Source organism: Patagioenas fasciata, chromosome 16, assembly GCF_037038585.1.
Source record: "Patagioenas fasciata isolate bPatFas1 chromosome 16, bPatFas1.hap1, whole genome shotgun sequence".
NCBI lineage: Eukaryota > Metazoa > Chordata > Aves > Columbiformes > Columbidae > Patagioenas > Patagioenas fasciata.
The window spans coordinates 6,219,912-6,352,143 of record NC_092535.1 but is presented as its reverse complement, the minus strand read 5'-3'; the positions used below and the strand labels follow the sequence as shown (position 1 = coordinate 6,352,143).

At 59.8% G+C, this 132,232-nt stretch overlaps 13 protein-coding genes across 24 annotated transcripts; 11 read left to right on the top strand and 2 right to left on the bottom strand.

The window, feature by feature from the left end:
- The first annotated feature begins 7,273 nt into the window (after positions 1-7,273).
- On the top strand, positions 7,274-15,811 carry RSPO4 (R-spondin 4). Its single transcript, XM_065849953.2, has 5 exons — positions 7,274-7,796; positions 10,585-10,773; positions 11,059-11,202; positions 11,297-11,482; positions 14,270-15,811. The coding sequence occupies exons 1-5, from the start codon at positions 7,718-7,720 to the stop codon at positions 14,341-14,343; spliced, it is 672 nt and encodes a 223-aa protein (XP_065706025.1). The 5' UTR covers positions 7,274-7,717; the 3' UTR covers positions 14,344-15,811.
- A 577-nt stretch (positions 15,812-16,388) lies between these two features.
- ANGPT4 (angiopoietin 4) lies at positions 16,389-24,800 on the top strand. 3 transcript variants are annotated; one of them, XM_065850025.2, is made up of 9 exons: positions 16,391-17,152; positions 20,662-20,817; positions 21,060-21,181; positions 21,500-21,732; positions 22,147-22,256; positions 22,721-22,822; positions 22,902-23,068; positions 23,628-23,758; positions 23,842-24,800. In XM_065850025.2, exons 1-9 carry the CDS (start codon positions 16,841-16,843, stop codon positions 24,000-24,002), a joined length of 1,494 nt encoding a protein of 497 aa, XP_065706097.1. In that variant the 5' UTR covers positions 16,391-16,840; the 3' UTR covers positions 24,003-24,800. The 3 variants fall into 3 exon arrangements, with proteins under 3 accessions (XP_065706099.1, XP_065706097.1, XP_065706098.1); XM_065850026.2 differs by having other exon boundaries at positions 16,392-17,152; positions 22,150-22,256; XM_065850027.2 differs by lacking the exon at positions 23,842-24,800 and having other exon boundaries at positions 16,389-17,152; positions 23,599-23,710.
- Positions 24,801-28,164: 3,364 nt separating this feature from the next.
- FAM110A (family with sequence similarity 110 member A) lies at positions 28,165-31,033 on the bottom strand. Its single transcript, XM_065849931.2, has 2 exons — positions 30,953-31,033; positions 28,165-29,995 (listed from the first exon to the last, which is right to left on the bottom strand). The coding sequence occupies exon 2, from the start codon at positions 29,924-29,926 to the stop codon at positions 28,910-28,912; it is 1,017 nt and encodes a 338-aa protein (XP_065706003.1). The 5' UTR covers positions 29,927-29,995; positions 30,953-31,033; the 3' UTR covers positions 28,165-28,909.
- Positions 31,034-36,291: 5,258 nt separating this feature from the next.
- On the top strand, positions 36,292-39,551 carry SLC52A3 (solute carrier family 52 member 3). 5 transcript variants are annotated; one of them, XM_071815637.1, is made up of 4 exons: positions 36,292-36,705; positions 37,545-38,609; positions 38,859-38,982; positions 39,123-39,551. In XM_071815637.1, the coding sequence occupies exons 2-4, from the start codon at positions 37,582-37,584 to the stop codon at positions 39,333-39,335; spliced, it is 1,365 nt and encodes a 454-aa protein (XP_071671738.1). In that variant the 5' UTR covers positions 36,292-36,705; positions 37,545-37,581; the 3' UTR covers positions 39,336-39,551. The 5 variants fall into 5 exon arrangements, with proteins under 5 accessions (XP_071671738.1, XP_065705896.1, XP_071671739.1 ...); XM_065849824.2 differs by having other exon boundaries at positions 36,295-36,705; positions 37,540-38,609; XM_071815638.1 differs by lacking the exon at positions 36,292-36,705 and adding an exon at positions 36,740-37,013 and having other exon boundaries at positions 37,540-38,609.
- A 3,435-nt stretch (positions 39,552-42,986) lies between these two features.
- SCRT2 (scratch family transcriptional repressor 2) lies at positions 42,987-48,222 on the top strand. The gene is made up of 2 exons (XM_065850148.2): positions 42,987-43,224; positions 45,475-48,222. Exons 1-2 carry the CDS (start codon positions 43,101-43,103, stop codon positions 46,179-46,181), a joined length of 831 nt encoding a protein of 276 aa, XP_065706220.1. The 5' UTR covers positions 42,987-43,100; the 3' UTR covers positions 46,182-48,222.
- Positions 48,223-49,315: 1,093 nt separating this feature from the next.
- On the top strand, positions 49,316-51,085 carry SRXN1 (sulfiredoxin 1). Its single transcript, XM_065850149.2, has 2 exons — positions 49,316-50,033; positions 50,156-51,085. Exons 1-2 carry the CDS (start codon positions 49,767-49,769, stop codon positions 50,357-50,359), a joined length of 471 nt encoding a protein of 156 aa, XP_065706221.1. The 5' UTR covers positions 49,316-49,766; the 3' UTR covers positions 50,360-51,085.
- A 5,466-nt stretch (positions 51,086-56,551) lies between these two features.
- TCF15 (transcription factor 15) lies at positions 56,552-59,489 on the top strand. Its single transcript, XM_065849908.2, has 2 exons — positions 56,552-57,168; positions 59,046-59,489. Exons 1-2 carry the CDS (start codon positions 56,692-56,694, stop codon positions 59,118-59,120), a joined length of 552 nt encoding a protein of 183 aa, XP_065705980.1. The 5' UTR covers positions 56,552-56,691; the 3' UTR covers positions 59,121-59,489.
- A 5,691-nt stretch (positions 59,490-65,180) lies between these two features.
- Positions 65,181-84,797, top strand: CSNK2A1 (casein kinase 2 alpha 1). The gene is made up of 13 exons (XM_065849639.2): positions 65,181-65,314; positions 75,030-75,229; positions 76,237-76,348; positions 76,789-76,890; positions 77,303-77,353; positions 77,936-77,995; positions 78,651-78,734; positions 78,939-79,049; positions 79,866-79,967; positions 80,818-80,918; positions 81,550-81,698; positions 82,926-83,012; positions 83,471-84,797. The coding sequence occupies exons 2-13, from the start codon at positions 75,129-75,131 to the stop codon at positions 83,584-83,586; spliced, it is 1,176 nt and encodes a 391-aa protein (XP_065705711.1). The 5' UTR covers positions 65,181-65,314; positions 75,030-75,128; the 3' UTR covers positions 83,587-84,797.
- A 1,236-nt stretch (positions 84,798-86,033) lies between these two features.
- On the top strand, positions 86,034-95,903 carry TBC1D20 (TBC1 domain family member 20). 2 transcript variants are annotated; one of them, XM_065850135.2, is made up of 8 exons: positions 86,034-86,254; positions 88,487-88,672; positions 89,626-89,706; positions 91,127-91,313; positions 92,010-92,111; positions 92,848-92,989; positions 93,495-93,679; positions 93,797-95,903. In XM_065850135.2, exons 1-8 carry the CDS (start codon positions 86,059-86,061, stop codon positions 94,050-94,052), a joined length of 1,335 nt encoding a protein of 444 aa, XP_065706207.1. In that variant the 5' UTR covers positions 86,034-86,058; the 3' UTR covers positions 94,053-95,903. The 2 variants fall into 2 exon arrangements, with proteins under 2 accessions (XP_065706207.1, XP_065706208.1); XM_065850136.2 differs by lacking the exon at positions 86,034-86,254 and adding an exon at positions 87,269-87,785.
- A 2,586-nt stretch (positions 95,904-98,489) lies between these two features.
- Positions 98,490-102,592, bottom strand: SOX12 (SRY-box transcription factor 12). The gene has a single exon (XM_065849608.2). The coding sequence runs from the start codon at positions 102,590-102,592 to the stop codon at positions 101,693-101,695; it is 900 nt and encodes a 299-aa protein (XP_065705680.1). The 3' UTR covers positions 98,490-101,692.
- Positions 102,593-104,175: 1,583 nt separating this feature from the next.
- Positions 104,176-112,308, top strand: C16H20orf96 (chromosome 16 C20orf96 homolog). Of its 4 annotated transcripts, XM_065849606.2 has the most exons (10): positions 104,972-105,234; positions 105,482-105,599; positions 105,945-106,087; positions 106,684-106,842; positions 107,319-107,418; positions 107,844-108,001; positions 108,128-108,229; positions 109,117-109,200; positions 109,504-109,622; positions 112,149-112,308. In XM_065849606.2, the coding sequence occupies exons 1-10, from the start codon at positions 105,160-105,162 to the stop codon at positions 112,252-112,254; spliced, it is 1,164 nt and encodes a 387-aa protein (XP_065705678.1). In that variant the 5' UTR covers positions 104,972-105,159; the 3' UTR covers positions 112,255-112,308. The 4 variants fall into 4 exon arrangements, with proteins under 4 accessions (XP_065705677.2, XP_071671523.1, XP_065705678.1 ...); XM_065849605.2 differs by lacking the exons at positions 109,504-109,622; positions 112,149-112,308 and adding an exon at positions 104,176-104,721 and having other exon boundaries at positions 105,177-105,234; positions 109,117-109,497; XM_071815422.1 differs by lacking the exons at positions 109,504-109,622; positions 112,149-112,308 and adding an exon at positions 104,870-104,902 and having other exon boundaries at positions 105,107-105,234; positions 109,117-109,497.
- Positions 112,309-113,228: 920 nt separating this feature from the next.
- Positions 113,229-118,022, top strand: REM1 (RRAD and GEM like GTPase 1). Its single transcript, XM_065849609.2, has 4 exons — positions 113,229-113,703; positions 113,923-114,005; positions 115,080-115,281; positions 115,469-118,022. Exons 1-4 carry the CDS (start codon positions 113,388-113,390, stop codon positions 115,744-115,746), a joined length of 879 nt encoding a protein of 292 aa, XP_065705681.1. The 5' UTR covers positions 113,229-113,387; the 3' UTR covers positions 115,747-118,022.
- Positions 118,023-118,973: 951 nt separating this feature from the next.
- On the top strand, positions 118,974-130,336 carry HM13 (histocompatibility minor 13). 2 transcript variants are annotated; one of them, XM_065849972.2, is made up of 13 exons: positions 118,974-119,178; positions 120,607-120,705; positions 121,226-121,308; positions 122,144-122,232; positions 123,018-123,103; positions 123,243-123,368; positions 124,539-124,596; positions 125,054-125,137; positions 125,426-125,462; positions 126,434-126,536; positions 127,092-127,177; positions 129,189-129,378; positions 129,980-130,336. In XM_065849972.2, the coding sequence occupies exons 1-12, from the start codon at positions 119,011-119,013 to the stop codon at positions 129,337-129,339; spliced, it is 1,170 nt and encodes a 389-aa protein (XP_065706044.1). In that variant the 5' UTR covers positions 118,974-119,010; the 3' UTR covers positions 129,340-129,378; positions 129,980-130,336. The 2 variants fall into 2 exon arrangements, with proteins under 2 accessions (XP_065706044.1, XP_065706045.1); XM_065849973.2 differs by lacking the exon at positions 129,189-129,378 and having other exon boundaries at positions 118,977-119,178.
- Positions 130,337-132,232: the final 1,896 nt, after the last annotated feature.

Here is a 132,232-nt window from a genome sequence, read left to right as displayed (position 1 = left end):
ATGATGGTATTTTCCTCCAAAATGATTTGAACCAGCTGAGCTCCCAATGGCAAGTGCCACCATGTCAGGACCCCAGACATCCCCGCCCCTGGGTGTCACCTCCACTGCGCTCATGGGACCTCTGTTCTTGGGGACGTCTGAGAAAGCCGAACCAAAACCCAACACAGAGTCATCCCTCCTTCTGCAAAGAGGTGACACAAGTTTTGTCCCTGTCCCCAAGGGGCTGTGCTTGCTCTGAGCATCACCGGGTCCCTTGGGAGTGGGTTCACCCTCTGCACCCTGGAGCACTCCTGGGTTGGTGGGGGGGGACATGGCAGGAGGGTCCCTCTGCCTGCGGGAAGGTGCTGGAGCTTCACCCCCATGATGGGTGACAGCTCTGTGCTGCCGGACAAGCAGCCAGGGGACAGCCAGGATGGACAGAGCGACTGGGACAAGGATGCTGAGTCATAGTGTCCCCTCTGAGCTGGGACAGAGCTGTCCCCCTGGGTGACAAGCCGTAAATCCCTGAGCCATGGGGAGGAGAGACGGCACGCTGTGCGTGCGGGCCTGGGAAGAGGTGGGGGGTATTTGGAAATGTACTTTTTCTGCTTATATTTTTCCTTCATTTAATCATTTTTTTGCTCAAATTCTCAAGTGAAGAATTCTTTCCATGTGCTGTAGCTCTGTGCCCAGCCATGGGCACTGGGGACCAGCCAGGATCCATGTCCCCACATCCAAATGCTCGGGGACCAACGCGAGGGTCGGGGCAGCATCAGCCCCTCTTGAACCCCCCAGGCTGGGCTTTGGCTCCCCTTGCCCACCCTGACCCCTTTTTCCTCTCACTCTGAATGCTTTTTGGGATGATGTTGAAGCTTCGAGATCAGAGCTGCCCGCAACCCAACAGTGTTTGAAACTGCTCAGGCTTTGTCTTTATTCCAGCTCCTGAAAATTTAATTTGTTAGTGGCATAAACAGGATATAAAAGGCTGAGAAAAAAAAAAAAAAAAAAAAGAAGGGGGAGAGGGGAACATTTTTCTCCATGGCTTTGCTGGTGATGGAGGAAGCGACCTGTGGGACCACATCCCTGCACTTGGGTTCATTAGTGAAACTCCTCCCTAATGGCAAACAGACCCTGGGGAGCACCTGCATCCAGCATCCAGCTCCTGACCCTTGGGGGTTGGTGGACACACAGGTTGGCCCTTTGCAACTTCTGCTCTTTCCTTGTTTTTTCTTTTTTCATGGTGTTCTCCAAAATCCGTGGTGGTTTATGGTGCTCTTTGACGTCACTCGCCCGCCAGGTGGTAATAATTTTCCTGAATGTTGGCTAAATAGAATTATCACTCTATTTTCACTTCAGAATATTAAAGATTTTTGTCCCTCCTGTTATTAATTCTGGGAAAAGCCTTTGTGAGTTACTGTGACACACGGCCGCTGGTCCCTCGGTGGTGACGGGCTCCCATCCGTGTGTCCTTGGGGCACTGGGAGCCTCTGCGGGGCCAGAGACCACGGTCTGTGCCACCTCCCTGGGCTGTGCTGGAGGGACAGGAGGCTCTGCCCAGGGGTCACAGGGACCAGGAGCTGGGATGTCACCGGGGTGAGGATGGAGCCTGGGGCTGGGGTGGCAAGGAGGGACCTGTGTCCCCATGGGACACCGAAACCCCTGTTCCTGTGGATGGTGCAGGATGCGCTGGGGACAGGGGATGTGCCAGGTGGCTCTGCAGATGATGATGAGGGACACTGGCAGATGTCCCTCATAATTTACAGCGATGGTGGAGCAGGTGCTCTTCTTCACTCAGCTTCATGAAATCCAGTCTTCCATCCGTGTGCCGATGCAGCACAGACCATCAAAGGATGGACTTGTCAACAGCCCTCAGGACACACCATTTCCCTCTGGCTCGCTGCCCAAAGCCGGAGCACACCTGAGCAGTTTTGGTCAGGACAGGTGGGAGCAGAGGAGCTGTCGGCTTCGGTCACGGCACAAGTCGGATCCAGTAGGTCTGCGAGGGTTTGCTGAACAGGGTCCGAGTTCATCCACTGCCAGCAGGACCCACGGCGGTGACCAGAGCTGACACAGGGAGGCTGGATTTCAAGCAAACTGGTTTGAAACAAAGCTCTGGCACAGAGACACGCCAGCACAGACATGCCAGCACAGCCTGCAGCAGCTGAGTGGCATCCAGGCGATGCCAACACCAATGCTCTCAGCCCTGGCTTCTGCTGGGATGCAGGTACAGCCACACACCCAGAGTTTGTCACCAGATGGGCACCCACTTGCCTCCTCAAGGCACCGTCAGCTCCTGCACCACGTCCCATCACCAGTGGCACGTGCACCAGGAGCCGCAGCTGCCAGGGGAATGAATTTCCCCATCCAGGAGCCGACCCAAAGCCTTTGTCTTCTGCTGAATTCCAGCGAGTAAGAGTCATCCCAAGGAGTCAGAGGATTTACCCTCCTGGGGAATGATGTGCAAGAGGGAACCATGTAGTCACAGTAGAATTATTTGGAAAAGGACGGGAGTTCTGAGTACTGTCTCACGTGGAGCCAGGAACATCCATCTGACTGATGCTTCCATCTGTCTTTCTCAATAGTTTCCTGAAATAGTGCAAATATTAAAAGAAATTCAACTGGAATTTGGCATGAATGATTCTTAGGAGAGCAGAACAGGGACAGCTATTAAAATACCACTGACTTGTGCCCATGCAGTAACAAATACATGATTTGCACTGCTAGGAAAGCAGGAGCCAGCTGATAGCTGTGAGGAGGATGCTCCGCGGTCACCAATGCTCTGGCTTTGCTGCGGGACTGGTGCCAGCTGAGGGACACGGTGACAGCACCCGCCTCCCCTGGGAATCCTGGCTCCCAAAATAATCTGCAGAAATGCTGCAATTTCAGGTATCCAGGCTGTCCGAAGCCTGGTCCTGCTGTGGCAGTCAGTGGGCTGGGGAGGAGGGAATGGCTGCAATGGCAGGAAGAGATTTCTGAGCCATTTTTTCACCATGTCTCAGTTCCCCGAAGAGCTCTCCTGTTTTTGCTTTTAGTTTCAGCTACTGTCAGCTCCCCCAGGGAACCCACTGGTGCTGCGGAGTGGGAGGCTGGTTTATGGCCTGGTTCAGCACCAGGGATTTCTCACAATCGTCTTTGCTTTTGTTTTGTCCAGCCAGCTCTGCTGATCCTCAGGGGACAAGCAGAGGTGGCAGTTTCCATGACACATGCGGGATGGAGATTGATGCTGGCTGCAAGGACAGAGGTTGGTGTGAGCATAAAATTCGACAACCCCAAACCCCACATCTATCTCCTTTCACCCTCTCTGGTGAATACGAATATCTCAGCACATTGGTTCACAAGCACATCCTCTTTCCTCCCAGAGCCCATCCTGTTCCACCATCCTCATCCCCTGGCTCCCTGCGATCGATGCCCAAACCCCACATCTCCCTGAGAAATCCCGACTCAGCCAGAACCACCAGCCCTGGTAGAGCGGACGAGCCCCGGCGCTGGCGATGCCGCTCCCGCAGCCCAGCAGTGAGCCCAGCAGTGCCGGCCGGCGCTGAGCCCATCCCGCGCGAGCTGCCGTGCTGGTTCTCCCGCTCTGACATCTGTACGGAAATTGGAAGGCGGCGCTGACATGTGTCACTAATAATCAGGGAACAAGTGCCGACGGCGGCGGCTGTCCCCACCACCTAGAGCAGGCTGGCCAGTCTTGGCTGAAATCACGGCAAATCGCGGCTGGGAAGCAGGAGTATTGTTTCAATTATTGCCATTATATAAAGTCAAGCCATTCAATATATTCTGCCTCAAAGAGGCTCGACTAAAGAGATAAAGTAAACATGGGAAATCTGCTCCGCTGGCACGGAGCAGGAATCTGCTTTTGACACCAAATCTTCCCCCCCACCTTGCCTCTCGCCTTCCCTTTCCTCCCACTGCCCCTTGGCCCTCGGCACCGCTCGACACCGGTTCCGTCTTTGGGTTTTGCTTCTGTTTTGGCAGTCGGAGCACTCGGAGGCTGCGCAGCCACTGCGGGGGCCGGAGCAGAGCTGGAGGAGCCGCACCGGTGGGAAGGAGCCAGAGCCCCAGTGCTCTCCCCAAGAGAAAGTATGCGATTTAAGGCAAATCTCCGCTCCATTCCTGGGGGTGCCACGTCCCTCCAAGAGCAGCAGGACCGGCAGGTGGCACAGACCCAGGACGAGCAAAGGCATGGCGGGAGGACGAGGAAGAGGAGGAGGAGAGCAAGAGTGCCAGCATGCAGGGAGCAGCACCCAGCTGCACCGGGCTACTGCACCAACACCAAATCTGCAGTTTGACCTTTCCCAGCAGGTTTCCCACTGAGCTCCAAGCTGTGTCCCCTCTGGAGTGGGAGTCATGGGCAGTGTCACCGCTGGGGACGTGGGTGACAGAGGTGGCCGTGCCGCGAGTGCCCAGTGATGGCCATGGTGCAGTGTTAGGTGGAGCCGGCATTTTGTAAGTGTGGGGGAAAGGGCCTCTACCGAGCTGGCCTGGGGAGCGGCTGTGACTTTCCATGCCTGTGGGAAGCGGACTGCCACCGTCCAAGCATCTGGGCTTGTTATGATGGGAGAGGAATGCCAAATATTTTTCTTCCTTATCCACTACCATCCGCTTAAACCCGCCCCTGATCAAACCCACATTCACCGCCTGGGATGCACGAGGGCGCCTGCTCCGGAGCAGATTTCCCTCCCGGTAGCTGCGGGAAGCTCCTTGTACCTGGGTGGAAAACCTTGGGCCAGGGGCTCCCTCCGTCCCACTGCCCCTTGCTGTCCCCTTTCCCTTCTGCCGGTCAGTGCCAGCCATTTCATTTTCACTTTGCCATCTTGTCCAGGAGCAACTCTGTACCAGCATCACTGTGCCAGCATCTCTGGTGCCAGCATCCCTGTGCCAGCATCCCTGGCTGACCTGCAGCTCTGTCTGGGTCACACTGTCCCCTCCAAAGCCCCAGACACCCCAAAAGCAGCCCCTCATGCCACGGGTGCATAGCCGGGATGCCGGCCATGCTGGGAAGCGGGCGGTGCTGCCTTGGAGGGTCACCAAGATTTTTTTTTTCAAAGATGAAAGCGTGCTCAAGTGTCAAACAAACTTTCCATATTATCTTCCTGGACACTCTCTCCCGGATTCTTTTGGAAGACAGAAGAGGAACATTGCATTCCCTCCACGCTGGTGTGGGGTGCTTCTCCCCGGCATTACCCATGAGTCACCATGGTTGCCGCCCCGGCACAGCCAGCAGAACTTCCCGCCCCCCCAGTGCCCCAAAACACCTCCCGGCACAACAGAGAGGTCACAGGCGTCTGATTAATCAACAGACAACACATCATACCTTCCCATCGCAGTTTTCAGAGGTATAGTCATAAATAGCCAAATTAAGGCAAATGAGAGAATTTCTCTGCTCCCTCGGGGCCACCCAGCACCCACTGGCGAGGAGCCGGGACCAGCAGCTCCACGGCCTTGGCAAAGGCTCCACTATTGCACAGCCCAGCGATGAGATGAGCAAATTGCCACGTGCCGTCCCTAAGGACTCGGCACTAATGAGAGCCGACTAATTAGCGCGCTCCTCCTGCGAGGGGCTCGCCCTGGCAGTGCTCGCGCCAACATCCGCTGGCTCGTGCCAGCAGCCGGAGGCAGGGCCAGGGACGAGGCGCTTCCCTGGCCCTCGCACAGCGTTTTCCTTCCAGGCCTGGACAATGACAGTTCCCAATCAGCTCTGGGGAGCTGGGCTGGCCCTGCTGCGGCGCCAGGAGCTGCCACCAGCTCTGCCAGGCTGCCTCCCAGCCGGGCACCTGCGGCCACAGGCACCTGTCACCAGCAGCGCTGGCACAGCCGCCTGCAACCATGATTTCTAGATACTCCAAGATCTCCACTGCCATTCTCATACCCGTATTTTTCTCAGCTCTTGTGCCGGATGGTGCCACCCTGCCCATGCCCACGCAGCCCCCCCCAGCCCATGCAGATCTGCACTAGGGATGCCGTGTTGTGGCCTCGGCTGTTTATGGAGAGTAAGACTGAGCCAGATGCTGAAAAGCTGCGTTTTATGGGTAATTTTTCAATTTCTTTCACATTGGCCTTAAAAAAAATCCTAAAGTGAACCCAACCATCATTACTCCTGGTTTCCTACAGTGGGGCCAAAGGGGTCTGAAACAGCTCCTTTGTTGTCTGAATCATTAACTCTTTGGGAATGAACTCAGTGGGGCTGGATGGGAGTGGCAAGGAGAGGGAGAGCAGGAGGTAGGAATTCCTGGGGGAGCAGGGGATGGTTACCCCAATGTTTTCCCTAAGCATGGCCAGATGCCCCAGGACACTGAGGGGCACATCTACCGCAGCCCTGAAGGCGGCCTGCCCCAGTGCAATGAGTTTGCTGGTGCTCAGCAATCCCCCAATGCGTTCGTCCTTCCCAAGTACAGCAGACTCAGAGCATTCCAGGTGGGAATGTGCCCTCCCTGCTGTCCTCAGCCTTGTCTGCAGGAGCAAATCCCATAGAATTGGTGCAGCCTGCAAGAGTGGAGCAGACAGAAACACTCCCTTGGTCAAGTGGAAGCCACCAGGACCAAGGTCCAAACCCAAATCTCTCCCTGGAGATACAGCGGGGATACAGCAGCTGGCAGAGCCACTGAGCACAGCTCAAGAAATGCTGGGTTTGCCCACAAAAGATGGGAACCAGTTCTTGGCCTTTTTATTTCCCTGTGCCTGCAGCCAGCTGGGATGGCAAAGGGGTCAGCACCTGTCTCAGGGGTGCTCAGGGAGCAGGAGGGTCCTGACCCCCTGGGGGTACTTTGGGGAGCCCTCCATGGGGCAAGAGGGTGGGTGCCTGTGTGGGAGCTGGGAAGGGCTCAGTGCAGCTCAGCTCAGTTTAGCTGAGCCTGGCTCAGGGCAGCTCACTTTAGCACAGCTCAGCTCGGCTCGGCAGTGCTCGGGTTGGCTCAGTGCAGCTGGGCACAGCTCCGCTCAGCTCGGCTCAGCTCGGCTGGGCTCGGCTCACTTCGGCTCGGCTGGGCTCAGCGCAGCTCCTGCAGCTCGGAGGGAGGTGACTTACGAAGCGCTCGGAAAATCAGAGTCAGATGCGATCCCGGGGACAGCGAGGGCAGATCCGCAGCCGCCGCCGGAGCTGCCGGGGACCCTCCGCTGCTCCCGGCCCGGGGGGCTCAGCCTGGCCCGGGGGTCTGAGCCCGGCCCGGGGTTGCCGGGGCCGGAGCGGGGATGAGCCGGGGGGGGTGAGCTCGGGGTGGGGGCGGCGCAGGCAGCGTCACCCACCTGGCTCCACCCCCCCCAAAAGTGGCAGGGGCTTCGCCGTGACCCCGGCGCTGGGATGGCAGCGGGACAGTCGCACCGCGGCGGGACAGCGGGACGGTCCCCAGCCGAGGTGGCGGCTGGAGCGCTCCGGCGGGGGGAAACTCCAGCCAGTTTGTTTGCGAGTCGCTTTGTTGCTGCTGGGGGATATTTTATTATTATTACTATTTTGAAGTGCTTGGGGGGGCGAGGGGGGGCTGGCACCGGCTATAAAGGCAGAGCTCCCCAGAGCAGCCAACGCTTCCCCGGCACCATGAGCGCTGCCCTGGCCTGACACCCCCACGTCCCCGGGGGTCCCGACTGATGGCACCGTGGAGCGCGGCTGCATCCTGGGGTGGGATGGTGTGAGCCCGGAGCCTCTCTCCTCCCCACCACCCACCGTCCCTCGGCTGGAGCTGGACTCGTCAGCCACTTGGATGATTTGATTTCTACCCTGCCTGAAATCACTCCTGCCCAGATGCAGTGGATAATATTCATGTTGCTGTTATTCATCAGCTCCATGGAAATGCTCATGCAGAACCGATGGAAGAAGCAAGGTATGGTGCGTGTGGCCGGCTTGTCCTGCTCAGGTGCTGTGAGGCAGCTCGGGGACATGGGGCTGCTGGCCCCTGCCTGCCCTGCCAGTTCTGGGGCTGCTGGTGCTGCCTGCACGGAGCGGGCAGGAGGTGTAAATCGGGGCTGATCGACACCTGGGGCTGGAAGGAGCCGGGAACCAGCATCCCCAGCCTGGCTGCATTCCCCTCTGGGTGCGCGGCCTGGGCTGGATCAGCAGGATGTGGAGGAGGCCATGCCCAGCCCCATGGCATTGCTTGCCCCATGGCAGTGCTGCCCTCAGGGCTGGCAGGGAACAGGGGGACAGTGGCTGGCACTGGGATGAGCTGTACAAACCCCAGGAGCAGTGTGCGCGGTGGGGATAGTACAGAATGAGCTGATTTTCCAATATTTTTCTCCTCTGCTTCACACATTAAGTGCATGGGGAATAAAACCTCCTGGAAGGATGCTCAGAGCCACCGCAGGCATTGCCTTTCCCCTTCCCCATCCTCCCCTGAGCAGAGGCACCAGCCAAGCCACCGCTCAGTGCCAGGGCAGGGTGTGCGCTGGGGCTGTGCCGAGGTACCCACACCCTCTGCTGGGCACCGGCTCGTGTCCCCCCACTGAGCAGAGCCAGCCGGCTGTGGGAGTGGGGCCAGGGCTGCTGCTTGGCTCTACACTGGGACCAGGTTATTTTTGGAACCGGTGTGTGTCAGGGTAGAGACAGGACCTGTCAGGACCAAGGATCTTGGAGGCTGGAGCCCGGACAGTTTCCCTGTGGCTGATGCATGTTAAAGATGTGTGGAGCCAGTGAGCACACGTGGTTATGTCGTGGCCAGGCTGGCTGTTGAAACCCCCTGATCAGAAACAGCCAGGCACCCAGAGGGGCTGTGGGTGCTGTGGCGCCAGGGCTCTGGCTGCTGCCGTTCCACGCGGAGGGGCCCGATGCTGTGGGATGCACAGGGGCAACAGGTCCTGGCAGCACCCATGAGACTGGCCACAACTCCTCGCCTGAAATGTGTGTTGTATCTCCTGTATAACCAGTGCAGAAGGGCCAGAATCACCTCTGGTGCCTGGGAGCTGAGAGAAGATGCTGCAGCACCCTACAGCCAGCCCAGGAGGTGCCTCCAGCCGTGTTCTGCTGCCATAGAGGGACTGTCCAGGGGGCTCCCGATGCCTGCAGGGCCTGCAGTGGCAGAGCTGGGCTGGAAACGGGCAGCGATGGGTGATGCTGCGCTGGCATCCAGCACCCCCATACCCTCTGTGCCCCCTGCCCAGTGCCCATCCCAGCTCAGCCCTGCACCCCAGGTCTGAAATCAGCACTCATCAGGGGGAGGCAAACCTATCAGGTGTCCCTAATTTTGCCAGAACCAACGTGTCGGTGTGAGCCGGGTCCCGTTGCGTGGCACAGTCAGCTCTGCATCAGCTCCCCAGTGCTGCTCCCCGCGGCAGAGCTGGTGATGGGAATGCCCCTGCATCGGCTGGTGGCAGCGCGGGGTCCCGCAGCCTGCACAGGGCTGCTCACCTTCCCTGCCCCAGCTGGGGCTTGGAGAGAGCGTGGAAAAAAAAAAAAAGAAAAAAACAAAAACATCAAAAAGAATGAGGGAAGGGAAAGAGGCTCGTAAATCCCTGGGTCTCCAGGGAAGCGGCTCCAGCTGCAGCCAGGAACACAAATGTTGTCAGCATTTGGTAAATATGTAACGGAGACCATAACAACTTAATGGATCCAAGGTGCTTTGTTAGCACGCTCCCAGCAGTCGCAGCCCTAATGAAGCCTCCTGGCCGCACCGCACGGTGCAGCTGCCTCCTTAGACCTTGGCTTTGTGCAAAAAATCACCTTCGTGCTGTAAGGTCTGCTGGCAGATGGAGCCTGGGCCCCAAATAGGCAGTGCTGGCACTGCGGGCACTGTCACCACTGCGCAGAGCTGGTACCTGCAACCCAGCAAACGCTTCCCGATGTGGCCGGGCACAGCAGAGGCATCGGTCACCTGCACGTAGGAGCTTGGTGGCCACTTACAGAGATGCCCAGCCAGGCTGGGGGTGCAGAAGGACACAGGGCGCAGGTAACCCCCAGTGCTGGGGACTCAGCTGCTGTGGTCCCAAAGTGTCTCTGTGTCAGGAGCATCTCTCTGGGCTGCATCTTCCTGGGCTCAGGGAGGTGGCTCAGGGAGGAGGAGCGAGTGGCAGGGGCTGGGGAGTGGCGCCCTGTCCTTGTCCCTGGGAGCAGAGCCCACCTTGGGATGGGCATTGTCACGCAGGTCGTGAGCACAGCAAAGGCAGCCAGGGAGGTGGCGGAGGGTCTTGAGCAACCAGACAGATCCTTGTCTTGGCTCCTCTTGAGCTTTCCCAAAAGTCTCCTTGTCCCCTGACACTTAACAGGCATCAACTAATTAATCCAGGTCAGAGCAGATTGCTGCCCACTGATGAGTGGCTGCCCAGCTCCTGTTCAGATGCTTCCCACGGGATGGGCACGGTTGGCGTACAGACAGGGACAGGCTGGCACGCCTGGACACAGGGTGAACCCCTGGACCTGGTGCCCAGGGTGACAGAGGTGACAGTGCCTAAGGTGAGTGCAGTGGGGAGCAATGGCTCTGTGCACCCCCTTGCTGCCAGCCCACGGAGAAGTGGGGATTTAGGGAGCGGAGGAAGGTAGGAGGTAACTGCAGGGAGATGGGACGCTGCTGTCACCTCCCTGGGTGGCAGAGGGGCTGCCGTGGAGCTGAGACTGCCCCCAAAGCCTCAACCGTGCCAGGTAGGTGTGACACAGCTGCTCTCCATCGTTTGTCCCCACAGCGAGCACCGGGCTGCTGGAGAACTGCACGGGCTGTGTCCTGTGCTCAGAGGACAATGGCTGCATCACCTGCCACCACCGGCTGTTCCTGCTCATCTGGAGGGACGGCATCCGCCAGTACGGGATGTGCGTCCACACCTGCCCCCCTGGCTACTTCGGCGTGCGGGGACTGGAGGTCAACAGATGCACAAGTACGTCCTACACCAGCTGGGGCCCCCCGGTTTGTCCCCCGTGTCACTGTGTCCCCTCACCACCCCACGGGTCCCAGCACTGTGGGAAGGGCCATGGCTGCATTTCCTGCAGCATCCCTGGTGAGGGCAACTGGGCCAAGGGGCTGCTTCCCTTTTTACCCAGAGCTGCAGCCTGGACCCCGCACATTTCCCAAGGGCTTTGGGTGCCCGGCGGGTACCGGGGCTGCCGGCTCTCTCCATGCCGGCTCTCGGTTGGTGCAGCTGACCAGCCCTCCTTCCCGGCAGAGTGCAGGTCTCCCAGCTGCGAGAGCTGCTTCAGCAGAGACTTCTGCATGAAGTGCAAAGACAAGTTTTACTTGCACAAGGGCCAGTGCTTTCGGCAGTGCCCCCCCAGCACTGCGGCACAGCCCGGCACTCGTGAGTGCCAAGGTAAGCAGCACCCGCACCCCACACCCTTGGTCCCTGGGGACGTGTCGGGTACTACTCGGCCACCATCTCCCCCTTGCACCCCTGTTCCCCACAGAGACGTGCATGCCGGGGCCCTGGAGCCAGTGGAGCGCCTGCAGCCACGAGGGCCGGACCTGCGGCTGCAAGTGGGGTGTGGAGACGCGGGTGCGGGAAGTGCTGGGGGCTGCCCAGGAAGAGGGGGCTGCCTGCCCCGCGCTGCTGGAGACCAGGAGGTGCCGCATGAGGAAACACTGCCCAGGAGGTGAGCATCACCTGCCCACCAACCCAGGGGTGGCTTTGTGCCCCTCTGAAGCGCACCCCATGGTGTGCCACGGGAGGGGGTGGTGGCGGCAGTCTGGCGGTGGCTGGCGAGCCTGGTGTCATGTCCCAGGCATGTTGAGGCCAGTGGCTGCAACCGTGCAGTTCTGGAGAAAGCCGCCATCCCAGGCACATGTGCTGAGCAGCCCCTGGGACTGCCTGGAATGGGCCAGTGTCCCCTTCTGCCACCCGGCTGGGACAGGCGCTGGCGTCAGCCACCGCAGGGGGACAGGACTGCCGGGCTCCGACAAAGGGAAAGGCACAGCTGGGGCTTTGTGACTCCCAGTTGTGAATAACCAGGGTTGAAACCCACCTGCAAAAACCCCTGAGCCCCCAAAATGCCATCAGTGCTTGCAGAGCTGGAGGGCATCAGCCGGGGGATTTCTGGTGGCCAAAGCTTTGGGGAATACCCCCAGGGCAGGGTCTCTCTCCATGGCTTGGGCACGAGTGCGCGGCTGGCAATGGGAACCAGGAGGCGGCTGATGTCATTTTTGGATACAGGCGGCTGGACCGAAGCTGTTCTAATAAATCTCCACTCCAGAACTGGCAGAAGGGGGGAATCGCATGAGATACGGAGCTGTAGGGCCTGGAAGGAGATCTGAGCCGCCAGCCCCGGCCAAGCAGGGCTTTGCCGTGCGGAGCTGCGGGCTCGCCGTGTGCCGAGGGACGCCATGTGCCGAGGGACGCCGTGTGCCGAGGGACGTGCCGGCCGGCACCGCCAGCGTGGCGGTGGCCAAGGGCGGCAGAGGAAAGGACTGGGAGGGATAGAAAAGGGATGGAGAAAGGGGGGCAGTAACAGGAGGCGTGTACGCTGGGCAGAGGCCACAGAGCCAGGAGAGCGGCTCCATCTCAGCACCATCACTCATAAATCATATTTTCCCGCTGACAGCAGAGAGGAGCTGATTTCCATCCCCGCCTTGGCCCCAATTCACAGCTTCAGGGCGCCAGGTGGCATCGATTTTGGGGATGTTCCCCTCCCTGCTGGGCTGTGCCGGCTCCGGACCCGGAGAGCTGGTGACAGTTTGATGTGGCAAGTTTGGCATGGGATGAGGACAGGCGTCTCCGGAGCGCGGTGTCCTGCAGCGCGGTGCCGGGTGGATGCCTGCGGCGCCGGGTCTGGCACACGGCAGGTTCTGCCGGCACCGCAGCACTGGCGCTTTGCCGTGTCCCATCTCATGGGGTGTCTGGGAAGGCAATACCACCCTGGCAAAGCGCTCAGCCTCCCGCTCTGCCCGCAGCCCCAAGGCCATGGTGATGGGCTCAGGGAATGGCGAGGCTCCTCGCTCGAGCTGCTGCCTGGGACAAGCTCTGGAGCTGGGTCTGGCCCTGAGATGGCAGAGGGAAATCCGTTCATCCCCCACGAGCAGTCCCCATTGTCCCATTGGCCTGGGCAGCCCCTCCATGTCTGGCAGCTCCGGGTGTCCCCGCCGCGGCACAGCCTGCGTCTGCCCTCGCTCCCGGCTCCTGCCTGCCTGACCAAGCGCTGCCTTATGGGATCCAGATGCTGGAGGAGGACGGCGAGTTCACTTGATGCAGCCGAGACAAGGCAGGGAAGGACCCGAGCGTGTGATGAGAGATTTGTGCTACCACGTCTCAGCTGTCCTCGGGCAGCTGGAAGGGAGAAGCACCCGCGCTTGGCCAGGGCACAAACCCCCTTGCACTGCTGTAAATCTGCCTTGTGTGTCTGCTGCGCTCTCCAGACACTCGGCATTCGTGCTGTGCCCTCTCCGTGGTGGGTGGCAACTGTCTGGAGATCAGAGCCGAAAAACAGAGCTGGGCAGGAAAAGAGCTGGAGCCCTCAGAAAGGATTGGTGGCACCAGCCCTGGCACACACCACACCGGCCGGTTGCTGTCCCTATACCCCTCATGCGGGGACAGGAGCACTGGGCACCCCTGTGTCACCCAACTAGGGGTGAGCAGAGCACGTAGTGGGCACAGGAGTAGAAGTGGAGGCAAAATTGCAGGTTTTTGTGCAGCTGTCCCACTCCCTAGCACGGGCTCCTCTCCCCATCAGAGCTCGTGGCACAGCAGAGCTCATCCTGGGTCCCTGTTCAGTGACAACACCAGCCAGCAGAGCTGGGAGCTGGAGGGTGCTCGGGGCAGCCCATTGGGGTGTGAAGAGATTTGGGTCCCAAGGCCTTATTGGGGTTGTGCTGGCTGGACCAGGAACATTCCTAGGGAAAGCATCCCCACCTACGCATGGCCACCCCACCTCCCACTCTACCCAAACCCTCCTGGGGAACCTGCTGTGTACTGCAGGAGCCCACAGTGGTGGGCAGCACCGGCTGGTCCAGAGGGAGGCATGGCCCTGCACCACAGCAGAGCCCAACATCACCACAGCATCACTTTGGGGTGTTGGTGCAGCCGCCGTCCGGATCCAGCACTCCCAGTCCTCGCTCAGAGAGAAGCTGGGGGATCTCCTGGCAGCCCCCCTAGTTTGGTTGAGGTGGCCCCAGTCCGTTCCTGTATATTTGGGAGGTATCAGGATTTAAAGTCCGGCCATGGGAGCCAGGGGGACAATGCATCAATGTTCCTGGCCTCCCCGCAGACCCATGCTGCTGTTTGGTGACCTGGAAGGGGGCTCTGGGGCCCCCCAAATCAAGAAGCGGGTCCTGTGCTAACACCCGGGGGAGAATGCGGGATCTGCATCCCATGGATAGGGCTTGGGATGGATGCTGCTGCCCAGCCGATGAGCGAGCCCTACTTTTCTCCTCCTTTTCTTCTCTTCCAGAGAAAACTGAACCAAAAAATAAAGGCAAAAAGCGGCAGAAGAAGCCGAAGACAGAACCGCACGTGGGTACCTAGCGAAACCAGCACGAGAGCCGGGGAATAGCGGTGGGAGCCGGTTGGGAGCTCTCTGTGCCACGGAGAGGTCCCAACCAGCTCCCACCATGCTACCCTGGCCACATCGCCTTTGTTTTTCCATCCACAAAAAAAAAATTGCACAATTTTCTTCCCCCCTCCCATTTCTTTTGAGACAATTTATGGCCTGTAAAACATTTCCTTTTCAGAAAATCTAATTTGCAGTGTCCAAAGCGATGCCTCGGGGCTCGGGGAGGGGGTGGCTTCTTGTATTTGTTTTTTCCCTCTCCCCCAGCCTTCTTGGTCCCTTCCCTTGCTCTGGATGGGTGGGATGGGGGTTGATCCCCAGGATTGGACCCCATCTCTGCTAGGTTACCGTCCTCCAGGGCTGAGAGATGCTCTGTCCCCATGGGGCCCTGTTTGCACAGGGGTGCTGTGGTGCACAGGGTGCCACCGAGCTGCTCTGGGTGCTGGATAAGGTCCCCTATCCTCAGCCACTGTCACAGAGAGCGGTGGGACCCCCAGAGTTGAGACTCCATTGGGGATGATGACATCGGTCATGGTAGCACAGCCTGGTGCTCAATGGCACAACCGTGCACCAAATCCTGCTGTCCTCAGGTTCACAGAAGGGCTGGAGGAACTTCTCTCCCCACGTGGATGTGGGCGCAGAGATTTGGGGTGGCTCTGGCCAGGTTTGGTCCAGGACAGGGGGTGCACACGCTGCAGCTGCTGGAGCCCAGGCAGGGGATGACGCTGCCTCCTGCATCCTCCAGCCAGGACCCACCGCAGGCCCTCCTAAATGTCACCGGGGGCAAACTGCTGCCCCAGCCACAGGCATCTCTGTATTTGGGGGTGTTCTGGATCAGATACCCCATCCCTGCACCAGGCAGGGTGAGGCCAGGTCGGGAGGTTGTCAGGGCTGCACAGATCCTGTAGGGCGAGAGCGCTGGGGCTGACACCAAGCTGCCACAGCAGCTCCTCCATTCGCTTCATACCAAATAAATGTATTAAAACTCCAGCATCCCTCTCGCCTCCCTGTTTTCCTCATGTCCATGAGGCACTGCCGGAAGGGGACAGGGACACTGGCTGTGGCCATGGCATCACCCCTGCATCCCCCTGTGTGGCACTGGGCATGGCAGCCTGGCTCTGCGCCAGCTCGTGGCACTGCCAGGAGTGCAGGAGCAGGTGAGTTCCCCCAATATCCCCCACACGCAGCTGTCCCCAGCCCCTGCAGAGGACGGGAACAGCGGCCATCAGCATCGGTCCCCTCCATCCCACAGCCTACAGCCTGTGCCCGGTGTGTGGCTCCCAGTGTGGGGGATCACCCTGCCTGGCCCCCTGGCACCAGAGGAGTCTGGGGAAAGATTTTAGTGTTTTTATTTAAAGCATCACCAGCATTTCTTGGTGGCTGAGCCAACAGCTGGAGTGAGCAGCAAGTGTGTCACCAGGGCTGTGGGTACCCCAGGCTGGGCTCTACCACCAGGAAGCATCAAGAGGCTTGTTTGGCCAGTTGCTGATTGAGTGGGAACACTGGGCATCACTGGGCCATGATGGCAGCAGCAGCTGGACCCAGCCATGTAATTGAAAGCACACCCACACGGGGACACGTGCCGCCCACCCTCTCCTGACACACACCTCAAGCCCAGGGAACCCTGCTCTGCCACACCAGCTTGTCTCCCCCAACATGGTTGTCCCCTCCTGGGGACCCAACCTGGATCTACCCCAGCACGCTGGCAGCCGCCATGACCCTTGACTGGTGACACACAGCTGTCCCAACCCCCGGCAGCCCCCCAGCCCAGGAACAGGGCACCCCGAGCCCTGCACAGGGTCTGGCTGGGACGCAGCCCCCGTCCCGGTCCTCATGGGCTCATCCCGTGGACAGAGAAGTCAAACCCAGGCCTGGCTCCCGCCAGTGTTATAAATAGCCAGGACGTGGGGCGGGAGCTCTGCTGCCTGGGGGGGTGGCCCGGGGGCGGCGTGTCCCAGTGGGTGCCGGTTGGGGGATGCTGGGGCTGGGGGACGGGAGGGCTCGGTACTGGTGTGGGCAGCTCGTCCCCGCTGCCCCGGGAGGTGCAATGAGCTGTGCAGAGAACGGTCGGGGGGGTCAGCCAGGGGGGCTCGAGGGCTGCGTGTGTGTGTGTGTGCGAGAATTTATAGATCACGTGTGAAACTTGATCTCCCCGCAGTGGACCCGGAGGAGAGAAAAAAGATAGAAGTATTGTTTTTAAAGATTTTTTTCCTTTGTTTTTCTTTTTCTTTTTTTTTTTGTTTCCCCTCTCCCCCTGCGAGGGCTGCGGCCGCCTGGCGATAAAAGGCCGGGGCGGCCAGAGCCGGCTCAGAGGGAGGAAATGCCGAAATCGCAGCATTTCGACTTGGCGGCGAGAACCCACTGACCCATCCCGGCACAGAGCAGCATTGCGGCCACCCAGGAGGTGCCAGCGCATCCCCAGCCACAGCACCCGGCTGTCACCACCCCCGACACTGTGGGGACCCCTGTGCCATGTGGGTGCTCAGCATCAGCCTTGTGGCCTTGACCTTGGCCACGATGGTTCCATGCACAGCCGGAGCCCAGCGCCGGGTGCTGGAGGGGAGCGGCCGCCGGCGGTACCACCGTGTGCAGCATGGGCACTGCAGCTACACCTTTGTGCTGCCCGAGGCCGACCCCCCACCCTGCCCGGGCTCCCCCGGCCCCGCCAACGTGCTGCTGCAGCGGGACTCACCAGCCAGCACCACAGTCACCAGCCATGGGGCCACCCAGCGCCTGCAGCACCTGGAGAGGATCCTGGAGAACAGCACCCAGTGGCTGTTGAAGGTAGGGTGTGGGGTCGGGGGGGCCAGGGGGCTGTCTCCAGCACCCAAGTGTGCAGCATCCCTGTACCAGGTTCCCGCTTCAGCTCTGCCTGCTCTGGGCTGCTGGCGGCAGAGCCGAGTGCTGGGGTGTTTGTGCCCGCCCAAGCAGCAGCACTGTGGCCAGACTGTATCTCCTCTGCAGGTTTGCACCCCAGGCCTGATCATGCCCTGTTTGCACCAGGCACTGTATCAGCAGAGGGGACGGGTGCTGTGGGTGCTGCGGGTGCTGCAGGTGCTGCAGCTCACTGGTGCTTGCAGCTGCAGCTGTGTCCTCTGCCATCCCCACTGTGACTGTCCTCTGCCATCCCTGCTGTGACTGTCCCACTGCGGCTCCTCCCAGTCCCAGCGGGGCTGTGCCAGGCAGACTTTGGGGTTCAGAGTCCCCTGTTCTGGGTCAGGATGCGGTTTTGCTGGAAAGCTCCTGGGAAGGGTTTTGGCAAGTGGCGGAGTGAGGGATCTAAGGGCAGGGGCCACCGAAACCTCTCCAGATTCATTGTTTTCCATTTCTGGGCTTTGCAAAAGCTCCAGGCACTTTGAGCAGGACCCGCAGCTCCTGAGCAGCCCCACAGCACATGGGTGAGTGATAGGGTGCGGGGTGGGGACAGTGGGTGCCGCAGCAGAAGGGCTGTGTGCCCAGGGGGGTGTCCCTTACCCCAGCTCTCCCCATCCCCGCCGCCCACGGCAGGAAGCACCATTTCCTTCCCGAGGGCTCGCACTGCAGCCCCCATATGCTGAGTGCGGCCGCCTGCGTCAGACCCAGGAATAGCTCCCGGACGCCTCATCCCAGGGGACACCTCCCCAGGGGGCTGTAAACCCCACAGCCCAGCGAGGCAGCAGCACCAAGCCCTGGTGTTGATAAGAGGGTGAGTGGCTTGTCCCCGGCTGTCACTGAGCCTCCAGCTGAGCAGCATCTCCAGCACAGCCGCAGGCGCGTCCAGGACCCGCGTGTCTCTGCACCCCAATTTCCTGGGTGATGTCCCCAGCTGAGCACGGCCAGCAGCACTGTGACATGGTGTGTGCCAAGTCCCCACAGTGCCAAACACACCCACCTCATCCCATCCCACCTCATCCCATCCCATCCCATCCCATCCCTCCCAACCCATCCTATCCCACCCGATCCCCATCCCATCCTATCTCCCTCTCCATTTAGAGGCAGTTTGCAGCTATTTTTTTTCACTGTTCTTTGGCTTTCCTAATTTAACCGGAGCTGCCCAGGGAGGCTTGTTTTGGTCGGACTCCAGGCCTGAACAAACAAACTTGGGCTCAAAGGAGGCATCGGATTCGGGGACAGATTGTAAACAAAGTCGTATCCCTGTCTGTGCTGTTCTGGCCCGGGGAGCCCTGCCAGCTGCTGGGGTGCAGGTCCATACCTCCTATGTGCACCCCCATGGCCAGGAGGGACAGGGACATGGTGAGAAACCAGTGCATGAGGACACGTGGCTTCTGCTTACCGTCCCATCAGCAGTTCCCACCTCAGGAAGAATTAATTTTAGTTCAAACACAAACATTTGATGGTGCTGCTGGGTCTTTGGGTGAGCTTGGAGCAGTAGCAGAGTGGCAGCTCTGGGGTGCCCGTGGCACAGGGGCTGGTGTTACTCACCCTGGCATGTGTGCAGGGGTGCAGGCAGCAGGTAGGGGGAGCTTTCCCCACCTTTGGCCCTGGCCCCCGCCCCGGTCGGTGCTTTCAGGTTGCTTAGAAATGCCAGGGTACGATGGAGATAGGGACAGGTGAGGGATGTGACTGCAAGAAGGCGGCACAGGACCATCCAGATGTGGCAGTGGGTCCCTGGCACTGGGACAGTGGGGTGGCCAAGGTCCTTCCTGCTCCCAGGAAGTGTTTTGGGGTGACCCACATCACCGTGGTTGTCCCCCCACAAGTCACCATGCCATTTGTCACCCACGGGGCAAAGGGAGGGTGATCCCAGTTTCCCAGTCCTCTGCACAGAGCCTGTCCCACTTGGGTCCCCTGTGCCACCCATGGCTGGGGACACTGTGTCCCCCTCCAGCTGCAGGGGCTCACAGGAGCTGAGGCTCCATCGCTGGCTGCACTCAGCACTCCCCGTGCCAGCCTGACCTTTTCCACGGGTATGTGCTGCCCTCGGGCTCCAAGATATGTTTATTTAAAAAAAAAAAAAAAAAAAAGGCAAGATTGAGGGGGAGAAAAGGCCTCCCCAAGCCCTGTGAAGCAACAAGATTAACGACGTGGTTAAAGGGAAACTCTCCAGCAATCACTCAGCTCGGGGAAATATTTTCCAGACGTGGCTCTCCGACCTTTCCCTGCTTCCTCCCTGCTAGCACGTTCCGCAAGGGAAAATCCCTGGTGAATTGGGGTGCAGCCGTGCTGGCCAGGGACCCTCTGGTCTCCCATGGGTGCTTGTGGTGGGGTGATGGTTTCACTGCTGTCCGGGTTTGGGGAGGGGGGAACAGGGCCCCGCTGCAGGCAGTGAGATTTCGTTATGTGCAAACAAGTGCAGAGCAGAGCCCTGTGCCCTGGCCCTCTGCCAGCCCCGCTCCCGTGCCGAGCATCCTGCACCGCTCTGTGCCGAGCATCCCCCACCAATCCTGTGCTGAGCATCTCAGCACCTTGGCTGCTGGATGCGCCATCCAGAAGAGCATCATCCCACCGTGACTGGTCCCACCTGGGCCATGACCCCAAGAGATGCGCAGGGACATGGGGCTCTGTGGGCACTGGCTGAGGGTCAGGCCAGAAGCAAAATCAGAGCGGTTTGGGGACAGTGGGATCTGTGGGGTGCCCCGTGCTGCTTTCCCAGCGTGGGTGGCTGTGGGGCCCCTCCTGCTCCCCACAGGCCCCACTGAGAGACTGTGCCCCTGCCGAGGCCATCGCCCCGGGGAGGGGCCGAATGGGAACCTCATGGTATGGCTGCCAGAAATAGAAAAGCCTTTGGGAAAGGCAGCTCCCCACGGGCTGGGAAAGCGGAAGCAACATCTCTGCAGCGTCTGCAGCCCTGAGCACTTCTTCCCAGCTCCAAGTGCTTCCCCGGCAGCACCAGGGGCCAGACGCCCACTCACCTTCCCCAGCTGATGGTGGCCCCGCACCCTCCATGTCCCCCAGTCCTGAGAAACCACTGCTGGGGCTGGCAGCGGAGCCAATGCCGATGCAGGTGGCGATGCCAATACTGACGCTGGCCACCCCCTGCCCAGCTGCTCGGCACAAGGCCACCCTGGCTGGGCACATACAAACCCATGCCACGTCCTGGAAGCAGGCAACCGGCTGGCACCGCAGAGCAGGAATCTTGGCAGCTGGTGCTGAGGGGCTCCCCTGCAGCAGCGCAGCCCATGGACAACTCTCTGTGTCCTCCCAACGATCCTCATATGGCCCCGAGATGGGTTGTGCCATGCTGAACCCCCCAGGGGTGTGCCTGGGGGCTGTGCTGAGCTCAGTTCGGGTACCAAAGGGAAGACTCAGTGAGGTCCCCAAATGACCCGCCATGCCCCTGCTCCCCTCCGCAGCTGGAGAGCTACATCCAGAGGAGCGTGCGGCCAGAGCTGGCACAGCTGCGGCAGACGGCAGTGCAGAACCAGACAGCAGCCATGCTGGAGATGGGCAGCACCCTCCTCAACCAGAGCGCCCAGCAGAGCCGCAAGCTCACCGACATGGAGGCGCAGGTAGGGGGTGGCCAGGGCATGTGGCACGTATGTCCCCACATCCTTACCACCCCTAGGACCATGGCGAGTGGCATGGTTTCTCTGCTGCTAAAAGTGGGTGATTCCCCAGAGTGATGCAGTTTAATGCACCGGTGTGCAGAGGTATCAGGATTGTGTGCCGGGGAGATGCAAGCCCAGTGAAACGGGGGACATGGTGTGGCCCCGGCTGGTCACACCAACGCTCCCCTCCAATCCCGGGGCAGGTGCTGAACCAGACATCGCGCATCGAGCTGCAGCTGCAGGAGAACTCCCTGTCCACCACCCAGCTGGAGAAGCAGCTGCTGCTGCAGACCAACGAGATCCACAAGCTGCAGAACAGGAACAAGTAGGGCCTGGGGCAGCTCGGGGACCCACGCAGCCCCCACACCCCAGTGGGGAGGCTGGTATCTCCCACCCCAGGAACACAACTGCATTTGGCGGGGCTTGAACCAGTCCCAGGGCTGGCTGGGGTCCTGGGGGGTTGTGCAGCCCCAGCACAGCCCTGTGGACTTTGTTTTCCCCTGGTTAAGCACATTGGGTGGGATGCAATTCAGTGGGTGTGGCAGAGGACAGGGACAGCTTCGGGTCCCCACAGATCTGCTGGGTCCTCTCTGCCACCCTGCTCCCTGCACAGCACCCCCATCACCACTGCCCCCCCTTCCAGCATCCTGGAGGTTCGGGTGCTGGCGATGGAGACGCAGCAGCAGGCGGAGCTGGCGGGGGCTCGCTCGGAGAAGGAGCAGCTGCAGCGGGTGCTGAGCCGGCAGAACGGGGCCATCGCCGAGCTGGAGAAGTCACTGGCGGCCACCAGCACCAACGCCAGCCTGCTCCAGCGCCAGCAGCTCCAGCTGCTCGAGGCAGTGCAGAGCCTGGTGCGCCTCGTCACCCAGGGCAGAGGTGAGCCGGGGCGTGCAGGCAGGGTGCCGGCAGGGTGTAGGCAGCGATATTGCTCCTCACCCTCCCGAGAGGGTGCTGGGGCGCTGTGCCAGCCCCTATGCTCGGCTCAGGCATAGGTGAATTCACCCCAAAAATGAACCCTGTGTTGCATCCATGAAGCAGCTCCAAGCCTGCAGGGGAGAGTCCCTGGCCCAACACCATCCCCAGCCTGGTAAATCCCCCAGTTCAGGCTGGTGCAGCCCTGGTGCAGCCTGGCTGCCTCCCCCAGCCCTGGAGATGGTGCAGAAGGAAGAAAAAGAATCAAAATAATCCCTGGGCTCTAAAGCATCCAAAGGGAGAGGGGAAGAACAGCAAAGCCATGCAGGGCTGGGGGTCTGGGGGATTTCTGCCATCTCACCGTCCCATCCGTCGCAGCAGCAGGGCAGGAGCAGCTGTTCCAGGACTGTGCTGAGCTGCGCCGGGCAGGCACCCACGCCAGCGGCGTCTACACCCTGCACATCGCCAACCTCAGCGAGCCCAAAAAGGTGAGCACAGACCGGAAAGGGCTCCCAGTGCAGCACCCCAGGCTGCTGCTGACCCCAGTGCCACCCAGTGCCACCCAGTGACCCAGATCAGCGCGGGTATCCCTATCTCATGGCACATCCCAGCCCCTCTGGCCTGGGACAGTGCTCCCCACCCATCTGACCATGGGGCTGGGGTGTCCCTGGAGTGCAGAGGGGTGAGGGCAGCAGCTGCTGGGTGAGAGCAGGGCTTGCACAGGCTTTCAGACAGGGGGGATAAAACCAATTTTAAACACACCCCCAGCCGTGTGCACCAGCCCCTGCCCTCAGCCACAGGGGGAGGAGAGACCCCCGCCAGCCAGGCGCTGGGCTCGGCACATGATCAGTAAGCTCTAACACCCATGCAGCGCCCATGCAGCTGAGCTGCCCAGCTCGGTGGGGATGCCCCCAGCTGCTCCCCCAGCCTGAACCGTCTCTCCCTGCTGCAGGTGTACTGCGACATGGAGACAGACCGAGGGGGATGGACGGTCATCCAGCTTCGTGCCAACGGCAGCCTCAGCTTCCAGAGGGGCTGGAGGGAGTACAAGCAGGTCTGCACCCACCCGAGGAGGGAGGAGCCCTGGGGGCACCCCTGGCTACCCACACTCACCCACCCTGCTGCTCCCCCAGGGCTTTGGGGATGCAGCTGGCGAGTACTGGCTGGGGAACGAGGCCGTGCACCTCCTGACAAGCCAAGCGCCCTATACCCTACGCATTGAGCTGCGGGACTGGGAGGGCGGCCAGGTCTATGCGCACTATGGGAAATTCCAGCTGGGGAGTGAGCGGCAGCGTTACAGGTAGGAGAGAGTCACCGTGGCAGCATGAAATCACATCAACTCAAGCGGGATTTCCCATCCAGTCAGCCTGGCACAGTGCAGCTCACTGCTGGGGCAGGTGGGGGTGAAACAGCTGTAGCCACTGGGCACTCCTGGGGGTGCCGGGCATCCCCAGGATACTGCACTCATGTCCGGGGAGGGACATTGAGCCCCTGCCACTGGGCTGGCGAGGACAGCATGTCCAGGAGGGGTGGGAGGCAGCCGGGTGGTTTGGTGCTGGGCTGGAGATGGGAGATCCCGAGATCCCCTGCACTGTGTGTGCACTGAGCCCCAGCAAAGAGCACCAGAGGAGCCTCAGGCGGTCCCCTCTGCCCCAGCACAGCATGACCCCCCACCCTGGGAACCCCTAGGACAGGCAGCACCCAGCCATGCTGGAGCTGCAGGGTCTCTGCATCCCTGCATCCCTCTCTGCTGGCCCTCGCTCAGCTCGTGGCATCCCATGGCCTCCATCACCCCTCAAGCAGGGCTGGGGGGGCTGTGTGACCCCCCAGGCACTGACAGTGGCCACGCCGGGTGGCAGGCTGTCACTGCAGGACTACAGTGGGACAGCCGGGCAGCAGAGCGGGATGGCGCCACAGGGCACCCGCTTCAGCACCCGTGACGCTGACAACGACAACTGCCTCTGCAAGTGTGCCCAGATGCTGTCGGGAGGTGAGCAGAGGGTGGGACACCCACATAGCACCCATGGGTGCCCACCTGGGATGCCACCCTGCCCCTCTGCTCCCTCCTGGCAGGCTGGTGGTTTGACGCCTGTGGTCTCTCCAACCTGAACGGCATCTACTACCCAGCACAGCACAACATCCGCAAGCTCAACGGCATCCGCTGGCACCACTTCCAGGGACCCAGCTACTCCCTGAAGGGCACCCGCATGATGATACGACCTGCCAGCTTCTAGCGTGCCAGCGCTCAGGGCGGCACCACCACCCGTGCCAGCCTGGCACAAAGGGAGGGCTCCGGGAGAGGGGACAGTTGGGGGACACTGAGCCCTCCTGGCCACTGCAGGGAAGCTTTTACCCCAGTTATATTTTTCACTCCTGTTATCCCGCATTCCGGGAACTTGTGCACCACAGAGAGGGACTGTGGCACCACAGCCGTGCTGGAGGGACCCACAGGTGGTGACAAGGGGCTCTGTAGGAGCTGGCGGGAGGGCTCTGCCTTGAACCCGAGCCAGCCCCACCACAACAGGCTTCGGCACATGGAAAGCACCCAATCTCCCCCCAGCTTCTCTCCCCGTCCTTCTGCAGGGGCTGCTGGGTTTTGTCCCAGGGATGGGGGTCCAAGTCTCCCTGGAACCCACTGCGCACCCAGCTGGGCTCCAAGACACAGTGGGGGCTTGGCCTTTTCCATATGTTTTTTGATTTGCAAAGCTCCCACAGTCTCGCTTTCCCTGCAGGACTGCGGGGCTGGGGAAAGAATGGGGATCCCCAGGAGTGCGAGGAGGACACAGGCTGTCCCATCCCACGTGCATGGCCCAAGCCACTGTCCCCATGCACAGACACTGCTCCTCGCAGGATGGCGCCAGGTGTCTCCAGCCCCCGAGGTGGAACGGGAAGAGCAGGGGGTGTCTTTGGGTACCCTGGGGGAACCAGTTCCAGACTGGGATGGCTGGTGGCCCCATGCTGGAAGGCGTTTGCTGGGGCGGCTGGGCTGGCAGAGCCCAGGGATGGGCAGGATGGGGCTGGGGGTCACAGCTGGGGAGGGGGCTGTCGTTTGAGATGGGGCTGAGGGGGGGAGATGGTGGGAAAGGTTCAGGGGGCTGGGGAGGCAGGGATCTGATCTGAGCTGCGCTGGGGGAGGGAGGAGACAGCGGTGCAGGAGGGGGAAGTGGGGTTCGGGATCAAGACTCCACCGTCCAGGGTTGCATTGACATGTCAAACCCCTCTGGTGGAACTTTTGGGAGCCGCCTGGGCAGAGCGTGGCACAGAGCAGCTGGACCCCATCGCTTCCCCACCAGGCTGCTGCAGCTTGGGCTGGAGGCACTTTTATTTTTGTACTAAGAGATATTTATTTTCCAAGCATCAGCGAGGCAGGAGCAGGCAGAGGGATCCCTGCACCCCACTGCCCCCGAGCCAGGACCTGTCCCCCGGCCTCAGCAACACAGACAAAAGCAGGAGCTTGTGTTTGGCAGGCAGAGGGACTGCAGGACAGGGCACAACAAACAGACCTCGGGCATCCCTGGGGGACCCCTGAGCTCTGTGCAGCTCAGTGCATGGGTGAGCCCACAGGAGGGCAGGGCTTGGTGACACCCAGTCACAGCCTGTCCTGTCACCCTTCTGTGCATCTGCAGTACCTGTCCCCCCTCCCACTGGGGCCCCTTGTTATTAGAGGTCACCTGCAGCCAGGTGAGAGCTCCCCACAGCACCTTCACCCCTGAGGGACAAGGGTACCCCACTGGGTCCCCAGGTCACCTATCCCACTGAGTGCCAGGAAGCCCTGGGAACTGGTGACAGTGGTGGCAGCCTCTGGGACACCCAGGTACCCCAACGTCCCCCTCCCAAAAACGGGTCCCTCTCACCCCAAGCAGGCATTTGCTGGGTGGGTGATGGCAGAGACCCTGCAGAGCTAAGGAGCAGAGGGGTTGGGGGACCCTCCGCTGCCACCCAACCCTGTTCGCCCCGCAGCTCCCGGGGACAGGGCCAGTGCCCCGGGGTGGGGCAAGGGACACGGGAACGGGCTGTCCCCACATCGGGACAGCAGGTGGTGGCACCAGCTGTGCCCACAGCAACGACAAGACTCCCAACACCCCCTCCCCACCTCGGTCCCGAGGCGTTCGCTAATTAACAGTGATTAAAGCAAGTGATGCTGCTGGCACCTCCGGAAGCTGCTCATCAACGGGGCTGTGCGGAATAATTAAAAAATGGAAAATAGATGGGGAGGCTGCCCAGGAACCTCGTCCCGCCCCCAGTGAGCAGCACTGCAGGCGGCAACAGCCCCGGCCCCCCGGCGGCTGCACCTGGGCCGGGGGCTCCGTGCCAGGGCGGGGCGGCCCCACCCGGGGCTGGGCCGGGTTCCCCTGGGCGCTGCCGGTTCCTCTGTCCGCTACCTGCAGCTCCTGCGTGCACACGGGGGACCCCGGCACGGAGGGGTGAGAGCGAGGGACACCCCCAGCTGTCCCTCCCCTCTGGAAATAACAGACGGGCTCAGCTGCGGCTCTCACCGAAACCGGAGCCGCCGAGAGGCAGCTGCTAGGGACAGCGACAGGAACACGCAGAGCGGGGACACTCCCGGGGGACAGTGTCACGTCCCTGCGGTTGTGCCGGGGGTACATGCAGGCGCGGTCGGGGTGCAGGGTCAGCTGAAGGCTCCTGCTTCTGGAACACAGCTCCTCTTGTCCCTGCAGCTCCGTGCGCGCACACACGCACATGGACACACGTGCATACAAACGTGTGTATATTAACACATGGACACACAAGCATGCACACACATGAACACGCATGCACATACAGACATGCATGCACACATAAACACGCATGCACATGGACATGCACACACATGAACATATATGCACACAAACATGCATGTATGTTTGTACATGGATGCACACAAATACATGTGCGCACTAGGACACACATGCACATGATCACGCACACCCACATGAGCACACAGGGTTTTGGGCACCCATGCAGTTCGAGGGATGCCAGGATCAAGTGCATGCTGGCTGCCCAGCCCTGTGCTCGACAGGGGGCTGGGGGGGCCCTCCCTTGGCAATAGCAGCAAACTGAGGCCAAGCCCTGGCCACACCGGGCTGAGGAATCCAGCAGCGCAGTCAGTTGCAGCACCAGTGGGGATCTGGTTCCTGCAGAGCTTCCCCCAGGGCAAAGCCTATCCCTGAGTGTCCCTGTCCCTCGTTTCCAGCTCCCTGGGGAGGCACCCGGTGCCTCATGTGCTGTCATTAAGGGTTCCGTGGGTATGTGCCTCCTCCCCAGCCCGCTCTGTCAGCCTGACTTGTGGGCTAGATGATGTCCCCATGTCCTGCCCACCCTGTCCTGCCTGCTGCATCCTGCGCAGCCGGACCTGCCTGTACCCCAGTGGGAGTCGCACAGATCCTGCACCCTGGGCAGTGGATGTGGACGCTGCAGGAGCCAGGCTGGGGTGGGAAATCCTTCATCCCTATGAAGGCTTTTTTGGGGAGCCCAAGTGCTGGATGGAAGCCCCAGTCAGGGGAGCCCCAGTGCTGCCCTCACCAGCAGCCTGTGAGCCGGGAGGAAGCTCTGGCTGGAGCAGGATGGGCAGTAGCAGCTCTGGCCCCTTCAGAAATGGAACCCGCAGCCTTGGGGCAGCTGGCTGGACCTTGTCACCCACCTGTCACTGCCATGGTGCATGTGGCATTTGCTGGACATTGCCCATGCCAGGCAGGCTGAGTCCCTGCACACGTAGAACCATTTGCAGCCATGGCCCCACCAACGCGACTGGAGACAGGGTGGGGGGGCAGCAGCAGGCCCGGTGTTCTGGTGGGGTCCCCTGGCTGCAGGCACTGGTGGCTTTGGTGCCACCTTCCCCAGCAGCCACCTGCCCCCATGAGATGCAGCAGCACAGTGAGGAGCAGGAAGACCTCACCGGCACAGGCACGGGCTGTGCTGCCGTGCGAGGCTGCCTGGGGATTCCACATGGGTATTTTTCATCTTCAAAGCACACCCTGCACCCACTTTCATCCTCACGCCTCCCCAGCCTGCTGGGAGGTCTTGATATCGCTGCCCCATCTCACAGCCCCGCAGGAGCCGGGACTTGGCCAAGCTCCGTGCTGGAGAGGGGCAAGGAGGGAGGGGGGCTGCGCGATCGACTCGGCGCTGGCTGTGGCGCAGAGGGGAATCCCGCCAGCCAGGGCTCTGCCGGGACCTGCCGGACCCAACCGCCACCCCTACCGTGCCTGCCAGGCCCCGCGCTGGCACGCCACAGCACAGCACCCATCGCTCCCACCAGCACCCATTGTTTCCACCAGCACCCGCCTCTTGGCACCGCCAGCCCCTGACGAGCCCCAGAAGGTGCCAGCACCCTGGGGTCCCTGCCCCATCCCAATCCACACCACCTTGAGAGATGGCAGCCCACATAGCTTCCAAAGCACAGAGATTTACTACAACCAGTTGCATTATTATTTTTTACAGATAAAACATCAGGAAAAAACATAGAAATTAGGAAGAGACCAACAACCATCATCTTCATAAATAGCAGGGACCGGTGTGGCAGGGCTGTGTGCCCGCTGGCACCGGGAAGGGACACAAGCGTTCACAGACACTCTCATACACATGCAGCCTGGGGCTGCCGAAGGAGCAGTTGGGTTTGCCCCCCACAAAGCACCCCGCTGCTCCCAGAGCACCGGCATTAAGATGGGGGCTGCCAGGAAACGGCCCCACCCCAGGCAGCGTAGCTCTGTCCCTGCTCTTTGTAGGGGGGGAGTCCCAGGAAGTGCTGGTAGGGACAGGGCAGGCAGGAGCCTCTGGCAGCACAGGCAGGACAACCACACACGGGGTCCTGCAGGAGCAGGCGACGGGACAGTGTTGGGGACCAGCCATGTGCATGGGGACACACATGTCCTCTGCCCTGCTCACAAGGACCTGGCTCGCAGTGCTGGTGCGGGGGTCTGATGGAGCCAGAACCAGCAGGAAAGATGCTCAGCCACCACACCGGGGCTCTGCCGGTGCCATTGTGGCCCAGGGGACAGGGAAGCAAGTGGGGAGATGAGTTCAAGGGTCCTGTCACTGCCGAGAGGTCCCTGTTCCTCCTGGGGCACAGCCAGCACTCCATGTCCAGTATCTCCTGCTCGTGAGAAACTCGTCCCCAGCACTGGCCACCACTATGGCACTGCTACACATTGGAGACCTGCTGGGGGTCCCTGGCCTGGCGCAGCCCATACAACCACTTGATGACACGGGCGTTGCGCTCGATGACGGAGATGCCATAAGGGACGCGCTCAGCCGGCCGCCCCTCTGGCGTGGCGACGCTGGGCGGCGAGTGGTCACCCTCCGAGCTGGCCGTGCTCACGCTGTGAAACTTGAGGGACACGATGTCGGAGCTGGCGCGGGCAAAGCGCTCGGCGCCCATGTCCTGCACCTCCTCAGGGTCAAGGCCACAGTAGTTGAAGAAGCGTTCCAGGTCGGCGGTGGCTCGCGAGAGCCTGTCGCTCAGGTCCGACTTGGAGCGGTGCAGCAGCGGCTGACGGCGGGCGCTCTCAGGGCGGGCGGGCGAGTTCTGTGCAGGGGTTACAGGCCGCCCCCCCAGGATAGGGGACATGGGCACCGGTGTCACCTGACCCTGCGGAGCCCCGCAGGGACGGACGTCCACTCTCCGCACGGCTACGCTGCCGGGAGGCTTGGTGGTGGCGGGGCTCTCTGGTGGTTTGTTGGCACCCTGTGCCCTGCCACCCAGTGCTGCCGGTGCCTCCACCCTCCACTTGTGCTCCCGGCCCAGCGAGCTCTCTGCTTTGGGGAAAGGGCTGTCGCAGAGGTTGATGAGGTTGTTGAGGATCTCCAGGTCAAGTGAGGTCTTCGTGCTGCCGGCCTCAGCACAGCGCGGCCCCGGGGGTGCCCTGCGGCTGGGGGTGAGCACGGCCCGGCGCACCCCCGGGGTGAAGAGGGGCTGCTTGAGTAGCGGTGGCTTCACCGGCTCCTGCTTGGTGCTGGCTACTTGCTGGCTCTTCACATACTTGGCCTTGTCAGCCTCCAGCCTTTCCACAGCGCTGGGCTTCCCGGCACCTGGTTCAGCTCGCCGGCGGAAATACGCAGGGCCCTTGCTAAGGATGCGGATGGGCATGGCCGAGGTGAAGGGTGCCGTCACCGTCACCCCCTTCATGGCGTCACTGGCTTGCAGAGCCTCAATGGGCATCCTCCGCAGTGGCACCGGGGTGCGGGATGGGTGGCCACCACGGGCAGCGAGGGGCTCACACGCTGTCACCTGCAAAGAGGGGCTGGGGTGAGGGCTGGCAGGCGCTGCCTTCTCCCTGCCTGCTCCCTGCCTGCACCCTGGCCTCTCGGGCAGACAAAGGCTGTGTGGGGCTGTGCGGTGCTGCACTGTCTGCACTGGCCGCGCCAGGATTCCTATTTGAAGGCAGGGACCACGCCTCCGCCTCCGCCATGGCCTCCCCGAAACGTCACCCAGCCAATCCGCGCAGCAAGCCTGCTTCAAACTGCACCCGGGCCAATGGCGCCGGCGGGGAGGGCACCCCGGCGAGGGGCACCCCGGACAGCCAGGCTGGGATGGAGAGGGGTGGCGGTGCCCTGGTGCCCCTTGCCAATGCTCTGCCCACATCACCAGTGCCGAAGGGAGCGTCGCCCATATCCAGGGGTGCAACACCTGCACCCGGAGGAGCATTGCCAACAGCGAGGGGTGCATTGTCTGCACCCAGGGCTGCATCACCTGCCCCAATCACCCAGCACCCCACCCAGCTGGGGGATCCGAGGCTCTGCTCCCTGCTCCCCCCTTGGCTCTCCATCCCCTCGCAGGCTCTGAGACTGCTTCCGGGCTCCCCATTCCCACCCCTGAGCTCCTTGGAAAGCACCAGTGGGGTGCTGCGCTGCGGGCACCCCATGTCCTTGGGCCCCCGCCAACCCCAACTAGCAGAGCTCCCGCCCCTATGGTCACACAGAGGCACTGGCCCACCCAAAACGCAGGGGGAGACCAAACCAGCCCTGCACCCCTCTGCAGCCCCCGCCCAGGGTGGGCACAGCCAGAGGGGCCCCAGTGCAGAGAGGGACTCAGTGTGCATAGGGGGGATATGTGGGATCTGACCTGCCCCCACATCCCCCTCCTTCTCCATCCGCTTCCCCGAGCTGCTCTGACAACCCTCCTGGGGGTCCCCATCTCGGGGCACAGATGAGCCCCGGGGGGGTGACAGCAAGCCCTGGCACTCACCGGGTGCAGCAGTGGGGGCCAGGGTGCCGCAGCCCTGCTCCCTCCCGTGGTGGCCCCGAGCAGGCTGCCGTCAGTCACCGTCAGCCGCCCGCCTGCGCGCACAACTTCCTGGGTGCAACCCAGGGCCCGTCTCAGCGTCAGGAACCAGCCCCAGCACCCACAGCACTGTGCAACGGCCGTGCCGTGCCATGGCAGCGCTGTCTGCCAGCCCACGTGTGCCGGTGTGTCGGCCCCAGCCCCCCAAATCCGCACCCCAGTGGGGTCCCTGCACCCCAACAGGGTCCCTGCACAGTACACGGTGCATTGACCTGATGCACTGTGACGGGCATGCAGCTTGGGGGAGGCTGGCTGTCCCTGTCCTTGTCCCCTGCCTGGGGGGACATGCTGTCTTCTGACCAGGAAAGTGTCCTTGGGGGGCCAGCCAGGCACAGGGACAGCTGGGGACAGTCCCAGTGCCAGCACAGACACTCCTGCCAGAGACTGGGGGCAGCTGGTCAAGAGCCTCGCTGACTCAGCAGCAGGGACATGTGCCCACATTCAGTGCTGGAGCTCAGCTCAGTGCCAGAGGCTCAGCCCCGTGGCCAAGCCATGGAGGGGATGGCTCTGGGGGCACAGGGACAAGGATCCAGGCACCTCCAGCACAGCCAGCCATGGCCAGTGTGGGCTCTCCCCCGCCTGATTGGGCACAACCTGCTGCTCCACATTCCTGTGGTGCTGAGCCTGCCCTGGCATGGCCGTGCTGAGCTGAGCCAAGCTGAGCTGAGCTGAGCTGGGCTGAGCTGCCCCCCAAACAGCCCCAAGAACACAGCGGTGTTGTCCCATGCCCCTGGCTGGAGCGCCGATATGCGAGTGCCAGGGCTGACAGCCCTGCTCATGCCCAGCAATGCCTGGCTGCAGCTCTGGCTCTGCTCCCTTCTGGCACAGGCAGCCCAGCCAGGCTTGCTCCGGCACGCCGGGTCACCTCCTGCTGGGTGGCAGCCGTCCCGGACACCAGGTGACCCAGCCCCACGCTGCCGCACAGGATGGGCACAGAACCGGCACCACCTCCACCACCCACCTGGATCAGCCTTGCGATGTGAGAGCCTCCCTGGCACAGTCCAGCCACCACGCTGCTTCTCCCAACACTTGTCCTGGGGGTGTCCCAATATCCCTGTGCCTCCTCCTCCCCAGCCACGTCCTCCCGTTCTCCCGGTGGGACAGCGGCTGGCGGTGCTGGAGCGGCTCCGTGCCACGGCTGCTCCCACTGAGTCAGCACCGGGTGAGGACACGCTGAGAGACAGCTCAGCGCTCACATGGGATGAAAAGCATGGGGCATTCCCCCATGCCAGGCTGCGTCACACAGCGTGAAGGTGGCCGGTGACGTCCCGGCACAGGTGCCGGTTCAGCCTGTGGTGCCGGCTGGGCAGCGCGGATGTGTATCCTGGGGTGCACACGCTGCCAAAGCCAAAACACCCCTGGATGTCCCCTGCCCGCTGTGGGCAGAGGGTTCTGGTGCCTCTCTGGGCTCAGAGAGAGGGGAACATTCCCAGCCCTCCCGCGGGCACGGAGCTGCCACCCAGCTCCCCATGTGCCACCGGCACAGCCAGCAGGGCCTGCTCTGGTTTGCAAAAATCACCTTGATTCCCCACACACCTGGCAGCAACCCTCTGCAATAAACCAAACACGCAACAAAATAAAATAACCCTGTTGACACAAAGGGCGGGGACAGACTGGAGGAAGACCACCGACCCTGCAGCCGCATGGAACGGGCAGCTCCTGCCTGTCGTGTGGGCAGATCCCGCAGCGACGTCCAGCTTGGTGTGCAGGGGTTGAGTGTTTGGCTCACGGAGCTTGGTTAGAACCGAGCGTTTTTCAAACTGCTCTTGGAAGCGAGACGAGGAGCCAACAGAGAGAGAAGAGCCGAGTCAAGCGCATGGAAAGCTGCCAGTGCCCTGCTCGGGCAATGGCGAAGGCGGATCCACAGCACGAGCTTGGCTGGAAAAATGCTGCCTGGTGTGGTGAGAGATAGCAGAGCCTGCGAGCACCTGCCTGGTCACGCTACGGCCCCCCACTGTCCTGAGGCTGTGCGGGGTGCAGACAGCCGGGTGCAGGAAGCAGGGTGCAGGCAGTGGGATGCAGGCAGCGGCTGCAGGCAGCTGCCTGGACACGTCTGGGCATCCGGGTGATTCTGGAGTCAGGCAGTGCCCCGGAGCCTCACCCTCCCTGGGAGCATGCCAGGACTGGTTTGGGGAGGGTTGCCCCACCGCAGGAGTGCTCCCCCAGCACCCAGCTCACCACCTCTGCCATTGCACTGGGGACATGGGGACAGAGCAGGGACGGGGGAATGATGTTTGGAAACAGAGGGACAGGCAGGTGCTGGCACTGGCTTTGCCTTCGCCTCCCACGGGTGCTTGGGGCTGGGCCCCTCCTCATGCTGTTTCAAGGACCTCCTGGGAGGTAAATGCCGCCAATAAGCAAAAAACACAAAAAACTCGCTCAAAGGCCAAATCTTCCCCAGGGGTAAGTGCTGGGTGGAGGCAGCTGCAGGTGCCCAGGGGCAAGCAGCGGGGCTGGGGCTCCATGCAACTCAGGCAGCCCCACACAGAGGTGCCCCCAGAGACCGCCCTAACACCCTTGTCTTGGTGAGGGCTAATTCCTGATGTTTCATTACAGCCCCTCGCCATCCTGGGCCTGCAGCCAGCTTTGCAGCAGGGGAATCAGCCCTGAGCCACATGCCCCAAGCCTGAACGAGCCACTGCCTTCTCCTGCCTCAGTTTCCCCAGCTGTGGGCTCTGCAGAGCAGCTATCCAGGCAGAGGCAGCTTTCCAAGGGACACAGGGACTCGAGGAGGCTCTTGCTGGGCCCAGCATCACCTTGCTCAGCTGGGAGCCGGGGAGGTGACAGATGGGGACGTGCCGGGTGCGAGGCCTTTGTCTGCGCGGCAGCACATGGCAGCACAGACCCGCAGATGGCGGCTGCTGGCTGGGCCAGGCCCGCAGCCCACGGCCAGGCGACCGCCAGGCCCTGGGGATCCGGTCCTTTGTCAGGGTCTCACCTCCGGCAGCCGCCCCTTCCTGGCCACCCCCCACCAGCCTTTCAACTTTCAACTTGACCTGCTCCTTTCACATGGAAATGGGATGCAAATGGGGCCAGGGGGGCTGACAGGGGCCAGCGGCTGTGACCTGTCACTGGGTCCCCAAGTCTGGGGGGGTCATATCCAGCTGTCTGGAGCAGCCGGTGGTCCCTGGGGTGAGGGGGTGCCTCTTGTCCCCTGCAATGGAGCAGCAGCCCAGGAGCAACCGTCCCCACAGCTCCCTGCTGGAAGCAGATATTGGGGGTGGCTCTTGCCATGCTGAGCTCGCTAACAGACCCTGATTCTCCCTGGCTGCTGACGCCCCTGTACCCTCACATGGCCCAGGCACCCCCCAACACAGGCAGCGTGCCCACCCCAGGACCGCCCTGCCCAGCCTGCCCTGCGCTGGCTGCAGTTAGGGACAGGTCCCCAGACCTGGCTGGGTGGGGAAGGGGCTCCTGGTCACCAGAGCCCAGCAAAGTCCCATGGCCGGGGACCACACGGCTACCAAATGTTGCCATCTGCTTCAGGGGCCTTTGCTCGCATCTGCTGGGGGTGCGGAGGGGCGAGGGGCCGGGGGGGCAGGGGGAGGGGGGGCTGGAGGGCTCAGCTGTAGCACAGGGAGGGGGCAGAGGGGGCACAGCCATCTCCCACCACACAGGCAGCACATGTCGGGCAGATCTGGGTGAGGAGCGTGAAGCAGCAGTGCGGTGGTCCCATACCCAGCAACCCCCCCGAGCTCCCCTGTGCTGCAGATGGTTGCCTTTGGGAAGGGTCTCACCAGCCTCGCTGCTCCTTGGTGCTGCCAAATTAAACACAGGACAATCCCTATCCCCTCCCCAGCCCTGTCCCCTTCTCTGTCCTCAACCCCATGGGTGCCCAGGGACCTCAGCTGTCCTGGGACCAGCCCAAGCCCCAGTACCTGGTTTCTCCCAGTGTTCTGGATGTGCTCCCCCCCTCCCAGGTGCCCCGGGCACCTGTACTGGTTTTGGTTGGGATAGAGTTGATTTTCTCCATAAGAGCTGGTATGGGGCTGGTTTAGATTTGTGCCAAAAACAACGCTGATAACCCAGGGATGTTTTCGTTGTCACTGAGTGGTGCTTGCACAGCATCAAGGCCTTTTCTGCTCCTCACCCTACCAGTGAGCGGGCTGGGGGTGCACAAGGAGTTGGGGGTGACACAGATGGGACAGCTGACCCCGCTGGGCAAGGGATGTCCCATCCATAAGGTATCCTGCACAGGAATAAAAGTTGGGGAAGAAGGAGGAAGGGGCAGACATTTGCAGTGATGGCCTTTGCTGGAGCCCTGGGGGTGGCACCTGCCCCAGGCAGCAGTGCAGGAATTCCCGGTTTTGCTTCACTTGCACACACAGCTTTTGCTTTCCCTGTGAAACTTTATCTTAAGCTGCCAGTTTTTTCCCTTTTACCCTTCCCATTCTCTCCCCATCTCACTGGGGAGGGTGAACAAGCAGGTGGCAGGTGCTGAGCTGCTTGCTGGGGTTAAACCATGGCCATACCTCAAGCTGTGCCCCATCATGGGCACCCTGCTGTGCCAGCACCGTCCCTGCAGCGCCAGGGACAGAAGGACAACCTTGTCCCCACTGCACCTGACACCCCCAGCTGCCCCATGATCAGGGCAGGGATGTCCAAACTGGGATAGCTCAGGGGTCCCCTGAGAGCTCCATCCCCACCCATGACCCTGCAGAGGTCGTCACTGAGGACACTGGCTGTCATCGGGTGACATTTGCACCTGCAAGAAGCAGCCTGATATTGGTGGCACACAGTTCAACCGGGGACAAGCACAAAGTCCAGGACATCATGAAGAATAATCACTGGCACCTGGCCAAGCTGGTATGCACTGGGGCAGTGGTGACACTGTGGAGATCACCCTACAGTGCAGCCGGGCACACCACGGGCTTGGGGCTGTCCCTGGCACTGGTGATATATGAGGATGGAGGGCAGCGGTGGGCCCCGCAGCAGGGCAGGGGTAGGGCTGTCCCCAGGCAGGCAGGGAGAAGGCAGGAGGTGTTCAGGAGCTGGAGGTGGCACAGTTGGACTTTGGCCACCACGAAGAAGTTGGGAGCTGAAAGGCTCCGCTGGTGCCCAAGGTTGGGCTGTGGGGAAAGAAGTGGGGAACCCCATGGTTGGCACCACACTCACCTGGGGATGGGGCTGTGCCTGTGAAAACTGGGAACCCACCAGGAAGGAAGGCAGGAGTGAGGGGGTCCTGAGCCCCCTCCCGCCATGTCCCCGTGCCCAGCCTGACACCAGCGCCTGCCCCATGAGGGTGGGTGGACAACTGGGACCGGAGCTGGTCCCTCTGGCCACACGGGTGCCCTCGGGAGTGCGACATTCCCTCTCCCCGTGCCCCCAGGGACTCCAGTGCTTTTCCCTGCGCGTGCTTACAGCTCTTATCCCATCGCGCCCCGTGCCGGCAGCCAACCAACCCCGCAGCGCCTGTCCCCACCCGGGACCCGCCCACACCGCACAGGTGCCCCAAACCCCGCCGCCGAGCACGTGGCGGGGCGCGGGGTGTCCCCGGCTGTCCCCTGACCCCGGGACGCTGCCGGGCCGGAGCGGCACGAGGAACCGAGCGCGGCGGGGCCGCCGCCGTCTGCATCCGGAGCGGTGACGCGCGGCCACACGTCACTGCCCGGCAGCCGGATCGCGCCCGCTCGCGTGCCGCTGCCGGGCCCAGCGCTGTGAGTTCGCCCGGGAGGGACCGTGCAGACCGGGAGCCCCGTTCCGTGCTGGTTCCTGCTCGGTGTCCCCCTCACCTCCCCGCCGCGCCGGAGCCGTGGGCAGCTTGTCGCACGCTCCCGGCTCAGGGTGTCCCCCGGCGGGCTCAGCGCTGCCGCTCGGGGCTGTAGCTGGCTCTGCTGGGACATGGGGACACGGGGACGTGGGCTGCGGAGGTCTCGTGGCGGGAGCGGGTGCCCGGGGCGGGCAGGGACTGTGGCGGGATCCCGGCTGACTCAGCCCGGCGGAATGAGCCCAGGCCGGTTTGCAGGTAGGGCCTTTGGGGCCCCTTCTCCCCGCGGCCACTGGAGCCGCAGGGGAGCCGGCGGGGAGGAGACGGCCCCGCGCCGCCCTGCCCTGCGCTGCGGGGGAGGTACGAGGCTTCTTCCTGCCCAGCTCAGCGGCTGCCCGGGCCTCTGGCTGCCCAGGTGAGAGCCATCTTCACTGTCTGCCAGGCCGTGCCAGGCCGTGCTGTCCTGCACCGAGCTGTGGTAGGTTCCATGCCCACCGGGTCCCCTCTTGGCTCTGCATCGGGCGCTGCCAAGCTCCCCAGAACAGGCCCCAGGCAGAACCGAGCAGGTTCCTCGCCCGGTACAGGAGGGTGCAGTGGCATGGCCTGTGGGGAGGAGAGGGGTTGCCAGGGCTGGTGGGGGGCAGAGGGCAGTGTGAGTCCCAGACCCCCGTGGTATCTGCTCTGCCTGCCTGACTGAGTGGGAACACAGGCAGCAGGAGGCTGGGTTTGGGGTTCAGGGGGGTCAGGTCTCACCACACCATCTGACCAAAGCCTCTCTCTGCAGCGCAGCAGCATCAACCCCAGGCTGAGCAGCCATCCCTGAGCCATGGCGCTGCTCACGCACCTCCTGGCCTGCGCCTTTGGCATGGGCTCCTGGGTGACCATCAACGGGCTGTGGGTTGAGCTGCCACTGCTGGTGAGGGTACTGCCGGAGCAGTGGGACCTGCCCTCCTACATCACCATCATCATCCAAATGGCCAATGTGGGGCCACTCTTAGTCACTCTCATGTATCGTTTTCGGCCCGGCTTGCTGAAAGAGGTGGTTGTTATCTACGTGGTTGTGTCTGTGGGTGTCATGGCCAGCTTGCTCCTGGCCTTCCTCTGGAACTACACATCGACCATCGCTGGGAGAACCTACAGCACTGCCTTCCTGATCCTCACCTTCTTCCTGGCCCTGGTGGACTGCACCTCCTCTGTCACCTTCCTGCCCTTCATGATGCAGCTGCAACCTCAGTACCTCACCACCTTCTTCATAGGTGAAGGGTTCAGCGGGCTGATCCCCGCTCTCATCGCCCTGGGCCAGGGCGCTGGAATCTCCATCTGCACCAACATCACCCGTGAAGTCAACGTCACCATTGGCAATGAGACTGTGGAGACCACCATCTCTCAGATGGTGACTGACTACCTCCCAGCCAACTTCTCCACCCTTGTCTTCTTCCTCCTCATGACTGTAATGATGCTTGCCTGCTTGCTGGCCTTCTTTTTCCTTGCCAGGCAGCCCAAGATGTGGGAGCTCTCCCAGCAGCACCTATTTCCCAGCAACATCATTCTGAGCTCGTTTGAGCAGATCTCTGATGAGGGAGCTGGCTTGCACCAAAGCAGAGGCTGTTCGTGCCCGAAGAATGCCAAGGGGCCTGGGGACATCCCACCGGAGAAAGTCTCCTACTCCCTGGCCAAGCTCACCTTCATCTACCTCCTCATCGCCTGGGTGAGCGCTCTGACAAATGGCGTCCTGCCATCTGTGCAGTCCTACTCCTGCCTGCCCTACGGCAACACCGCCTACCACCTTGCGACCACGCTCAGCTCCATGGCCAACCCCCTCGCCTGCATGGTGTCCATGGTCCTGCCTGGCAGGTGGGTAGCAGGGTGCTGGGGGATATAGCGGGTGCACTCCTGGGGCTCCTGCCCCAGGAATAGCCTCTGCTTTGCAATGGGGTGGGGGGATAAGACACTGGGTGGGAGAGTGTCTGTGAGATGTCAGTGCCTGGACAGCAGAGTCACCCCAGGAAAGGAGGATGGAGCCAGCATGGAGCCAATTGGTCTGTGCCCTCACCAGGGACAGGCTGGCAGTGCTCCTCAGTGTCACCTCCATGTCTCTTGCAGGTCCCTGGCTCTGCTGGGCACTCTCACGATAGCAGGGACAGGCTTTGGTGCCTACAACATGGCCATCGCCGTGATGAGTCCCTGCCCGATCCTCCAGCAGTCCCAGTGGGGCGATGTCACCATTGTAAGTCACAGGGTCCCTCTCTCTTGCCCAGGGAAGTCTCTGGGGTCACCCCCTGCTCCAGCCTTGCCCTAATGTCCCCCATCCGCATGGTGGGGACCCCCTTGGCCCCGCTGACTGCTCTTTCCACCTTGTGCCACCAGGTCCTGTCCTGGGTGCTCTTCACCGGGACGCTCTCCTACGTGAAGGTGATGGCTGGGGTCATCCTGCGGAGCCGCAGCCACAGCGCGTTGGTGTGGTACGGGGCAGCAGAGCAGCTGGGCTCCCTCCTGGGAGCCCTGGTCATGTTCCCCCTCGTCAACGTCTACGACTTCTTCACATCCGCTGACTACTGCAGCCTGCAGTGCCCAGCATGAGCGGGATGGGCACCCTTGGACAGCCCCTCTTGCCACCACACACCGCCAAACCAGCGGGTGCCGGGTGGCCGGGCAGCAGTGCTGGGAGCGGGGCGGCTGCGGGCATGTCTCCCTGCTGAGCTGTGCCGGGTCCCCGGGGGATCGCAGCCCCATGGCTTTGTCCCCAGCCTGGGCACAGGGTTTCCCTGTTGTGTTCAAATAGAAGGTGTTTGCTCAGTCCTCGCCTCCCTGCTGCCTGCACCCCCACGCTGTTTGGCAGGGGCTGCTTATGCCAGTGCCCCTCACCTGGGTATTGCTCCATTTCGGCCACATCCTGTCCTGTCCCCTGGGGGGGCTGGTGCCATTTGGGACCCTGTGGGTGGGCACAACCCCTGCTATGCCTGACAGCACCGGCGACATTCCCAGCCCCTTGCCGTGGCGGAGACAGCAGCTGCCCCTGGGATGGTGGGTTTGCAGCAGCTGTGGGGAGCGGGGACAAAGGCAGCTGGGGCAGGGCTGTGCCAGAGCCTGTCCTGGGCATGGGGAAAGGGAGAGGGAACATGGGGCAAAGGACTTTCATAAGGGCCTCAATAGCAGCTGGAGAAACTGAGGCACGGTGGGTCTGGGGGGATCTGCCCAGTGTTTGCCATCCTCTGCTGTGGCCCTGTCCATGCCTGCTGCTCCCTCCCTGTAGCCCTGTGCCTCACTGCACCCCGTCCCAGCCCCGCTACACCCCAAGACAGACAGCGCTGATGGGGCAGAGATGGCGAGGGACCGGGCACAGTGCTGCTTTGGGAAATGGCACAGGACCACCTGATACCAAACTGCGTCAGGTGGGCTCCAGGGTACCATGGGCACAGGGAGCTGGAGGGCAGCAGCAGCCCCCAGACTGAGCCAGCGCCCACACCCCGCACGCGCCTGCGCCCCTTCCCCGGGGCACGAGGCAGCCGGGCCTTTGTCCCCGGCCCTTTGTCTGGCAATCTGCTCCCCGAGCGGCAGCAGCGCCAGACCCGCGCCTGCCGTGCCTCAAAGCCAGGGATTGGAGCCACTTCGGGGCTCCGGCTGTGGCCCAGCCGCCTCTGGGAAGGAGGACGTGGCTGGAATAGCTAATGGCCAGCAGCCCCCTGAGCCGGTGGCCAAGGCAGCAGAGAGGGCAGGAGCCAGGGCAGGGCTCTGACCCCAGCACCACCAAGCATCCCCCCGGCAGCTCCTGGCTGACCCCACGGCAGGATCTGGCCCCATGGGGGACGAGGGGCAGGAGCGGAGGACTGAGGAGTGGTGGGAGGTGTGGGGGCACCAGGGGGCAGCTTGTCTCATCCTGGGAGTGGGGTGCATCCAACGGTCCTTGTGATGAGACCGGGAGCTGGAGCGGGGACCCTGTCCCCCCTGCACCCCGAGAGGATGCTCCTACCCTTGGGAGCCCCCAGGGACCCTCGCCCACCGGACGCCCGCCACCTCCTCCCTCTTGCTGGGAAAACAATTGCCTCCAATGGGAATTATTTCCATACAGCTGCTCAGGAAGGCACGAATACAGCTCTCCCCAGGCCACAGCGGAGGAGAAAGGCTGAGCCTTTCTTCTGGTGCTCCCCTCCCTCCCCACCCCAGCGGGGGCAGATTTGGGGGGGCCCAGCCGCTGCAGTCAGCAATATTAGCACAGCTCGGCAGGACTGATTGCAGGTTATTAACATACATTATCTCAGTCCCCTGCCTCTGAAAGGAGCCGGGTTCCTATTCCCCCTCTCCCAGCCCTCCCTCCTCCTGTCTTTTACACTTAATTACCTCCCTTATTACACCACAGCCTGGAGAGAGACAAAATCCCAGGGCAGCGGGCAGGCAAGCAGGCAGGCCCGGCCCAACTAGGGCGTAAGTAATCGCCCATTCTGCAAACGTGCCTTCAAGGAGAGAAACGGCACACGCACAGATAAATAAATCAGGGAGCAGAGGCCAGGAGCCTGGTGTGCAGGGGGAGGACACCGGGAGCAGCCTGGCAGGCAACCTCCCTCTGGGGCTGTGGCCCTCCGGGAGAGGTGACCTTGAACTTGGCACAGCCCTGACGTCAGGGCAGCGCTGCAGGGCCAGATGGGACTCGTGTCGCTGCCTGTGAGCCCTGGCCAAGCGCTGCGGGAGACGGGAAGCAAGACCCCAGCCCACGTGGGGAGCAGCCCCGGGACCCCTGGCCCTGGGAGTGGGTCTCGTGGGATGGGCTGAGGGCTGCCCCGGGCTGGGGGATGCTGGGGGTTGCCCTGGGGTCTAGGATGCTGTGGGAGGTGGGATCCTGTGGGATGTGGGGTACCCATGGCTGTGCGATGCTGCGTGCTGTGGAATGCCCTGGGCTGTGGGCTACCACACGAAGCAGTGACTGGCCCAAAGCAACGCAGGAATGGCCCCAGCCCTGGCTCCAAGCACAGCTGGAGGAGCAGACACAGCTGTGAGCAGCGAGGCCCAGGGTGCCAGCCACAGGCGTGCTGCTCTTGGCCGCCAGGCCCAATGCCACATGCCCAACTGAAGGCGCTGGTGCCTCCCAAGGCTGAGGATGCCCATTATCAGGGCACAGGGTGCACTGCGGCTGCTCTGTGCTGGCTGTGCCAGCATCTCTGCCTGCGGTGACAGATGAGGGACTGGCCTTAGTTAAGTGCTGCAACTCTCGCCACGGTGCAGGGCTTGGGGAGAGCAGGGCCTGCTGCCAGCCAGGTCCTTAGTGTCACCCACCAGCCCCCAGCCAGCACAGCCCCAGGGAGAGACAGTCTGCAGGACCAGGGCCTCGTCCTGCTCCGGGAAGGGCGGCAGCGGAACACCGGCGATGGGAGGCGGGGGAGCGGGGGCTCCAGCAGGGAACAATGCACCGCCACGAGCCCAGCTATTGTTGTGGGCTGCGAAGGTCACGGCGCTAACCCGGGAACAGGAATGGGGAGAAGATGGGAAAAGGGACAGGGCAGAGGAATGGGGAGAGGGGAAGGTACAGTGGGCAGGGATGGGGACAGGGCAGAGGTTGGACAGGGATGAGGGCAGGGAAAAAGGAACAGGGATGGGGACAGAGAAAAAGGGACAGGGGAAGGGACAAGGCAAAGGAGTCAGTGGAAAGGGACAAGAGACAGATTAGGACAGGGAAGAGGGATAGGAAAGGGGAGCAAGGACAGGGACAGGAGAAAGGGGCAAGAAACAGACAGGGACAAGGGACAGGGATGGAGACAAGGGACAAGGGACAGAGATGGGGACAGGAAGAGAGATGGGGATGGAGACAAGAGAGAGAGGACAGGGATGGGGACTCCCTCCCCGCAGCCCAGTTCTTCACAGGCTCTGGGGGCTGGCGGCAGGAGACAAAGGCGGTGGGAGGCAGCGGTGTGTCCCACCCCCCAGTCCCCGCGTGTCCCCATTGTCCGTGGCCGGGGGGGTGTAACCGGGAGGGTAGCCGGGGGGGGACGACAGGGGAGCCCACACTGCCGTGATGTCCGGGGCGCCCGGCGCAGCCGGCGACTCGGGGGGCTCCGGGGGGGGCTCCGGGCGCAGCCGGGCAGAAAGGCCCCCTCCTCCCCCGGCCGCCTGCCTTCCTCCCCCTCCTCCTCCTCCTCCCCTCCTCCTCCACCTTCTCCTCCTCCTCCCCGCCGCCCTGCCTGCCTGCCCGCCTCCCCGCCCCTCGCACTCGGCTCCCCACTCCTCGCCGCCCGCACAGCCGGGGCCGGAGCGCCGGGCGCAGCCGGGGCCGGGCGGGGCGGGGCGGGGGCCGGGGCCGGTGGCGGTGCCGGTACCGGAGCTGTCCAGTGCTGAGGGCGCCGGCCCGGCCCCGCCATGCCCCGCTCCTTCCTGGTGAAGAAGCTGAAGGCGGAGGCGTTCCCGGCCGCTGGGGCCCCTGCGCCCCCCTACGCCCCCCTGGAGCCCCCCTACGCGCTGCCCGGCCCCGCCGCCGGCGATGGTGAGTGCGGTGCCGGGGACTCCGGGTGGGACCCCCCCGCCGCTATTGTGTGTGTGCCCGGCGGGGCAGGGGGCGGGGGACGGGGACCAGGACGGGGCGGGGGTCCCGGGCGTTGTGTCCCGCGGTAGGGCGTCGTGCAGGGGTGCAGCGGGCCAGGGGGTTTCGTCCCTCCTCGCCTTGTCCCTCGTTTCGGGGCCACCGGCCCCTGCGAAGTTGGCCCTTGGGGAAATATCCCCTCTGTGACAGCGGCAGCTCCCGTGGGCAGCCCTCGCCGGCCCCGCCGGCCCCCTCGTTCCCGGCCGGGGTGCAGCGAGGCCGGCTCCTGCCCACGACAAGTTTTTGGGGGGTACGAAGCCGCCAGGCTGCGGGGGCAGGCGGGGGGGCCGGTGGGGGGAGCGGAAGCCTCACCATGCCTGCGGGTTTCATTGTTCGCAGCGGTGCCCCGAGCCCCCCCGGCAGCGCGGTGGGGACCGTCACCTCCCCGGGGCGCGGAGAGCAGGCGGGGAGAAGTGGGGGGCAGCCCCCTCTCCGCAACACTGGGAGCCGTGCGAAGGGCTGAGCTGGGGGGTGGCCGGGGTCCCTGGAGCCCCCTCCTGCCAGGGGACACCCGGGCGGACTGTGGGAGTCACCCGGGCTCGGCAAAGACCCCCGACGGGGCGGCGCAGGGACCTGCTCTGGGAAGAGCGGCCCGGGGGGCGTCTGTCCCGGGCCGGGAGGTGTCGGGTCCCGGCTGCTCGGGCACCGGGAGGCTGAGCTGGGTGCGGGGATGGGCCTGATCCAGTCACGCACAAGCCGAGATTCCCTGACCACTGCGGTGCTTGTCCCCGCTTTCCTACTGCGCGCTGCTCCCCAGCCTTTGGAGGGGTTTCCCAGCCGGGGACAGGGGTGCGAGGCACGGGGCGGGGTCTTCTGCTCCCCCCCTCCCCGCATCGGGAGCCAAGAGCCGGTGGGGGAGGGATGTGCTGCAGCTGGGCAGAAGCTGCAGACGCTGCTCTCCTGGAAATAACCTTGCTGCATGCTCGGAGGCAGGGTGAGAAATTGCTGAGCAGAGCGCTTTTCTGCACAGCCCGCACGACCGCGCTGTCAGCACAGCGCGGGGGGACAGGGGGGCCGAGCTCTGTCCCCAGCATGCAGCCCCCTCCCCACTACAGGCACTCCCAACCTCTCATGGGACAAACAGCAGGAGCCGGGCAGGGGGATCGAGGGGTGTCCCATGGGCAGGAGGGGCCTGGATTTAGGGAATGCTTGGCTGCAGCTGGGGGGTGTCCACGCTTCTCTGCTGCCATGCATGGGTGAGCCTGGCCATGCACCGACCCTGGGCCCCCGGCAGCCCCCACTGTCACCAACAGCAGGGCTGTGTCCTCTGAAGCAGTCGGCAATGACCAGCGTGTGCAAGGCAGGAGACCACCAGGACCAGTGTGGGGGAGCCGGGGTGGCAGCGTGTCCTACAAGGTTGCTGGCCCAGCAGGAAGAAGGCTGCGCTGCTCCTCCCGCAGTGAACTCTGTGTGCCAGCATGGAGGGACAGGGATGCCCACATGGTGCCCACTCTGCCATGGGTCAGGAGTCCATTACCCAGAGCCAGGCCTTGAGCAGACCTGTGCCAATGTCACACTACTGGCATTGCACCTGAGTCCCACTCTGTGCCTGGGGGGCTGTGGGTTTCTCTCCTCTATGGGTGCCCAGGGCCCCATTGTCAACAGCCTCTGGGTGCTGCCCCATCCCCAGGGACAGGGGGAGCTGAGGGGCCTTTCACAGCCCCTTTGCTGGGGAAGAGAAACCTGGGGCAACCTCTTCCCCCTTGTCCTGGCTGCCCTGGGTTCCTGGAGCCAAGGTGGATGTAGCAGAGCTCATTACCCGTGCCTACCCCGCTGAACAATGGGGCTCCCGGCACCGACAGCTGTCTGGCGGCTAATAGCCCCTGGGGGTTGCCTGCAGCCCGGGCAGCGGGGCGGCCCCTGGGCAAGCGCAGATGGACGTCCCATAGCCCTGTCCCCAGCTCCCACCTGGGGCAGCCCCGCAGGATGGGACCCATCCTGCTGGCAGACAGGGACAGGAGCCAGGCCAGACTCAGCCCTGTGCAGACAAGGCAGCTTCAGTGCTCGGGAGGGAGTGCAGGGACAGGGACTGGTGCTGGGGGGAACAGCCCCGGTTCTGCACCCCCAATGAGCATTTTTGGCTCGCGGCTTTTCCGTGTGCCCAGTGGACCTGGCCCAGAGGGATGGTGACCTCACTGTCTCTTGTCCCCACAGGGTACCTCCAGCACTGCCTGGCACCCTCCAGCTATGACACTGACAAGAAGCAGGGTCTGCCACCGCCACCACCAGACCCAGCCTACACCCCTGGCCATGAGGAGTACAGCGACCCCGAGAGCCCCCAGTCCAGCTTTTCCGCCCGCTACTTCAATGGGGAGGCAGCGGTGACAGACAGCTACTCCATGGATGCCTTCTTCATCACCGATGGGCGGTCGCGCCGGCGCAGCGAGAGCCAGCGCCGCGGCAGCCACCGGCACTCCTGCCCCGAGTGCGGCAAGACCTACGCCACCTCCTCCAACCTCAGCCGGCACAAGCAAACCCACCGCAGCCTGGACAGCAAGATGGCGAGGAAATGCCCCACCTGCGGCAAGGCTTACGTCTCCATGCCCGCCCTGGCCATGCATGTCCTCACCCACAACCTCAAGCACAAGTGCGACGTGTGCGGCAAAGCCTTCAGCCGGCCCTGGCTGCTACAGGGCCACATGCGCTCACACACCGGGGAGAAGCCCTTCGGCTGCTCCCACTGTGGCAAAGCCTTCGCCGACCGCTCCAACCTGCGCGCCCACATGCAGACCCACTCCGCCTTCAAGCACTACAAGTGCAAGCAGTGCGAGAAGACCTTCGCCCTCAAGTCGTACCTCAACAAGCACTACGAGTCCGCCTGCTTCAAGGGCTCCGAACACAGCTGTGCAATAGGGAACTAACCCCCCAGCCCCTGTGGCGCATCCCCATCCTCATCCCCCATCCCCATTGCCATCCCCATTCCCATTGCCATCCCTGTCCCCATCCCCGTCACCAGCCCTATCCCCATCCTGGTCCTCACTCCAGCTCTCCTGCAGCTGCAGCGGCCGATCTGTAGCTGCACAGTGGCTGGAGGACACATTCCTGCAGACTCACTCCCCAGCTGGGAGGAGGGTGCCCAGCGCTCCCTGGGAAGGGACAGACCCAGCGCAACCCACGGGTCCCCAAGCCCCCCGCAGCCAGGCAGGTCTCTCTGCGGGGGAATTACCCGGGAACCTCTTCCAGACCCAGGAGAGACTTTCCTCCCCTGGCTTGTGACTTTCACCTCTATTTATTTAATTTATTACAATTATTTATTTAGAGCTGCTGCTTCTCCTCCCAGGGGACCCCAGGGTAGAAAAGACACTTTTCTGCTCCCCCCAGGAGCAAAACCTCACCTTGACCCTAACACTGATGGGACCACGGGGTGGTGCTACCAGCAGCTCAGCGGGACTGACGGATGGTGCGGCAGACAGGACAGGGCTGTCAGTCACCTGTGGAGGCTGGGGTCCCTGCAGCCCACTCCCCAAGCCCTGGGGCACCTCGGTGTCCCCCTGCCTGGCACAGTCCCATGGGACATGGCCCAATGGCACTGCAGTTCCGCAGCCCTGGGATCAGGGAAAGAGTGAGGGGCTCCCAGCACAGACCCGTGGACATGTCCCCCGCTGGCTCCTGGCTCCCAGCTTCGCCAGGCACAACAGGCCCCGGCCACAGTGATGGGCAGGGGAACAGCCCCCCCAGGCAGATGCAGCCGCCCCCGTCATGCAAAGGGCCAGGCTGATGGCTGGGCTGGAGACCCAGCCCTGGGGCAGCACCAAACCCCAACTGCCCCCCGTGCATCCCCAGGCTCTGCCCGGACCCTTCCCCAGCGGGCTTCTAGCCCCCCCGCCATCGCCCCCACCTGCACTCGGGGAGGGGTCAGTGTAGCCGTAAAGTTCAGGTGAGTCTATTTAAATATTCTTATTTATATTATTTATAACTTATGCTTTTCACTATTTATTTGCCAAGACTGGCAGGGCCGTGCCAGCACGGGCTTGCAGGAGGCGGCCGAGCTGCAGCAGAGCCACCATGCCCAGGACACAGTCACGGTGACACGGACGGGGACAGAACCCCACAAGCGGTCTGTGTAGTGGGTACAGAGGTGGGAGGGCACGAGCTGGCCCAGCAGCCCGGCTCCACGCCCTGCAAGCCTCCCCCAAAGGCAAAGCCCTTCTTCTTCGTCTTCCTCGCTGCCACAGGCTCCTGCTCTGCTTCCTGCCCCACGCTAGCCTGGTGGGGACAAACCAGCCATTCTATGCAACCTCCCGGTGCCGCACCCCCGCACCGGCCCCGGAGTGAGCACTATGCGTGCAGCATCCAGAAGCGGGGCCCGATCCACGCCTCTGCTTCCTACCTCGGCCACGAGCTGCCATGGCCCCATCACCCCATGCCGGTCCCCAACACCTTTGGGGTTCAGCCCGGCACCCCGCAGGGTGCACTCGTGTACCCCCACACCGTCTTCCTGCGCCGTCTTCCTCCCTGTGCCGTCTTCCTCCCACTGCCTCGGTGCCCGTGTTGCCACGGTCACATTTTGCAGGCTCAGCACCTCCCAGGGACACCCCTGGCACGGTCCTCGCTGCCACGGCATGGTGGCCGTGCACCCGCATCCCACGTAGGGGAAGAGCATCGCCCCGGCCACACAGGCACCCACCAGCACGGATGCAGCCTGACTTTCCCCGTGATGCCAGGACCTTTCCGCAGCAGCACCACATCCCTTGGCCGGGCAGGCACAGGGCACCACGCCTCTGCCCCTGCCTATACTGTAAATAGCAGATATGACAGCAATAATTTTACATGCATGATAGATTTTTTTCTGCCAGGTTTTGTACTTGACAGCCCCCAGTAAGACAAGTCTACTGAGAACTGGCCGCCCGCAGTATTACTTGTAATGCAATTCAGGGATATAAAAGGGATTTCTGCCACTAACCATGTGTCTCGAGAGGTTTGTACAGGCGGTGGTGGGTGGTGACATGAGCGCTGGACAGGGGAAGCCAGTCACCAGCCTGCCTGTCCCGTGGTGCCATGGGCAGCCCTGGGGCAAGAGCATCATGGAAAAATCATCTGCCCCAAACCAAGGGGTGGAGATGCCCCAGCAGACAGCTGGGTAGGGGGCGGCTAATGCAGCTGGAGCATCCAGCGCTGCCCGCTTTGCCTTGCCAGCCCTGGCAGCCAGCGGGCAGCAGCCAGACAACCCCCTGCTGCGGGTTTGTAATGTCACCCAGATTGCAAAAGTGCTGGGAGAGGCTGTGAGCAGTGGCAGAGTGTTGACCTGGAAGTAAAGCGCCGTGTGAGATCCCAGCAGCGGGACAGAGAGCCCGGGGGCTGCCCAGCGATGCTCACACGCCCCCAGCCTCACCCCCGGGGCTTGGCCATGCAGGATGGGAAGCGTTTGGTGAGCTGATTTCATTCCAGCTGCCATCATATTTGCATCCACTTCTGCCCACACAGGCAGAGGTTGGGGCAGTGGGAACATCCCGGCAGAGCCTCGCTCCCGGGGGCAGCGAGGTGCTCCTGCCCCTCCCTCCCGCACCTTCTTTCACCACAGATGGGTGCCAAATGGGGCAAAGTATTTTCAGCCTCCAGCTCATCAGCAAAGCCCTCGCTGAGCCCTGTGCTCCAAGTGACATTGCTGCTGCCCCACAGGCAAGGGCACAGTAATTCACCTGCAAAGTCGTCATTGGGTTCATCCCACAAAAAGCTCATCCTGGAGCCTTGCACGCCCATCCCCGAGTGTCACCATCCCCAGCTCTCACACGTGGCAGTGAGTCACCCAGCGCACCCTGTCACACCGGCATGTTTCTGAGTCAGCTCTGGGGCTGGGGACCCTCTGTGTCCCCTGGGAGTCAGGGTGAGGGGACCAGGAGCAGCTGTCCACCGGCACCAAGGCCCTGCTATGGATCCAGGTTGCCCCAGTTCCATCAGCCGGTGGGGCAAGAGACCCAGTTCTTGCTGAGAGCTTCTCCAACATTTGGAATGCTGGTCTGGTGAAATGACCTAGAAAGACTTGGGGCTGGAGCACTGCAGTGTCTGCCCAGCTGCAGAGCATCTGTGCTTCGCTGCTCGCCTCTGGAGTTGTTTCATGGTGCCTCTTCCTCACCAAGGACCCTGCAGGTGTCAGTGCAGTGGGGAGAGGGTCTCTGGGGTGGGAAACAGTCCTGGCACAGCTAGGCAGGTGGGGGACACATCCCAGCTCCCAGGTGAGGAGCTGCAGGAAGATCCTTAGTGCCCCAGCACAGCCAGGTGGGAACAGAGACCCTCAGGCAGCCCCAGGGTGGGGGGCACGACAGGGACCCCCAGCACCCACTGGGTGCCAAGGAGTGTCCTGCTCAGACAGGGAGCCAAGAGTAGCCCCGACCGTAGTAGCACCAGGGCAGAAAGGAGCCAGCAGCAGGCCAATCAGCACTGGCACCGCTCCCGGCAGCCTGTCCTGCCCCTTCACTGTGACTCTGCAAAACAGCGGGGCGGTGACGATGACGATGGTGATGGCTGGGCTGGGAGGAAGCAGAGCGGCACGGCTGGGTGCTGTGCTGCTCAGGGTGGAGTGGCAGGCGCAGTCGGGCCGGCAGGAGGAAGGACGAGGCCGGTTCACCACAGCAGCCATGGCTGAGGCTGAGGAACGAAGCATCCACACGCAGCACATCTCGGCCGTGCACAATGTGCCCATGCGTGTTCTCATTCGGCCCATCCCAGCAGAGCTGGAGCCGGACAAGGTGCAGAGCCTGATGCAGACCCTGCAGGTGAGCCCCCCCTTCACCCACCCCTGCCTCCGGGGTGCAACGCTGGCACAGCTGCCAGCACTGCAGCCCTGGCACAAGTAGATCAGGGGGTGCGTTGCTCTTGGGGGTCTCTGTCTTTCCAGGAGGATCCCGAGCGGGTCCCCCCCATCGACGTGCTCTGGGTCAAAGGCAGCGAGGGGGGGGATTATTTCTATTCCTTCGGGGGCTGCCACCGCTTCGCCGCCCACCAGGCGCTCAACCGGGAAACCATCCCCGCCAAGATCATCCCGTCCACCCTCAGCGATCTGCGCACCTACCTGGGCTCCTCCACCCCCAACCTGCGCTAGCCGGGCACCCCGGAGCCTGCACGGTCCTCGCAGCTCCGCCCCGGTGGGTGTTCGCGGGCTGAGCTGGGCCTGATCCGGGGGCCCCGCGCCCCCCGGTCGGGACGGGGTCGGAGTCTCGCTGGCACCGGGAGGCTCCCGGCGTGGTGCGGCACGGCGGGGCCGGCAGGTGGCGCTATTGTGCCGCGCCGCGGGGACCGGAACGGGATGAACCGGGACGGGACGGGCTAGAGCGGGGCACGGCTCAGCCGGAACGGGACGAACCGGAACGGGATGAACCAACACAAGATGAATCGGGACGGGGTGCGGCTGAACCTGGGCACGTCTCAACCGGAATGGGCTGAACCGGGACGGGATGGGCTGAACTGGGACACAGCGCAACAGAGAACGGCTGAACCGGGACAGACTGAACCGGGACACGCTGGAACTGGGCCAGGTCACAGCCCGTCCAGGGCACAACCGAACTGGGAAGGGATACTGGCAAACTGGGACACAGCCAAACCGGGAGAGGCACAGCCAAACCTGGCACGACCAGTCCCCAGAGCTCCTCCAGTGACTCTGGGCTCACGCTGTGCCCAAATCGGGAGGACCCTGGGCTATGCCTGCCCCAAACACTCCTGTCCCCACCCTTGGGCACATTCTGCATTCCTCTTCTCTGTGGGGGACATCTCTGGGATGGTGTGGTGGGGACACCCGCTCCTGCACCTGGAATAAAGGCAATCAAACCCCCACAGCTCTGGGGCGTGGTGCTGCAGGGGTCAGGAGCAGGTATGTGGAGGCCTGGTGACTGCCAGAGTGGTGGCTGTGGGCACAGGGGACAGGGAGAGAGGCTGTGTCAGGAGATGGATGCTCTGCAAAGGGACAGATGCTCTGCAGGGGCATGGAGGGTCTGTGAGGGGATGGATGCTGTATTCAGTATGGATGTTGTGCTGGAGGACAGATACCGTGTTGGGGGACGGATGCGGTGCTGGGGACGGATACCATGCCGGGGACAGTTGCTCTGCCAGACCACGCTGGCACGCAGCTGGAGTCAGAGTCAGCTCTGGCCCAGCTGTGCGAGCACATGCAGTCTCACTACACTGGGATGCTGTCATTTCTGCAAACGCCACATCTTCACCCCATGTTCAGGCTGAAAAAACTTCCCTGAGCATCCCTCGGGCATATCAGCATCCCTCTGAGCCCGGAACCTCGGTCCAGGGAGGGGAAAGGCCACTGACTCACCCACCACGCTGTGAGTCAGCAGTGGGACTGGGACAGGAACTGTGGCCGGACACTTCTGCCCTCGCTCTGCCCGCTCAGCCATGCTCCTCCCCAGATGGATCCTGTCCTCCCAGGGCAGAAATGGGCTGGGGAGGGGTTTGAGAGGAGGACAAAGCCCCCCTGGGCAGCAGCTCTGCAGGGCAGCATGCACGGCAGCAGCTGGCAGTGCTGCCCACTGGACTGGGTGCACTTTGAGCTGCCTGCCAGCGTGGTGCTTCCGCAGAAGCCATTGGGGAGGAAGAGCAGGGTGGGCTGGGGGCTGCTGTGCCAGAGCCTCGCGAAGGAGAGGGAAGGGGCTGGAGGGAGAGTCCGGCATGGCAGAGCTGCATGTGCCACATCAAAGCCACTCTCCGCCGGCAGGAAGCCCTGCAAACATTCACGAAGAGAGCAGCCCTGGCCCATGGCTCTCTGATGGGCCATAAATTTCTCAGCAGAATTGTGGCGTGCTAAAACGTTTCCTTTTGTTAGAGAGTGAGGAGGGGGAAGGGAGGAGGTGGCAGCTCCTGTGGCAGCGCAGGACATCACCAGAGTGCCCTCAAATGGTTGCCCCGTGGCAGCGACTGTGTTTTGCCCGGGGCCTGGGCTGTGCCCCAGAGCTGAGCATCTCCTGTGGGCTCTGCTCACCCCCCTCTCCCCAGGTTCATGTCACTTACAAAGGGAGCTGGGTGTGAGGCAGCTCGGCAGAGCTGGAACCCCACGAGTGTGGGTGAACTGAGGCTGCCTGGATCCTGCAGCACCCTCTCCCTGCACCTTGCAAGGGCTTCTTCCAACTGGGAAACCTGCTGTGGGATCTGCTCTGCCAGCTTGCCGTCCCTGCACACAGTGCCAGGACACTCATGCCAGCCCTGCAGATGCTCCATGGTGCTGGTTCCAGGGCTCAGTGGCACTGGCTGGGAGCCAGGACCAGCTGCTGCAGCCAAAGGGCTGTGTGAGCATTGCCAGGGCTGACCAGCACATCCCCGGGGCTGGCACGATGCAGGTGTGAGCTGGTCCCCGGCACCCAGCCAGTGCTGCCACCAGTGCCACAACCCCCAGCTGGCACAGGAGCGGGTCCTGCCAGAGCCAGCGATCTCTGCATCGGCTTCATCCATCCCTCTGTCCGTCCCTTCACCTGTCCCCCTTCCCTCTGCCTGACCCGCGGGGTCTCCGGTGTCGCCGGCTGACAGCTGATCCCGGCTGCCTCCAATCCATTCGTTCCAGGGCAGGAACAAAGGCGCTTTGTGGGCTCCCCCCAGCCTGGGCTGGGTAGAGGGGTCCTGGCTCCGGAACTGGGACAGACTTCCCCACGCGACAGGCGTGTAATGCCTTCCAGACCAGCAGCCCCAGCCCGCAGGTACAGGGGCCTGGGGCTCCCCACAGTGCCCCAGGGACCCCCCGGGGCACCCCGTCCAGCAGCTCTGCCCAGGGGGGTCAGGCAGGGACCTCTCCCAGGGCAGGAGCTTCTTGCAGAGCAACGTTCCTGCTCCCCAAAAGGTTTCACAACGCCCGGTCCCCTTGAGCCTGTTTCACTGTTCCTCCCCACCCAGGGGGTTCCCAGGGGCTCCCAGGTCTGCCAGCCCTGGTGGGATGGGATATGTTGGAATATGATGGGATGGGATATGATGGTCGGATCAGTCTGGTGCAGCTTTGCAGACCCCAGCAGGGTCAGGACCAGTGTCCTGGTGGACACATGTGCCGGTGTTGCTGCGGGTCTGGAATCCATTTGCCTCGCTGGCAGCAGTGTTTTCCCAGCAGGGCTGGAGCAGCCCCATGGGGCTGGGGGCAGCCCTGGCCCCCTGGCCCATCTGCTCCCTGTTTATTTTCTTACACTTAAGTATCACCTCGCAGATAAACACTCCCCGGGGCAGGGGGCAGGGGCCATTTCCCCATCAGCAGAGGATGGACCCAGCCCTTGGGGTGCTCAGCACCCCAACCCCAGGGATGCCTTGGGTGCAACGGCTGGTTTGTTTGGCCAGATCAGCTGGGAGAGCCGTGATGCCAAACACAACCTTGTCCTGGCAGCCGCTCAAGTCGGCACAGCAACCGGTGGGAGGTTTGTGGTGCCGTGTCCCCCGGCTGCGCCTCGTGCCGCCCGGCTGACTCAGACCTGCGGTGCTCAGTGTTGGGAGAGTTGGGGCTGTCTGAGCACGGGGACACACGTCCTGTCCCGTGTGCCTGTCCAGCAGCACAGGAAAACCCGGCTGCTGCCACGCGTCCTCTCGGCCCAGCAGCAGCAGCATCCGCAGGCAGCTGGCAGCAGGACAGGCAGGGAGCCGGCAGTGTTTGTGGCTTCCTGTGGCTCCTGCTGTTCTCCTGGCCAGGACTGACGGCTCCTTCTGTCTGTCCATCCTCCCACGTGCAGGACCTGCTGGGGCTGTGGCCACACACACGTGTGCCAATCTGAGGAGCTTTCTGCAGCACGAGATGGTGGCAGTCGGGGTGTACATGGCACCGTGCACACATGTGCATGCACATACATGTGTGCAACTGCACACACACACGTATCCATGCACACACATGCGCGGATGCACGTGCACATCCACGTGTGCAGCTGTACGCTCACACCAATGCACACTCAGATCTGTGCACGCACCTTCACGCACATGCATGCACATCTATGCACTGCCCCTGCCCCACACTGAGCCACCTCCAATGCCTGCTGCTCCTCCCCTGCCCGTGTCCCCAAGTGCCCCATCCTCCGCCACAGCAGCCCAGGCCACTGGCACCCCACACATGGCCGTACCCCCTAGAAACACCCCAGGGCAGCTCGGCTGGGCCCTCATCCTGAGGTTTCCCCCCAGCCCATCCCTGTCAGCTGGTGGCCATGTGTGGAGCGGCTGCAGCTGAATACACAGCCCCTGCCATCCGTCTTGCCGCCTGTCAGGGCCGGGGGCTGCTGTGGACCCCCCAGCCCAAGCCCAGCGGGACGCCGGGGCGATAGCACGGCCTCCCCTCCCCATGCAGGCACCTGCCTGCTCCACCAGGGGCTGACCCATCCCCAGTGCTGCCCCGGGCAGCTCTGCAGGGGCAGGAACAGCCCCTAGTCCTATTGCCAGGAAAGGGTCGTGGTCCATTGCAGGGACTGGTGCACAATGAGGGGTGGGGGACATGTCCCCATGGCAGCGGGGACATTCAGTGCAGCCCCCCGTGCCCCCAGCTCCAGCAGGACCCCCAGCCCCCGTCACGACCCTTTCTCCCCTGCTGTGTGATTTACGGGCTCTGCACAGGCAGCCAAATGGTGAAGGAAAACAGGGCAGGGGGTCCCAGCAGCAAGGGCCTGCCTGTGCCCCGCGGGGGGGAGAGGGGCCGTTTGCTCGCAGCCTGTGGGGACAGACGGGCAGCAAGCTGGTACCAGTGCCAGTGCTGGTGCCAGTGCTGGCACCAGAGAGCATGGCCACCCTGCCATTGTCCCAGCAGTGACAAGCCCTGGCATGCACAAGGAGAGCCCCGGGGGGACCCAGCAGCGCAGGAGCCACCCTGAAAGCTCCTGTACTGCATCCACGGGGCATGGGCCATAGTGGGACATGATGCCACCCTGTCCCATGGGCCAGAGACCCTTCAGTGGTCACCTCACTCTGGGGTTTGCAATGTGCCCGCTGTGCCCTGTGGCTGCCATCCCAGCCCCAACCAGCCCCTGGGCTGACCATTTTTGCCTCATTACTTGAAGATTCCCCCCAGCATCCCCTCCGGATGTGGGGCTGCCAGGCAGATGGGGACTGCAGCCAGCATGGGCCAGCACCACAGCCACCGCCAGGTCCCAGGCCCATGTCCCCAGCAGCCCCAGGACCATCCGCCGGGAGCTGGGTCCTGCCCTTCATTTGCCTTTGCTGCTTGACCTGCCATGCCCTTAGCATTACCGAGCTGTCGAGCTCCGTGCGGCTGCGGGCCAGGGAGGAAGGCTCAGGACAGTTCAGGATGGCTCCTGCCTGCTCGGCTCAGCTGGCCGCTCCCCCGCCTGCTCTTGGGGATGCTGGGCTCAGTGCCAGGGCAGTGAAGGCGGAGGGGACTGCACAGAGCTCTCTGGTGAGGAGCAGGGGTGACCATCACTAGTGGTAGTGGGTGCCCAGGAAGAACCAGGAGCCAACCGTGGGCTGGGGGCACCTCCTGCCCTCCCCAGGATAACAGCAGCTCCTGCTGTTCCCAGCTCAGCTCTCCCCTTGCAGGAAAAGACTCCGTGTTTCCATTGTCGGTGCACACCTTCCTCTGAGGCGGGAGGAAACACTCCTGGCTGCCTGGCAGTGCTGCCTGCAATGCTACCCATGCTCCTGCCCCTGTCCCCCTGTCCCCTCCCGTGCTGAGCAGGAGGGTGCCAGGCCCTGGGGACAGAGGGGCGAGGGATGCAGAGCATCCCTGGGGGCTGCCTCTCCACTCCCTGCCCACCCCAGGCACCCTCCTGGGCACAGACCCTGTGCCAACGGGCACAGTGTGGTGGGGGGAGCAGCGTGTCCCCCTCCCCAGCAACAGCATCCCATCCTGTAAACACCCTGGGGACTGCACCGGTGCCACCCACACCTGGGTACCCACCTGTCCCAGCTCCCACACCCCATGTTCACCTTGTGCCTGACGCGAGGCTGGCTGGGGACAGTCGGGCAGGACCTGGGGACACTCTATCTGGGGGCTGGCACTGAGTGTGGCATTGATCTGCACATGCCAAGGGCAGCAGCGCAGGGAGGTGGCCATGCGGTGGTCCTGGCACTGTCTGCAGCACCACCAGGCTCTGTACCACCACGGGCACAACACAGAGCCCAGCCCTGGGTGCAAGGTGCCGCGGCCAGTGCTGGCGTGCCGGAGCAGGGCCAGGCCATGGCCGGAGCCAGCGCTGGCTCCCACGGGCTGGGGCGAGGACGCTGGCCGCTGGCCGGCGGCTCTGGGGGCCGGCTGGGGGTGGGCTCCGCCGCCAGCCCCTCCCCGGCCGTATAAATCCTGATTCCCCCCCGCAGACACTCGTCCCAGCCCCGCTCGGCTGCCGGAGCGGAGCAGCAGGGAGCGGGAAAGCATCCGGAGCCGGCCGTGGCAGCCGTGCCGGCAGGGGGAAGGCTCCCCGCAGCCCGGGGGGTCCCCCCAGCAGGGCCGGGGACACGGGGGGACACCCTGCCATGGCTTTCACCATGCTGCGCCCTGTGGCCACCCGCATGCTGTACCCCGACCTCAGCATCCTCTCGGAGGACGAGGAGAACCGCAGCGAGAGCGACACGTCGGACCAGTCGTTTGGCTGCTGTGAGGGTGCTGAGACCCGCCGCAAGCTGCCGCGCAAACCGGGGCCCATGGTGATGGTGAAGCAGAGGCAGGCGGCCAACGCGCGGGAGCGGGACCGGACCCAGAGCGTCAACACGGCCTTCACCGCCCTGCGGACCCTCATCCCCACCGAGCCCGTGGACCGCAAGCTGTCCAAGATCGAGACCCTCCGCCTGGCTTCCAGCTATATCTCTCACCTGGCCAACGTGCTGCTGCTGGGCGAGGGCTGCGAGGATGGGCAGCCATGCTTCAGCACAATCTACGGCGCCAAGGGCGACCTGGACGGCAAGCAGCCCCGCAGCATCTGCACCTTCTGCCTCAGCAACCAGCGGAAAGGGGTGAGTGGGGCTATGGGATGGGGGCAGCAGCCCCTGCCTGGGCTGAGCAGGGCAGGAGGTTTGACACATCCCCAGGAGAACCACAGGCTCTGGCTCCAGCTCCGGCAAGAGGTTTTGGCTGCTCCCGACCAAATCCTGCTCATAGCCGCACGCCCACAGCTCCCACTGGCGTCAGAGGGCCGGGCTGCTCCCCCACGTCTGTCCAGGACGGGAGGTCTCGGGGGGATTAAACAGTCACCCCAGTGCCAGGGCGCTTGGCCACCCCGGTTGGGGTAATTCAGAGCTGGAAGGGTAACCCAGTCCCCATCCTTTTCCCTGCCCTGATCCTGCCAGCCTCCCGGGAGCTGTGGCAGGGCTGCCCCAGGCAGCTCCCCTGTGTGATGGAGATGGGGGGACACAGCAGACACCCCGCATGGGGGTTGGGCAGGGCTCCCCGTCCCGTGGCTGGGCACAGGCTCTGCAGCAGCACCAGCACAGCTCCCACGCCGGCTGGGGGCCTGAGCTGGGCTGTGGCCTGGCACCCCTGCCCTGCCCAGCTGACCCCCACCCCTGGCACCCTTAGTCTTCAGGGGCACATTTCCCCTGGTGCCCCCTTCCCGCTGCCCACACCAGGGTCCTGGGTTCCCCTGCCCCACGGTGGGCCTGGCAGGGTGCAGGTTACAGAGTATGGGGTGCAGGTTGTTGGGTGTGGGGTGCAGAGTGCATGATGCGGGGTGCAGGGTATGGGGTGCAGGGTACAGGATGCGGGGTGAAGGGTATGGGGTGCAGGGCGCACGGGGCAGGGTATGGGGTGCAGTGTAGGGGGTGCAGGGCGTGGAGTGAAGGAGCAGCAGCTGCCCAGCCCTGTGGGTACCCCCAGGCAGGGCCATGGGCAGGGGCTGCTGGACTCACCACTGTCCCCTCAAGCCCCCCAAGTCATCTCACATGTGACCCTGAGCAGCGTGGCCCCAGGACAGGCTCCAGCCCTTGGGCTCTTTCAGTTTCTGCTGCTCCATTTTTAATTCCTGCTCCTGCTCCCATCCCTTCCTTCAGTGGCTGGACTCTGCAGCAACCTCTGCCCCCCAGGGGACCCCCAGTCCCTGCCCCTCACTGGGACCCCCCAGTTGGGACTGAGCTGTGTCCCTGGGCTGCTCCCGCAGGGCCGGAGCTGGCGGCTGGCAGGGCACTGGATCCCAAGGGGACCCCACAGAAGCTGGGACCCTGGGGACAATGGCAGGAGCTGGGCTGGGACCAGGCTCTGTGCTCCCAGCTCTGGGGCTGGAAAGAGGCTGTACTGGGCTGGGCTGGGCTGGAAATGGGCTGTACTGTGCTGTGTGAGAGTGGAAATAGGTTGAGCTGGGCTCAAAATGAGTTGGGCTGGAACTGGGCTGTGCTGGGTTATACTGGGCTGTTCTGGGCTAGACCTGGGCCCTGCTGCTCTGTGCTGGGTTATACTGGACAGCACTGGAATGAAGTTGTGCTGATACGCTGAGAAGTGGGGCTGAGCATCCTCATCCTCAGTGGGTCCATCGGGCTGTGGGTCTGTCTGGGGCTGTTGGTCCATCCTGGGGCAGCACCAGCACTGCCCGCAGGTCTGAGCCCAGCGGAGCTGAGCAGCCATGAGGGGCTGTGTCCCTGCAGGGTGACAGGGCCACAGGGACCCAGCTCAGGGAGCCCCCTCGAGCACCGACCCCCAGCTGCCTACCCAGCCACTTGGCAGGCACTGTCCCGTCTGTCTGTCCATCCCAGCCAGTGCTGAGCAGCACCAGGACTGCGGTACCAGCTGTTTTGGAGCAACCCCCCTGCAGAGCTGGCATAGGGCAGCGGTGGGCAGGAGTGGCGCACCCCAGCCAGGACACCCCCACATTGCCTGCAACTCTCCCCTCCTCTCTCCGCAGGGCAGCCGAAGGGACCTCGGGAGCAACTGCCTGAAGGTGCGGGGGGTGACCCCGCTGCGAGTGTCACGGAGATGAGCCGGGGTCCGGCAGCACCCGCCTGAGACAGCAGCAGAGCCAGTGGAGCCCATGCACGCCAGCCCCAGAGACCGCAGTGGGGAGGGAGGGAGCTGCTGGCCCCAGATGGTGGCAGCCGAGCCCCAGGCCGTGGGCTGGGACCGCACCGGCACCAGCCATGGGGCTGGCAGCGGGGCGGGAGGATGCTCCTGTGGCCGGTGCTGCCCACACAAGGCATGGCCGGGGAGGGGGTGCCCGCGCCCCGGGGCTGGACTGGAGGGGCCCGTGTGTGGCCGGCGTCGAGGTGCTCGGGGGGGACGGTGTCGCAGCCCCGTGGGCGCTGGTTGTGCACGTGCAGCCACTTGGAAAATAAACCTTATTTTTCTGACAGGCCAGTGCCTGCCTGCCGCCCCGGCATAAGGGACATGTGGTGTCCCCAAGGTGGCCCCAGCCCTGCGCCCACCACTGCTCTGCCACTGGAGCCCATGTCACCGTCCTGACTCTCCCCGTAGGTGCACTTGTGGGCCCCAGTGGGATCCCCGTGGGGCAAGACCCCCAGGCACATACTGCCCCCATGTCCCCAGGCCCTGCTGACAGCTCTGGCTGTGGGACTCCAATACAGATTGTGCTGCGCGATGCTGCAGTATGGGGACAGCACTGTCAGCCCCATGCCACAGCCGCGGGATGGGAACGGCACTGCCAGCCCTGTGCCACAGCCACAAGTGCCTGTGCCACAGACTGGGGTTGGTGTTGCTGCTTTTGTGCCTCCACTTGGTACGTCATGACTGTCTCCACTGCCACCACCACTGCTGCCACCACCATGACTGCCACCACCACAACTGCCACCACCGCCGCAACTGCTGCTGCCACCATGACCACCACCAACACAACCACCACCACTGCCATTACTGCTGTGACTGCCACTGCTGCCACTACTGCCATAGCCACCACACCGGCCCCCCGGGCCGTGCATCTCTGGGCTGCAAGCAGCAGCACCTGCCTGGGGTCAGACGGGGACAGTGGGGTTCCCAGGCCAGGTCCCCCCCAGGACCCTGCTTGGGAGGGTCAGGCTACGCCAGGGGTTTGCTGAGCCTGGGAAAGGTGCCGTGCCGGGGCCACGGCTCCCAGGGGCCAGCGCGTCCCGCGGAGCAGCAGCAGCTGTGGCTGGGGCGGTCAGGGGCTCCTGGGGCAACCCCCCTAGGGCTGTGGGGCTGGGGATGCGGGGCTGGATGGGAGCAAGGGGAACGTCCCGGGGGTCCTGTGGGGACCACCTCCAGCCTGGCCTGGGGAGGTGGGACCCCAGCAGCACCTTTGGGCCCCCCGCTCAGCTGCAGCGAGCCTGCCCTGGGCTCCCCCCCCACCGGGTTTGATTTATGGAGCTGACAGCGCGGCGCAGCTGCGAGCGCTGGTCCCAGGCAGGGAGCGGGGTGGGTGGGAGAGGTTTGTTCTCAGCGTGGCTAATGTGTCCCAGACTCCGAGCAACAGCCGTGAGATTCTCCAAACAGCCCAGGACACAGAATCCCTGCCCCCGGGTTTATCGGGGGGCAGCGGTGAGGGGGAGCTGCGCTCTGCAAACAGCCAGACCCGCACATGAAAGGGGACACGGCCCTTGAAGTGGCGGCTCCAGAGCCCCCATGGGGCCAGTGAGGGCTGGTGGTCCCAGTGCTGGGGGCACAGCGGGTCCCAGCATCAGGGTGGTGGTCCCAGTATGTCCCAGCACATCCCAGTGCCAAGGGTGGGGGTCTCAGCAGATCGCAGCACTGAGTGCATGGGTCCCAGTGTGTCTCAGCTGCTGGGTCACGGGGCCCAGAATGTCACAGGGCTGAACATGAGTGTCCCAGTACATCCCAGTGCCAGTGATGAGAAATCCTAGAATCCCCAGGTAAAGGCTATGGGTCCCAGTATGCTCCAGTGCAGGAACTGTGCATCCCAGCGTGTCCCAGTTCTGGGGCTGTGAATCCCAGCATATCCTAGCACTGAAGCCATGGATCCCAGCACATCCCAGCGCTGAGACGGTGCATCCCAACATGTCCCAGCACTGGGGCTGTGGGTCCCAGCATGTCCCAGGGCCAAGCTGACGGGTCTCGGCATGTGCCAGTGCCAAGCCCATGGGTCCCAGTACATTCCATCCCCTTCCAGCACCATGAGAGGGAAATGGTGACTCAGAGGTGGCGGTGGCTGGTGGGAGCTGAGTGCCCCTTGGCCTCGCGCTGGACGAGCCCTGTGGCCACCACCGCTGATCAACTGTGGGTGCTCCGGGCTCCCCGGCAGTCGTGGCCCCACGCCGAGCCTGGCCATGCCGCCTCTCCCGCGCTCCCCTCCCATCCTCTCCCCTTCCTGCGCGCAGACACCCTTGGAAAGACTCTTGGCCGCTTTCTCTGAGACAGGAAGGTGTCCCCGAGTCTCAGGAAGGAAAAACACTCAGTGCTGAACCCACCAAGACCGTCTCTGAGGGGCCAGGGCTGGAGCAGCTCCAGGCCTGACATCACCTGGGAACTGGAACCAGAACCGCAGCTGCACTCCGCGCCTGGTATTTTTTTCTTTAACTTGTGTTTTTAAACTTTCTTTTTATAGATTTTTTTTTCCCCTTTCCCTTCTCCATTCCCCTCCCAAATATTTCAGCCTCTCGGCAGTTTAACCTTGCTGGGCCAGCGAGGCTGGAATGCAGCAGGGCTGCACCCGCAGCCGGAGCCCAGCAGTGCCGAGAGCCATCGCAGTGCTGGGACAGCTGGGGACAAGGACAGTGGGGGCTGGGGACAGTCAGAGCCCTGGGCAGGCGGGCAGGGGGCTTGGGCAGGGGCTCACTGCCTGGTGATGGGGGGACCAGAACCCCATGGTCAAGGGAAAGGGACTGGTGGCCTCAAGGGGACCTGGGATGGCCCACACAGGCACAGGGGGGTGCAAGGAAGGAGCCACCAAGGCGGAGGGTCTGGCACAGACAGCGGTTGGTGGTAGCACAGCTGTCCCCATCACAATCACAGGGCATTCGGTCAAGCTTGCCTGAGCCTGAGCCTGAGCCTGAGTCTGAGCCTGAACCCGAGCCTGAGCCTGAGTCTGTTCCAGGTGAGCAAGCAGAGCTGTCCAGGGATGTGGGACACAAAGACCAGTTCCAGCCCTGGGATCCAGCCTTCTTCATGCCTTGGCCTTTGGCTGCACCTCTGGGTGCTGCTGGGCCCTCCCTGCACTCCTCATGGGGCAGGGGCTCACGATAAACATCCCGACATGTCCTACACGGGCACCGGAGCAAAGTGCAGCCACTTGCTGCACCCTGTTGCAGTGACCACAGTGATGGATTGAGCATTGCAGGTCACCCACAGCCCTGTCAGACCTGGGGACAAATGTCTGTGAAGTGACCCCAAGGTCTAGATGGCAGCAGATGGGGACAGGTCTCTGCTGCTCAGGGCAGGGCAAAGGACCAGGGAGCAATGGGCAGCCAGAGGTGGGGATGGGATGAACCATGGTGTGGTAGGCACACTGGGCTGGAGTGGGATGAGGTGGGCAGACCAGGGCCCCCAGTGCCACGATCCCACCGCATCGCCCCATGCACCGAACTCCTTGGAGCTGCCTGCCCCGCCGGGACCCCGTGCTGGCCACTGTCCCTGGGGACACAGGCCCCGCTGGCAGGGACAGGGCGTGAAGCCGCAGTGCGGGGTGAACGCCAGGTTAATCTCCCGCTGGAGCTTCCCTCTGCAAACAATAAGACAATGCCCGGCCGGGGGCCGCCTGCGTAACCAGCAGCGTGGAGGGGAAGTTGTAATATTTGGATTTAGCACTCAGTAAATTAAGGAAGAAAAAGGAAAAAGTGCTGGGGATAATCAGAGCAGGGCTGGCCCTGTGCCCTTCCCCATGGCCAGTGGCCCCAGGGGGCTCAACCCAGGCTGGGGACAGGTGCTGAGTGGGGTCAGTGTCCCCAGGAGCCAGCACAGCCAGGCACGGCTGGGACCGGAAGGTGTCCCCAGGGGCTGGGCAGGTGACAGGCACGTCCCCACCATGGAGACACATGGCCTGGAGGCTCGAGGCTCAGGCACTCAGCTGGGCTGCGGGCAGCGCTGGCGGCAAACACAGCATCTCCTGCGACACCACCAAAGGGATGTGGGCCAGGAGTTTATTTTAATCCAGACCTGCTCATGGGAAATCAAACCCTGTTTCTGCAGCTGGGGTGGCTGGGCAGGAGAGGGCCGTGGGAGGGGACAGTCACCTCCGGTTGACAGTGGTCAGGGTGACAGGGGGTGACAAGCTAGGGGGCTCTCCCAGGGGTGTCTGTGGGCCTGAGCCCTGTCCTGCCGCAGCCCTGCAGGGGCTCCTGAACCAAATCGGCACAGGGACAGTGGCTGTCACTGGAGGCCGGGAAAGGGTCGTGCGATGGGTCACTCCTGTGGGTACCTGGGACGGGGACAGCTCTGCGGGGCTCAGCTTAACCCCTCTGAAACGTGAGCCCACACTGTGGGACCAAGCTGAGGTTTTGGGAGAGCTCCATCCCCACTGCGTGCCCTGGGCAGAGGCGTCCCCTCCTTTGGGTACCCCAGGGCGGGGGTCTGGCACAGAACTTGCAGAAACACTTGGACAGGTTGGAGAGAGATGACAGTCGAGCAGCAGCAGCACGGGAAGGCCTTCGGCACGCAGCCGTGCACCGGGAGCCCATTTCCCTACAACAGGGGCTGTTATCAGCGGTGAATACCCGGAGTAGTCCCAGGGGGGACCTCCAGCCCTTCCCCTCCACCTACCCCACCGCTCTCCCGCTCCGGCCCACGTCAATGCTGCCGCGAAGGTGTCGGAACAATCGCCTGACAAAGAGCTATTTTTAGGGACCGGGGCTCGGAGCGAGGATACGGCCCGGCTGCTGACAATGGGGGGAAGGGGGCCGGGCTTCCCCCGTGACCACTCGGCAGCAGAAGGACCTGTCAGATTTCCTCGATGACCCAGGCCCGTACAATACAAGGAAAGCGCGAGAGGGAGATACCCCCGCCAAGACGAGCTGCTCCTTTACCTAATGGGAGTGACCTGGGGTGAGGGGCTGTGAGATTCGGGCCAGCGGCCTCCCAGGGGGAGGACTCCCACAGCGGGAGGGGAGCAGGGTGAAGCATGGCCATGCTCAGCTTTCCACGAGGCTGGGGGAGCCAGGACGGTTCCTGTCACCTTGTGCCACATGCCCAGGTGCTGAGGGGCACGGGGGGCTCCGGGGGTGCAGGCACAGCACGAACCCCTCTGTCCTCCGCGCTGGCCCATGGCTCTGAGCAGGCTGCAGCGCTTGGCCAGAGCCTGCCTTGGGTGGCAGGGTTGTGACCAGCCTGGGTGGCCCTGTCCCCAGCCAGCCCCGCTCAAGGGTGCCGAGAACTGGGGCACCTGCCTGCCCTGCCTGGGGGCTCGCTGGGTTCCACAGAGTGGTCGGGCTGTGCCCTGAAGCACTTTCTCCTCTCTTCGGTCTCCCCGAGCTCAGCCTGCAGCAGAGGGGTCTGCGCACGATGTGCTTTAGGGGTGCAGCTCACGTCCTGGGATGTGCAACAGGAATCTGGGGCAAAACCCGTGAAAGGCACCAGCAAGCAGAGCTCACCGGGCACCTGGAAGTGGTCAGGGCTCAGCCCAGCCCCGTCCCCAGCCCCCTCCCCAGCCCCCTTCACCCCCGCGACCCCACGGCCCGGGCTTCCAGCAGCGTCCCCGCGGCCCGGCTGCCCTCGCCGCGGAGCACGGCCGGGCTCACCGGGACGGGCCGCAGTTGCCACCTGGCGGCGGCCCCGTGCACAGCCCTGCGGAGCGGCCGTGCCGGCGGCCCCTCGGGAGCCCCGCGGAGGGTCCCGGTCCCGGGCGGCCGCCGTGCATGGCCGGACCTCCTGCCGAGGCCCGCGGGGTGAGGGCAGGCGGTGCGGGCGGGCCACAGTGGGCTACGTGCCCCACCGCCTCGCCTGACGGAGCGGCCCGAGCTGCCCGCGCCCAGAGACACGGAGTGTGGACAGGCGCAAGGCCCGGAATCCCCCCGGTCCTCCCCGTGCCGCCGCCCGCCCCACGCGGACTACAGCTCCCATAACCCCGCGGGGCAGCCCCCGCCCCGCCCCGCATGAGCGCCTCGCCCCCGCGGCACGTCGCGCGCCAGCAGGCGGCGGGGATTCCGGTTCCGGCGCGCCTCGCTCTGGTCCCTGCGGCGGCGGCCGAGCCTTGTGCCTCCGCCATATTGTCTGTGTGCGGCCGGCGGGCGGGCGGTGAGCGGGCGGCCGCGGCAGGTACCGGCGGGCCGCGGCGGCTCCGGCGCCCCTCCCGGGGCCACCCGGGGGGGACGGGCGGAGGGGGCGACGAGGGGGAGGCGCCCCCGTGTCTCCCGCGCCCCCTCCTCGCCGCGGGCACGGTGCGGGCTGAGGGGCCGGGGCTGCCCCTCAGGAGAGCTGGGCCGCGGCGGGGGCTGGGCCGGTGCCGCTGAAGGGAAATAGGGTGGCTGCGGCGGGGGGGAGCGGTCGGGCCCGGCTGCGGGGGCAGGGCCCGCCGCCCTCTGTCCCTGGAGCGGCCTCGGTGCCCCCGGGGGGCGGCAGGGCCGGGCGGGGGCCGGGGGGGGCGGTTCGGCCGCTCCCAGCCCGGCCTGGGACCAGCTGTTGGGCCCCCGCTGCCCCCGGGCACGCAGGACGGGCCGGGTCCCCGCCCCGCTCCGAGTGCGCACGTTTAGGCGGTGTAGGTGGGATTTAAAAGTCTTTCTTTTTTTTCCCCATGCTGTCCCAAAAAAACGGGGGGCAAGGAGAGGCCTGCTGCTTCTCGCCACCGCCCCTAGCTGCGCAGGGCCTCTGTTCTGGGCCTTTCTGGGTGGAGGGGAAGGTGCTTCTCACAGCTTTCCCCACCAGTCGCTCTCCTCTTCTGAAGTTCTCGGTGGTCAGTCTCGCCCCTGCTGTACCTCAGTTAATTGTGCCTTGGGGCAATGGGCTGTGTGGCCGTGTGTGAAATATGTTTTGTAAAGGAAAGGGCAGATAAGATTATGAAACACCCTGCGTGTTCTTTGTCAGATTACTTTATTCTTCCTTACTAAGGGCTTTAGGTACAACCAATAAAGTTTGGATTATGAACACTCGGTCATCGGTATATTTTCTGCTAGCAGCAGTGGTTGATCTGTGCAGAGACTCACAGGAGCATGTTCTTCACTTCTGCAAGATAAACTGATGGATCCTGAGCCTGTGGTGTTCAGTGTTTTGGTTCTTTGACCCCATGAGAGGTCTGCAGTAGCGTGGGGTCAGACCTGCCGCTGGCTTGGGCTCTTGGAGAGCTGCTCCTGCGCTGAGTGTTGATGCCAGGCTGTGAAACTAAGTCCTACCATGTGTCTCTGGAGGTGGCTGTGCAGTGTGCCCCATGGGCACTCGCTTGGCTCGTGCGAGCCCTGTCCCCAGAGTGTTCCAAAAATGGCTTGTGAAGAGCAACTCATTCTGCATCCAAGGCTCAGCACCCACCAGAGGTGACTTGGGCAACGTCATCTTTTGAGAGAGAAGCACAGGAAGGCAGCAGCATCTCTGCTTGGGGGAAGGTGGTAGTTTAGTTTGCTCTTTGGACATTCTCTCTTTTTCAGAAACATGGTAGTTGCTTAGAATATTCAGGCACAAGGAGAGTTGGTGTTCACACTGTGTTGCCAATTGAGCTGGGTGTTGGATTCAGGTGTAGCACAGGTAGGTGTGGAGAAGTTGCGTGTCCTGCGTATTGTTCGTCTCGGTGTGATGTAGAAAAGGGTGAAGCTTGTGCCAGGAGAGGGGAGACTGAGCTTGGGAATACTTTAGGCAGAATTTGCGGAAGATGTGAAGCTTGATCAGCTCCTTAATTAGTCCTAAAAGGTAGTACTAAGGTAGTACTTCCAGTTCTTACAGCACAATGCCATGCCTGGGTAAAACACAGCAACAGTGGTGCATCCTCTGTGGTGACACGCTGTGTCTGTCACTGGAAAAAGAAAACTGGAGCTGGATGAGCGTCTGCTTTCTACCCTCAGGAGAAGATCTGCCCTTGTCTCACGGGTGTAGGTCCGGTTCTTCGAGTGCCTCCTGGCAGAAAAGAGGTTATTGGAAAGGTCCAGACCTTTGCCCGGGTAGGAAGTGTGTCCATCTTTGGTAGGCACTGATCCCTTTCTTCTTGGCAATGGAGACATTTCCTTTCTTTCACCTTTTTCTGTTACCTGGTAATGTAATTTCTGTTATTTATGCGTTGTTAGTGAAACCTCGCAGTCTTCTAGTGCCCAGCATGAGCAGTAGCAGAGAGTTTGGTGTCCACATTCAGTGGCTCAGACTGGTGAGCTCAGAGTCGGCTGCTGCCCATGAGGAATTGAAACGGGGTTGAGGAAGGTGAGATCAACCATGGAGTGAGAAAGGTGACACCCTCTCGGTCTCAGCTGTGGCAAAACGGGACAAACGGATGAAGCAGAATAGCTGGTAATGTGCTGTGGGATGGATAAGGCACAGAGCATGGAAAAATGTTGTGAGAAAGTTGGATGCTGGAAGAGAAAGTGGAGACTTCTGAGTGGGAGGCTCGGAACAGCTTTGTTGGGTTTGGCGAGGCATGTGGCTTCATGGATAAGGGAGAAATCAGTTCTGTTGGGAATACAGCTCTTTGGAAGAGGGGCAGAAAAACTAACAGTGGGCTCTAACAACTGTGGAGGAATCATGCGCTGTTTTGTGCTGTTAAGCAGAGTTTAATTTTGTGCAGGGGCAGTTAATGGTACTCAATTACATGAGAAAAGCTGATGAAACATGAGAATGAAGACACAAACCTGTGAGTGGGGATTATGGGAAAAAACTTGGTAAAATGATGTTACCTGAAGGTGAGACATAGAAAGACTCCGGTATTGGAGATTTGGGGCATTTTCAAGTAGTACAGGTTGGGCACCTGGGCATGAAATGTCTTTGAGGCAGGAATCTTTGGAATGCTGGGTTGCAGAGTTGTAGAGAAAGAGACTGGGTTTCTACTGTGATAAAAGGGTCAGGGATGTAACTTTTCCCAGTTGTGTTAAATGGTGGGTGTCCTTATGCCTTCCACTTGAATTCCTTTTCTGCATTTTCTCCTTACAGAACTAATTTTCTCTTTTTGTCTTTCCTCGCGTCCTCTGAGGAATAAGGGAATGGAAGACAGAAGCAAATGGGTGACATTGTGGTGGGGTGATTAATTTTGTGTCACATTTCTGAAGAGGCAGGGTTTTCTTTCTGGGTTACCAGACCTGTCACCTCCACCATTCCTCCCTTATTGAATTGTTTTCATTAAGGTATCTGGTTTATAAACCATCTGGGCGAGATTGATGCCATCTTAGATTCTATTGTCCCGTAGTGGTCTTGAGAGAATAAACTCAACAAATTTTAAGATCAGGAAAGGCTGATGTGGCGTTGGCTATGACCATTATCTGGTTTTGATTGTAAGACAACTCTTAGATAATTTTTCTGGGCTTGAATATTCCCTTCAAGGGCCTTCTAAGAGTTTATTTTCCTGGAATTTACAGCACCTGAGGAAAGGAGTTCTCCTTTGGACCTAGGAAAAATGCTTTGGAGAGGAGACTGCAGCTTTCTGAACTGGTATTAGCACTGTTGCTGAAAGCAGAGTGGATTTTGTAGCTGTTTTTTGGTCCCCATTTGCCATCAAGGTGCCAAACCTGTCTGTCGGTGAGAAAGGTTGATGAGAAATGGGACTATTGATGTGGTCGTAAGATCAGTGTTCACAGACATCTCCTGTTGGGCAGGTGTCAGCAGCAACATGAGCCCCACACGAGCCTCATCCACTTCTTTGTTCAGGCTGTTCTGGACAGTTTTATTCAAACAAATGATTTTATTCTCCACTTCAAACTGTTTCTTTGGGAAGCTGAAGAGCAGAAGGGAGACCTTGGAGTTTTTTGTGGACTCAAGACAACACCACCACAGACTCATATTTGGTAGGCTATGATTTCCATTTTATTTTTGCACAGGGTTTATTTCTGAGAGTTAGGCTATGCCCTTCTTATGACCGATTTCTAATTTTTAAGGAATATTACCATTTGCAGGAAGGTGTTTTCTACAGCTGTCCAGCTGCTTCATCTAATGGCTGGATTATATCATGGCAATTTACTTGAATGGTGAATAAAATCTGTACTAGATGGTAGTGGAGAATAATTTTGGGCCAAGGTGGAATTTGGCTGCCAGTTGGATGGTTGTGTCTTCGAATGTTATCAAAAGTCCTGGAAAAATGAAGATATTCTGTCTGTTTTTGCGAGAAGTAGACCTCTGCCCTTGCACCTTCTGGAACAGCCAAAGGATAAAGAAGTTTTGGTGGCTTTTTTATTTAATTAAGCTAAGTGTAGGGAGAGCCCAGTGTGTTCTGTGGCGTTAGCACAGAACTACATACCAGAGTTGGCTTTCACTGAATGGGAGAGGTCTTGCCATGTTGTTACAAAGTGTCCCCAAAGTCTACCTGCCCAGGGGGACGGTGCTGCTCCCATGCTCTTGCCTGAGACCTCAGAGGAGGCAGTTTCTTAGCACATCTTTGCACACATGTCCATGAGTTGTCACTAAATCTTTATTTTTAGTGTTCTGAAAATGGATGAGTGTGGATGTGCCCAACAAATTAATTTCCAGTGTAGAAAAGCAAGAGCTCCTGCAATGTTCCTTCTCTTACAAGTTTTGTCACCAATTTCTCTCTATTCCAAGTGTGCTGTTAAATTCCAGCCTCCTGCAGGTTAAGCAGCACTTTGACTGAACTCTGGGAGAAAAAGGAGGCTTTTTGCTCCCTGAGGAAGTTGTGCAGCATCCAGATTCCTGGTAACTCAGCTGACAAATTAAAAGTTTTGGTATTTTAGAACCTATGACATCCAGGCATATGTCAAACATATGCGTCTTGCCAGGTATATCCACGTATACTTGTCCTAAGCCGTGACTTAGTGCTGCGCAGTGGCTTTACTGGGTGATCGCAGAGTGTGAACAAAGATGCTGTGGAGATGGACAAGCGTGGCCCTGTACTTGAGTGGGTTTGGCACAGTGAGGGTGCGCTCAGCATTCGTGTCCCTGCTGGGTGACACCAAGCGGGGAACACTGCAGTCACCAGGCTTCAGTTCATCTCCAAAACACTGGGGTGAAATATTAAAACCTCTGTCAACACGTTTCCATCCCCTGCAATGGCTGGAGAGCTGCCTGTGTGACTGGAGCTGCGGAAACCCAGAATTACTCCAAGATGTTTCTTCCAGTTTAACTTAACCTGTCAACTCTTTTTTCCATGGCCAGACATAAGCAGCTGTTTAAAAGAAACCTGGAAAATAATTCTGGTGGAAAAATGTAGTTAGAGCAGATTATGCTGTTCCAAAAAGATACCAAGAGAAAAGTTTTGTCTCAAACCTAAGCTTTTTTTTAACTCATTAGATTTTTAAATCTGCTTCTCTATTGATGTTGTCCATTTAGTGGGTAAACGGTCTTCAGGAAAGGATGTAAAATGTCAGTTTTGTTAATTGAGGCTTGTTTCTATTTTAGTTATGAAATCATAGGAAAATATAGGTTGCAAGGGACTTGTGGAGGTCATTTGCTCCACACTTGTATTGCTGCAGTTCCAACATTGTGAAAATACACAAATTTGATTTCTTTTGTGAGATAGAACCTATTTTTGATAAAGTTGTTACTATTATGTCTTCTTTTAAAGGTGATCTGGGTTCTGGTTGACATTGGCTGCCAGTCAGCCATACTGGAGGATTTGAGCATGTCTTGATATTTTGATTTCAGTGGTGTCTCTCCAGCACTAGATGTTCTCCAAACACTGGACGAGCAAGTGCTCCTTCCCTGAGAGGCTGATGGGCAAGGGATAGATGGGCTACGTGAAAGAAACCGTAATCAATTTTATCCGGTAATTGTAATACTTCCTCTCACTAACAAAGCACATGATACACCATGATTTCAGAGGCTGGGATTGAGCCATTTACAATGAAAGGCGATGTCTCACTTGTAGTTGTGGAAAAAAGAAAGGAATAACCTTTTGATTCCAGGTGACTCACTGTTATTTTGCTCTTCTCAGCTGACAGAGGGCTCTTTCCAAAACGAGCTGGCTGCTCTGGCTTTGCCTGGTCACAGGCTTGGTCTGGTAATGAGCTTACGTGGGGAAAGTAAAAGGAGGAGGAAAGTCTCTAGGCCTGTTTGCCGATCTGTGTGTGTTGCGCTCTCCGCAAGGCTGCCTGGGATGCTCCATCTAGAGCTGATAAACTGACGGCAATATTTTCTTGGCTCTTTGAGCTTGGCTTGGTGCAATTCAGAGCCTGTCCTAACTCCTTTGGGACTGCTCTCTGCTCACTGAAGTTCAGGTGCCTTGTCGGTAAGGATCGTGTTTACGTTGTGTTGAACACAGTTCGCTGGGTTCCCGGGTGCATTATTTATACTCCAGACCTTCTCCACAAAGGTCATGGCTCGACAGCGCTTGCAGGTCCTGGGGACGCTGCTCTGCTGGGAAGTTCTTGGCTTCCAGCTCACCGGGAGTCTGTGGGCACCACGTCACGCGGGTGCAACTTCTGGGTTTTAAGGTTCTGAGGGAGTAACTGTGCTTGAGAGAAGCTCCATGTCAGAAACACTTCCATTTAAAAGGAGAAAAAAAAAAATCTCCAGTATTTCAGTTACTCAAGAAAAAAAGAGGTGATTTTTACTAGAGGCTGAGCAGGTGTGTTTCTGAGAAACAAATTTGCATAGATTTTTTAGGTCTGTTTTGGCCTGTAGGTGGATACACCTGGAAGGACAGGGTGTAGGGAATTCATACGAGTTGTGTGGAGGTGCTGGGAGTGCAGATACTGCGCAAGAAATTGGGTCCTCCATGGGGGCGGGGGCTGCTACTGAGATTAGAGTGCTTTAGAAGGATGATAAAATCCCTTTTAAAAAGAAGGGGGTTTGTAACAGTGTTTTACATTAAAATGTTTTAAAAATCAAATTAAAAGTAAACATTGAGAGGCTTTTTACCATTTTATTGATCTTTAGGCACAAAAAGTCTGACTTGCCAAGCTACTTGGACAATAGGCTACTGTTAAAATAATTCAAACTATTAAGAACTGATCTCTTTTAATTAATAGGCCTTCCAATTAAAACATTCCTATATGATGGCAGCACAATTGGTTTTGTCTTTTTACTGGGGCTCTCACGCACTCCTGCAGAGTAATTATCAGCAGTACATGCAGTGCTGTATTGGGCTGTTCTTGTGATTCTATTTTTTTTTTGTAAGCAGGATGAGCAGGGTCCTGTGGGGTGCTCTTGATAAGTATGCTGTGTAAGAGAGCAGCTAATTATCAGTTTGCTAATACTGCTGCAGCATTTTGAAGGCCAGGCCTGTGTGGGAAAGCCAAGTGCTGATCCTCCTGTGCGGTGGTTGTTGGATACAGCTCTGCAGGTCGGTGATGTCCCAGGGGCTGTCACCACAGAGCTCCAACACAAGAGCCGTTTTCTGTCCTTGCCCGGGCACTGAGCAGCGTGTGTCAGATGGTAACTGGAAGCTTTGTTTTCCTCTCTCTGCCCTCTGCTACATCGCCTAAAAAACTCATGATTATGTTTCCTAGTTGAGCACTTCTCTGCTAGAGCAGTTAAAATTTTCTGAGATTTTTGGAGTGGTTTTTGGAGGTGTTCAAGACTATGCTGGACATGACAACCTGATCTAATTAGATCTGCTTTGACTGGATTACTTTCAGCAGTCTCTCCCGATATAAATTATTCTGTTATTCTGTAATTAAGGCAGGAGTTAAGAAATGACATGTTCTGTTTGGATTCTGCAGAAATAGAACTCATCTTTTATAACAAGTTCAGGACACTCATCTAGGTGTAATTGTTGCTCATACTGTAGATTTTGTACCTTGAAACTGCAAACTAAACTGACTCTTGCATGGCCACACCTGTCCCTGTTATTTGTCCCTATTTGTGTTGGTCTCATCTGTCGGACCTTGGATCCACTGCAAAATTGTCCCTCTCTAGGGGCAGTGAAAGCAGAATATCTACAAATTCCGTAGTGGTTTTGAGCAGAGAGAGTGAGAAGCTTCCAGGCAGGGTAAGTTTGAATAGGTATGTAACTTTGCTTTAAAACTGAATTACCTGTGCAGACTCTCTCCTCTTCCTGTATAAAACCAGTAGACAATAACACCCACCTTTGTAAATAGGCATTGTGTGCCATTCTTAGAAGCTGCCGTCGATGATTTCCTGAAAAAGCCTTTCTCTGAGCAGTCTGTTACAAGATACAGCTTGTGCTAGGCTGGAGCTACGTGACAAAAAATATCCACTGTGAAATTTGATCTATCTTTAGATAATGTGATTGATTTTTCTTTTTTATTATTTTTTTTTTCCCCGTGCTGAAGCTGATCTTGCTAAACTGGATGAGGAGCTGTCACATGTGCTTTATTGATACAGAGTTGTGCTTAAAAATTAAAATTGCTAAGTCATCTTAGATGTATGTGAGTTGTTAATGCCTACGTGAGGAGTATTGGGCAGAGAAAATCAGCCAGAAGTACATGGAATGAGGAGAAACAGAAACGTGATTAAACTAAAATCCAATAAATCTCACTGTGCTAAAAAGTGTTCTAGTAAACTTGCATGCTCTGTTAATGCCTGAATACATTTTTGGAATAGATATCTAATTTCTGAATGTCTGAGTCATGCCACAGAGATGATTCGAGGTCTTAGATGATTGCTGCCTCATCTTCTGAAAGTGGCTTTTGTGAGAGGACTAACATTTGTTCCACAAATAGATATTTTTAATTTTTTTTTCAGTAATACTTCATATTCTCCCATTAGCTGAACACCTGGCTGACGTGCCCCGTGCCTCCCTCCCTGCCTTAGGCCTCGGTCACGCCTCTCCCGCGGACTTTGGAGCAGAACCATGGCTCTTTGTAACCTGCCTGCCTGGAGCCTCCTCACACCCTTTGTGTGTCAGTAGGTCAAAAATAACCCGTGTGGCCAAGGTGGGACCCCATGAGGAGGCTCAGTCCACACCAGCAAGAGACCTGGTGCACATCTCTGCGTCTGAGCGCAGCCCTGGCTGCTGGTGGAGCTGTGTGACATGGTGAAGGACACTGGGCCCCTGTACCCCAGGTTCTCCGCTGCCTTCGCAGACGGTGGTTCTGTGGGGTCTTTGCCGCAAGCTGAAACGCTGCAGACCTCCAGGAAACCACAGGACAGTGCCGATAGGGCAGATTTTGCTTCTAGAAGTTTGTTCTGGTGTGACGTATCATGATAGCCCAAGCTAACTGCTCTGAGCAGATTTCTAGGTCTTTCTGATTAATTTATGGGGCTATTACTTCCTCCTGCAGTCCAGCCGTTCCCTTTTTCTGTGAAGGGATAAGATCGACATAGCAAATAAATACATTATGTTCATTTAGATTGCAGCGTTGCCCACTGGTTGAGCGCCTTTGTACAACCAGGGCTGTGTAGTTTCTGCCGTGTGCCGCCCACCAAACAATACCCTTTCATGCTCCAGTACAGCTTCCTTCCTTGTAAGTTGTTTTGAAAGCCGACAAAGAGATTCTTGTATTGAAATGTTTAGAAGTGTGTCAGCTTCACTAATGGCGAAAGATTGGAGGGGTGCAAAGGCACGAGTTTTATTCTAAGCAGGACAATACTTCGGTATAAAATTTTAATCTCTGAAATTAGAGTATTTGTCTTTGATCTACAGTAACTTTCTTTTGAGTTATTTTAACTAGTCTCAATACTGGTGAAATGTAAAAGATTTGCTAAAATCACGTCGTAAGGAGAAAGAAGTGGTTGTGCTTACTAAATGCTTTGGACACACAGAACGCAAAGCAGCATAATTGAACTGTTGCAGCAGAATCTTTCATGTTTGGATCAAGCGTCATAACCCAGCACAGACGCCACTGTCTTTTGGACAGTTGGAATTTACGTCCTGACTATAGAAAGTGGTGATTGAAACTAGTGCCTCTCCCTCAGCAGCTTTTAATTATTAACTTAAATAATTTTTTTAATAGTATCTTGAGGTTTTAACCTCTGGTTTGTTTTCTCTCTGCAGGTGGAAGAATCTGAGGCCTTTATCCTCTGTGCAGCTTTGCCGTTCAGGTAGCCTCTGATTTCAGACATCTCATCATTTCCACCTGCCAACCTGTCTGATATGTCGGGACCCGTGCCGAGCAGGGCCAGAGTTTACACGGATGTGAACACACACAGACCTCGGGAGTACTGGGACTACGAGTCGCATGTTGTTGAGTGGGGGTGAGTCTGAGCTGCTTGGGATCGAGCCCTGCAGGATCGTGCATGGGTCGAGTTGCATTAGGCTTTTTCATGCTCCTTGGCAGATTTCTAATGTGCATGGCAAGTGTTAGGATCACAATTCTTCTTTGGAAAAGGGTTTCTTGTCAAGATTTCAAATCCTCAGCAGTGCAGGAACATTTTTAGCAGCTTCCTTAAGAGTTTAGTTTGAAGAAGTGTTGCCAGGTAGTCAGGAAACGTCCCCTTTCAGAGGGAAGACAGTATTTTTTTCTGAAACAATCTAAACGCCCCTGGGTGCAGGGCTGAAAAGAAGTGAAAAGACATTTGATGTTGCTTCTGACTTGGATGAGTGAAGAGACTCAGCAGACTTAAATAGGTACGTGCTATTTTGTGACTTGTTGCTCAGCTCTCTGCGGGTGACTGGAAAAGACGTCTGCTCCTTTTTGAAGAAAGGAGGTGTCTAAATTGAGCTCATGACTAAACTGTCCGAGAATCATAAAGCAGTAACGCCAGATCTGCGTTCCTGCTTTTGTATAGCAGGGCCCAGACTAAGTTCTGCCCTCAGCTTTGTTGCAGCTCCTGGTTTCTGAAATGTACACAGCAAAAGCGGAATGTACTGAGCAAAGGTGGTTTTCTGTGCCCAGTCTATTTTAAAACAGACTAGCATTTAAATATTTGGCCTGACTGGCTTCGTTGATTTTTAACAGCATTATACAGTTTAAAATGTAGCTTTTAAATATAGATAGACCAGTGGAAGATATAGCTTGAGTTTGCTGAAATGCATAGTTGGGCCTATGTTATCTTCTACAGGAGAACTAAGTCCTGGATTGAATCTAACTTGAGCAAGAAGCAGCTCCCTGTTTCTCTCCTAATTCTTACTCATCGCATTCAGGAGGTGTAAGACACTAGTTAATCTACCTTGTCTTGTCAGTGAGTTAGCATTGAGTGGTTTGTAAATTGTGATGGAAATGCCTGAGCTCTTTGGAACTCTTAACGTTTTATCTCCACAGAAATCAAGATGACTACCAGCTAGTTCGAAAATTAGGCCGAGGCAAATACAGTGAAGTATTTGAAGCCATCAACATTACAAATAATGAAAAAGTAGTTGTTAAAATTCTCAAGGTGAGCTGGGGAGCTAATGGGATTGTTGTTCTTTAAAGCCACTGATTAGATTTAGGGACTGTTAACCTTAAAATTTTCATTTCTGCTCTGTATGTTCTGTTGCTTGTGTAGTATCCTTCCAGCTTGAGTAAAGGTCTGACTGCTGGTTATTCTATAGCCTTGATTGATGAAATACTTTCATTTAGTGGCCCTCAGGTAGCTCATGGACTTCCTATAGTTACACAGTTACCATGTGCCAGTTAAGAAGTTTTGGACTATGATCATGTTCAAACAGCTTTGAAAAAAATGCCATCTTGTGACTGTTGGAACTGGACTTGAAAAGGCTCCAATGTACTTTGCTGTCTAGTAGTCATATGCCTTCGTCTCTTGGGTGTTAGGGTGTCTGTCAGCCTCATGTCACTGGAGTGCTTTCTCTCACACTTTGGCTTTTGATTCTTCAGCCTGTTAAAAAGAAGAAAATCAAGCGTGAAATCAAGATCTTGGAGAACTTGCGAGGCGGTCCCAATATAATCACTCTTGCAGATATAGTAAAAGATCCCGTGGTGAGTATGGAAGGAACTTAAAGGGTACACAGGGGTGAGGAGTGAAGTTGCAGTGTTTGAATTCAGCTCTGAGCTGGCTTCTTGTTTTCCCTTGCTCTTAAATCCTACTTCTGAATTGATTAATCAGATCAGCTCTTAATCTGATTAAGTTCTTTCAGAGGACACTCCCCGCCCAGGTCCCCTCAGCCCCTCACACTAAGAATGAGATCCCAGTGAACTGAGACACGTTAATTCGTTCTACAAATGGTGCTGCCAGGGCTGCAGACTTTGGCTGCGCTCTGTCTGGGGGGAATCACAGCATGGCTGAGGCAGAGGGGCTTCCAGCAGTTCTAGGAGTAAAAGTGGTTTAATATGTTATCCTAAATGAAAACGTGTTATGTTAACACAGCTGAACACTTTCTCTCTGTTTCAGTCTCGGACACCCGCTTTGGTTTTCGAACATGTAAACAACACAGACTTTAAGGTACAGTGTGGGATGTGAAGTTCTAATGTTTTCCATTTGAAAGCCACTCGTAATAGGTACATAGTGAGCAGGCAGGTTATTAAATCGTTTCCTTCCACCACAGTAACTGTCTTTAAAGGTAAATGTGCTTGGAACAGAAGTTTGTAATTAGTGCTTTAGTATCATTTTGCCACAGAAGTTACAAGATGAGAACTCAGATTCCAGGTGGTATTCTAACCTTTGGAGCAAAGTAATCTGTTATCTGGTGGACCACCAGAGCCTGTCTCTCTGAAACACTTCGCTTTTATGTTCAGTGTAAAACTATTTATCGGAACCACATAAATGTGGGCAGCTCTTTCTATGGCTTTCCATACTTCTGGTTAAGGGGATTTAAGTGTTTCTTTGTCCCCTTCCCTACTGACCTGCCTGAGGACAAGAATGGCTGTGCAATGCCATTTTGTAACTTAGGAAGTATTTACTGTTCTTCAGACGGCTTTGCGGAACCATGGCAGCAGAGAGCAGGGCTGGGTTGCTCTGGATTAGAAGGGATGTGATATTTTTATTGGGTGTTGACCATTGATACAATGTGTTTGTGTCCCACAGCAATTATACCAGACATTAACAGATTATGATATTCGATTCTACATGTATGAGATTTTGAAGGTAAGTTGGTGTTGTGCTGTTTTGTCAGTTTATTTCTAGGATTTGCGCTCAGCTAATCCTATAGAGATGGTTATCATGACACTGATGGTGGTACAGAGAAGAGAGAGCCTGTGGAAAAATTGCATGGAAAAATATATATTAAACCAGTACCAACCGTTCAGCTTTGTTTCGGCAACAAATTCTAGTCCTTTTTTTTGAGGATAGCAGAGCCTTTGAATACACTGATATAACGTAAGATCGTAAATCTTCATGTGGCCTCTGAAAACAGAAAACTCTAAGTTGCTACTGGCTGGTTTTGTGCCCTGATGTAATGTGAGTCAAATATACGTGTCCATTCTTTTGAAAGAATTTGTCTCCTCGGGAGTCTGGAGAAGGAGGGACGTGTTTGATTGCTAGTGCCTAGTAACTCTGCTCTTAGGGACTCTGAACATTTTTATGAGGAAGTACATCAGGTGAAATCAAGACACTTCTGTTGCTGGAACATCCCTTTGAGAGGGGGCTCTAGAGGTGTTTTCTGTGGTCTGTGAGTCTAGTCCAGGACCGGAAGGTCTGGCTGGCTGGTTAGACTTAGTATATGCGGCAATACTTCTGAATATGGTTCAATGTGACAGATTCTTGTGACTCCAGCATCTGTTCCTTTGTGTGTCACCTACAGGCTCTAGATTACTGCCATAGCATGGGAATCATGCACAGAGATGTCAAACCTCACAATGTCATGATTGACCACGAGCACAGAAAGGTAATAATGTGGGGTGTAAGGAGAGGTATCTTGGTGATATGGGTGGGGGGAGAATATCTAAAGAGATAGTCTGATCAACTTCAAATTAATTGCAAAGAGAATTGTAAATGAAACTTCAAACTAAACTCACCTGTAGTGTGGTTCAACCAGTGGAGAGCTGGAACATCCCTTGAGCTTTTTTTCTTTGTTTTCTATCATTTCTAGCTTAGACTAATAGACTGGGGCTTGGCTGAATTCTATCACCCTGGCCAAGAGTACAATGTCAGAGTGGCTTCCAGATACTTCAAGGGACCTGAACTCCTTGTAGATTATCAGGTAAGAATTACCAGGACTTATCACTGACTTCTATATGGAAGGTCTGTGCCATTTCAAGGTAGCAAACCAGAAATTCATCTAGAGACCTGAAGCTAAAGACAGTGCATTCTAAAACGTATAATGAAAAACAGTGGCTATGAAGCCACTGAATTAAAGAAACTAATGCGTAGTCTCGGGACCTTGAGGAAGAGCCGCAGAACTATCACCGTGGATCTTGCAATGCAAATGTTGAATGTTGGGGTTTTTTTTTTTTAGCAAGGCTGCTTTTGCAGTAGGGTAGAGGAATGAAACATGCCCATGTGGGAATAGCTAGAACTGCATGAACTTCCAAACGAAGCTATAAAAACATCCCCATATCTGATGGGAAATGCTGTAGGCTGGAAAGAGCCGTGTTACTGGTGACTCCAGATCGTGCTGGTTCTGAATGAAGGCGCTTCCTCACCTGCCAGTGTACCTTGTGCAGTCCACTCCTCTTGTCGCTTGGGATACTTCCCTTCTTGACATGTATTCGTCAGTGGTTCATAACATTGAATTTTGCAGGGAAAATAGAGAAGGGCACTGGTCTGTAATATCTTTATGGATATGGATGGAAATAGGATACCTGCTGTTCTGCTGATCGCTGTATCCCAGTTTGAGTAGCTGGAACATTGAGCTGAACAGAGATCTCGTGATGGAGATGCAGGAAGATATTTCAGCCTGTTCCCAGCATAATGTGGCTGTGTTTGTATCACTGGAGGGAGGGGGGAGCCTCTTAGTATTGGGAGTCTGTTCTGCTTAATTCATTAGAAACTGAGTTGTCCTTCTGGTTTTGTACAGATGTATGATTACAGTCTGGACATGTGGAGCTTGGGTTGCATGTTGGCTAGTATGATATTCCGAAAGGAGCCGTTTTTCCATGGCCATGACAACTATGATCAGGTGAGAGCTCATCTTGTACAATCTTTGTTCTCTTTGCACAATGAGGGATTCCTACCTACGCTTCTGTTGAGGGATCTGAAGAAGAATTTAAACATTTCTCTAATGGTTGCTTTGCTCTGTTTGAAGCCACACTCCTTTTCTCAAGTGTGCAATTGTATCTTGCCAATTAAACAAATAGATTTATAGTGCTTTGTGTTTGTGAGCTCCTCAGTAGACATCTGGAAAAAGCTCTAACAATAGTTCTATTAAAGCTGATGTGTTCTGGTACACAGGTGACTTTTCCTGAGGTGATGTTATGTGGAAACCCCCTTCCACCATCCCCCCTCCCTCCCCTCTGCATAGAAACTGAATTTGGTACAGTTTTACATGCGTTCTGAAATCTTTTATATATTGCCTTTAGGCCAAAATTTTAGTACATAAACCTTTAACATGCATCTGAACTAACATGTGGATAGTTAAGCACAGTGACCTGTTTTCAAACCTTCATTCTGGAGCCCTCCAGGGTGGAACTTCACCCTTCACATGCAAGTTGCAGAGTTTCTGCTTCTTTGGCCAGTTATTCTTGCCTTCCCACTCTGTTCATTTTGAGTATTGTCTTGCTACAAAGGAAGTTAGGATTGCAAGATCTGAATTTTTAGTGATGTGGGGTGTCCTTGCTGCCTGGGGTTAGCAGGTACCGGCTGTGAGCGGAGGCATGTTGGCAATGTCCCTGATTGTATGTGGCTGAACCATGAGGTGACCCTGTGACTGCTGGTTCAGGCTCCCAAGGGAATGTGCTGCTGTCTCTTCATGCAAGCTCTGACACTGTTGTACCCTCACCGCTCTGACATGTTTCTCTGTTTGTTCCCAGCTGGTGAGGATAGCCAAGGTGCTGGGGACAGAAGATCTGTATGACTACATCGACAAATACAACATTGAACTGGATCCACGTTTCAATGACATCTTGGGCAGGTGAGCCAAGGTCCAGAGTAGCTCATGACAGCTGCTGCTTTGTCAGCAAACTGCGAAGTACACAAAAACTTATGGGAGAATCCGAGCCAGGATTCTTGAGAACTGTAACTTTATGCCTTTGATCCCTTTTACCAGTGCTTCCTATGGTCCTTTGTCTACAAATGGACTTGAGGAAAGGTTTTAAATGTAACCTAGGCAATAAATGAACTGCTGGAGCATAAAGCGTGAAGGGCAAATGCTCCCTCCAGTATCCTGAGGGAAAAAAAATGTTTCTCAGAATTACAGTGCAGAAAATCAGTTGCTGCTTAAGGTGGCATTTACATATCTTTTTCCCTCTTAGAGTTGTTTTGTGTGGCACATACCAAAACCACAAGGAGCTAATGTTGAGGACATAAAAGCAGAAGCTGTGATTTTAGACCTGTAAATCCATTCTGAGCTCGAGCCCTGCGGGTGTGCAGGGTGGTGGTGGCTGTGCCACCACGTGGAGACACGCTGTAGTGCTGCTGCCCACTCAGTGTGGCAGTGGCCCCTCTTGGAGGTGGACATCTGGCGCAGTTCTTGCTCTTGAAAAAAGGGAATTTTGGCGCTAATGTCCTCTGCCTAGCCTGATTTGGGTATCTTTTTTCTGCAGACACTCTCGTAAGCGATGGGAGCGCTTTGTTCACAGTGAGAACCAACATCTGGTGAGTCCAGAAGCTCTGGATTTCTTAGACAAGCTGTTGCGATATGATCACCAGTCACGACTCACAGCGAGAGAAGCCATGGAACACCCCTACTTCTGTAAGTACCAACTGCTGTCCGAAGAGTTCCTCCTGTGCCACTGGGAAACCTCTGTTCCTGGAGGCTGTGCAGGCAGGAGCTGAGAACGGCAACGTAATGAGCTGCTCTTTGCCAGTAATTGCGCTGGAGCTGAGGCTGCTTGTCTCTGTGGAGTAAACAAAGCATTACCTGCCAGAGTCAGGCCAGTGAATCAGCAGCACTGTGATAAAGATGCTTTGGTGCTAAAACCTCTGCTGATTTCAGCAGCTGCAAAACAGGTAACTCTGGTTTGTTGAGAAACGGACCCTTTAACTCCTTACTAAATGTGTACCCCAGTGATTGGTATATTCAGGTCTTGGTTTTGCAAGCAAAAATGTAACTTTCACTAGTAAATGTTTTTAAACACTTCCTGTATTTCGCAGATATTGATATTTAGGTTTTTGAAACAGCTGTGACAATGCAAAATATGAATATTTCCTTGGTTATTTTCTTTTTCTTGCTGCTGAATGGACTTAAGTAATTACCAAACTGTACTGATCTGTGTTACATCGGTTGCAAATGTTCCAGTGAAATGTTTTGCAAGACTGAGCATTAGTAAAGCTGAAAGCTGTGAGCTTTGTACAAACAGCTGAATTAACTTGTGTCCACAGAGATACAGGTTGTACTAAACTCCGCATGAGGAAGAGCAAGATTTGCCATTCCCTGGTGTAATGCAGTAGGATGGGGGGGCGGGAGAGGGTTATCTCTGGTCGAGTGACAGCATCATTACCTGCAGCTGAAAATAGAGTTAGCGAGTAACTCAGGGCCATCTCACAGAAGACAGCAAGCTCCGGTGGCACTCATTACAACTCACAGGCTGCTGGGGGGTGTTTACAGAGACATGACAGGATTGGAACTGGTGATCATCTTTCTGCTTGCTACTCCCATTTTCTGGGTTTGGCTTTACACAGTTATGCAGTTGCTGAGCATAGACTGGAGATCAACTTCACCTCCGTTTCCTTCAGCTTTTCGTGTCAAGCAGAACTCCAAAGCACATTGTTTAGGTGACTTTTCACTGATGTTATCTTGGTACCTTCTTGGGTGCTTCCCACTGGAGTTGGTGGAAAATTCTGTGTTCCGGTAGCTGATGGTTGATATTATTTGGCGTGGGCAGCTTGGCAAAACCAGCTGAGCACAGCGGTCATGGGCGGTCAGCACATCAGCCGCTGTCTGGCAGCGCGGCGTCTAAGGCTTGTATGCTTTTCCTAGATCCCATCGTGAAAGACCAGGCTCGGATGGGCTCGTCCAACATGGCGAGTGGCAGCACTCCTGTCAGCAGTGCCAGCATGATGTCAGGTCAGTCCTGCTCCCTGCGTTGACATGCGCTGGGAAGATCCAGGAGGGTGGGTTCTGCAGGTGGGGCGGTAGGTCATCTCCTGGGACCGATGACAATGGCAAGAAGGGCTATGACAAAGTGGGTGGGAGAGTGTGATAACGAAGGCCTTACTGCAGCCTGACCTGCTTTTCTGGTCCTGTTTTTAAAAAGTGCTTTGCAGTTGGATTTTTTTGGCAGCATTTGAAGGACAGTGATCCTGCCACACATCTGCCCATTGGTGACACTTGTACCTGCGCAAATCTGTACTGTTTTCAGAGGCTGCAGAGAACAGTAGCAGGTCTTCAATCTCACTTTATTTTGGCAGCCCTGAAAATGTAACAAAGCGGCAGCAATCAGACCCACAAAGAGACCGCTGAGCTGTCCTGGGCAGCAATGCAGTGATTTCACTCTAATCCCTGCTCACCTGTCTCTCTTCCAGGGATTTCTTCAGTGCCAACACCTTCACCCCTTGGACCTCTCGCCGGCTCCCCAGTCATTTCCGCCACCACCACGCTGGGGATGCCGGTGCCGGCGGCCGCGGGCGCTCAGCAGTGACGGGCTCTGTCTGCGCTGAGTCAGGTGGGGAAGAGGTTTCCCCTCCGCCCCCGCGGGACGCAGCTCGTGCCCGGCCGGGGAAGGGAGGGGACGAACGCTTTGGAGGCACCGTGTCTGAACTGTTGCTTGTGGATTTATAGTAGTTCAGTCATTATATACAAAATGATTATAGGCTGATTTTTCTTTTTTTTTTACTTGAACTTTTCGTAACTCAGGGGATTCCCTGAAAATACCTACAGATGGAATATTTCTCGGACAGTTTTCCACCCCACCCCCCCCACCTCCCATTCCTCCCCCTAAAAAAAGAGTACTCTTCATTTAAGAACAAAGATGAATCAACAGCGTTTTCAAGCTATTGCATCCTGCTGGAAATCTCTTCATGTTCCCAACATTCTTCCTCCACGAGCCCACACCCTGGGGGGACTGTGCTGTTCTCCAGAGGCCACCAACCCAAGTCTTCATCAGGCAGGGGAGGGGGATTCTTATTGTCCCACCCACTTGAACCCCGTGTCCTGCCTCTGACTCAGCCAGGGGACACTGAGGAGACAATTCCAGTGTGGAAAGGTGGTGGAAGCTTAAAAGAAGTGCAGATAATGTCTGAAACGCTAATTGGATTGAATCATGTCTCCTTAGGAGCCAAGCAGAATGCCAACTCACCCCCTTGCATGTAATTTTAGTCTTAAAAGAAGAAGTTACTGATCCGATGGGAGTCCTTGCCAGCTCCTGAGAACGGTGCTTCTCGAGAGAAAGCCGCACTCTGAGCAGCCCCTTTCTCCGGAGAGTTCTTCCTGCCGTGGCTTGGCTTGGATCTTGGGAATTAGTTTGTTATTGGGTACATTGTTTTGGGTTTTTTTTAAATTGTTTATATAGATTTCAAGCTGGTGGCTACTTAAAGCTGGAAAAATCAGACTGCGCCAAGTCCGATCTCACATCTTTACCCACCATCCCCTCCCTCACGTGCCATGTGGTGAGAAATACCAGTTACCTCACAGTCTTGTAAATATGCACTGAGAGGAAGGATCGAGCAGATGTTAACTTAAACTGAACTGGTAGATCAGTAATTGTGGACAAATATTATCATTGACAACGGAGAAGCACCCTTGTTATAGCCCTGCGACCCCTTGCTGTGTATATATACTTTGTCCTTCATATGTGAAAGATCCAGTGTTGGAATTCTTTGGTGTAAATAAACATTTGGTTTTATTTATCGAGGTTAGATTTCAGTTCCCTGTGTGGAGGCTCCCTGGGGCAGCAGGACGCCACGCCGGCTGCCATCTCCAGCCTGTTCTCACGTACCCGGCACGGTGAGCGGTGCAGAGAAGCCTCACACATCTCACAAGCCCAAGTATCTCCTGAGAGAAGGATCTTTTGCCATAAAACCCAAAACCCCTCCTTTTGTCTCAGCCCTGATGGCTGCGGAGTGGAGATGCTGAACCAATTCTTAGGTTTTTGTGTGTGTTGCTGTTCCCTGGATTCCAGTGACTTGTTTTCAGCTGCGCTCTGCTGGAGCGGCTGTGAGCACAAGGGCCCCCGTCCCTGTTGGTGACCTCCCATCCCAAAGCCATCGCAGCAGCTGCTCTTGTGTGTTGTGTGTTCTGTTCCTCAGCAGGTGCTGGAGCCATGACCTTGGGCTTCTGTGGGTCCCCTGAGCATCCGCCCTCCCTCTTCTTTGGCAGGTGACACCCATGGACTTCATGTTACTTCAGTTAATTTTGCATGGCAGGTTGGAGTGTGGGCTGGGTCAAACTGAAGGGAAACAGGGCAGGAAAACACGAAACATGGCAAATACACACAAGATCACAGGCATGGGATGAAGCGTTTCACCTGCACCAGGGTAGTTTCCTCCTCCATAACTTCATCCAGGGGAAATATATTGTATGTCATCTTTTATATCCTAGAATGGTGTGAAGGCTGGACCATGTTGATTGTTACCTTGATGTGCTGTAACGTAAAAACACCCAGTATGACAAAAATACAGCTCGTAGTCATTTGCACTGGGTTGTGAGCTACACGGGATGTTTAACCTTTTTTTCTGTTATTTCAAGCGAGTGAGGTTTGCAAACTGCAGTGCTTGCTACTCTGGGTGCCCGTCAGCCCTTGCACAAGGCAGCAGGACAGCCTGTGCACAGAGGGACCTTTCAGGGTGTGACAAGCCCCGGTGCGAAGCAGGAGGTGTAAATTCTCAGCGCAGCTGCTGCTCTGGGCTATGAAATAAACCCCGGGGTGTCTCTTTATGGGTGCTCGTTAACGGGGGTGGGAGCGGCGCTGCTGGACGCGTTGTCCGCCCCGGGAAGCCGCAGTGCTGTGGCGGTGTGGGTTGTTTTTTTAAATAAAAACCTGCAAATAAACGTCCCGGCGCCGTGACCCTGCGCTGAGGGCGGACACGTGCGGCACGCTCCCCTCTGCGCATGCGCGCCCGCGCCCCACCCCCTGCTGCACACGTGATCCGCCTCCCGGAGCTGCGCCTGCGCAATGGGGCGCCGTGACGTACTGCCCGCGCGCCCGCGGCGGAAGGGCGGGGGGAACGGGCGGGGGCGGAACAGGACCGGGCGGCGCGGGGAGCGCGGAGCCCCAGCCTGGTCCGGTCCGGTTTCCGGCTCGGAATGCGCCGCAGCGCCTGGGAACATGGCCCGGCGGAGCCCGCCGTGCAACGGTGTCGGCGGCCACGGTACGGGCTGGGCCGGGCCTGGCGGGCGAGCGGGCGGGGGGCGCCGGGTCCTCTGAGGCAGCCGGGGGCTGGAGCGCCCCCTGCAGGCACGGCGGCGCCCCCTAGCGGCGGGGCGGGGCTCGGCGCTGCGCTCGGAGCCGCCCGGTGGGGACGAGCCCGGGGGGTCCCGGGGGCCCGAACCCTCCGCTCGGGCTCAACCCCCCCGCGGCTGTGTAACCCCCCTCGGGCCCTCCCGGCCTCCCTCTCCAGGCCGCGAGGAGCAGCTGCGCTTTGGCTGCTGCCCGGCTCGAGGCCCTTGAGCTCTGCGGGCTTCGCTTCTCCCGGCCGCCCACCGCGGCGGTAACCGGGGTGGCTCCGCTGCAGCCCCGGGGCTGGCCCGGCCTTGCTGTGCACGGGTGCTCAGCAGCGAGAGCCCTTCCGGGCGCTGGAGGGGATACAGACCCTCTGGCCGGTGCAGTGGCCCTTTGTGCTGGGACACTTGGCGTTGGGTGCGATGAGCCCCTGCGCTCTGAGATCCTGTTTCTCCTTCAAAGTGCAACTTCACCTGCGAGTTGAGGTTTTGTGAGCGCACAGAAAAGCCTTTGAAATACCTTATTTTGTGTTACTTGCAGCTACTGTTTGCTGTACATTCGAACAGGGTAAATGTTGGGGTATTTACCAGTAAATCTCAGAAGAGGAACCAGCAAGACCTGGTCCTTTCTTCATGCTACTCTTGAAGTTCTTTGCGTGTGAACAGGAATTTTCTCTCCTTCCCAGGGCTCCTGGAGGTGCCAGCAGGTGTCTGTGTGTTGCAAGGGTAGGAACAGCCAGCGGACTGGAGCTGGTTTCTGCTCCTGTGCACACACATCTGCTTGCAGGAAGGGAAATAAAAGGAAGTTGTGGTCACTGGGTGAGCGTTTGGTGTAACGTTACCAGGAACTCCATGTTTGGAAGGGAGTTGGAGGTTTGTCCTAGGCTGTTGCATCTTATTTTCATCCCAAAAGTGTTTGTAAAGGGTACTTTTGAGAAGGGATGGCATCCACCTCTTGGCCTACTCAGTGTTCGTGTGTCTGAGCAGCTGCCATCCTGTTCCAGCACCTTGAAAAGCGGCACTTCCAGCCCGGCGTCACGCGGTGTCCCAGGAGCAGGGAGGGAACACCGGAGGTGCCACGTGGGCAGCGGACGCCCTCCCCCAGCCACTGCTGGGAGGGTGGGGCCTTGAGGCTGTTCCTCCATCCGGATCCTTTGAATTCCTCCCACCCCAAATCCTGTTCGGACACATCCGTTATCAAGCAAATCCTGTTTGGCTCCCAGGGGTAGTTGGATCTGTTGGAAAAGCCTTTACCTAAAGGTGGTGTTTGTGGCCTTATCCTGCACTCCAGCCCTGTGGCTGCTCCGCAAAGTCTCCGTAGTGGAAACTCCTCTGGTGTGGGGTATCGGGTGCTGCTCAGCTGCCTCTCTCCTTCCTCATGTGAGGCAGAGGTGACAAATACTGCGATGCAGTGTGAAATAGTGTCTCTTGGCAACTCCCGGGGAAGTGTTCTGGTCTCCTGTAAGTACGTTTAACCCATCTGAAACCAGAGCACCGTGTGCTCTGAGTGTTATTCCCTTCCCACCTGCCTCAGGGTTCAGGCGCTCCACAAAACAGAGATATTTGTTCAGTACTGTGAGCTGCGTGTGTACTAACAGCTGGCAAGATTGTGTTTGTTGGGAGAGAAGTCAATATGTTTGTGATTCGTTAACTCCGGTGTAATTATGTCCTTTCTTGTGGCTGTTGCTGTTGGTGGAAATGCTCAGATTTCTCCCTGGGACGGCTGTGTCCCGGAGCCACTCTTAGCCTGGGAGCTGGTGGGAACAGTGAGTCCTGCTCTGATGAGACACTTGACACCTGAGCTGGTGGCTGCGTCAGAGAGTAAACCAGTTGCAGGACGAGGGCTCTGAACGGTGCTGGCCAGAGCCTGAGCTGGGGGTGGGAACTGAGGGCTGAGGGCCGCAGGAGCAGTGGGGGTGGGAGGGAAGCGCTGGGGCACCCCGGATGCCAAGCCTGTGGGGATGGGGACAGGCAGCTGGCGGGTGACCCACTGGGGCAGTCCCTGGTCTGTCCTGGTGGGTGTGCACCATCTGTCCCGTGTCGGCTCTTTCCTGTGCATGTGGCTTTGCTGTGACCGGATTCTTCCCCCCTCCCCAATCTGAGTTGCTGCCCCCGTGTGCTGGCCTTGCCTGTCAGCATGTCTCTTGGTGATTTTCTCACAGACTTTGATTCTAAGAAAAAAAGAAAAGTGGCGGAAATTTATCAGGCTCTGAACAGCGACCCCATCGACGTGGCCGCGCTCCGGCGGATGGCGATCAGCGAGGGGGGGCTCCTGACGGATGAGATTCGCTGCAAAGTGTGGCCGAAGTTGCTGAGTGTCAACACGGACGACCTGCCCCCTCCTCCAGGTACAAACCCGCCTGGATTCGGGTGCTGTGACCAAGGGCTCAGTGATCTCTGTGTGCTGGAGGGAGGGTTGCCGAGGTGGCAGCGTGCTCTCTGACCCGCTTGTTCCCCTCTGCGCTGCTGCGCTTCCCCCAAGCTCATGTGCAGTAGGGACTTGCGCTGCAGTGTGAACGCTGTAGCTTCATGCACGGTGTTGCACATAAGTGCCAGATTTGGAAATGCGCAACTTCCTAAACTTTTACTTGGCCGAAATACTTCTGAGGTGCCTCTTCCAGGCACAGGTGAAGCAGTTTGTGGCATGAAGCACACGGTGTTTGGTCAGAGCAGAAGCAGAAAATGACCTTCCTGCTGAGGTGCCTGTGTGGGTTTTAAGCCTCAGTAATGCAGGAGCTCCAAGTCCTGTAACCGTTACAGTCACTGTCACCAGGACAGATGTTGTTCCATTCAGCAGTGTGCATCCCCCGTCCGTCAGGAGCTGGGTGGTGTTAAGTGGCCAGAGCTGCTGGAAGTTCTGTGTGCCCGCAAATTATTTTCTTTTCTGTTTGAATGATCTTAGCTACCTGCGGTGGGGTTTTCTTATGAATTATTTCTATTTAATAAGCCATTATTTGTGGGATCCACAGCCTATTGTCCTTTGCTGCTGCTGAGCATGCTTTGAATTCCATGTGAAAATTGTAGCGCAAAGATGTTTTCAGAAACACTGGGAGTGGTGTCAGTTTAAGCGTTTTAACATTTGTTTAAAGAAACAACAGTCTCGTTTCCTTGCGCCAACATGCCTTTAGTGTCAGCAAAAGTGAGGGGACAGGGGCTGGTATGTGACACAGAGAAAGGGTCTGTTTGCTGAGGTGGTATCTGTGCTACAGCCACCTCCTCGTCCCTGCTTCGGGGTTTCTCCCAGCTCTGCCCAGTGCCTTTGCACGCTCACTGTGAATCACCTTCCTCTTTCTCTCGGCAGGAAAGGAGCTGCGCGAGGACAATAAAGATTACCAGCAAGTGCTCCTGGATGTGCGGCGATCCCTGCGCCGCTTCCCGCCAGGTGAGAGGGGATTCAGGGGATTCTCCTCCCACTCCGCGCCGTGGGGCAAGTCCTGGTTCACACCTCGCCTGAGGTTGCAGTGTGTGACACTCGTTCTGGACTTCTAGAAAACCTTTTTCTTGTGAGCTCACAGCCACTTCTTCACACAGTGGAGCTGTTTTCCCGCTATCAGTTTCCTTCAGCCGTGCTATACGTTTTTGCTGTGGTTGTGCTCCCCCCTTCCCTTTGAGCCCCTGTGCCGGCAGCCCTGGACTGTCCACGAGTTTTAGTGCAGAGAGACCCGGATCCTGCGTGTCCTTCGCCTGTTGTGACCAGGGTAAGATTAGGGCAGATGGAGGCTTGAGAAATGTACCATTTGCTTCCGATTATTTTAGGCCATGTTCTGGCTCAGGGGTGTGTCTGGCAGCATCGTCACTGGCTACAACAAATTCTGGTGTAAAACAGGTGTCAAAATCAGGTTCATGCACCCGTTTTTAAGTGAATTCTGAACCTTTAGAAGCAAAATGGTTTTGCAGTTGTTTAGTTCTGATGGGTGGCTGGTGCCTTGTTGTGCTATTTATAAAACATTTAATCCAGCAGCTGTTTAACTCCGGCCGGAATCTGCTTCCCTCTTTTGCTGTCTTTATTTTGCGTAAACAGTTGATTCACTCTGACTCTTCCGAGCGCAGATACCGTGTACAACCCTCATTCCTGAAGGGCCTGCCTCTACGGATTTTTTTGCCCTTGAATGGCAGCCTCCTGCCTATTTTTAGACACACCAGTGAAGCGGGGGAAAAGGAGAGTTTTGTCATTGCAGCATCTCCTCTGGGACGTTCTGCTTGGCCTTTGGGCATTTTCTCTGCTGACAAGGACTGCCAGAACCTGGCTGCAGCTGTGTGGGGCAGGAACAATGTTTTTCCTGTGACATCCTGTCCCTAAACACATGTTGTTAGCAGGGGACTGATACTGAGTTGTGGCGATGGAGGCCTCACAATCTGATGCAGTTGGCACAGTTTCTGTGAAAATGAGTCCTGTCTAATTTTTTCTGGAACCCCTGGGAAATTAAAAATGCCGAAAATGTCCTTAGCAGTGCTGGATGTGCAGCGCAGTTCGCTCTTTGCTGCGCTGTACAAACATCAGCAAACACTGTTCCCGTCCTCCACGTCGATTTCCTCGCAGGTGGGACCAATGCAGCTCCAAATATTAACCAACCTTAACAACTAACTGGCCGCTTCCCCTGGACCGTCTGAGTTTTGAGGGGCAGGATTTAGGGCTTGGGATATTTTTTTTCTGCTGGTTTTGTCTCCCTCCCCTTTGCACCATATCCCTTGGAGTCAGGGTTGGTAAATGCACAGGTCCCCTCCTCGCACACCGCAGCCACACTCCCGTGGCAGGAGCTGGTGGGTCACACAGCCCGTCCCACTGTCACCTGTCCCCGCAGGGATGCCGGATGACCAGAGGGAAGGGCTGCAGGAGGAGCTCATCGATATCATCCTCCACGTCCTCAAGCGCAACCCCCAGCTGCACTACTACCAGGGCTACCACGACATCGTGGTCACCTTCCTGCTGGTGGTGGGGGACAGACTGGCCACGGCGCTGGTGGAAAAGCTCTCCACACATCATCTCAGGTACCTGGCGGGCTGGGCTGGAGGAGAGGAGCCACTTGTATGTCCCCAGGCTGTGGGGACACCAGTACCAGTGGAGGTGACTGAGGAGGCAGAGCCACAGGTCACAGCTGCCTGTTGTGTGCCTGCCCAGAGGGGACAGTGTGACCACACAGTGGCACATGGCTTTGCAGGGAGCTGTGCTCTGAGGAAGAATTAGTTGAAGGCTGACAGTTAATTTGTAGTATCTCTTGAAGGTGAAAAAGCCAACGTGCGTATGTTATTCATAGATCTCTGGCCATGTCTCCTGATGGGGCCTACAGCCCCTGGGGCCTCACGCTCACCTTATGTAGCCCTGGGCAGTTTGGCACATTGCGGGGGTCTGTACAGCTGGTGTCCTGAGCCCCCACGTCAAGTGTCTCTCCTGTTTGTGCGCTGAAATGAAAACAGCCCCTCAGCTGCAGACTGGTTTGGAGGGATTCTCCCTCCTCTCCCAGGTGGGGAGTTAGATTTTGGGTGCTGGAAAGGCTTTACAGTTCACTCGTGTGCTGCAGGGAAATAAGACATATCAGCTGACACCAGCGCGTGTCTGGGGCTGGGGCCACCCTGCCAGCAAAGCTCGTTATTGCAAGGACATTTATTTACCTTCTGGCTGCCTCTCTGGAGAGAGAGCTCACCGATGTGGTTGCTTGATGGAACTTCCTTTGAATCTTTCCTCAGGGATTTCATGGACCCAACGATGGACAATACCAAGCACATTTTAAATTACCTGATGCCCATCATAGACCAAGTGAACCCTGAGGTGCACGACTTCATGCAGAGGTACGCAGACGTTCCCTCAGAGCCTCCCCACTCTGCCCTGTCAGTCTCGTGTCACTGTTCATAGGGCCATTGGCACCAGCATGTCCCCAGCGCCACAATGGCTTCCTCAGAGTGAGTCAACAGCCGATGGTGACAGTCCAAAGCCATGTGGCACTCTGCTTCTGAGCAGACCCAGACCCGTGCTGTCCGTCTCGAGGGGTTTTCCATGGTGTCGTTGTCACCCTGGTGCTCTACAGTCCATTCTGGAAAGGCTGGGTCTTTGTGGATGGTGTCACACACAGGTGCCACAACCACTTCCCATGCCCAGTTTTTAGCTAGTGTCACCTTGCCGTAGTCTGGCGCTCGTTCTGGGGATAGTTCCCAGGTTGTGGAGCCTGGGCAGCTTAACGCAGCAGCAGGAAGGGAAGTGAGAGGGTGCTTTCTGTGCAAGTGTCTCTGTTGCCTTGTGTGACCAGGATGTCTCTGGGTACCCAGCTTGGTCACAGACTCCCAGAAGTGAGTGAGCTTTTGGGCTGGGAAGGAGTCTGAACAGCTAACTGTGCTGCAGGACTGCAAGTGTCCAGCGTGCCAGCCGGTGACAGGCTATGTCACACATTCAGGTTCTCCTGCAGGGACCGTTGGGACTTCTACTGTGGACCGTGCTGGCCGTGAGACGAGTGGTACTTTGCCCTGGGGTTCAGCGCTGCTTCCCTGCTGCCAGCAGCAGCTGCTCTAACTGCCCTTTCTCTCTGCGCAGTGCGGAGGTGGGAACCATCTTTGCTCTCAGCTGGCTCATCACCTGGTTTGGGCACGTTCTGTCTGACTTCAGGCACGTTGTGCGATTATATGACTTCTTCCTGGCTTGCCATCCCCTGATGCCCATTTATTTTGCTGCTGTGGTAGGTACTGGCCAGTGACAAGTGGGTTAACTGAACTGTCGCACGATGCTGGTGGTTGGGGGCTGCAGGGGGGGACTGGCTGTGCTTTCACATGCTGGTCCCACTGCTGGGCACTTGTGCGGGTGTTGGGGAGCCCATCTGGCTGGGGAGCACCCCGTGCCGTGTATCCATCTCCCTTTCTCCTGAGGGGGCTCCACACAAACCCCTGCTTGAGGGCAGGTTGTGGAGTCAGGCCCTGCTGAGGTTCTGCCCACATCTCAGACCTGCCAGCAGCAGCCTCGGCTCAGAAGGTGGGTGGAACTACCCAGGAAGGGGCTTTCCACGGCCTCAGAGTCTTGGGCAGGGTTTGGCTTTTATCTTCTGCTCCACTGCAGTGTGTCCCTTTGGGGAAGGGCAGGTCTTCCAGCTGGAAGCAAAGTGTCTTTCTCTTCTGGCTCTGAAGCGAGTGACAAGGAGTCGTCCCCACGTCCCCGGCTGTCCTCAGTGCTCTCGTTCCTCTCTGCAGATTGTGCTGTACCGCGAGCAGGAAGTTCTGGACTGCGAGTGTGACATGGCCTCTGTCCACCACCTCCTGTCCCAAATCCCGCAGGACCTTCCATACGAGACTCTGATCAGCAGAGCTGGGGACCTTTTCGTCCAGTTTCCCCCATCCGAACTGGCCCGGGAGGCGGCTCAGCAGCAGGCAGAACGGTGAGTGCGGGGCTGTCCACCTGCTCCCCATGTCCTTGCAAAGATCTTTCTCCCTGGCGGGAGGCTGGTCCCAAAGGCAAGCCGTGAGTGCTCCTTCACCCCTTTCTTCTCTTGTAGAACTGCGGCTTCCACTTTTAAGGACTTTGAGTTGGCATCAGTGCAGCAGAGACCAGACACTGTGTTGAGGCAGCGCTTCAGGGAGCGGCTCCGAGGGGAGGAGCGGACAAAATCCATCTTGACAAAGCCAAGGACCAACCGCTTTGTCAAGCTGGCGGTGATGGGGCTGACGGTGGCGCTGGGGGCGGCTGCCCTGGCCGTGGTGAAGAGCGCGCTGGAGTGGGCCCCCAAGTTCGAGCTGCAGATTTTCCCCTGAAGCCAGAGGAAGGGCCGTCCCTGTAACCGCGGCTTCCCCTGGCACGAAGGGCTGATGTTTGCTGAAAGGACATGTCCAGAAACAACCTGTCTGAAGATTATTTTTTATTCTTACTGCGTCCTGTGACGCTTTGGGCCTTTGTGACAGAGACTGACGGGAAGCAGCCCAGCAGGATTGTTCCCCGCACCAGCGCTCACCGTGTTCTCTCCTCCCAGTGCCGGGGTGAGCAGACGGGTGCTGCCACTGTCTCGTGAGGAACAGGAGTACGGATCAGTCGAGCTCTCCAGGCGAGCACAGGTGACCGTGTGAACGGAGAGCCATGTGTGGGCTCTGCTGAAATGATCCCGCGTTCTCTGTTGGGGTAATTAGTGTGAGCGAGGGCAGATCCTCTGTCTCTGCATCGCTCCCAGCACACCCACCTTGGCATTCATCTCCACCGGTGCTCCCACCCTTCCACAAGCGTGTAATACTCCCCAGCTCCTTTGCTTCCTCACCTTTGCAGTCTGCCCCGGTCACAGAAGGGCAGGGGGCAGTAGCCAGCCCTGGGGGAGCGGAGCTCTCTGGCTCCATCCTGGGCAGTACCGCGGTTGTATCGCAGATCAGCGTGGTGAGAGACAAGTGTCACTTGCCCTGCCCGAGGTACGTGCTGTCATGTGCCAGATTGCGTCACCACAAGAGTTAGTGACACTGTAAACACTAGTTGCAGACTTTTCTTATGGCTCTGGAAACGGGCTCGAATGTGGGGAAAGGCTTTTTCCGCCTTGCAAAACACTTTGCACATGCCAGAAGTCTTTGCGCTTGGAAGTCTGTCTTAAATCTCCCCCACGAACTGATCAAACTTCAGTGTTGCCCCTCAGAATAACACGAGTGAGGGAGTTTTCCAGAAAGGCCCCCCCACCCCTGGCATAGCTCCCATTTCCCTGCCAGTGACAGTCACAATGCTCCCTCACCCCCAGGCTAAGCAGCAAATCCTTCTGGACAACTCAGTGTCCCACTGAGACTAAGCCAATAGACACTCGATGCCTCTACCTCTCCCCGACCTGCTAAATCTCCCGCAAGTGCCCTTACCCATCCCTACAGCCCCCCTGGCTCCCCCCTGCTGCATTGTGCCCAAAGCCGCCTGTGCCGTGCCCAGGGGCTGCACACCTGAAAACCGGGTGTTAGCTGAAGAGTTACAGATTTCTGGATAGAGAAGAAAATTCGTGCCGTGCAAAGCTCAGCACCCTCCTGTCCCAAACCCCTGCCTGTTGGTTCATAACCATTTCTGTGTAAATTCTGGGCTGCCTTGTGGGCCCTCGGTTTTGGGGGGCTGTGCTGGGCTGGCTGGGGGTGGGGTGCAGAAAGTTGTCACGCCGGACCTGTTTCGGTTCCCTCTGCAGGCTGAGAGCTGGAGCGGGTGGATCTGTGTTCGCAGAGGCAGGGTGGTGCGAGCTGAGGGCTGCTTGGGGGTCTCCTCGCCCAGCGTGACCCATGGCAGAGCCTGTTCCTGGCCTCCAGCCCCCTGGCCGCTGCAGTGCCGAGTGCTGGGTGACTTTGCACTTTAAAACTCGTGGTGCAGGAGAGTTTGTGGTGACCCAGGGGTGCTGCCAGGCGACCCCGGACCCCTCTGTGCACTCCCCACTGCCCCAAAGGAGGGGATGGCTGGAGCTCCCCTGGGGAAGCCGCTGCACTCTCCCCGCTCTCTGGCCATGATGCACTTTAGTTCCTGTGTTGTCCCCAAGGAGAGGAAGGGCCTGGGAGGAGATGGTTGCTCGGGTGCTTCAGTTCCTCTGCACAAAGACTTGTATGTACCCGTGTAAATGCAGATTTGTACAAACCCTATAGCTGTAAAATAAACACTTACTAAACCCATTTCCTTCCCCGCCCTGTGCCAGCAGGGCGTGGTGTGGGGATGGGGGTGCCAGAGCTGCTCTTGTGGCACCCAGGGCCTGGCGCTGGCATGTCCGCTGTGGTCACCAACCCATGTGGCCTCGTGCCCAGCATCCCTGTGGGAAGAGCAGCCAGAGCAGAGCAAAACAGCACTTCCCAGCCTGGTTACCATTCTCCTTCCATTTGCCTTTGGGTCAGTGCCAGGTCCTGCACGTGCTGTGGCTCTCCAGGGTGTCCCCCACTCCATGGCATCCCCCACCACTGGGGCTGGAAATAGCTCGACCCCCCCTTTTGCACCCCGGGCCAGGTGTCCAGCTGTGGGTGGAGGTCCCAGGCACAGCCAGGGCATGGTGCCCGGCATTGGGGACACAGCCGTCACCTCTTCGCCCATGCCATCTCCAGCAGCCAGGCACACTCTGCTGAGCCATGGTGACACAGCAGCCACTGTCCCTGGGCTGGGAACGGGCTTTGCTCAGTGACACAAGTCGGCCGCCGTGGTTACTGGATCATCCTGGGGCTGATTTTAGTTCCCTGGGGCTGCTTCTCTGTGAGCAACTTAGTAGTGCTTGCAGCCCTTTGGGAGGAACAGGCACGCAGAGGCCTGGGGCTGTGGGGCCCTGGAGCCCTCCTCTTCCTCGCCTGCTCACCAGCACCTCCGGGCACTTACCTGTGCAGGTCTTCCTCCCTGTCCTCAGGGAGTGGCTGCCCGCATTGCCCATGCTGGAGAGCAGAGGGTGCCTGTTTTGGGAGCTGGTCTTGGCCACGGTGGAGCTGTGTGCGGCAGGGCAGGAGCGGCCTCTGTCCCATGCTTCCATCAGGACATGCAGCCAGAGCCGCTGGCGTCGGCACACGGGGCTGGGGGTGTGGGGGCTTTGGCCTCACTGGCTCAGGGCTGTCCTGGGGCTCCTGCAGCCCCTTCCTTCCACCCTGGTCCCTGGCCGAGGGGGCAGCTACCCCACAGCACCCAGCAGGATGGGCGCCCTGTGCCCAAACGTGGCCAGGGTCACTGGAGGGGCTGCCAATGCCACCAGCTCAGCCGTGGCGTGGTCTGGTCCTGCTGCTGCAAGAGACAGCATGTGGACATGCCAGTGTGTGCCAGGTTTCTGGGAGACGATGGGGATGGCAGCAGGACCCCCCAGCCCACCGCCCTCCGCAACTGTAGCACCCGTAGGGCTGGGCCGGCTCCTGTTCTTGTCCCAAAGTGCACGGATGGGTCACTGGATGCATCCCTATGCAAGGGCCATTGCCTGTTTTGGGGAGAGCCAGGAGGGACCCCGAGAGCTGCCCCTCCCTGCAGGGCTCTGTCTCGGCCACTAGGACTCAGCCGGGCCAGCGAGGCCAAGGCCACGTCCTCGGGTTGACCAGAGCATCGCTGCCCTTGTCCCGTGGAGCTGCCACACGGGACGGAGGAAGGGACCCCCCTGCACTCGGGGACCTGCCCGTCCTGGGCCGGATCCAGCCTCGGCACAACCCCCCCACTTCCCCCTCCCCGCCGCGCTGGCAGGATCGGGCCCCACATCAGGCCACCCGCAGCTACCCAATCGCCGGCGCTGGGGAAGGAGGGGCGGGGGCGGGGAGGGGGGATGCGGGGCCGCTGCCTTGCGGGAACACAGGGACACGGCCACCACATTGAGGGGACAGGGCCACCGCGTCTCTCGGACCGCCTGCCCAGGGATGGGGCGTTGCCATGGGAGCTGCCCTGCAGCCTGGGGGGGTGTGCAGGGCGGAGGGATGAGGGGTAAATGACATCCCGGAGGAGGGCGGAGGGGACCGGGTCCCTTTCGATGCCGCTGAACAAAGCCCGGTGCCGGAGAGGCCTCCCCGGACACGTCCACCCCTCGGGGACGGCCCCGTCCCCAGCACCGCCCGGGGCGCAGGGCGGGGGGGGCGCCGGGACCCGGGTATGCTCCGGGCTCCCTTGTTGCCGTGGCAACAGCCGGGGGGGGGGGGGGGGGGGGGGGGGCGGGGGAAGAGTGACGCACGCGGCGCGTGGCCCCCCCGGGCCCTCCTGCAGGGCCGGATTAGCGACCCGACCCCCCACAGACGTCGGTTCCCGCGGGCTGAGCCGAGCCGGGGGGACCCGCCGGGGCTGCGTGTGCACCGAGCAGGAGCCGGCACCGGCACGGGGCACGGAGCACACGCGTGCACTGCACACGTGTGTGCACACACACGCCACGCACCGCCCCCCCCACCGCACACAGACCGTGCGCATGGGTACGGCCTGCACACACACACACACGGGGGTGCACTCGCAGCAGCTGCTGACACACATGCAACGAGATACACCCACACACATGTGCACACACACGCCCCCCAGCAGTGCTGCTCCCAGGGGACATCCAGCCCGCACCAGGTGACAATGATGAACCCTCCCCAGGGGACAGGCGGTGAGGAAACCCGTGGGCTGGTGTGGGAGCAGAGGTTTGCGGTGATAGCCCATGGACCAGGGTGGGAGCTGGATGTTGGCCCCTGGGAACCCCATATTCCCTTAGGGGCCCCACATCCCCCTGGGGATGCCCCATCCCGAGGGCAGGCACGAGATGGCGCAGGAGTAGCCAGAGCCATGGACAGCGACCAACACACTTTATTCCATAGTCACAACAGTCAGAATAACCAATAACTGAGCTTCCGCAGAGCCGGCACTGGCCACGTCGCACCCCCTGGGACGGGACGGGAGCCGGGGCTGCCCCTTTGCTAAATCCTATTTCTCCAAGACACCAAATACAGGACCCTTCACTAACACAACACTACAAAGGTGACCCCGAGCGCTGGCGCCCGTCCGCAGGCTGCACCGCGGCCCCGCCAGATCCGGGGACCCCCGGCCCGCTCGGCCGCCGCCGGGGCAGCTTCTTCCTGAGAGAGGTTTGGTTTATTTTTATTATTAATTTATTATTATTATTATTATTCGCTTTGTCTCTAGTGATGACGGGATGTCGCACGCGCACGCACACACGCTCGCACACGCATGCCAGCCAGCACGGGGCAGCGGGGAGGTGGGGGCGCAGCAGGAGGGGGCCGCACGCTGGGGGGGTCTCTAAGCACTACAACCACACGGCACAGAAAATCCACCACTGTCCACAACGGTTCTCCCCCGACAAACACACCCAGCGAGTCTCGAGGAGGGGGCAGGAGGGGGATGAGGGGGGACGGGGATGAAGCGGATGGTGTTGTGCTTGCGGTCGGGGCGGGGGGCCCCGGCTCTGGCTCTGGTTCTGGCGCTGACCCAGAACCTGCTCCTGAGGAAACGTTTCGCCTGACAGTCCATGGAGGGAGCACCCCAGCCCATGGGTGACACAGAGGACCCTGGGCCACCCCTGTGCCCTGAGCTGCAGGACCAACAGCACACACATGTGATGCGAGACCCTCACCATGGCCTCAGGCCCTGCCGGTACTCGGGGCTTTGGCTGGGGATGGGGACGGAGGGCAGGCAGCCGGCAGCCTCAGCAGATTTCCCAAGCGCTCCCAGCCATGGCACAGGGTGGCTGTGCACCCTGAGAAGGCACCGAGGTGCTGGGTGAGATCTGTGCATGTCAGAGAGCCCCGGGGCCGCAGAACACCCCAGGAACCCCAAATCCAGCTCAAGCAGGGGAGGGAGCTTGGGGTGCTCCTGGCACAAGGCTCCCCGCAGGGTGGGAAAGCAGAGTTCCCTCTGGGGTGGCAGCGAGGCAGGAGCAGGCTGCTGGTGTCATGGCTGGCCCGGTGCTTATTTGGCTTTTCCACCTTGAGTGGGGTTGGGTCCGGTGGGGAACGGGCCGGGGGGGCAGGGACGGGGACACGCTCTATACAGGGAACATGTGTCTGATGCGTGACACCCGCCTGGCTCCGCAGGCTGGCACCACACCGGGGCTACTGAAACACGGCGGCTAAGGCAACGCCGACACACACACACGCAGCTACCGCTACACACCAACACATCTACAACCCATGGCTGGCAACAGGGATGTGCCTCAAGGGGACCATGAGGCCACCCAGGACGGGGCTGGGGGACACTGAGCATCCCTGCTAATGGCCAGGGGACACACCTCTCCCCGCACCACGGTGCCTGTCCCCATGCTGAGCTGAGGCCCATGGCACCTCTGGCAGCGGGGCCAGGCAGGTCCCCCTCTCTGAGCCCTCCGGAGGTGCCAGGACCCGGTGGCAGGGAGACCTTCCCCGGTCACAGCTCTGTCCAGCCCTGCTGCACCGGGCAGGCACAGGGCAACCTGCGACTGGAGGAACCGGCAGCCCCAAAATGGGGATGCAGAGCCCCAGGGAGTGGGTGCCCCACTGCCCCTGGCACCCCACTGCCCAGGAAGGCTCAGAGGGGTCCCCACAGACTCTGAGCCCCTGGAGAATCAGGGCCATGGGGACCTCAGAGGCTGTTGCAAGCAGCAGTCCCAGCCGAGTCCAGTAGAGCTCCTTGCCACAGCCATGTCCCCACGGCTAGCAGCTCAGGGTGGCTGCAGTCCCTGCTGGTCCCCTCCAGCACAGCCGTACCCCTGTGCTGCCCCTGTGGCTGCTGCTGCCCGGCACTGCAGCCACGTGCTCCTGACAGCGGGAGGAGGCAGCTCGGTGGAGGAAGGAGCCATTAGGAAAAGCAAAGAAAAACCCGGCTGGAGGAGCCGCTGCGACAGGACCCGCCGTGCTGGGAAGCTCCTCGGCAGTGCTCTGCCGGGATGTCCCTGCTTCTGGCGGAATCAGTGGGCACGGCCTGGCGCAGCGTGGAGCAGCACCGTGCTGGAGCATCGCCCACACCACATGCACCCGCGAGCATTGGCTGTTGCTGCTGCTCTCAGCCCCGCCTGGGTGGTTGCCTAAGGCAGATTTCCCACAGCATCCTTGCCCGGCCTGGCCCTGTCACCCCCGCAGCGTCACCCACTGCAGTCGTGCATGGCAGGACCCAGCTCTGCCAGCCACAGAGGGCCAGCCCAGAGCAGGTCCCACATGGGCACCGGCTCCAAGGCTAAAGCAGGGACACGTTGCTCTGGGAAGGGCTCATCCCCCAGCGGGTTTTGGGGTGGCTCCAGGCATGGGCTTCCGCCGCGGCACGGTGGGCGCTGCACAACCGCCAGGCGAGAGGAACAACACAGCCTCTGCATCCACGTGCGCATCACGTGCGCACAACTTTGCTCTTCCCAAAGTCAGCGGCGGGCAGCGCGCGCCACAGGGAAAGCACAGGGAAAGAGCCAGCCCCGTGGGACAGCAAACCCCCAAAGCTGGGGACCCCTGTGAAACAGGGTGTTGGGCAGGGAGGGCTCCCCATGGCTCTGACACCCCTAGATGCAGCACAGCAGAGGATCCCTCCCCAAGGGCTGCAACAAGGGAGAGGAGAAAATTGAAGACATGCTTTAAATGCAGCCAAAAGGTAAAAGGAATCGGCCATTCCCAAGGAACGGGGAGGGCGGGACGGGCACCGAGAGCTGGGGCTGACATGGGTGCTGCTGCTGCCCAGGGCAGCAGCCGGAGCAGCCACGGCTGGGGGGGAAGGGGCCAGGTGCTGACAATAAAAACCCCATTAGATACTCGCATTTCACGGCCAAATAACCGCGGCAGCCAGCCACGTGTCCCGAGGGCCAGACAGACAGACGAGGAGTGGGTGTGTGCCAGGGGGATGGGGTGAGCAGGGAGCTCTGCCTTCCAGCGGCTTCAAGGCAAAATACCTGATTCCTGCATGTAAACAGCTGGTTTCGGGTTTTTTTGTTGGTTTTGTTTTTTTGTTCTGTTTTTTTCTGTTTTTTATGACCTGATTGTGGAAAAAAAAAAAGAAGAGCGTTACCTGCAGAGCGCGGGACTCAGTAGGTAAAGACCAAGTCTGAGATGCTGGACATGAGCCAGTCCCCTGCTATCATCTCCGTCACCTCGGGCGTGCAATAGTCCGGGAACTCGAAGTGCGAGGAGCTTCCCCGCGGGAACAGGTCGTGGTCCTTGTCGAAGACGGACCAGTCCAGGGCAGCACAGGTGGCACTGGCAGGAGCCCGTGCGGGCAGAACCCCCAGCAACTCTTCCTCCAGCTCCTCATCGGAAGAGCTGAAGGAGGAGGGAGGGGACCTGGCCGACATGGGAGAGGGAGACCCGCTCTCTGGGGAGCTCCTCGGCTCGGGACAGGCGACGGCAGGGAGGGGGGGCACGGGGGGCTCCTCAGTGCCACGCTCCTCGGTGGGTGCTGCATGCCAGGTGGTGGTGCCGGGCGCCATGGGGCTGTCCTCAGCCGGCACCTCCAGCGCGGGCTCCTGTGGGGTGTCGGGGCTGGCGGGCGGCTTGGTGGGCTGCCTGCGGCCAGCGGAGACACGGCCCAGCACCGAGGGTTTGATCTTCACCGGGAGCCGCGGGCGGGCCGTGCCAGTGCCCACCTTGCCCTTTTTCCGGGGCCGGTACTTGTAGTCGGGGTAGTCGGCCATGTGCTTGAGGCGCAGGCGCTCGGCCTCCTTGACAAAGGGGATCTTCTCGGAGTCGTGGAGGAGCTGCCAGCGCCGGCCCAGGCGCTTGGAGATCTCGGCGTTATGCATGTCGGGCCACTGGTCCATGATCTTGCGCCGCTCGTGCTGTGACCACACCATGAAGGCGTTCATGGGCCGTTTGATGTGCCCACTCGGCGTCTTGCACCAGGCAGGCTCGGTGTCACGGGTGGGCAGCGAGGCACAGGGCTCCCGCCGAGCCTCTGCGCCCCGGCCCCGCGTGCCGCGCTGCACCATGCCGGGTCCCGGGACCCCCCCGCCGCTGCCGCCGCCGCCGCCTCCTCCGCCTCCCCGCCCGCCGCCTCCCCGCCCGCCACTACGCGCCGCGCCGCGCCGCCCCCATTGTGCCGAGCGGGCGGCGGCGGGGCGGGGCGCAGGGGGCCGCGCCGGGGACCGGGAGCGCACGGCGGGGGCGGCTCCGCCGGGGCGGCGGCCGCTGCGATGCTCCGGAGGGGCTCCGGGCCGGCCCGGCGGTCTCCGATTCGGGGATGTTCAACAGCGGTCCGATCCGGGGGCGCTCCGGGACGCTCCGCACAGGCTCGGGGACGCTCGGGGCTGTTCGGCACCGGCTCGGGGACGTTCCGCGCCGGTCTGGGGACGCTCTGGGGTGCTCCGCACCGCCCCGGGGATGTTCAGCACGGGCACGCTCCGCACCGGCCGGGTGATGCTCTGTACCGGTGCGAGGATGCTCCGCACCGCCCCGGAGAGGTTTTCCCGGTCGAGTCGGCCGATGCTCCGGTCGGGTGCGGTGCGAGGACTCTGCGGCGGGTCGGGGGTGCGCGGGGGCGGTGCGGGCAGCCCGGGAGCCGCACGCCCCCCGGTGCCGCTCTTATAGCCGCCGCCGCCCCGCCCCCGGTAAACACCGCCGTGCCGGTTCTGTCAATGGGAGGCACCGCCCCCCCCGGCCCATTGGCCATGGGCCGGGGGGGAATATCCGTCTCCACCAATGGCAGACGCCCGGAGAGGGGTTGCTGGAGAGAATGGCAGGGCGGCACGCCCCGGTACCGCCGCCACGGCGCCCCGGGAGCTCTCGGTGCCCTCACCGGAGCAGCACAGTATCCCCAGTAACCTTCACACGAGCATCTCAGTACCCCGGGTGGGCACTCTGGTATCTCCCCGTGCCCTCCCGTACCCACCCGGGGATGCTCCACTACTGCCGGTATGCACTGCGCCTCCGGTCTGAGCACCCCGGTGGCCCCGGCGCCCCCTACACCCTCACGTGGGCACCCCCAGGAGTCCCCACATCCCTCACGGCCCCCAGGAAGCAGCACCCCGAGCCGGGCACGGCTCTGCTGACCAGGACCCTGAACATCGCCCGGGATCCAGAGCATCCCCTGGGACCAGAGCATCCCGCCCTGGATGCTGCTCACGGCCCCCGTCTCTGCTGGTCCACGGGGCTCTCGGGGTGCCCCAGTCGCCCAAACAGCCCAGGCCCGGGACAACCCCCATGCAGTCCAGCTGCGGCTTGCAGCGCTCGGCCCCCCGCAGCGTGGGAAGACCGGTGCGACCGCGGACACGTCCCCTCCACCCACCCCAGCGGCCTCTCCCCGGGGCTCGGTTCCCGGCGGGTCAGAGCGGAGCGGAGCGGGAACGGGCGCTGCCGGGCAGGGAACGCGCTGCCCACGGGGGCCACGCCGCTTTCCTGGTGCCACGCGTGGGGCCTTGACCCCCGCAGCGCGGCACGGCCCAGCCAGGCCCCGCCCTCCCGGACAGGCCCCGCCCCCTCCGCGGGGCCGCGGGCAGCACCAATGGCGCGGCGGCGCTGTTACCCCGGAGACCGCGGGCTGCCCGCCAGGGGCCGCGCCCATTGGCTGCCGCGGCGGCGCGCGGGCTCGCCGCAGGGCGCGTACCCATTGGCTGCGCCGCCGCCGCCAGTTGCTGTGGAAACAGGGGCCGGAGCCGTGGCCTGTACCGGGCCCTGCGGCCTGTACCGGCGCCTGCACTCCCGCCGGCCCGGCCTGAACCCCTGAGCTGTCCCGACAGCATCACACAACACCCCCCCACAGCGGTTTCCTGATCGAGCTGGGCCTTGCACGGGGCCTGGCAGAGCCGTTCACTCCCCTAGCAGCCAGAGGCGATGCCCAGCACCCAGCTCCCATATAACCCTGGCACCGGCCATCCGCTCTGCCGCTCTCCCTGGCCCACAGGGCTTGACGCCCGGGCCCGCGGGCAGGACGGGCTGAGCGCGTGTTAGCGCGGCAAGGCCCGCAGCACCGAACCCCGCCGAGCGGCCGTGAGGCGGTTGGCCCCGAGCACCGCGGCCGCCATCCCCCGGACTCCCTGCCGGCCCCTGCGGCTCCGCGAGCGGCCCGTCCCGCAGGGCTGTGCACTCCGGCCCGGCTCCCGCCCCGGTGGATCCCAACCCGGTGGGTGCCGCCCCGGTCGGTCCCGTCCCTCTGCCCCCGGGCTCCCGCCGTGCGGCGACGGGGCGGAGCCGGCAGGGGGCGCCCCTCCAGCCCTTTCCCGTGCGCGCGGCCCCGCCCGGTCCCCGCACCCGCCCGCTGTCGCCATGGAGACCGGGCCGGGGCCGGGAGACGGGGACGCGGGGTACGGGGGGAGCCCCGGGGGACTGTGGGGTACAGGGGATCCACGGGGGGCTCCCAATGGGACAGAGGGGGTGTCCCCATAGGAGAAGTCCCCAGGGGGATGGGGTGAGCAGGAGCTCCCCGCGGGACAGGGGGGACCCGTGAAGTTGGGGTTCATCAAGGGCTCCACAGCCCGGGGTTGTCTCTGTGCTCTTTGGACCCACAGCAACCAGTCCGTGGGGACGGGCAGGGCCGCCGTCTCAGCCAACGCGTGGGGTGATGCTTGTTCCTTCCAGAGCCTGCACAGAGATGGATGCACAGGGCCTGAGTGTTGGGGCACAGTCCAAGGGAACAGTAAGTCTCTTGTTCCTGTGGGGATTCTGGCACTCATAGCGCTGTGGCTGTAAATACAGCGTCTCTCAAACAGGCCTGGGACTCGCTTCCAGTAGTGGGCACAAAGGGGCACGTGGGAGCCCCGGGGAGTTGTGGAGGGGACTCCGATCTGGGGGAGTCAGATCTGGGGGTCGAGGCAGAGACGTGTCTGCTCACAAACCTCCTCTGACTCCCAACCTGTTCTGCGCTGCCCTCGTGCTGAGTTTAGGATAACAGCAAACGGCAGAAGCCAGAAGCAGAGGAGAGGAAATCTCCAGCCCGCAAGGTGACTTTGCCACCGCACACTGACGAGGACAAGAAGAAGAAAGGGGAGAAGAACAAGCCAGGTTGGGAGAGATTCCCTTACACACCACGCTGCTGTCCCTGCCCACCGGTGCTGCTTTCACATTAGCCCAGCTCTTTCTGCTGGGAGACATACAGCAAAAGCCACAAAAAGAAAATTACCCAAGGGGAAGTGCTGAGAATAAAGGGGGAGAACTAGAAAAGGCCAGGGAGTGCTTTGTAGGCGGCTCCTGGGCTGTAACTGCAAGCAGCTTTTGCTGGTGCTGCAGGTTTGAATTCAGTCGCTCCGTCGTTCTTTTATGTTTCCCTCAGCTGCATATGACAGGAGAGAGTAGATGTGTTAAAGCTGGACTGCGAAATAAACACACTCCTCTTTTTTGTTTTACCAGTTGCATTTACACTGAGTAAAAAAACACTCTTGGCTTTGGAGACATCATCATCCCAAGAGAAACATACAAATTTTGCTGACAAGAAATTAGCGCTTAGGAAGGCTGAATTAGCTAAAGCTTTGGAAGAGATCGAAATGACCACGGTATGTACGAGAAACATCCAGAGCTGGGATGTAGGTAGCAAATCCATACAGTTACCCTGGCGGCCTTTATGGAAGAAATTCTAGCAGTCTGACTCACGCTTGCAAAATGGCATGTGTTTATTTATTAATACGCTGGAGGTGGTTATGCTGCTCTGCTTAGTGCTGGTGAAATCCAACCTTGATATTGTTGGAATTAAGAGAAACCAAGAGAGATTCCAGGCTGTAGCTGTAGGAGGGATGAGATTTAGGAAGCATGACCTGTTGGAAAAGACTGTTGGTATCAGATTTTCTCAGTGTAGAAAAGAGAAGGTTGAGGTGGAGGACATGGCTGCAGATTTTTGGTAGGTGAAAGGTGGTTATAAAAGAGACGGGGATCCTGCAGCTGGCAGTGAGGAAGGTGGGCGCAGGGATGAGCTGCGTGGGGAAGTCAGAGCATCTTGGCTGAGGTTTGTTGTGTGATGCCAGGATGATCAGGGCCTTATTGGTGCTGTTACCCTGTGACAGGAATGTCCTGGGGATGGCAGATGATGGTAATCAAACTTTGGGCAGGTGGGACTGGTGCATTCTGCAGCACTTTAATCCACAAATTCTTGTAGCGTCTGATTGATCTGAAGAAAAATACCATCGAGGAGCTGAAGCAGCGTGGTGCCCACCTGGCAGAGACCAACTGCCAGCTGATGAGGTACATCCAGCACACTGACGACAGCACTGCCAAGCAAGCCAGGGTCCTGCTGCAGGAGTATGAAGCATTTCAGGTGAGGCTTTAGGGCTGACCAACAGACCCAGTTCAGCAGAACACAGAATTTCCCATTAGTTTTTAGGACTAGAGAAGGATCAGACACTGTCCGGTGCCCTCCCCTGCACTATGTGTGACTGGAGTGTCCCCAGTCCTGGGGGAGCTCTCTGATGCCCAAAGGTCCTGCAAGATGCTCGTTCTGTGCCTGTGTTTTAAAGCCATGAGAGCACCCTGGCTGTAACTGTCCCAAGCACCAGTAGTCACCCCTGTAACACCCCAGACCTGTCCCCCCGTAGTGTCCTTGGCTGCAGCTGCCTCCTGCAGCACCACTCTGCTCCCCAGAGCAGCTCCAGTGCACGAGCTGGCACCAGCCACAGCAACGGGTTCCTCTGTGCCGCTAATGCAAGCTCCAGCACGTAAGCTGGTCAGGGATGGAGCAGGGGGACAGTTCAGAGCTCTGTGGCATGAAGAGTGACTGGATTTCTCCCTGTGCAGAGCGTGCAGGCAATGGTGCAGACCCTCAATCAGAACCGGCTGGATACAGCAAGGGCAGAGCTCCAGGAAACGGAAAAAACATTGGAAAAGAACCTGGGAGGTGAGTTTCTCACACCGCTATGAAATGCAGTCTGTGCACCATTATCTTTGCTTTCCATCTTATTAGGTGAAAGACACTGTGTTGATCTTATAAATGTCAAACAATTCAGTTTCTGAAAATGAATCCTGTTTGCAATACGGGATGATCTTTCCATCAGCCTGTCGGGAGGGACTGAGCCCTGTGACAGTGGCAGCGTGCTCTGGAGGAGGGAAGTGCCCCCTCCTCGGCAGCTCTTTGCACTGTCCCCTCAGGTCAGGATCTGCTCAGGGGGTCTGACTCGCATTGGCTGTTCCTGCTCCCCACCAGGTGTGTAATCTCTGCAGGGAGAAGGGCTCAGGCAGATGCAGGACAGACCTGTCAGCTTAGGTAAGAAGCAAAGCTCTGGAATCCCTGCGTTGAGAGTTTCTCTTTTGACTTTCAATCAGAGCTACAGCAGCAGCTGGAGGAAGCCACAGCAAAGGTTCAGGTACTCCAGGAGGAGCTCAGCACTCTGCGCCCCTACATCAACGGGCACTATCCGGAAGAAGATATCAGGATCGTCTTTCTGCAGCACAGCATCGAGAACCTGAAGAAGCAACAGCAGGTGCTGAGACCTCTCCTTCCCTGCTGCGTTCCCAGGGAGGAAGGTGAGGGCAGGGAGGAAGGAACACAATGGTTGTCTTGCCTAATGCTCCTGTTGTTTCTGTGCGCTGCTTCCCGCTGTCCTCAGGTGGAGACAGAAAAGACAGAAAAAATGATGGAGGCCGTGTTGGAAGAATTGCAAGCAAAGGCACAGGCGGAACAAGAGGCAATCCTGCAGAAAGTCGTGGAGGTTTGTGAACATCCCAGCAAGTGAGATCAGTTTCTGGGAGCTGGGAGACACAGCCGGGGCTGCCACATGTTGCCCATTGGTAATAGCACGGTGCAACAGGTACCCCAAATGACAGAGCATCACTGCTGCCCTCCTGTGCCATCCTGGGGCTGCTTGTCAGGCTGGGAGGGTACACGAGAAATTATTCTGAGCTGCTGCTGTAGGCTCATGAGTTGAAATATTCTCAGACTCGCTCCTGAGAGTTTGCCACGTGGAGGTGAGTGCATTGTGACCCAACATTCACCCTGTTTTTACGGTCCCTGTTTTATTACATTATTTAGATAGCTGCTTCGCTAATTGGCTGTGACACCACTGTGGCAGTGCACAAGTGTTTGTAATAAATTCATGAGGAAATTAAACTATATGCGGCACTACCAAGCAGGGACTGCTGTCGTTCTTCCCAAAATAGGAGGAACTCCTGTTGCCCTGTTCCCGCTTGCGTGATGTGCTGAGCCCTCTTCCTGGGTCAGCAGCTTGAGAGCACTAAGAAAATATTAATTACTGACTCAATTTACAGCCTGCTCTGGTGCAGAACTGCTGTGCCCTTTTACAGGTGATTTTGTAAGGACAGCTGATATAAGTAACCCAAGCAATATTAATAAACTTTCCCTGGGAAACTGAACTCGATCTCTTGAGTTCCTCAATCTCATTCCAGAATCAGCGTGATGTGATCTCAGGAACAGTCTCTTTCGAGAGGCAGAACCCAAACCTCATTTGAGCAGAAATCATTTCCTCAAAGAGTGACGTGTCTGGACACGGCCAGCGTTGGCACCCAGCAGTCGTGGGGTTTCCTGCTGGTGGTTACTGGGGATTTTCTTCAGCTGGTTTTCTTCTCTTCACCCGCGCAGGAGATGTTGCTGCACCAGGATGGCCTGAAGCAGATGATGATAAACAACTACATTCTGCAACGTGAAATACTGAGGCAGAGGGAGGTGAGAGAGCTGGGGAAGAGCCAGTGCAGTGCGGCAGAGCCGGCCACCCTGAGCCCTTGCCCATCCTCAGGACTTTTTTGCCTTAGTGGGGTACGTTGCCTTCCTTTTCCACGGAAGTCAGTGGGCACTTGGGACATCCTGAGAACGAGCCATCCAGCAGATATTTCAGGGAGCCTGTTAGAGGATTCCTTGTACAAGGGATGTTTTCTAGCTCTGCTGTTTGCAAAATCTCTAAAAAAAAACCCCAAAACACTCCTGCTTCTCTTGCAAAGTAAAGAGCTCCTGGAAATTTAATTCATTCAGGCTAATAAAGACCTGGAAAAGGAGATCGGCGAGCTGAAGATAAGTATCCAGACACTCCGACAGAGTGCAAGAGACCCAAGAGAGATGATCTTTGCTGACGTTTTTCTCCACAGACCAAAGTAAGGCTGGTCGGTGGGCACACGCAGCCCTTTTCTGTGGCCTTGGCTTGCAGAGCCTTTGGCACTGAGTGCTAATAACCTCACCCTGTCATTCCCACAGATGTCACTGTTAAACCTACACCCAGCCTGGGGAATAACCTCACAGTTACATTGGGTTCTGCTTGGGAAGACACTGCAGGTCTCATAGTATTGCCTAGGAGCAGCTGGGAACAAGGAGCATTCGTGGCGAGGCAGGTCTTGCCCACCTGGTTGTGTGAAATGGCAGCAGTGAACTGGGGGAACAAAGATGGGCAGCTATTTCACCTAATACATAAAAAAAAATGTGTCGATGGTATTAGCTGGCAGAAAAATGGCAAAATTTTATGATCGTTCTCGCTGCTCCTCCCCTGCCCCAGTTCTCTGGTAGCAAATCACACGCAGAGTGCAGGTTGTGGGTAATCCCCGCTCCCGCTTGCCAGCGTGCACTCTGCCGGTACTGGTGGTAAGAATTACAAAGCACAAGGCGAATCCTTACTTAGCGTGGACGGGGAGGAGGCCCTGCCAGCTCGGTGACGGGAACACCGGGCTCTCCTCTCAGGGACAGACCCAGCAGGGCCAGCTCTGCAGGCTGACGTTCAGCAGCACCCAGCTGTGACAGGCTGTTTTCTGCCAGACCCACAACAGGCTGAGGCCATAACGCTGCCCATTGTCCTGTGCAGTAAGGACAAATCACAGAAATAATAGATGATTCAGAGCTGCTGAGGTACCTCGGCTTTCTGTGCTGCCCGCTGACCAGGGGTACAAACCTGAGAAAAAATGGGTCAAAGACGTTTGAATGTTGAGTATGCTGTCACCCAAAACCCATAGTTGTGCACAGAACAGTGTGCATATGCACTTTTATTTACAGCAGCTGCCTATACAAATTGTTCTTGGCACAGAAATGTCTGTTAATGGAATCATTCCTTTCCAGCGTGTCCCATCGCTGCAGGTGCAGGCCAGCCCCCAGCTACCCTGCACTTCACATGCCCACAGGGGTTATTTTGCGTGAAAATATCATCCCTTGGGGTGAGCAGACGCTCTCCCAGCAAACCAGTGGTCGTGCGGGCAACAACAGGAGCCAGATCTCCCGCTCCAGGCCTGGGGTTTTAGCTGGAAGCCGGTACAGCTGCAGCGCTGCGGAGGCACGAGACGAAGCAGGAGAAAAACCTGGAACGTGTCAGGAGACCACGGGAGGGGGGCGAGTGATGGATTAGTGCAACTTAGGGTTTTTTTCCGATAACAACAAAAAAATGATAAAAACAGGGAATTAATTAGGCTCGACATCTGGTGGGGCTGGGATTACTGAGGGTGGCTGGGAGGAGAGTTAAAAATAGCAGGAAGGCCCAAGTGGAAAGTTTCTGTAACATCACAAGTCAGGCATTTGGTGCTTACCCGCGCTGACAGGCGGGAGCCCGTGCCAGGCCCGCTCGCCATCCCTCGGCCCTTTCCCACTGACCTCCCTGCAACTTTTCACACGACTTCACCGGCCCTGCTTTTTTTTCTAATTAACCCTTTGGTTCCTGACACCGGATTTGCTTCCTGAAGGAGCAAATATCAGACCCGATCTGTGCTCAGCCTGGAAGCGTAAGGGTGTGCGGGAGCGCAGGGCTCTTGCTGACCCTCCTCGGGTCCTTTGTGAGCCCAGAGGAGCTGTGACCCCTGCGTATCTGTTCCCATCTGCATTTCAGTTTTCTCTCTTTAAAAACCCTCTGGCTTCCAGGGGCCCCGGGTGGATTTCAGCAGCAACTTCAAGCCCCGTGCTGGAGACACTCTGGATGCACAGTTTGTCCTGGGCTCAGACGGAGATGGATGAGCGCAGCCCTGAGCAAGCCCAGCTTGCTGTGCTTGTCCTGTCTCTGCGAGAAAGCAGATGTACCTGGCTGTTCCGATGGGCTTTCTCCGCTTCTGTTTGTCTTGCGGGGTTGACAGTGAGGGGCAGCTGGTTTAACTCCTCTCCCTCTCAGAGCCCCAGGGTTACATCTGGCTGGCGGGGAAGGCCGGTGAGCACCAAGTCTGTCTCGCAGTCACAAGCACAGTCTCAGAAAGGGCTGTGGAGCAGGGCTGGGGTTCAGAACTGATTTGTAGGCAGAGGGTTTAGCGGCCAGGGCAGACCATGAAGGCTGAACTGAAAAGCAAAACAGTGTTGGGGTGAGCTGGACGTTGGGCTGGGATCTGGTTCCTGCTGAACAGGGGCTGTGCTCAACAACCCTTGGCTGCTTTTCAAGGGGTTTTGCCTCTGATCCCACAGCTTTGTCCTATGTCCCCAAGCCAGCCTCTGGGCCCTCCCCATGGGCCGCAAGACACAAAGGCAGCGGCACAGCGAACACAAGGGTCACTTGCCCCTGCCCGCCCCCTGGGTGGGCTGCACAGAGCACCCAAGCAGTCACCCACCTCCGGCCCTGGCCGTGCAGGAGCTTCTTCTCCTCCTCCTCGCGCCAAAGCAGCTGAAGTACAGCGGTTTATTCCTGCTCTTTGCTTTGCCTGTCCTAACTCCCCTCTCTCACTCAGGTGCACACCCGATGCTGAGGTGGTCCTCAGCCTCCCCACCGAGGAGGAGCCACTCAGTGGATGCTCAGCCCCTTGCCCATCACACAGCACGGCAGGGCTGAGCTGAGATGCTGAGGAAGTGCTGCTTTCCCATCACCACTTCTCCATCCCAGCCCACCTTGGGGACTTGTGGATGCGGTTATGTGGTGCAATAAAGGTGTTACTGTCATTCCTGGCTCGTGTGGGATGTGCTGTGCTCACTGGCTGCAGTCGCTTGGATGGAGCATGGGGTGAGCCTTATGACCGCAGCACCCGGGGAGGATCATCAGCCCTCCTGCAGCTGTGGCCTGACTGTTGTGGTAGTGCCACAGAGGGTTTGAAGCCAAAAGGAGCCTCCCTGTCACTGTGCTGTGACTGTGAAGGGTGTCCTGGAACTGGCCCTGGTGCCCTGAGGTCCTAGCAGCACATCCCAGTGTGGGTCAGGCTGGTGCCCACGCAGGGCCGGTGCTCGGGGCATTTCGTACAGCACCAGTGGTGCCTGCACTGCTCCAGTCCAACCAACCAGCTCAAATAAAACCAGCTCCTCTGCTTGCCCGTGCCAAGAGAACCCCCGTTTGCACTTCCCATTGCCGGCTCTTGGTGCTGCGGCATCTGCCGAGCACGGCCCGGGCAGGACTCCCGGTCCCGGCAGCGCACGGCCTCTCTGGGCACCGCGCACCGGGCAGGACTCACTCCTTACTTGGCGAAGCGGTGCAGCCGTGCGCTGCCCCCCGCCGCCGCGAGATGGAGCCGGGCGGGGGCGCGGGGAGCGCGGCCGTGGGGAGAGGGGCGGCGGGGGCACTCGGCCCGGGCACAGCGGGGCGCGGCGGAGCCCCCGCCCGCGGCAGCACATCCCAGCCGGGGCGTCCCGGGGCGATCGCCCCCGCCGCACTGCTCCCCGGGACCGAGGGGACACGCCCCGGGGAAACTCGACGTGCCCAGGCACCGGGAGCCCCGCGGGGACCTCGAGGACCGGACAGAGCGGCCGGAACCGGGGCTGGGGCCGGTGAGGGCGGGGGTGTGTCCGGGGAGGAGGGACCGGGCGCGGCGAGGGGCTCCACCTCCCGGGGTTTAAAGCCCGCGCCGGGCGGTGGCGAGTCTGTCCTGGGGAGAGTTGTGACCGAGCTGCCGCGGGCTCGAACGGGCACCGGGAGCGGCGCGGCCGGGGGGCGCGGGCAGCCGGGGCGACCTCTCCCAGCCCCGCTGCCCTCGGTGCCGCCAATGACCCTGAACACACAGCGCGGGAGCAAGAGCCCGCTGCGGAGGAGGGCCAGCACCCCCGTGCCGCGGCCGGGGCTGCCCGGGGCCACCGCGCAGCCCGAACCCGGTCACCTACAGCTTGGCCAGTCCGCATCCGAACCGGGCGGCCGCGCTGCGGCATCCCGGGCCAGCTGGTCCTCCGAGTCCTCGGGCTCTTCCGGCTCCTGGGAGCCCCTGTACCGCGTGGTGCTCCTGGGGGACCCCGGCGTGGGCAAGACCAGCCTGGCCAACCTCTTCGCCGGTGTCCAGGAGCGGGACCTGCTGGAGCAGCACGGAGGTGGGTGCCTGGCAGGGGGCCGGTTGGGTCCCCTCTGCAGTGGGGTCACCCGCCACAGCGCCCAGTGGAGGTGGCAGGGAGGCAGCGCGTGTCTGGGCTGCGTGCACAGCACTGTGATGGGAAAAACCCGTGTGTGAGGTGGAGAGGAGCCTGGTGCTGGGGCCGAGGCCCAGTGCCCGGGTAGTGCCACACCAACCAGGCTCTCCCGGTGTCTTGCAGTGGCCGCATACGAGCGCACGCTGTGCGTGGATGGCGAGGAGACCACGCTGCTGGTGATGGACACCTGGGAGCCAGAGCAGCGGGTATGGCAGGGCGGGGTGCTGCAGGAAGCCCACGGCACTGCGTCTGCTGGGACGTGCCCAGGGGATGTTGTACGGGCACAGCTGCTGCCGCGGGGCCTCTGAGCTCTGCAGAGGTCTCCCTGGGGCTTGCCTAGCCATGTCCAGGGCTCACCACTGCCCTCACTGCAGAGACCTGGGCAAGATAGGGACTGAGGTCACCTCTCTGACCGGCCCTTTGCCCACCTTTCCCTGCGAGGGAGGCCGCCTGCTGTGTTCTCGCTGGTGGGGACTCTCATGGTGAGGCACTGCGGGAGCAAAAGCAGCTGTGAGAGCACAGGGTGTCCCTCACATGAGGGGCAGGCGGGGGGAGGAAAGTGCTGCAGGGAAGGAGTGCAGTGCCAGCCCACACGTCCGCATGAGCTGGTGCTGCCAGCCAGTTCACGTGCTCCAGCAGGCAGAGCAGTGGCCTCGAGAGCCTGGCATGGGGCATTCCCTCTGCCCAGCGCATAGAAGCATCTGCTGGGTGGAAATGTCAGCACTGCCGTCACTGTCTCCTTCAAAATGCCCCTTTGCCTCCCTCCATGCCAGGGCCCAGTGCTCCCACAGGTGTCACCCAGCAGTGACCAGTCCCCAGGAGTGGGGATGGAGCTGGTGCCTGGGCTGTGCATGTGGGCACAGCACCCACGTGGGCTGGGGCTGCATTTTGCACACGGGGCTGCGCTTTTTGGAGGTACCCCAGCACCATAATGCCGTGACAACAGCCCTTTATTTCCACCACTGCTTCATGCCTCCCTCCCAGCTGGGCCCAGGGTTGCATGGCTGAGGGCAGTTCTGGGAGGTCCATCCTTGACCCCCTGAGCCGAGCTGAGCCCACAGCCCCAATTTGTTTCTGATAGAGGAGGAGACTCTCAAACACCCCCCAAAACCTAAAGCTTTTAATCACCATTTTACTGATAGGGCCACATGTCCGCTCCCCAAGATGTGGAGGCTGGCAGGTCCCATTGGTGTCGGGGTGCTCTGCTGTCCCCTGGGAGCGGTCAGGGCTGCCACCAGCCCCTGCAGTGTGGTGATATGTCATACGCCATGCGGTGACAGGGTGACAGCTGGCTCCGAAACCAGTGCCTGCAGGTGGGGAACGCCTACGTCATCGTCTACTCCATCACAGACCGAGGCAGCTTTGAGAGCGCCTCAGAGCTGCGCATCCAGCTGCGCCGTGCACGGCAGGCTGAGGACATCCCCATCATCCTGGTGGGGAATAAATCTGACCTGGTGCGTCGTCGCGAGGTGTCTGTTGAAGGTAAGCAGTTGGGGATGGTCTGGCTGGTGAGGACCCCCAAGGGGTCCCTGTTTCCAGACTCCCCACACAGCTCCCCCCACAATCCTTCCTCTGGACATGCAGCTGCTGCCCTGTGTGCAGCAGCACCTGTCCCTCAGCACCCGGGGTGCCAGCGGGGCTGTGTCCCCTCCCTGCCCTTCCCTTGCAGAGGGCCGTGCCTGCGCCGTGGTGTTCGACTGCAAGTTCATTGAGACATCGGCGGCTCTGCAGCACAACGTGGCCGAGCTCTTCGAGGGGGTGGTGCGGCAGATCCGCCTGCGCCGGGGGGGAAAGGAGGCCCAAACACGCCCTGCACCCCGCCAGAAGCGCAAGGAGAGCCTCACCAAGAGAGCGCGGCGCTTCCTCGACAGGCTGGTGGCCAGGAACAGCAGCAAAGTGACCCTCAAAGCCCGCTCCAAGTCTTGCCACGACCTGTCCGTGCTCTGAGAGCCGCTGCCTTCCTGACCCTCTGCACACATGGGCTGGGGACTCTCTGCCAGCAGTGTGGCCAGTGACTCCATGGAGAGCTCAGACAAGGCCAGAGTGATGCTGAGGACGTGGAGCTGTTTTTATGGGTGCTGAGGGATGCCCAGGGTGCTCTGGATCCAACCACCTCCCCTCCAGGACAGAGGACAAGTGGGGCCAGGTCTGCACCTGTGGAGCAGAGGGTGGAATGGGGACCTGCGTCTGGGGAGGTGGGATCCTGGATTATGGAGGCTTCTGAGGAGCTGGAGGTGAGGAGGGGCCGTGCCCCAGTGCAGGGCTGGAGGCTGGCAGGAGCATGGCTGTTGCTGCGTGTGGTGCCTATCCTTCGCAGGGCAGCAGGGACAGGCTAGGACACCATTGTAGTGTCCACCTCAAGTGTCCACCCAGAGCCCAGCTGTGGAGAGGAGCCAGGGAAGCACCAGCAGCATTGCCTGGCACCCCTGGCCCCTCTGCACCAGGGCTTGTGCTACATCTCCCTGGCACCAGCACTTCTTGGACTGAGGTTTTTCATCTGTCTCTGTACTGGTGCAATGGGGAAAACTCTTGATCTGCAGAATAAACTGCATCAGGGAGGTGCTGGTCTCTGCTGGGTCCCTGCTGCAGGGAGCCGTGTCCCAGAGCCCAGTTCCTCACCCACAGCCAGGGCAGGGAACCTGCCTCCTGCTCCAGCCTCACCAGGCAAAACACGTCAGGGCAGGGAGAGCCTTCATCCACCTTTGGCAGAAGTCTCTGTCCCTCACCCAGTGGTCGCAGCATCATCCCCTGTGATGGCAGATGCCCCAGATCCCCCTGCACCTTCCAGCAAGCTCCAGAAAACCCCCCTGGAAAGGGCTGAGCTGTGCTGCTGTGCAGCTCTCTGTCCCCAAGCACCGTGGGAGCTGCAAGCTGGGCAGGGAGCCGGGTGCTCGGTGGCTCCCGGTGCAGGAGCCGAGCAGCGGGACACAGACGGGAAGGGACGTGCTTGGCTGCAGCGAGTGACCCCGGGGAGGTGACGCTGGAGCCGCAGGGGCTCTGCCGGTTGTTTTTCGGCTCCGCGGCCGGCGAGCAGCCGGGACGCCGCGGGGTAGCCGGCTCGGCGGCCCCGGGCCCGGTGCCAGGGAGGATCAGCGGTGCCCTCGCTCCCCGGGTCGGGTCGGGAGTTTCCGCTCCCTTCGCGGCTCGGGCGTGGGGACCCATGGGCTGTGCAGCTGGAAAGGGGGTCACCGGCGCAAAGGGGACACTGTCCCCATGGGAAAACAGTCTCTCCACAGGAGCAAGCCCCAGCGGGGGCTTTTCCTCCCCGTTTCTGTCCCCAGGACCAGGGGAGTCCGCTCAGGCTTCTTCGTGCTGACTGGAGCCTCCCCGAGCCGTTGCTGCTTTCTCCTCGCTGCTGCTCTGCTGGGGCCCAGGCCCGGAGCTCCCCGCACACCGGTGCTGCGGGACGCGATGCTGCGGTTCACCCCGTGCCCGTTAGCGGGGCCGGGATCTGCACAGCGGGGCCGGGGGCTCCGCGCTGCCGCCTGTCCCTCCCGCAGCTGCAGCCGGCGCTTCCCTGCGGCAGCGGGGGGGCCGCGGCATGGAAAATTGGCAGCCAGCAGAGAGGGGAGTGGAAAGAATGAGCTCAAACCCAGAAAAATGCGACCGCGCTGGAGGGTGGGAGGAGAGGCCAAGGGGGGCCGGGGCGAGGTGCTGGGAAATGGAGCGAGGGAGGACGGAGGAGGGTGCTGAGCAGAGGGGGCCACGGCCAGACCCCGAGGCACACGGAGATGGACGAGAGCCCGACCGCTGCCCCCTTCTCCTCCAGCCTCCTCGCCGGTCTCCTGCGAGCCCTCCCGGCTCCCCATCCACCGCCAGCCCCGAGGGGACGGTGCCCACAGGCAGGACGGCGGGGCCGGGGGCTCCTTCGGGTTCTGGTTTAACCAAAACGCCGGGAGCCGCTTCCCCTCAGCCTGCGCTTCGGGCTCCCCCCGTTTCGGGGTGATGCGACCGCTTCGGTTAACCGGGGATGCTGCCTGCTGCTGCCCTCGCTGCCCGTCCTTCTTTGTGGAAGGACTGGTGGCAGGGAGGGTACAGCATCCCGGGCAGGGGGCCAGCCCCGCAGAGAGGAACATCGGCACTCCCGGGGGGCCCTTTCCATCTGCCCTCGCCTGAAAACGACGAATCACCCCGGCTCCTGAAATAGATCTTTGTTTGTTTGTTTGTTTTTAAAAAAAGGAAGAGGAAAACATGAAAAAATAAATCAACAACTTGCTTTTTAATCCCTGCTGCCCTCCCCTCCTCTGGCCGCGGCTCGGATCTAAACTGCGGGAAGCGCCGTTTAACTTTGCTCGGTTTTTACCCCCGCCGGTGTCTCTGCCCCGGCACAGGAGGGTGAGGGGGCCAGGGCACGGCCAGGCTGCCGGCAGCTCGGGAAGGGGGGACATTTGTGAGGAAAACACGTTTCAGCCAGCGCTCCAGCAGAGCCCCGGCCCCACTCCAGCGGGGGAGAGTTTGCTGCCATTTGTGAGACATTTTCACGGAGCGTAGTCGTGGGCGGGCTGGGAACGGTCCCGGGGGGCCCGGGGGCACGGGAGGGTCCTCGGGTACCAGCGGAAGGCAGGAGGACCCAGGACGGATGGAGGAGAAGCCTGGGAGTCCCCGACTCGCTGGGGCTGGCGGTGGCTGAAGCCGCCGCCTTCCCGCTCGTGGCCCGGGGGCTGCGGGGAGCGGGCCCCCCTGCCCACAGGGAGCCCCAGTGCTCCCGCCCGCTCCCCGCACCGGGGGACTAGGCAGGGAAGGACAGGACGGTGGCAAAAGCCTGCTGCGCTTACGTGGTCCCCCTCGACGGCACAGATCGCGGAAACGGGATAAACGACCGTAACCCGGGTCATCCCGGGCTGAGGCGGCCTGAGCACACACAGGGGCAGACAGGCCCTCGGCGGGACCAAGGGCTCTGCTCCGTCCCACCGGCCTCGGCCCGCCCGCCCTTCCCGCATCGGGGCCTTCCACGGCCGCCGTGCCCGGCTGCGAGCAGCCAGCCTGGAGACCGGTCCCGAGCGCGGCCGGAGCCCGCGGCCGCTCCGGGGGATGCAGGATCCCGGGAATGCCGGGATCGGGCCCAGCCGCGCTGTCGGTCTCCTAGCAACGCGGCGCGGGTTGCCGGGGGCGTGGTTAAGCGTCCGCGACGCGTGACGAAGTTCCGGTCGGTAAGAGGACGTGTCCCTGTCGCGCGCCGGCCGGAAGCGGAGCGCGGGGGGAGCAGCCGCCATGGAGGAGGCAGCGGCGCACAACGGCACCGGGCCCGGCGCCCCCGCTCCCGCCCGCCCGCCCGCCACCCCCGAGGGCATGGCGCTGGCCTACGGCAGCCTCGTCCTCATGGCGCTGCTGCCCATCTTCTTCGGGGCGCTGCGCTCCGTCAGCTGCGCCAAGAGCAAGGTACCGCCGGGGCCGCCCGGGCTCCCCCCGCCGGGACAGCCGCCCCCTCCGCACCGGGGGGCGTCCCCACCTACCCCCAGCCCGTGCCCGGCAGCGGGGGCTGCCCCTCGCCCCTCCAGGGAGACCCTCTGGGGCCTCCCCCAGCCTGGGTGCCCCCGGGTATCGCATCCTACGGCGGCTGTGGGGCCCAGCCTTGGAAGGGCAGACACCCGGAGGTGGCAGCAGGGGACCCCGGGGGGATGGTCTGGTATCCCTCGGACTCTTCTCCAGCCCCATCTGCGCTGTCCCCATCAATTCAAGTGCTGCAGAACTCGTCACTGCACCTGTGCCCCCAGGAGAGACGGTGTGCTGGGGGGACGCTGTGGCTTTGCTCCCCAGACCTGCAGGGCTGGGCTTGGTCCCCAGGCTGCTGCAGTGCACCCCTACCTGTACCCCTGCAGCCCATCGAGCTGCTCTGCATTTTGGGCAGCAGATGGGACTTAAATCCCAACACTTTGGCTCCTGAAGCTCAGGAGAAGGGGCTATTTTACACTGTCTGATTTATTGCAGATTTTTAAAGCCCTTTGCCTGGCCTTACATCCTGCCTCAGGGGGTTCAGCTGATTTTACCGGGTTCCTGACAGCAGAGGGCTGCCGGCAGGGCCTGGCTGTGGTTCTGGGGGGTGGATTTCTCTTTCCTCGCGCCGCAGGGAGCAAGAGGCTGTTTGGGTACTTCTGTGCTGCCGGGCAGCAGCTGTGCCTGAGACAAGCTGCTGCTCCTTCCAAACATCGCTTTATGTAAGGGTTTTTGTTCGTGTGCGTTTGGTCCGACGCTGGCTGCAGGTGTTTGTGTGACATTAGATGTCTGGGCAGGGGAACAGACAGCCCTCTGCCTCCCCTCTGAAAGCTGAAGGTCTCTTGTGGGAGGTGGCTCGGAAGGGGGCTGGTTCAGCTGGTGTCAAGGTGTCTCGAAAGGGAAAAAGGGTTTATAAACCTGGAACTTTTGAGCATAAGGGGCATCCCAAGAGTGAGGTGAAGGATGAAAAGGTGATGGGAGAAGAACGTCATCGCAGGCAATGGCCAGATGGTGCGCACAGATGGGCAGGCTGTTGGGGCGTGCGTAGCGAGGGGACCCGGCTCCCCTCGGGGCTCGGGGAGAAAGGAACAACGCCAGCGCAGTGGGCAGAGATTTTTTTTCTTTTTCCTTACTCCAAGAGGAAAAAAGCCATAAATCGTGGCAGCCCTTGGAGGGCCAAATGCAAGGTTTTGATTTTTCCACCTCAGACTCTGCCTGTGACACAGCCCCAGCTCTGGGAATGACGGGGGCCAGTGGGTGCCCAGCTCCTCTCAAAGCCGCCGTGGAGCCCCGCTTGTTGTGTCCGTTCACCCATGCGCAGGTGGGAACCTGGAGCAGGGACTGACCCACTCCGTCCTCTCCTTCGCTCCCCAGAACTCCTCGGACATGCCAGAGACCATCACCAGCCGAGATGCTGCTCGTTTTCCCATCGTGGCCAGTTGTACCCTGTTGGGGCTCTACGTCTTCTTTAAAGTAAGTGAGTGACGCCAGTGCCTTCATCCTCCCTGCCTGGTCAGGAGCTCCCAAAACTGGGTCAGCTCCATTTTTGGTTTCCCCTGGCTGGGGGCCCTTAGCATTGGGACAGAAAATGTGTAAGGCTGCAGAGCTCAAGCTCTTTGGTGTCACCAAGCAGGAGGGCATCAGTTCTCACCTGAATTTTAATAGCTTGGGGTAAATCAGAGCCCATTTGTGCACAGGGTGGTTCTGGAGAGCTGCTGAGTGGCTCTGTCCTCCTTCCTGCAGTGCATGAGTTATTTTTTGACCCGAGTGGCTGTAGATGTGCGACAGCTCGCAGGCCTCTTGTGCTCGTTCTGTGAGCAGACGGCTATTTCCAACATATTTCCCATCAGCAGTGCAAGAATTTGGGTTATTCCAGCTATTCTCTTCATCTCCCTGGAGCACCGACGCCGCAGCTGCCAAGTGCAACGTGAAGTGCTGCAGATGGGGCAGACGCTGCAGTAACCAACCCCTACTGTCTGGCTTTGTCTTGCAGATATTCTCACAAGAGTACATCAATCTCCTGCTTTCCATGTATTTCTTTGTGCTGGGGATCCTGGCCCTGTCCCACACCATCAGGTACAGCAGAACAAGGGTTGTGACTGGGTGGGGTGTCCAGGGCTGCCTCCTCTGCGAGGGCATGGAGATTATTTGGGGTTTCTCAAGCACAGTTGCCTCATGGCAGAGCCGAGTCCCAGGTCATGGGATGCTTTCCCTCAGAAAAGGTGTAAAGGGCTCTCCATGCAGGCCCAGAGCTGCTGTGAGCCCTTCCTGATGGGGCAGCCAAGGGCAGAACCAAAGTCTGGGAGGTCCTGGCCATCTGGGACCCCATGCAGCCTCACTGGGAGAGCTGGTAGGGGTGTGGGTGTCCACTGGTGTGGGACAAGGCCAGCCCTGCCCCATGGAGCTGCTCTGGCTTCTCAGAGTCCTCACTGCTCTCCGGAGGGGTTAGCTCCTTGGTGTCCCTGTTCCCCTTACTGGGATGGCTGGAATGGGCAGCTGGAGCTCCTGGAAACATCCCCCAGCTCCCACTCTGGTGCTCGGCATGAGGTTTTGAAAGTTCAGGCTGTTTCAGTAACTGAAAAACTGGTTTCCTGTTTCCTGAGCTCTGAGCGTTGGAGACCAGATGCTCTCCCTGGGCTGGTGCTGTGACTGAGGCTTTGTCCCGGCTCCCGGTGTTGTGGGAGGGCAGTTTGGGGCTGCCACAACCAGTTCTGGGTGCCCAGACACACTTGGTGCCTGAGGGGCTGCTCTGGGGCACAGGGAACCTGATGGGGGGTTGGGCTGGGTCCTGACTTCTCTGTGCCTGGAGCATTTTGGGGGACTGTCACGCACGCGCAGGTTATCCCTCTGGGGAGGACAAAGTCCCACATTGCTTCTGTCCAACAGCCCTTCCCTGCACCTCTCGTTTCAGCCCCATGATGAACAGATTCTTCCCCGCAAATTTCCCCAACAAGCAGTACCAGCTGCTCTTCACCCAGGGTTCCGGGGACAGCAAGGAGGGTACGTTGGTCTCTCTGGGGGACTGAACGTTTCTGCCTTTACCGTTCTGTTTCTTGTGCACTTGGTGTTTTCACTTTCAGCCAATTGAAACCAACTTCTCACAGACTCACCTCTTGCTCCTGCTGCGCTTCTGTAGCCAGCGTGAGCCCTGTGTCTCTGCAGAACTGGGGCTGCCGCCTGCACCGTCCTGCGCCAGCAGCTGCCTCCCTCCCTGCTGCCTCTGCCCAGCAGTGAAACCCCAGAAATGGGTCCCTGAGCACTACAGGAACAGAGCTGTGGCCACTATTAAATGTGCTACCTTTATTTCATCTCCTCAGGCAGCGTAGTACCAACTTTTGTGCTGCCTTAGCTGATCTGATTCAAATCTCCACACTGGTAGATGTTTTGGTTTCCTGCCCCATAGCTTTACTGGTAAGGGAAAACTTCATCTAGAGATACTAGCAGGAGTTAACTGGTGCAGGAAGAGGGAGAAGCTCTGCCCCTCCTGCCTCAGCCTGTGCCTGAATCCAATTTCCTCGCTGCCAGCAGGATGGCAGATGCTCTCCATGTGGCAGGGTCTGCCTGGAGGGGAAGGTCTGGCCTTGCCAGGCCCGGCTCTGGCTCACAGTCAGTCTGCACGTGTTTACTGTGCGCATGGGTATTCCTGGGGACACAGTCCCCTTGTTTAGGACACAAGGGCTGCGTCTCTGTGTCCCCACTGCTGTGAAGTCACTCGTCTCTGCCCTGCGTGGGAAGTGGGGAGCTGCCTGGGCTGCCCAAAATCTGACTTCTCGGTTTTATTGCAGAAATAGTGAATTATGAGTTTGACACTAAGGATCTCGTGTGCCTGGCCCTGAGCAGCGTTGTGGGCGTCTGGTACCTGCTGAGGAAGGTGAGGGAACCCCAGCCCTGTTCAGGGGGAGCAAGGACTGGGCTGGATTTGGCCCAGTTCCGCACAAAGCGCCTGCAGGCTGAGGCCACAGCTCGGCACGCGCGGTGGGACCCAAATCTCCTTTTCCTGCTGTTCTCAGCACTGGATCGCCAACAACCTCTTCGGGTTAGCGTTCTCCCTCAACGGGGTGGAGCTGCTGCACTTGAACAACGTCAGCACTGGCTGCATCTTGCTTGGAGGCCTCTTCATCTACGATGTCTTCTGGGTAAATGGGAGCGTTCCCGGGGCAGACGTGAGCTGCAGCCGTTGGTAGAAGACGTGTGTGGGGTGTTGTGCCTCTTCGAAGGCAGCAGGCTGTCTGGACGCACGTTTGTAGTCAGGATTTCCACTTTCTCAGCCCAAAAGGGTGTGGTGGTGATGATGACAGAATCAAACGGGCAGAACGCGGCTCAGCAAATGTTTATTCTTTTAATCTCTGGCTTGGAGAGCCCAGGGCTGGCGGGGATCTTGTCAGGGCTGGTGTGGGGTACCTGGGTGTGCAGTGCATCCCATTTGGTAACTTGTGTTCCCAGCTGAGTTCTTCCCAGTGCCTGGCAGAGCTGGAGGACGAGACTGCTCTGGGGTGTGCTGATCCTGTTTGTGAGCTGTGCCTCACCTCTGTCACCTGCCAGCTTCGTTAGCGTCCTTCTGCTCTCCTGTGCAGGGGACCGAACCCTGGAAAGCCTCCAGCCTCTCCCTCAGCCTGTGCAGAGCCCCAACACCTGCATTTTGAGGTTTTCCTGATTCCTCTCCAATGGGATCCTCCTTTCCCCTTGGCATGTCCCCATTCCCCAATCCTTCCCACTGCATCCCCCTCCCGAGTTATTTGGTTTCCGAAAATCTGAGAGCCTTGTGCACCATGCAGTCTGTCCAGCAGCTCAGCAGCTGCATAATCCTTCCTTACTTAAGCCTGGCTACTGTGTGTGATTCTGTACTTCGCTGGTGCTGCCTGTTTCACAGGCTCGTTAACAGCTCTGTGGTTCATTAGCCCGTGTGCCTCTTCCTCCGCTGCACTCAGCTGTAGAGGACTCAGCACACCCGGTGCCTTGTGCCCTGCTCGGGGTGCAAGTGTCTTCCTGGTGCTTCAGGGACAGTGAGAGCGCGACCCTTGCTGCTCTCCCTTTACCGCTGTCTCCTGCTTCAGTTTTCCCAGCAGGTCAGTGGATCACCAGAGCCTCGTGAAAGGATTGTCCTGAGGTGGAGACCCTCTCACTGTGCCCCGTGCACTCCCCTGGGTGCTGGGATCCCTTGCAGGCCTCCTCTGCCCACGGTTCTGCTGCTTTTTGGCTATTTTCTGCCAGTGAGGCCACTCCAAGCCCCAAGATGAGGCCATAGCCAAGCGTGTGCATGTTCCTGTGCTGCTGTGCTCACCCCCTACCCCTCTGCTTGCCCCTAGGTCTTTGGGACCAACGTAATGGTGACAGTTGCCAAATCATTCGAGGCCCCGATCAAACGTGAGTTGATCTTCTGTGTGCTGGAGTGGGGGCTGCCCTGTGCACCCCCTTCCTTTGGAGGTGGCTCAGAAGGTGGGCTGAGGGCAAGGAATGTCCCCTCAGACTGCTGCCGGTGTCGCTGACTGGCAGGGAGCTGGGCAGGGTCTCTGCAGAGGGGATAGTCTGCACCCTGAGAGCAGGCAATTTCACTTCAATTAAAAAATACCAAAACACCTTCCCTCCCCAGAAAAATCAGCAAAGGTGAATTTGTGCAGTTATGGAGCACACAGAGGTTTGGGAGCTGGGGCTGAACCCTGTGCATGGGGCTGGCCCCAAATCCCTGCTTCCATCCCAGCTGAGGGCAGAGGTCTTGCCCTGCTCCGGTCCTTTTTTGCCAGCCCCAGTGGTGCTGAGTTCTACTCGGCACAAACACGCCCCTCATTGTCCCCCTCCCTGTCCCCGTCTCTGCCCCTCGCAGTGGTTTTCCCTCAGGACCTGCTGGAGAAGGGACTGGACGCCGACAACTTTGCCATGCTGGGTTTGGGAGACATTGTCATTCCAGGTGAGGACAGAAGAAAGGGGGCATGGCCAGGATTGTCCCTCTGAAGGGGCTGCGGGAGCTGAGCGGGTCCCTGCCTCTGTCCTTGGCCCTGCCAGAACCCCACGGGTCCCCGCCGGGGCTGGGGGGTGTCCCAGCGGGGCTGGGGGGTGTCCCAGCAGGTCCGGGTGCTGTCCCGGTGCCTTGTGCCACGAGGGGGCACTGTCTCCCCAGGCATGGCGCCGGAGCCGCTGCGGGTCCTGCCTGGCTCCCGCAGCCTGCTGTCGCCTCACTGTCTCCTTGTCCCCGCAGGGATCTTCATTGCCTTGCTGCTGCGGTTTGACATCAGGTGAGTAGGTGGCAGGGAGGGGGCTTTGCCTGGTTGGATCTTGCAGAATATTTGTGCTGCTTTTATAGAGGAAAAAGGGGAAGGCAGGAGCGCAGCTGTGTGCTCCCCCTGGGGCTGTTGAGGGGGCTGCGGGGTGAGGGGAAGCTCTGGAAAGAGAGTAGATGTGAGCAGGGATGGCTTTGTGGTGGTGTCTTGAGCACTGGGGTGAGTCGTTTGAGCTCACGGCCCTTGCTGTATGCACAGCAGGGAGGCAAGCAGTATGCAACAGCCCCCCCCAGCCTCCCTAGGACCGCGGAAGAGCAGGCAGAGCTGCTGTGCGGAGGGACCGAGGGGAAATTGCGAGTTCATGGGAAAACCCTGAGGGTGCCGGGGCCCAGGAAGCGCTCATGTGGATGCAAATCTGTGCCGGGCAGTGCTGGCTCCCGCAGGGCTGGGGGAAGTGGCTCCTTCCCATGCAGGGAAGCTGCTCCCACCGCCGAGGTGCAGCTTTCGGCACTTGCCACACACCAAAAGTCTCTGGCGCGGGAGCTGCCAGGAACAGGCTGTGTGTGTGACCGCGGTGGGGTGGCCCCGCTGCTGTCACACAGACCCTCTGGGCTGGCCCAGCCCTTCCAGGTGTTTCCACCCACATCGAGCCTGCACCTGCTGGGAATCCCCGTTCCCGCAGCCTGTCCTGCAGAAAACAGCATGGGCTGAGCACCAGGGACCGGCTGGGCCTCCTCAAGGAGATGGGACCCTCTCCCTGGACCCCAACATCGATTCCTTCCCCCCCAGCAGCCACCCAGCAGTAGGATCGCGTGTCTCAACCCCTCATGCAGGTGTCACCCACTCCAGTCCCACCCCACTCCCACAGCACCGGGGGCTGTGCTGGTGGCAGTCCTTGCACTGGGGGTGTCTGCGAGCGCTGAGCCGACTCCGTTTCAGTCACTGGTGTCCCAGACCCGAGGTCACTGTCCTCCCTTTCCCTACAGCCTCAAGAAGAACACTCACACGTATTTCTACACCAGCTTTGTGGCCTACATCTTCGGGCTGGGCCTGACCATATTCATCATGCACATCTTCAAGCACGCCCAGGTGAGCTCCGCTGCGCAGAGGCATGTCCCGGGTGGGACCTGCCAGCTTGGCCACGAGGTTCCTGCATCGTGCCAGGAAAAAGCAGCTGCATTCCTTGTCTTGACTTTGGTTCTCCAGTGCCACCCAGTACCTTTCCCTGCCCAAAACTTGTGTGCCTGGCTGGAGGAGAGTCCTGTTTGGGGCAAGGCTGTTTTAGGCAGCTGTGTTTCCAACAGCAGCACCTCAGTTGGGCTCTCCTGTGTTTTTGTGGCTCTTTGCAACCAAGCTGGCCCTGCAGACCCACCCTCCATGCTGCAGAGGGGCCCTGAGAGCACCGCGGATGCTGTCACTGCTCTGTATGGGGCCCTTGGTGTGTCGGCAGCCCACTGGAACCTCACGGCGAGGGTTTTGTGCTGGTGCAGCTGTATCTCAGCTCTGAAAGCTGCTTCTGGGGCATTAACCCTCTGTGTAGCCCTGTAACAGATGTCATGGGTGCCGAGGGGACAGGACCAGCTCGCTTTGCACTCCTCACGAGGACTGATTTGTGGTTTAACAGTAGTTTTTCTTTCCCGCCAGCCTGCCCTGCTGTACTTGGTCCCCGCATGCATCGGATTCCCACTTCTTGTGGCCTTGGCAAAGGGAGAAGTAGCTGAAATGTTCAGGTGAGCCTCAGCTGGGACCAGAGCTGTTTAGCCCCCGGCGCTGGAACGCACGAAGCGTGCAGATGTTCCCACGCCTGGGCACAGCTGGAGGGACGGGTTCATCTGGGCACGCTTTGGGTGTGTGTGTGGGTGGAGGGAGCGGGTCTGTGTCCGTACACGCCAGCCCTGGCTCCAGCCGCTTCCTTGGAGCCACGTGAGAGCTTTGCTGCAGTACCAACAGGCAGCAGCATCTGGTATCGCTTTCCACCCCAGTGACAAGCTCTTCCCGTGCGCTGGCAGGCCAGAGAGGGTGGGACCGCACACCTGGTGCTGAAATACTCGGTCATTGTGTCCCAGGGCCTGTGGGTGGGGGAGAACGGAGCCGGATCCGGCTGCCGGAGCAGCCAGGGCTGGTTCCAGCACATCCCGGCCTCCCAGCACGGTGAAGAATCCTGGTTTGCAGCAGTCGCCCTGCCCAGGGGATGGCAGGTGTGGAGAAAGGGGCTGTGTGGTGCTGTTGCTTTGCAGCTCCTCTATGCCTGCCACGCACCAGGTGTTTGCCTGTTTGCTGTCAGCAGGCAGCTCTGGTCTCCTGCCCAGACTGTCCCCTCTGAGCTGCTCAGAGACCGGCCTGGCACTCCGGGAGCTGTTTGTGCACTGTGCTTGATACTCGGTGGTGGTGACCTGGTTTGAGAATGGCTGAAGCAGCGGAGGGAAGGGAACACCCGTCCCAAAGCAGGATTGTGAACCCCCCCAGCCTCCCCACTCTGGGGATGCTCCTGCCCAAACCCTCAGCCTGCTCAAAGGGAAACCAGCACCCATCTGGGGCGCAGCGGGGAGCCTCAGTTCCCCCCACTCCCCTGGGAGACGTGGGTCTGCATGTTCCCACCCGGCTCTTGGCTGGGCTGGCTCCCCAGCCCCCCTGCACCTGCCCAGCCTTTGATGTTTGCTGCTGCAGGCGCTGCCTGTCCTGGGATCGGCTTTCCTGTGCACCTGGGATCCCGCAGCCGTTCTCCCCAGTGCTGTGACTCACCAGCTGACAGTGCCGGTACCTCCTGTGCCAGGAAACTGGGGAGAGATGAGCTGTCAGTCCGGCCCTGCTTGCAGCAGGGGGCCTGGCAGCCAGGCACTGGGGGCTAATGCCCCCACAGAGCATCAGCACAAGCTGCTCTGGCAGCAAAGCACTGCCTGCTGATGCTCTCTGAGTGCTTCCAGGGTGAACGCAGCAGCCTGAGGGGTTGCAGCTTTGGACCCCGGGCTCCAGTGCCCCTGAAAGTCACCCCAGCTGCAGGCAGAGGAAATGGGATTCAAGGGGACTCATGCCTGGAGGGCAGTGGCTCCCACCGCAGGAATCCCACCAGGTGTAGCTCCCCGTCACGGCTTTGGTACGCCCTGATCCTCCCCTGTGGTCTCTGCTGTGCTCAGCAGGCTGCCTGCTCACCATGAGCTGCCTGCGCACCATGAGCTGCCTGCACGCCGTGTCTCGCAGGCTCGGATGCAGGGGCAAACCCAGGCAGCACTGCTAGGAGGGCGGGAGCAAGCGGATCTGTACTGCAGGCCCGGGGAAGGTGCCGATGGAGCAGAGGTGGACGGCATCGGGTTGGTTTTGCGGCTCCCAGCCTTGGCAGCCTCCCTGGGCAGGCCGTGACCTTCGCTCTGCCTCTGTCAGCAGTGGGGAACCCACTCAGAGCTGCTGCAGACGAGCTGATCTTGAGTGGGAGGAAAGGGTCTAAGGACACGACTGAAACAGGGAGATTCAGGCTCAACATGCAGAAGGGATTGTTGTTGCCCCTGAGGGTGGTGAGAGCCTGGCCCAGGTTGGCCAGAGAGGTGGTGGATGCCCCATCCCTGGAGACATCCCAGGCCAGGCTGGACGGGGCTCTGACCAACTGACCTGGGTGAAGATGTTCCTGCTCATGGCGGTAGTTTGCAGCAGTCTCCCTCCAAAACTCTTCTGCTTTTTCTCTCTCCCCCCTCTCCTTTCTGTCCTCGTCTTCCCTCTGTCCCCTGCTGCTTCCTTTCTCTTCCGCAGCTACGAATCCTCTGCTGAAATCTTGCCACACACACCGAGACTTACCCACTTCCCCACCGTGTCCGGCTCGCCGGCCAGCCTGGCTGATTCCATGCAGCAGAAACTGTCCTGTCCCCGCCGACGCCGGCAGCAAAGCCCCAGTGCCATGTAGCAATCACACGCGGTGCCCTTTCTCTGTCGCTCTGGCCAGGTAGGGGCTGGTTCCGGCTGTCCCCTGTCCCCAGGCACAGGCAGCAGCTGTCACCACATTGCTGCGGGACAGCTGCTCTCCCTGGCTTTGAGGGAGAGGGTTTGACATCTCTGACCTCACTGTGCTGCAGTGCTCCTGGGTTTCCTCTGCCGGGGCCCTGGGGACGGTGCCAGGGGATTTGCAGCCGGAGGAGCAAGCCCTGAGGGGGTGTCACTGCTCTTGGTCTTGCTGTGGCTCCTTTGGTGGCACCAGTGCTTGGTGTGGCAGCATGGGGCTATCCAGGGTCTCCGAATGTGCTCTTGGGAGTGAAGATGGGCACAGACAGGTGGACAGATGGCCGGGCACAGAGCTGGGGGAAGCACCAGCCCCTGGCTGGGTCCCCCCCATCCCTGGTGTCTGGGGGGGTGTCACAGTGCTCGTCTCCCCACTTGGGCTCTGCCCCATCAGACTTCCTGCACCAGGGGGCTGATGGCTGGAGCTGACCCCTCCTCAGCACAGCGGGGCAGACCCCAAACCTGCGGCGTGGGCTGGGCTGTCCTTGCCAGGCACAGATCTCTGTCCCCAAGGTCTGACCCCACTCACTGCTCCCTCTTGTCCCCAGCTACGAGGACAGCTCTACCCCCAAGGATGTGCCGGGGGCCTCCAAAGAAGAGACGACAGAAGCCGCCAAGAAGGAGAAGTGACCTTGTTCATGGGCCATGCCTGGTGCCGCTGGGCTGGGGCCCTTCCAGACCCTCTGCAAGTGACAGACGACGAAACAATTGTGCAAAAGCATCATGTTGTGTGTGTGGGAGCAGCCGCCCAGGTGGGGCATCGATGTTACTGCATCACCGTCCCCCCTGCCTGGTGACCTCCTATGGGGGTACAAGGCGGGTGGGGGGGCAAACCACAGGCTGGTTTTTAAATTTTGTATTGTGCATTTGCTTTCTCTCATATTAAACCATGTTGAAGGAAGGAAGGAAGGAGCGCTGGTCTGGCAGTGCCGCGGCCTTGTTCTCCCTGTGGGGCCCGTGGCCGTTGTCCGGCTGTTTCCAAGTGACCATCCCCTTCCCCCTCCTGCTCCTGTGCTCGGCCTCAGCCTACCCCCCCCGACCCCCCGCAACACTCAGATTTAGGGCCACAGTTGCTGACCCCTAGCCTGTCCTGGGGTGGGTTTGATCTGAGGTCTCACCCTGGAGCGGGGATCAGGGTGCAGGAACCCTACGGTTTGGGGACGTGCTCTGCCTTGCCTATGTGTGTGGGGGGGCTCAGTGAATTGGGGCTAAACCCCCACAGCCTTGGGGAGCAGGACAGAAGGGAAGGAGCTGGGGAACCCCAGTCCCAGAGTGGGGTGAAGAGTGTGGGCTGTCCCTTGTCCTTGTGGGAGTCTGGGGCCACAGGGGCAGCTCCAGCAGCTGCCACATGTCCCACAGCACTGGCCCTGTCCTCCCTGCCCGCCCTTAGGCAGGCGTGTGGAGGATCCAGCATCCCTCTGGCCATGCCCACTGCCAGAATAAATAGAAAGTGTTTGCCGGCTTGGCAGCTCCGCCACAAAAGCCGTATTGAACCATTATTCCCCACGTCGGCTGCGAGCACTAAAAGTGGCGCCTCGCGTTCTGCCATCTAATGACCCTTCGTAGTCTCCTACAGATGTTTTCTATGACTTACAGCTCCTTTTCCAACAGTCCTGTCCGCAAAAACAAGAGGGGCCACTTTAATTCCAATTAAATACCTCCAGCTAAGCAAACAGTGTGCAGCAGAGCCCGGGCAGCGCGGCTGCCGGCCCGGCCCATGGAGTCACTGAGTCTAGACTCCAGATGTGGTTTCACCAGCCTCCAGTGTCCCATGGAAAACTGGTGCTGGCTTTGCTGTGGGGTGCAGCGCTCTGTCCGAGCTGGGGTCCTGCTCACTGCTGTGGTGTGACAGCACGGAGCCCCCGGCGTCGATCTGGCACCACGTCCCACGAGGTGCCATGTCCTCCCTGGCTCCAGGTGGTGGGAGCCTGATGCCACCATGGCCTTGTGCCTGTCCCCATGCAGCCTCCTCGAGTGCACAGGGACATGCTGGGGGGCTGCACGTTACCCCCAACCCCTCATGGCCCTCCCTCCCTGCAGAGCTGGGGACACTCATACTGATTGTATGTGCGTGCGGTGAGAGCGGCAGCGAGCCAGGAGCTTTCCCAGGACACAGAAGGTCTGGGGAGGGGACAGCAGGGTCACCCCGCCCTGCCCAGCTGATACGCGGGTACTGGCCCGGAGGAAGGAAGCGCTCAGGCCCGTGAGGATCTGCCCCTGGAGCTGGCGCCTCGGCGCTCCCGGGCTCACTCAACCGCTGCACCTGGGCCCAGCGGCACCGCCGCCACCTCCGCTCCGGGGCTGCGCGGCTCCACGCTGTCTGGGCTGCCGCTGGGCCACCTTCCCCTCACCACAGGGTCCCTCCGGATCGGAGGGGTGGGCTGCGGAAACAGGAATGTGTCGGCTCCAGCAAGAAACCTTTCTGCAGAGCTGGGCCCAGCTGGGACAGGGGCTGGAGCCAGGGCCAGCCCACCCTGCTGCTGGCAGCATGGGGTTCGGGGTGATGCCCCCCATGGCCCCTCAGGGCAGCCATGCAGGTGTCCACTGGTGGGGGGAGCCCTTAGGCCCCCTCCCCTCATGACGAGCTCCTGTGCGGATCGCAGCAGGGTGTGATGGGCTGAGCTGAGGGTGCACCCCTGGGTGCCCATGCCAGGCAGCAGGGTGCTGGTCTCAGGGGTGGGGAGTGCTGGTGCCTGGAATGGGGGAAGACACCTAAGCTGCTCGGCCCCAGAGCCCTGCAGAGCGTCCCCACCACAGCTGGTGGGGCGTGCTGGATGTCCTGTGCAGGGCTGGGGATGCCC

Coding starts and splice junctions, on each gene's coding strand:
- RSPO4 (XM_065849953.2), top strand. CDS start 7,718: ATGCAGTGGATAATATTCATGTTGCTGTTATTCATCAGCTCCATGGAA. Junction 10,774..11,058: donor GGAGGTCAACAGATGCACAA/GTACGTCCTACA, acceptor CCTTCCCGGCAG/AGTGCAGGTCTCCCAGCTGC. Junction 11,203..11,296: donor CGGCACTCGTGAGTGCCAAG/GTAAGCAGCACC, acceptor TGTTCCCCACAG/AGACGTGCATGCCGGGGCCC.
- ANGPT4 (XM_065850025.2), top strand. CDS start 16,841: ATGTGGGTGCTCAGCATCAGCCTTGTGGCCTTGACCTTGGCCACGATG. Junction 21,733..22,146: donor CCTCGTCACCCAGGGCAGAG/GTGAGCCGGGGC, acceptor CATCCGTCGCAG/CAGCAGGGCAGGAGCAGCTG. Junction 23,759..23,841: donor TGCCCAGATGCTGTCGGGAG/GTGAGCAGAGGG, acceptor CCCTCCTGGCAG/GCTGGTGGTTTGACGCCTGT.
- FAM110A (XM_065849931.2), bottom strand. CDS start 29,926: ATGCCCATTGAGGCTCTGCAAGCCAGTGACGCCATGAAGGGGGTGACG.
- SLC52A3 (XM_071815637.1), top strand. CDS start 37,582: ATGGCGCTGCTCACGCACCTCCTGGCCTGCGCCTTTGGCATGGGCTCC. Junction 38,610..38,858: donor TCCATGGTCCTGCCTGGCAG/GTGGGTAGCAGG, acceptor TGTCTCTTGCAG/GTCCCTGGCTCTGCTGGGCA. Junction 38,983..39,122: donor AGTGGGGCGATGTCACCATT/GTAAGTCACAGG, acceptor TTGTGCCACCAG/GTCCTGTCCTGGGTGCTCTT.
- SCRT2 (XM_065850148.2), top strand. CDS start 43,101: ATGCCCCGCTCCTTCCTGGTGAAGAAGCTGAAGGCGGAGGCGTTCCCG. Junction 43,225..45,474: donor CGGCCCCGCCGCCGGCGATG/GTGAGTGCGGTG, acceptor TTGTCCCCACAG/GGTACCTCCAGCACTGCCTG.
- SRXN1 (XM_065850149.2), top strand. CDS start 49,767: ATGACGATGGTGATGGCTGGGCTGGGAGGAAGCAGAGCGGCACGGCTG. Junction 50,034..50,155: donor GCCTGATGCAGACCCTGCAG/GTGAGCCCCCCC, acceptor CTGTCTTTCCAG/GAGGATCCCGAGCGGGTCCC.
- TCF15 (XM_065849908.2), top strand. CDS start 56,692: ATGGCTTTCACCATGCTGCGCCCTGTGGCCACCCGCATGCTGTACCCC. Junction 57,169..59,045: donor TCAGCAACCAGCGGAAAGGG/GTGAGTGGGGCT, acceptor CTCTCTCCGCAG/GGCAGCCGAAGGGACCTCGG.
- CSNK2A1 (XM_065849639.2), top strand. CDS start 75,129: ATGTCGGGACCCGTGCCGAGCAGGGCCAGAGTTTACACGGATGTGAAC. Junction 77,354..77,935: donor TAAACAACACAGACTTTAAG/GTACAGTGTGGG, acceptor TGTGTCCCACAG/CAATTATACCAGACATTAAC. Junction 80,919..81,549: donor TTCAATGACATCTTGGGCAG/GTGAGCCAAGGT, acceptor TTTTTTCTGCAG/ACACTCTCGTAAGCGATGGG.
- TBC1D20 (XM_065850135.2), top strand. CDS start 86,059: ATGGGGCGCCGTGACGTACTGCCCGCGCGCCCGCGGCGGAAGGGCGGG. Junction 86,255..88,486: donor CAACGGTGTCGGCGGCCACG/GTACGGGCTGGG, acceptor ATTTTCTCACAG/ACTTTGATTCTAAGAAAAAA. Junction 92,990..93,494: donor CCATTTATTTTGCTGCTGTG/GTAGGTACTGGC, acceptor TCCTCTCTGCAG/ATTGTGCTGTACCGCGAGCA.
- SOX12 (XM_065849608.2), bottom strand. CDS start 102,592: ATGGTGCAGCGCGGCACGCGGGGCCGGGGCGCAGAGGCTCGGCGGGAG.
- C16H20orf96 (XM_071815422.1), top strand. CDS start 105,160: ATGCTTGTTCCTTCCAGAGCCTGCACAGAGATGGATGCACAGGGCCTG. Junction 105,600..105,944: donor AGGGGAGAAGAACAAGCCAG/GTTGGGAGAGAT, acceptor TTGTTTTACCAG/TTGCATTTACACTGAGTAAA. Junction 106,088..106,683: donor AAGAGATCGAAATGACCACG/GTATGTACGAGA, acceptor AAATTCTTGTAG/CGTCTGATTGATCTGAAGAA.
- REM1 (XM_065849609.2), top strand. CDS start 113,388: ATGACCCTGAACACACAGCGCGGGAGCAAGAGCCCGCTGCGGAGGAGG. Junction 114,006..115,079: donor CCTGGGAGCCAGAGCAGCGG/GTATGGCAGGGC, acceptor ATGCGGTGACAG/GGTGACAGCTGGCTCCGAAA. Junction 115,282..115,468: donor TCGCGAGGTGTCTGTTGAAG/GTAAGCAGTTGG, acceptor CTTCCCTTGCAG/AGGGCCGTGCCTGCGCCGTG.
- HM13 (XM_065849972.2), top strand. CDS start 119,011: ATGGAGGAGGCAGCGGCGCACAACGGCACCGGGCCCGGCGCCCCCGCT. Junction 123,104..123,242: donor TCTGGTACCTGCTGAGGAAG/GTGAGGGAACCC, acceptor TGCTGTTCTCAG/CACTGGATCGCCAACAACCT. Junction 124,597..125,053: donor ATTCGAGGCCCCGATCAAAC/GTGAGTTGATCT, acceptor TGCCCCTCGCAG/TGGTTTTCCCTCAGGACCTG.